The sequence below is a fragment of the Xiphias gladius genome, chromosome 9 (genome assembly GCF_016859285.1).
Source record: "Xiphias gladius isolate SHS-SW01 ecotype Sanya breed wild chromosome 9, ASM1685928v1, whole genome shotgun sequence".
Classification (NCBI taxonomy): Eukaryota; Metazoa; Chordata; class Actinopteri; order Istiophoriformes; family Xiphiidae; genus Xiphias; species Xiphias gladius.
Window position 1 is genome coordinate 12740497 of NC_053408.1, and position 121896 is coordinate 12862392.

At 40.3% G+C, this 121896-nt stretch overlaps 14 protein-coding genes and 1 long non-coding RNA gene across 28 annotated transcripts; 7 read left to right on the forward strand and 8 right to left on the reverse strand.

Annotated features, from left to right (window-relative positions):
* Window positions 1–2293: 2293 nt before the first annotated feature.
* cabp5a (calcium binding protein 5a) lies at window positions 2294–4890 on the forward strand. The gene is made up of 7 exons (XM_040134721.1): window positions 2294–2365; window positions 2871–2920; window positions 3421–3451; window positions 3661–3804; window positions 4032–4141; window positions 4312–4459; window positions 4639–4890. The coding sequence occupies exons 1-7, from the start codon at window positions 2326–2328 to the stop codon at window positions 4665–4667; spliced, it is 552 nt and encodes a 183-aa protein (XP_039990655.1). The 5' UTR covers window positions 2294–2325; the 3' UTR covers window positions 4668–4890.
* A 3844-nt stretch (window positions 4891–8734) lies between these two features.
* Window positions 8735–13755, forward strand: nif3l1 (NIF3 NGG1 interacting factor 3-like 1 (S. cerevisiae)). Of its 5 annotated transcripts, none has more exons than XM_040135878.1 (7): window positions 8735–8819; window positions 10284–10906; window positions 11097–11253; window positions 11913–12036; window positions 12344–12482; window positions 13118–13201; window positions 13313–13755. In XM_040135878.1, the coding sequence occupies exons 2-7, from the start codon at window positions 10294–10296 to the stop codon at window positions 13495–13497; spliced, it is 1302 nt and encodes a 433-aa protein (XP_039991812.1). In that variant the 5' UTR covers window positions 8735–8819; window positions 10284–10293; the 3' UTR covers window positions 13498–13755. The 5 variants fall into 5 exon arrangements, with proteins under 5 accessions (XP_039991812.1, XP_039991813.1, XP_039991811.1 ...); XM_040135879.1 differs by having other exon boundaries at window positions 8769–8823; XM_040135877.1 differs by lacking the exon at window positions 8735–8819 and adding an exon at window positions 8821–8893.
* A 1576-nt stretch (window positions 13756–15331) lies between these two features.
* LOC120794644 lies at window positions 15332–17741 on the reverse strand. The gene is made up of 3 exons (XR_005708147.1): window positions 17195–17741; window positions 16954–17059; window positions 15332–15792 (listed from the first exon to the last, which is right to left on the reverse strand). It is a non-coding gene; the product is annotated as an uncharacterized LOC120794644 (long non-coding RNA).
* Window positions 17004–20993, forward strand: tbx6 (T-box transcription factor 6). The gene is made up of 8 exons (XM_040135873.1): window positions 17004–17073; window positions 17831–18044; window positions 18217–18484; window positions 18593–18736; window positions 19001–19071; window positions 19171–19229; window positions 19347–19638; window positions 19736–20993. Exons 1-8 carry the CDS (start codon window positions 17004–17006, stop codon window positions 20991–20993), a joined length of 2376 nt encoding a protein of 791 aa, XP_039991807.1.
* Window positions 20994–24134: 3141 nt separating this feature from the next.
* On the forward strand, window positions 24135–31406 carry prodh2 (proline dehydrogenase 2). 3 transcript variants are annotated; one of them, XM_040135875.1, is made up of 12 exons: window positions 24135–24227; window positions 24601–24984; window positions 25325–25515; window positions 26410–26536; window positions 27047–27118; window positions 27265–27345; window positions 27502–27645; window positions 27786–27952; window positions 28254–28364; window positions 29472–29560; window positions 30173–30353; window positions 31016–31406. In XM_040135875.1, exons 2-12 carry the CDS (start codon window positions 24754–24756, stop codon window positions 31029–31031), a joined length of 1410 nt encoding a protein of 469 aa, XP_039991809.1. In that variant the 5' UTR covers window positions 24135–24227; window positions 24601–24753; the 3' UTR covers window positions 31032–31406. The 3 variants fall into 3 exon arrangements, with proteins under 3 accessions (XP_039991809.1, XP_039991810.1, XP_039991808.1); XM_040135876.1 differs by having other exon boundaries at window positions 24141–24227; window positions 24752–24984; XM_040135874.1 differs by having other exon boundaries at window positions 24147–24227; window positions 24518–24984.
* A 78-nt stretch (window positions 31407–31484) lies between these two features.
* Window positions 31485–40761, reverse strand: eif3c (eukaryotic translation initiation factor 3, subunit C). 2 transcript variants are annotated; one of them, XM_040135872.1, is made up of 23 exons: window positions 40561–40761; window positions 39505–39622; window positions 39353–39418; window positions 39071–39260; window positions 38752–38877; window positions 38496–38547; window positions 37783–37907; window positions 37519–37649; window positions 37122–37275; window positions 36649–36752; window positions 36231–36372; window positions 35818–35943; window positions 35537–35630; window positions 35157–35344; window positions 34703–34927; window positions 34410–34601; window positions 33848–34019; window positions 33603–33762; window positions 33314–33379; window positions 32990–33077; window positions 32666–32831; window positions 32458–32499; window positions 31485–31909 (listed from the first exon to the last, which is right to left on the reverse strand). In XM_040135872.1, exons 2-23 carry the CDS (start codon window positions 39600–39602, stop codon window positions 31830–31832), a joined length of 2787 nt encoding a protein of 928 aa, XP_039991806.1. In that variant the 5' UTR covers window positions 39603–39622; window positions 40561–40761; the 3' UTR covers window positions 31485–31829. The 2 variants fall into 2 exon arrangements, with proteins under 2 accessions (XP_039991806.1, XP_039991804.1); XM_040135870.1 differs by having other exon boundaries at window positions 40557–40760.
* Window positions 40762–40901: 140 nt separating this feature from the next.
* LOC120794638 lies at window positions 40902–47780 on the reverse strand. Of its 2 annotated transcripts, XM_040135869.1 has the most exons (10): window positions 47593–47780; window positions 44049–47033; window positions 43978–44012; window positions 43710–43755; window positions 43286–43432; window positions 42982–43071; window positions 42660–42785; window positions 42399–42521; window positions 41843–41914; window positions 40902–41630 (listed from the first exon to the last, which is right to left on the reverse strand). In XM_040135869.1, the coding sequence occupies exons 2-10, from the start codon at window positions 46909–46911 to the stop codon at window positions 41593–41595; spliced, it is 3540 nt and encodes a 1179-aa protein (XP_039991803.1). In that variant the 5' UTR covers window positions 46912–47033; window positions 47593–47780; the 3' UTR covers window positions 40902–41592. The 2 variants fall into 2 exon arrangements, with proteins under 2 accessions (XP_039991803.1, XP_039991802.1); XM_040135868.1 differs by having other exon boundaries at window positions 43978–47033; window positions 47593–47779.
* A 5725-nt stretch (window positions 47781–53505) lies between these two features.
* Window positions 53506–64530, reverse strand: si:ch211-180a12.2. The gene is made up of 13 exons (XM_040135941.1): window positions 64293–64530; window positions 63868–64161; window positions 63353–63658; window positions 62988–63098; window positions 62224–62385; window positions 60421–60651; window positions 60276–60326; window positions 59928–60182; window positions 59493–59840; window positions 59051–59323; window positions 57991–58269; window positions 55502–55604; window positions 53506–53613 (listed from the first exon to the last, which is right to left on the reverse strand). The coding sequence occupies exons 1-12, from the start codon at window positions 64528–64530 to the stop codon at window positions 55558–55560; spliced, it is 2595 nt and encodes an 864-aa protein (XP_039991875.1). The 3' UTR covers window positions 53506–53613; window positions 55502–55557.
* Window positions 64531–68809: 4279 nt separating this feature from the next.
* zgc:123217 (uncharacterized protein LOC641414 homolog) lies at window positions 68810–74580 on the forward strand. Its single transcript, XM_040135674.1, has 6 exons — window positions 68810–68864; window positions 70180–70194; window positions 70416–70581; window positions 71153–71421; window positions 71835–71983; window positions 74108–74580. Exons 1-6 carry the CDS (start codon window positions 68810–68812, stop codon window positions 74453–74455), a joined length of 1002 nt encoding a protein of 333 aa, XP_039991608.1. The 3' UTR covers window positions 74456–74580.
* A 1091-nt stretch (window positions 74581–75671) lies between these two features.
* On the reverse strand, window positions 75672–80091 carry aldoab (aldolase a, fructose-bisphosphate, b). The gene is made up of 7 exons (XM_040136299.1): window positions 79986–80091; window positions 78553–78671; window positions 77934–78200; window positions 77675–77835; window positions 76648–76906; window positions 76298–76497; window positions 75672–76108 (listed from the first exon to the last, which is right to left on the reverse strand). The coding sequence occupies exons 2-7, from the start codon at window positions 78662–78664 to the stop codon at window positions 76016–76018; spliced, it is 1092 nt and encodes a 363-aa protein (XP_039992233.1). The 5' UTR covers window positions 78665–78671; window positions 79986–80091; the 3' UTR covers window positions 75672–76015.
* A 2141-nt stretch (window positions 80092–82232) lies between these two features.
* On the forward strand, window positions 82233–94955 carry LOC120794869 (integrin alpha-D-like). The gene is made up of 30 exons (XM_040136264.1): window positions 82233–82400; window positions 83276–83378; window positions 83515–83612; window positions 83753–83823; window positions 84012–84126; window positions 85516–85643; window positions 85786–85931; window positions 86311–86461; window positions 86914–87064; window positions 87456–87529; window positions 87769–87889; window positions 88503–88642; window positions 88753–88899; window positions 88996–89208; window positions 89324–89457; window positions 89770–89912; window positions 90023–90177; window positions 90343–90468; window positions 90811–90884; window positions 91787–91928; window positions 92038–92136; window positions 92236–92315; window positions 92421–92507; window positions 92628–92697; window positions 92819–92917; window positions 93056–93136; window positions 93248–93358; window positions 93573–93686; window positions 93766–93876; window positions 94131–94955. Exons 1-30 carry the CDS (start codon window positions 82364–82366, stop codon window positions 94236–94238), a joined length of 3429 nt encoding a protein of 1142 aa, XP_039992198.1. The 5' UTR covers window positions 82233–82363; the 3' UTR covers window positions 94239–94955.
* A 7-nt stretch (window positions 94956–94962) lies between these two features.
* Window positions 94963–99750, reverse strand: LOC120794871 (transmembrane protease serine 9-like). Its single transcript, XM_040136266.1, has 12 exons — window positions 99617–99750; window positions 99241–99509; window positions 98940–99085; window positions 98506–98851; window positions 97640–97802; window positions 97264–97532; window positions 96963–97108; window positions 96577–96874; window positions 96289–96460; window positions 95932–96197; window positions 95691–95800; window positions 94963–95587 (listed from the first exon to the last, which is right to left on the reverse strand). Exons 1-12 carry the CDS (start codon window positions 99640–99642, stop codon window positions 95321–95323), a joined length of 2478 nt encoding a protein of 825 aa, XP_039992200.1. The 5' UTR covers window positions 99643–99750; the 3' UTR covers window positions 94963–95320.
* Window positions 99751–105340: 5590 nt separating this feature from the next.
* Window positions 105341–109770, reverse strand: vkorc1 (vitamin K epoxide reductase complex, subunit 1). 3 transcript variants are annotated; one of them, XM_040136272.1, is made up of 5 exons: window positions 109609–109770; window positions 109377–109520; window positions 107736–108159; window positions 107259–107368; window positions 105341–106981 (listed from the first exon to the last, which is right to left on the reverse strand). In XM_040136272.1, the coding sequence occupies exons 3-5, from the start codon at window positions 108077–108079 to the stop codon at window positions 106770–106772; spliced, it is 666 nt and encodes a 221-aa protein (XP_039992206.1). In that variant the 5' UTR covers window positions 108080–108159; window positions 109377–109520; window positions 109609–109770; the 3' UTR covers window positions 105341–106769. The 3 variants fall into 3 exon arrangements, with proteins under 3 accessions (XP_039992206.1, XP_039992205.1, XP_039992207.1); XM_040136271.1 differs by lacking the exon at window positions 109377–109520; XM_040136273.1 differs by lacking the exons at window positions 109377–109520; window positions 109609–109770 and adding an exon at window positions 108278–108322.
* mapk7 (mitogen-activated protein kinase 7) lies at window positions 109040–116656 on the forward strand. 4 transcript variants are annotated; one of them, XM_040136260.1, is made up of 7 exons: window positions 109040–109310; window positions 110508–110788; window positions 110953–111118; window positions 112167–113719; window positions 113804–114915; window positions 115169–115299; window positions 116313–116656. In XM_040136260.1, exons 1-7 carry the CDS (start codon window positions 109216–109218, stop codon window positions 116458–116460), a joined length of 3486 nt encoding a protein of 1161 aa, XP_039992194.1. In that variant the 5' UTR covers window positions 109040–109215; the 3' UTR covers window positions 116461–116656. The 4 variants fall into 4 exon arrangements, with proteins under 4 accessions (XP_039992194.1, XP_039992195.1, XP_039992196.1 ...); XM_040136261.1 differs by having other exon boundaries at window positions 109040–109281; XM_040136262.1 differs by having other exon boundaries at window positions 109218–109314.
* A 69-nt stretch (window positions 116657–116725) lies between these two features.
* Window positions 116726–121162, reverse strand: zgc:92313 (uncharacterized protein LOC436869 homolog). The gene is made up of 7 exons (XM_040136270.1): window positions 121021–121162; window positions 120751–120920; window positions 120447–120559; window positions 120182–120261; window positions 119259–119530; window positions 117575–117735; window positions 116726–117373 (listed from the first exon to the last, which is right to left on the reverse strand). Exons 2-7 carry the CDS (start codon window positions 120794–120796, stop codon window positions 117119–117121), a joined length of 927 nt encoding a protein of 308 aa, XP_039992204.1. The 5' UTR covers window positions 120797–120920; window positions 121021–121162; the 3' UTR covers window positions 116726–117118.
* Window positions 121163–121896: the final 734 nt, after the last annotated feature.

The window sequence follows — 121896 nt, forward strand, 5'->3', positions numbered from 1 at the left end:
CACACAATAAAACCAAACATTTTTCCTCTGTACCTTTTCCTGGAGCCTGTTAAAGCCAAAGTGTCATCAGTTATCAGGCTGAAATAACAGCAAATTTTCTTAACCCCAGGGATTTACAGTGATTTATTTAACAAGGCTGACTGTTGAAGTCTCCACAGTAAAGGTCTTCTGACTACTTCTACGCTTCCATGTGTTGTAATGACATCTTAACTTTTTAGTAATCCAAAGGTGTAACATCATTTTCATTCATCTTTTAACTCCTAACCCTTTTTAATTTCTCTCATTCCCGAAGAGAAAACCTATACATCCCTTAACCTTTTACCACCCACTCTACCTTCCTCCTCTTCTCAGTTTTCATTTATACTCTCCTCATATTCCTCATGCCCTCTAGTCCACAGGCATCTTTTCAAAGCAGTGGTCGTGGCCTTGCACAACCTCTCAGCTGGCCCACTGAAATGAGGGAGGAAAAAAGATAATAAAACTTACTAGTTCCCATTGCATAGCCCATCGGATTATGTTTCTTATGCAAACAGATTTTTGATGAAGTTACATAACAGGGAGGCAGGCAGAGGGGAAGAGGTCAGAGCAGAGGACGCGCACACTATCAAGACCCGGTGCTGAGCCAGTTAATTCAGACTCGACATTTACATCCTGAAGATTGACCTTGAGGCATTAATCCCAAACATTGTCATCAGAGTGTTTCATGGACGAAATAATCTTTTTTGTCACGCAAATGTAACCAATACTAATACAGATTATCACACTGGGGGACATTAGCTGTAATCGGCCGGTGGCTCCTACATCATACATCCAACATCTATTTTACGCTCTTTGAAAACAATGGGTAGAGGATCCAGATGAGTCTGTTTTCTTTTATAGTGTCACTGTCATCTGTTTATTAACAGAAAAAAATAAAGCCTGTGATTTGGAGTGTTCAGTTTTATATGTCAGTATTAATTGAACTCAACAGTGTAAGATCTACAATTACTCCAGATTTAACATATTGTCATAATGTATTAAAAATTTTACTTTGTTTAAATACACTCTTAGAGTATATATAAATACACTCTTTCCCAGTAGAGACAATTCAGTTGACCCAAAAAGAATTGCAATGAGTGTCCTGATCCGGAAAAATTTGAGGCTGCATAAAACACACCTCTAATATTCGGCGTTTGACAGGCTATTTGCCCAAAAACATTGTTTGCGTTTCTGTCACATATGCACCTCTACAAAAAAAGTACATTAATCAAAAATTTTTTCATCAAAATGAACACTCTGGGAACTTTAATCATCATTAGAAAATGTTATTTGTGAAGTGGAAATAAAAGCGATACATATTACAAGATTATGGTCAGTAATTTTATTACATAAATTCAGATTCTGTAGGTGAGCAATGAAAAATATATCAAAATGTACATGACAACATATCTATTCAGTAAAATCAAACAAATAATAACCAGACAACGAGACAAATGCAAATGAGAAACTGACCTCTTCCATGGAACAAAAACCTGGACAACATTTGGATTTTTTCGAATTATTATTTATATTTTAGTCACTACATGTAATTAATAATTACATGTAGTGAGTAAAATGTTTTGCTTGTTAGTGCTGTGCTAAATAATCAGCAACAACAATTATTGAGTTTTGGGTTGTCATTCGAGTTAAACAAGCAATTTAAAGATGTCACCTTGGGCTCTAAGACCCTGTGATGGGCAGTTTTCATTGCTTTCTGACACGTTAAAACACTAAGTGATTAATTGCAAAAATAACCGACAGATTAATCAATAATGAAAACAAGATACTAGAAGCCATGTTGTTTTTATACTGTACTTAAACAGTGTTGAATCTGCTGTATAAAACTCAGTGAATAGACGTATGCTGTAATTAATTCACAGTAAAAAGAAAGGACGCAAGCTGTAAACAAGCAACTCTAGACCCTAACCTGTAAACTGATAGTGTCCTGTTTCTTCTGTCAGCCGTGGTTTCAGGTGTTAGTATTATATACACTATGATGTCAGCACTCAGCTGGAAACCAGGGCTGCATCTCCTGAGCTCACACATGAAGCTGTGGTCCTCCCGTCACACCGCTGACTCCTCCCCGCGAGCGTACATCCCTGGATGCAGCCACACCTCCCCTCGTACAACCTCCCCGCATCCCGGCAGGCTGGGCAGACGCAGCCGCCACACACTGAGAGGCAGGGCTGTCCTGGCTGAAGAGGGACCGAACTGATACTGGAGAAGAAGATTAAGAAACAGGCAGAAGACAGAGGGCGTTCTGCACTGCACAGGTCAGCTGCTGAGTCTCGGCTTCAGAGCTCGTGTATGATGCGTTTGGCTGATGAACAGAAATCACCAGAGGAAGGTGAGTGCAAATTACCACACGCTGACACTTAATTCTAATTATATTATTCAACTCAGACAAAATGGTCTATAACCTTCAAAGAAAATGATGTAAATAATGATCACTATTTGGCACATAACTGATCACTTTAATTATTGTAGCAAAGAGTATCATTTTACCTAATTGGTCTAGGTAGTATTTTTAACACTGTTCTTGTAGTATTAGCAGTGGTGTCAAAATGTAAATTCTCTCCTGTTGTAAATCGATCAGAATACCTTTGAGAAATTTTTTTGAAAAATTTCAGAAAAAGAAAATAAACACACACACACACACACACACACACACAGTTCAGACATAGGACATAGTGTTCAGTCCCTCCGAGGGAACCCAGACTACTCAGTCTGTCTTAATCCTGACTCTCTGGCTCTGACAAACACCACCCAGCACTGTATTGTGTCAGAAAGAGTTATATGAGTTCATAAATTGTCATAATTACAGGTCACTCTCTTGTCTTTCCTGCTTGCAGAAATGAGTTTTGGGGCAGCGTGCATTTTCTTGCGGGGAGGGAAAAACATTGTAAGTACAGCAGTAATAGCCTTTTCACATTCTTGATTTTTTTTTCACATTTTTGGTTTATGCTGATGTTTGCAAACTGCTATGAAAGGTTGACAGGATTATAACCCAAAAGGTAAAAGGATAAAATGACAAGAGATTTAGACTCACAGAGCCTGCTCTTTCCTATTGCTTACCAATAATGGTACTGGCCCATACGAAGCCCACCTGCCAGTATGGGCATAATCTACTCCTAAATCCATGCCATCAGAAAATTCCGCAGTTTAATCTCTTTGTTACTGTGCCATTTAATTCATTTTGGAATATCTTTAAAAATAAATAAAACATTCATTTTGTTAATTGTGTGGTAGATGGGCTGGTAGCTAATTTTCCTTCTGGGTTTTTTCGTGTTTTTAACAGCTGCTATATTTTATGGTCGTATCGTACAGTATTACAGGGAACAGTGTTTGTTATAAATGTCCATACAGCACTGGACTTAACCAACTGTTTTTCTCTTTGTGCAGTCAAGAGAACTAGCTGATGATGAGATTGATGGTAAGTGAAATTCTTATCACTGGAATTGTTGAACTCTAATGTTTTCATCATAAAATGCAGATTAAACTCATTACTTGACCTACTCAATCCTCTGAGAGGTCTTTTTTTCCCCATCTTACACCTTGTACATTTCATACATTCACCTGTCCGTTGAGCCCAAATGTTTAATTTTGCCATTTACCTGACTCTGTGAATTCCGTATTTTGCAGAGCTGCGTGATGCATTCAACGAGTTTGATAAAGACAAGGACGGGCTGATCAGCTGCAAGGACCTAGGGAACCTGATGAGGACAATGGGTTACATGCCCACTGAGATGGAGCTGATTGAGCTGAGCCAAAACATCAACATGAACCGTAAGTCCTTACTGAACATAATTTATTAAAATGGGTTCAAAACTCTACAGGTAGTGGCTGATTTGTTGCAAAGGTGATACAGCCCCAAAGACATGCCATGTGACATAGGACTTGGTCAAAACTATTAAGATGGACAGCTGCCGTACTGCAAATTATGCAATTTCAGCACTAACAAAAAATGACAGATGTTTTTTCAATTCCTGCAATTTTTTTATTTTTCCCGCTAGTTGGTGGCAGAGTTGACTTTGAGGACTTTGTAGAACTGATGACCCCGAAGCTTCTGGCAGAAACGGCTGGGATGATTGGCATGAAGGAGCTCAAAGATGCCTTTAAAGAGGTGAGAGTGGACGCCTTCGATAAACTTTCCTTGAACTCCGATTTTGTTTTTAAAGAAAATGAGCCGCTTCAATGGGCAGATTTTGCCTAGTAACCACTCACTCACCCACCACTCAAGAAAAACTATGTACTGACTGACTGCTTTTTAAATTTTCTTTTGTCTGTGGTTAGTTCGACATGGACGGAGATGGAGAGATAACAACAGAGGAGCTGCGGTCAGCCATGACAAAGCTGATGGGAGAGCACATGAGTCGAAGAGAGATAGATGCCATAGTGAAAGAAGCAGATGACAACGGAGATGGCACAGTAGACTTTGAAGGTACAAACTGGCTTTTAGATACAGTGACATAACATCAATAATAAGCTTCACAGCACTAAAACACATATATTATCAACATAAAGGCGTTATGACATTCGTCAGGTTTAGAATAAATGTGACTTTGTTCATGCATTTCTTGTTACACAGTAAACTGACTTACGCTCTCGTCATCCCCGCAGAGTTCGTCAGAATGATGTCCCATCAATGACAGTCGAGGAGAATGACAATCAAGAAAGTACCTTTGCACATCTGCGGACATGCATAAATAATAATGCTGCTGTTCTCTAAAGCTCTTTGACAGATTAACTTGCACAAATTCAGACCAAACCTAATAATGTTAAAACTCAAATTTAGTGCTGCAAAGAAAAGTCAAGCAATATCAAGTCATTCTCAGAGAGAATATAGAGCTATGCAAAGATTGACAATCATGTACTGAGACTTTTTTTTAGATTTAATTGTATTGAAAATATTGTGATATACAAATAGAGTTATATTCTTTTGTTTGATGATAAATATTGTATATACACAAAGTCATTTGGATTGTTTTGTTGAACTGAAATGTATGTATTGGTAATGGAATAAGTTTATCCTTACTGAATTATTCAGACACTACTGTCTCAAATGAAGTCATGTTATAATGCAAAGTTAGATATAAAGTTATCAAGTATTAACAGTTACGCAACTACTGTGTATATGTACATATGCGGTAGCCTGGACTTGTTGTAACATGTAACTCCTTGGATTACATCATTCATTCATTTATGGATGGAATCCAACAAGTTAAATCCTGGTAATGGATTATTGCCAGAAATCTGCCTCTGTTTGGCAAAGAACAGAATAAAACATCTAAATATACGTAAAACTTTGCACATGAGTTTCCTGTGCCACCTGACGGGATGCCAGGGACAACAATTTCCAGCAGTTGGTCTGCAGGAATTTGACTTCTGACTCTGTCACATACAGCGGGGTCAAAAAGTCTGAGACCACTTTCCCATAAGTGGTCTTAGACGAAAGACTAAAGGGCCACCTAATAATTCGGCAAAGTAATCAGAAAATAAAGAGGCTTAACACCTTGTAATTTAATCCAAAGGTTTGTCTGACTCAAGAGGTAAATTCATCAGTCGAGCTAATTGGCCTTTTTCAAAGAAAAACTTTTTGACATGTTGCAGTAGGTAAAGCATAAGTATGAATAATAAAATTAATGATGGCTGAATTCCATTGAGCTTCTTCAGTTTTTGGGTCCTGGTATCGTGCATGCTGGCTCACTGTCACACTTGAATAGAAACGGAGCCACTGTTAATGTTATTAGTAACACCTGCTTGAGTACTAACAAGCAAAGCATGACTTCCGTAATAAATCACGTTGCATGATAATACACAACTCGCTGGTTTCTATAATGAATTGGCGAATCTACGGGTTTCATGTGGCAAAGAGGGGATTTGGAAACCAAAAGCATCAGTGATGCTGCTGTGCTGTGGGCAGAGATGTTGAGGATTGGGTAACTTCTCTGCCCTGGTTTTGGAAGGACATGAGGATAAAGAGATTGTGTGACCAAAAATGGATAGGCCACTGATTTAAGAGTGCCGCTCTTAAAACATCATCTAAAAATTATAACTTAATGACTCGCGTATAACATGTTTCTAGGTTTTAGGTGCAAAAAAAGGACAAAAAAATGTGTTTGTCCCAGAATTAAGTCTTTTAAAGAGCACAGACAGAGCAATTCTTTGAATTTGGCAATTCACAGTACAAGTTGTTTTTGTCTTTGAAAATTTGCGGGTAAAATGTGGGAAAGATTTTAGGAGTATTAGCTGTTTACTAAAAGTCTGTGTGAAAAAAACATTGTCCTTACCCAGAAAAAAATCATAGCAAATCACTGCTCATTAGCATTGATAGTTTATTTCCACTGGTACACAGTTATGATCAGATCTGGAATAGCAGCTTGTGCATATTTTACCAGTCAACACGTCAATAAAAATATCAAAGTTGTCTCGAATTTGCACCAGAATTTCCACAGATTTCACTTCCCACCCTGATACAAAGACCTGTGGACAGAGGCTCTCTTCTGGCTTATCTCCAAGACTGTGTCAAATTGATCCAAAGCCAGCACAGCTGAGATTAAATACCTGGATTGAGGGAATTTAGGGATGCGGATGGGGACACACTGCACTCTCACAAACAGATGTTATTGAATGACAAACTGGACAGAACTTCAAATGGACGGACAGATGGGGCATGAGAGCTTATAGTACCAATTAACAAAAGTGAAGCTGTTCTCTCTCTGAGCACACAGACCTTAAAACTAAACGCACATCTGTCAATGGCACTCCACAGATTGGATACAAGGGGGGATAGCTGTGCCAATATGCTTAAAGGATAAGTAACATTTTTTTCGTTATTCGTGGTGAAAATAATTACTCTTTAGTGTGGGGAGGCAGTCCACGTGAAAATGAGAGAGAAACATTAATTTAGGAAGGATTTACAATGTTTAATTGCTTTTATTTGTGTACTAATGTACATGTAATGTACGTGGGGGTGTTTGAAGAGGGGTCCCATTTAAAATGGGGGGTTTAAAAATCAGATGCTGTAATGCGTGCTGCCCAGCCTTAGGCCTGATCCTTCCCTGATCCCTCCAACATCCCAACATCCAGCATTGACCTTTACTGCATTAATCCACAATAATCTCTCTCTCGGTCGCTCCCGGACTCAATTCAGAGTTAGCCACTCGACCCAGCAGCTTCTTGTCGTGCCCATGATGAGAACTGCCATTTTAATAATCTCCCAACATTGATAACCCTCCTCTCTGTCTTTGTATTTGTGTCAGGATTTTTATTTGTTTATTCCAAACGTCTCGGTAATCCTTCTGAGAAGTGGCAGGCGCACCCTGGGTATCCTCTGCTGGACCAACTGCCCTGTGAGAGTTAATGCAGCTTATCAAAGTCATCTAGTCTTTTCCTGTTCTGTGAATCTGTTTTATAACATTACGTTTGAACAGTATTACGTAATACCAAGACCTATATAGTGTTTGCTTCTGGTTTAACGTGTTTTTCACTAATTGAGCTAAATCCGAATTTACCAACTTCTGTAACTTGTGCAATGTGATTTTTAACTGGATCTCTGGCTCTGTGCTGAAGTTTTTTTTTTTTAAAAACTATGATACTATCATCAAGATGTTTATCGGTACTACCTTATTAGAAGTGTCATAGAAAGAACTGACTGTGAGGACACATCTGTTGTGGGGATAAGGACATTTTGTGTGTGTATGTGTTGCTGACAGCCAGATTACAATAAAATGATCAGTAAATCCACTCAGCTTCAACTGATTAAATTCACCCATGTTCTTTTTTCAAAAAAAGATCATTTTTCAGTAATAACCACTTTTCAGCAATCACTACAAGTTGTAGTAATGAACACTCAGGCTGTTTTGTTCCAATCATTTTTAATGTAATCATTTTTACAGCTTTCTCAAGTCTGAGAACTGACATATATTGGGAATTAAAATATTAATCTGTTCCTGCAAAGTACCAGTAGACATAACTGAAACTGTTTTAAGAAACTTTTCCAAATTCACTTACACTTCCCTCACTTATATGTCATTTTTGTAAAATAAATTTTAGTTGCTTTTGTTGTTGTCTCCATTTCTGTTTTGTATACTCTATCATGCTTTTTTTCATGCTTTTAATGTGAACCACTTTGTAATTTTCGTTTTGGAAAGGGCTACACAAATAAAGTTTTACTTTACTTACTCAATGCACTTTCTGCAGTTGTGGCCTACTGACCAGAATTTAAATTCAGTATCATAACAGATCACAAAAAAGCGTATCCTTCAGAGTCCAGGGTCTAAGGCTAATATCTTACTTCTATGTTCTTTAAACCATAAGTTCAAGCCTGATTTCTGTTTCATCTAAACAACGCCCATTTCACACCACTTTTATTTATTTGTGAAATTGTGCAGTATTGGTTTGGCAGATGAAGGAGTATTGCATCTCAGTAGGTGTGATGACTCAATCTGTCTTAAAGAGCTGTCTGTAGTTATTATTTCACTAGTGTGTAATTTTTCATTTTAGACTTTCAATGTCTCCTAAATGATGTTTAGATGGATTTTTACTGAATATTTGTGTTGAAGTGAATTGTTAAGTGGATTTTTTAATTTATGTACTTTATCCACCATAAGGTGAAATACTGCTTATATTTGACTATGACAGAGGCGTTTCCGTGGTCTCTCCGCTAGCAGTAATGCAATAAAACCACAGACTTTGCAGACTTTGCACAGAGTATTTATAATAACGGTGGCTGACATTTCAGCTGTCCAATCAAAACGTCGCATTAAGGAACGGAAGCCGGATGGGGACATTGCACTTTAGTAAGTGAGTTGCTCCTTCTCTGTTACTCCGGGAGAAAGGTGTTCAGCAGCGTGTCTGTCTTCTGAGGTGTAAGGCGAGCGAAATGATGATTGGCTCACTCGTGCCCGTATTGATACGTTGATACTGTGTCTTTTAAATATAGCGGTGTCGAGTTGTTGTGTGTTAGTAGCTAATGTTGGCTAACAGGCTAGCTGTGTTGTTAGCTGCATGCTCTGCAGCACTCACCTCTCTAGTTGTAGCTCATGTTGGAGGGTTTGAAATGACATTTATTCAATACAAGGGTGGGCTGAACATTAGACTGGAGGCTGTGAAATCTTCACTGTCTCTCTCATTAGATAAGGTACTGGAAAAAAACATCCAGTCCACTATTCATTCAGAGATCATCCAGTACGCACCTGCCGCTGACTGCGGAGACCGGTGATTCAGTTTGGATGAAGTCTTGGAGGTTTTCCTGACCAGATTTAATAATAAGTGGGATGGCTGAAAGGGTTTCGGGGTGTTTTCAGTTTGGAAGGTGGAACAAAATTGAACCAGTTAGGAGGAACCAGTCCGTTTATCACCAGTTGATTTTAATGTACTACTTGTCTGGACAGTAATGAAACGCTTTTTTGGACTTGTTGATAAATTGCCTTGCATCAGTTAAGCCATCCTCTCAGGCTGCACCCTGCAGCTCTACTCTACTTTAATTATAGAATAAGCTTTCACCGATAATAATAATAATAATAATAATAATATATTATTATCGTTTTATTATGTATTAAATGTTCTATATCTATAAAATGTCAGAAAACAGTGAATAAATAAATGTGACACTTTCAGCTAGCTTGTCTTGTTTGACCCAAAACAGAAAGTGTTCAATTAATAATGAAATAAAAAAGAAAAAAATTGAAAGATTTGAGATGAAGCAATTGATTAGTCCACCAACAACTAATTTAATCTGTAACGATTTTGATCATCAGTCGTAATGCTTTCTAACAAAAATGCCAAATGTTCAACATTCAGCTTCTCAATTTTGAGGATTTGCTGCTTTTTGTTGTCTTATGTGAAGGTAAACTGAACATATCTGGAATTTACACTGTTAGTCAGATAAAACAAGCAATCTGAAAACACTATATACACTATAAACTGTATAGACCAGACAATTAATCAGTTAATTTAGAAAATAATCAACAGGTTTATAGATAATAGAAGTAATTGTTAGATGCAGCCCTACGGCAAATCATCATATTTTAGAAACTGGAATCAGTGAATGTTTGGCATTTTTGATTGATGAATGATTTAACCAATTCAATTATTTTCAGCGATAATTTTTCTGACTAGTTGATTAATCAACATATCCGCTCAATAATCGTTGTGCCTCTGTGGGACAATGAATCCCAGGTTCATGTTTGTTCATTAGAATGATGTCCTCTTGATGGTGTATTGAACATTATTTTGTATTTCTTTTTCTTTTATCCACACAGGTCTTAACTGATGTTGACTGCATGTAGAAATCTCTCTTGGACATTTTTATCGCCCACCTACAGAAGACTTTGTACCAGGAGGAGCTCGCTCTCACCCTCTGCACTCTGCTCTTCTGCCTCAACGGTTTCCTCCATCCCTCCATCTCTCTCTTCACCTACTCACAGTCACAGCTTCTTGACAAGCCGACAAACCTCAGTTCCCCTGCACCCATCTGTTCATTTCTCCCCCACCCGCTCCTTCTCTCATTCTTCTCACTGCTCAGGCCCGATGGAGCTTAAAGAAGTTCTGAAGGTGTTGGAGAAGCTTGCTCCTCTGTCACTTGCTGAGTCGTGGGACAACGTTGGCCTGTTGGTCGAGCCAAGCAAAGCTCGACCTGTTAAAACCATCCTGCTAACCAACGACCTTACAGATGCTGTCATGGAGGAAGCAGAGAACATGAGCTGTGACCTCATTATCTCGTATCACCCTCCATTGTTTCGGCCAATCAAACGTCTAGTTCAGAAAGATTGGAAGCAACGTTTGGCCATGCGGGCAGTGGAGGCCGGGATAGTGATCTTCTCCCCTCACACTTCATGGGATAGTGTTAGGGGAGGGGTAAACGACTGGCTGGTTGGGGGACTTGGTAAGAGGTCATTCCGAATGGAAAAAGTGTCACACATGCTGTACTCATGGTACTTGCATATTTGATGGTACAAGCTAAAATGTTGGGACACATGATGCTGACCCACTGGTCTCCTATTCTGACCAAGTTTCAGTGTCTCATCCCCTGAGTGTTTTTCTTTCCATCTTCGGTGTCTGTCTTTGATTTACAGGTAGCGGCCAGGTGTCTGTGGTGAGTCAGGCCCTCAGTGGCGCCTCCCACAGTCACAAACTGGAATTCATGGTCAGGAGCACAGAGGAACTGAACACTGTCATGGAGGAACTGAAGGCTTGTGATGGTGGAACAACACTACAGCATTCAATTAGCAGGTCGTTTATAGGTTTATATAGAGCAATATTTGTATTCATTGGGATCATATTGGTGGCCTTTTATCTAAAAGTTTAATATATGTGACATTACTGCAGACAATTTCCAAAATATGCAGTTAGTTTCCTCTCATTCAAGCAACCTATACTGTAATTTCCTTCCGTTCCATACAGCGTGAAATCATCTTGCAGAAACTTCCCGTTAATCAAACACAGTTCGCTTTTAATCTGCTTTTTTTTTTTTTTTTTAAGGTTGTGATAACTGTTTTGAAAACTGTGTTTGTGCAAGACTGGACTGTCAGTTTTAATGAAGAAATAGCCAGTGCTACTGTATTCACAACCGCCAGTATTGGTTTATTGCTCTGGGTTTAAATTTTCAAGCCACTGAGCATTTCGAGAGTCGATTTTCACACCTTGAATAACAAAGATTCCAGCACCTTCATTACCACAAGCAGGTAGCATGACTTTAACAACAAAGTAATGCATTACCTATTTTCAGCAAGTCTGGATGATGACAGCATACTGAAAAGAACAGAAACTAACCATTTTTGTCAATTGGAACATGGTCAGTAGTAATGTAAGGTATACAGAATTTGTAGGTTATAAACTACTACTAAGGTACTTTGCACTGGGGAATGATAGTTTATGTGCCCTCATGACAGACCAGACATCAGTGGGATCCATGTCAGTATAACCTGCAGTGACTCAGCGCTGACCCCCATTGTCCAAACTCTGTTACAACACACCACTCCCAGCCAGTCCCTCTGCATCCTAAAGTTAGAGAAGGTAAAGCATGAACACGTCACTGCTATCACAAGATGAACTAAAGAACAAGGAAAACCTCAGCAGACAGCATTTTATCTAGATTGAAATCCATATTTCTTATAGAAATAAAGCAGGAGACCAATTATCTTAGAAACACAAGAAGGGTAAAAGAATGGATTTTGAAGATGGAAAGATATTGATTTCTTTTAAAAACTGCCCTCTACATATAACAAAGCAGTTATGGATTGTTATAATATGATTTACTGATGATGTTACATGCATAGTAGTTACTTTTATAACTAAGCCTTCCACGTGTCACTCCCCACAGCCCCCTCTCCTGGGCCACGGCCAAGGGCGACTGAGTGTTTTGAACCAGCCAGTAACCGTGGCAACAGCCATCCAAAAAATGAAGTCTCACCTGGGTTTGAATCATCTCCGTTTGGCTCTAGGATTAGGGCAGACGCTAGGTAATGACCTCGTATACACACAGCAGGCTGTTATCCTGGTATATGAGGTAAAAAAAAAACACAGTGTGAAGAAACACTTAGCAGTTAGTCAGGTGCTGGGCCCCGTAGATGTCTTGAAGAGTCTGTGATTTTTATAGCTAGAATACACCAAATCAGCTGGTTTCACAAATTAGTACAAATTTAATCAAAGAGGAGTAAGATCATTGGTATATTCAACCATTGTAGAGTTGGGTTGACATGAAAACCTGCAGGGTCAAAATGTAACATAGTTTAGATGAAGAGATGAACAAACCAAACCACTATATTAAGAAACACATACTGTGACAAATGTTGTTCACCAAAAGGGCAAACACACAGCTTTATTATAACAAATTACACAAATATAGACCATATTTCAAGCAAACGTAACTCAAAGAAACACCTTTTTAAAAAATGTGGTCAAGCACGTGATAAAGGCCGTGTCCAGAAACCTGAGACCTCAGAGTCTTCACTCGGAATGTTGAAATAAATAGCAAGCACTGCCACAGATGTCAGGCTGGACTTGGATTCTCTGTGAATTAACAGTTCACATTTAGAGCAAGCCCTAAAAGTGCGGTAAGAGTGATGAATAAACTCGTTATTCTAATATTTTCTAGAGTCCTCTGTGTGTACTGTGGCTGTGTGTGCTGGATCGGGGGCCTCAGTACTGAATGGGGTCAAAGCAGACCTCTACATCACAGGTAGAGGTTTTAACTAAAAATTACATTTAGTTTTCATACAGAACGATTGTGTATGACTAATGTCATGCCTGCAGGTGTAATTACAGATGTTAAAGTATATCCATTTTTCAGGTGAGATGTCCCACCATGAAGTGCTGGACGCTGTGGCGAAGGGAACCAGCGTCCTCCTCAGTGATCACAGCAACAGTGAGCGGGGTTTTCTGGCTGTGTTCAGGGAGAGGCTGGCTGTGCGTCTTCCTGAAAGTTTCACTGTGGTGGTGTCGAAGGCTGACAGAGACCCTCTGGAAGTGGTCTGAACAGTCTGAGCTGTAGTTGCACTAGACCTGAATCATCATCCTTTTTTGGGCAAATTGCAGATGTTTTGATCGGAGTATTTGTTTTCTTATAGAAGTAATGTCTACTTTTTGCAATTACACAGTATATGTGTGACAATATGTGTGTAGCGATTGCATAAAAAACCCTATTTTCCATTCACGCTCTTTATGTAAAGCTGTCTAGTGGCTGTAAAACAGTAGAACAGTATTTCTGAAAACATAAAACTGTGCCTCATTTAATGATGAAAAGTGCTTCCTTGGTACATGTTGTACTATTTATCGTTTATTTTTGGTTGGGTCTTAATAAAAATGGGACCCAGTTGATCAAAAAAATGGACTGAAGCATGTAATCTGTAATCTGAATGCATGTGGTTTGTGCATGCAGTGGATTTATTTAGGGGCAGCACTTGATGTGTTTTAATCCCGATAATCAGTGACATCAAGTGTGCCCTTCGTCGGAGTGGAGAGAGAATTTCAGCATCCACACATTTTCCTTTAAAGGAAGAGTGTTTGCAGCGTGCACACGGGAAAAAAAAAGTAATCATCAGATTGACAGGCTTGTTGTTTCAGCATAAACATGATCGAGGAAATCTGACCGGCTCCCATTGTGTGCTTCTTCAAACAGGAGGAACATCTGCGCCAATCTGAGCAAACAATGAGAATTTAAAGACACATCCTATAAATTCTTAGTGATAAATTTACTCATCAAAGTATAAATCAAGTGTTTGCTGCAAGCTGACCTTTAGACCTCGGTAACCAAATAAAGGTGGACATCAAACCACTTAGCACATGCATGTCAAAGAGCGGGCCTGTGGTAATTCTTAATGCACTGTAAACAGCACACACTACCTGTCCCCCAGCCCGGTAATGGTAAAAACCACAAAACAAGTAACAGCCCTCATTATCGGCTGTTACAGAGTCTGGTGGCTGCAGCGCCTTCGAACACACCTGTCATTTCGTAAAAACATTGAGATGTCTCACACACACCTCGCTGCCCCCATCAAGGTAATGACCTTTGTCTCAGTGTGGTGTTCACACCTCCACTTCCCCTCAGTCCCCACTAGCTTTTATCTCTCCCCAGCACACACACGCACACAAATGGAGAAGGAAAACAACAACTAGAACAACATTTATACTTAACTCCCGTAAAGTGACGCCAGCTGTCACTTTTATATCGGCAGGAATGTCTATGAGCAGGTAGATTTGGGGTGTGTTTGTCAGTTGCTTTTTTTTTTTTTTTTTTGTAAGTTTGAGAGTTTTCTTTTTCCTGTTGGTACATGTGGAGACACTGTTCACAGGAAATCATCCACACAGAGATAACGCCACACAGTTTGTCCTGTCGATCACCGAAGTTGCTCGTGATGTCAGGGTAATCCTCTGCTAAAGAGCCTTTATGGTCTGTTGACAAGTCCTCCTAAAAGCGTCAGATTACCGCTTCCATATTAAAGCATCGTCGCTTCAAGAAAGTCAAGTTTCAGCATCAAAAGGAGAATGGGGAACTTGCTGAAAACAGCCAGAAAATTACCGGCCAAAAAAATATAAAACAAGGAAGATCAGTACTTTTCTTCTGCTCGTTAGCTGTTGAATTTTTTTGAGTTGAAGACATCTCAAACCATATTTATATTCAGTGCTACTTTATACTTCACTACATTTCAGAGGGAAAATATCGATATTTTCCTATAAATGTTAATGCATCAGTAATATTAATCCACTAACATAATAAATAATAATACAACACCAACAGGAGCAATACTGCTTCATAAAGGGACCTGTTCCTTTAAGTATCTTTATCTAATAACACTTCTGTCATTTTGCTTGAGTAATTTTGTGAATGCAGGACTTCTGCTTGTTGGGAAGTATTCTCACATTGTGCTATTGCTACTTTCACTTAAGCAAAGGCTCTGAATACCCACTGCTGCTCATACTAACCAGTTAACTGTCTGGTACTATCAACAGAGGTTCGTCTGTGTGGTCTACGTTGCTGTGTCTTAATGTGTTTTAACTAGAGAATCCTGTCTGCTCACCAAACGTCCCACCCAGGAACAGCAGAATTTGTGTTGAATCGATTCATTTAGCAGTTCCGGTGTTAAATGATTTGGGAAACGGTTGGCCAGCTTCAGCTGTAACACTGAGCTCATGCCTTAATCCAAACCTACATATAAACTTTTACACACTCGTGTTTGTGGAGTGGCCAAAATGCAGCCATCGGCCAAAGTGTCCTCCTCTTCCAGCTTCATTCAAGGCCCGACTCCCTGCAGAGAGGGACTAACAGGCAGACTGCTGAGAGGAAGAAACATGTCATCAGGTCATCAAACAGCCGCAGGGGGCCTTCCAGTAAACTACTACATTTATGTGGATGCCATTTGAAACTTGAGGAACATTTACAATAGTTATTACATTCTTAGTAAAGTATCAGCACAATGTAAAAGTACTCAACTTAAAGTCAGTCCTTTAAAAGTACAGAAGTATTAGCAACAACATCAACAAAAAACTGTATATAGTATATCATATAATTGTTGATGTGTAAGCAACATTAAAATGTTGCTGGTTGAGGTGGAGCAAATTTTACCTACTTTATATAGTTAGGGTAGTTTAACATATGGCAATACATCATACTTTATTAGCTGATTCTATGTTTTGCTTGTAAAATGGTAATCTAAAGAGTATGTAGTATTTATATATATAACACTATATTCAATTGGTTAAATTTGTCTGCATGAGTGTTGGTTTATATGTAAAATTAATAAGTAAGGTGGATGTTTTTTTTTCTTTTTTTCTGGTTCTTTTTATTTTGTCCTTGTAAAGCACTGTTACCTCTGGTTTTGATAAGTCCTATATAAATAACCTTTATTTATCATTATTATTATCAGTTTTGCAGCTGTAAAATAATTGCAGTGAAGTAAAATGTTGCCCCGAAATGTAGTGAAAAAGAATTATAAAACACCATAAAGTTAAAATATCCAAGTAAAGTCCAAAAAACTCAAAACAGCAGTTGAGTAAAGGCCCTTGTTCTACTTCTACTGACATGAAATAACACAGATTACATTAATTCCTTCTATAAACTAAAGTATAACCTAGATTTTTCTAATCACCTCTCGATATAACCAGTGTTGTTTGTGTTTGTTGAATAGGGACATAAGGGAAGATGAGGGGACAGGGTGGAGAGACAGGGAGGCAAATGAAGAGCTATGTGAAAATGGGGCCATTTGGCCCTAATGTGTGAAGCCCCACACACCTATTTAACAGAGCAAGTCACTGTGGGCATTTGTAGCAAAGGCTGGCAGAGGGACAGGAACAGAAATAAGGCCAAGGACTGAAAATTTTAAGAAGAGGTCTCGAGTACAGCAAGACTGATAATACTTTGTTAGCTTCAGTCAGCTAAAGTAAATCTGCACAAGAAACAGAGGCGACAAAAAGAGCTGAAGAGTGAAATGTTACTTTGGAGCAGGTGAAGAGGACGTGTGAAGGGACAAACACCGACAAAGAGAATGCTGAGCGTGGAGATGTACCCAAGTTTGACTCTGGGACCACAACGGATCGGAGACTGCTTTTACAGAGGTGAGAGGGAGAGTGTGTGCATGAAAAAAAAAAAAAAGTGTTTCAATGCTTTTAAACAGTTTGCTTCAACAATTTTGAATGTTTATCCAAGATTTTACTGGTGTACCTAAAAGATTCTTACCCACCAACCTCTCTTTAAAGGAACAACCACTGCATCCGTAATTGAAGCTAGTAAGTGTCATTTAGCAAAGGCAGGGGTGGGGTGACGGGGAAGTTATGTGCAGATCCCGGATAGAATATCTAGCTTTCATGATAAATTAATTACATTAAAGGCACTCAAATCGGGTTGTTATCAGATAGGCACAAAGGAAAGTGGATTGAGATGCAAACTAATTTATTTCCGTGGCGGCCAAATAATTGTTTTTTCTTAGCTCTTTAGACATTGATTGTATTCCTTAAGATTTGATCTGGCAACACCCGTGGTTACCGTGGTGATAGCAAGTGTGGTTTGATATGACGTCAAATACTCAAAGAAACGCAACAGAAGAGCCACTGGGGTATCTGTTTACGGTGCAACAGCACAAACTCACGTAGTAGGTATGCGTAGGTAGGCTAATTGAATGGTGGACTCCGCCATTAATGATGAAAACTACTATAGAAAGGGAGAATGAAAAAAAAATGCTCACCATGACATCAAAATGGGTTTTGATTCCATCAAAATCTTAAGGATTATAACTTTATATTCGGTAAATATGTGCACTTACTTGATGGGATCTTCTGTTCTTGTTAAGTTTTTACTATTTCAATATTTTCTCAGACCGGGAGGCTCCTGCCCACATGCCGCTGTTCCCTCCCGCCTGTGACGTTGCAGCCAAAGCCCTGCCCCCGAGGCTGCTGGCCCCTCCCCCTGCCCCCAACGAGCCTGCGACCAAAACCCAAAAAGATGAGGTGAAGGTGGAGCTGGAGAACGCGTCCTTATGGAAACAGTTCAGCTCGGTGGGCACAGAAATGATCATCACAAAGAAGGGCAGGTGAGAGGATACTGTAGAGTGCATGTGTGTGGCCACCGACCCTTGACCTCTGACTTCACACTCTGCTCCTGCATCCTTGTTCTTATCCTTATTTTTCAATTCTCCCACACTAACTAGACAATACACAAACAGGTGACATTTGTAACTTTCTCCACTGTCCTTACTCCCCTAGACGGATGTTTCCCGGGTTGAGGTTGAAGCTGTCGGGCCTGAATCCATCTCTACGTTACATCCTCCTCCTGGACATCATCCCAGGCGACAACTCCCGCTATCGTTTCCAAGGTGGCGGCTGGCAGGCTGTTGGTGGGGCTGAGGCAAGGCTACCGGACCGGGTGTTCATCCACCCTGAATCCCCCGCCACGGGTGCTCACTGGCAGAGCCGCACCATCTCGTTTCACTATGCCAAGCTCACCAACAACACACTGGACTCACACGGACATGTGAGTACTGCAGACTGGGTGACACAACACAAGTAGAGTACAAAACCTTCACTGTAGATTTTGTCTTTATGGTGCATTTTGAGACGATCTCTTTTGCTTTATTTCCAGATCATCCTACACTCGCTGCATCGCTATCAGCCCAGAGTTCACGTAATTGAAGCCAGAGACGTGCTGAGGTGGGGCGGAGGACAGCACTCGTTTGTTTTCCCTGAGACCCAGTTTATCACAGTAACCGCCTACCAGAACAACAAGGTACAGTAACACTACATTTATATTTCTATATTAAAGATTAGGCTAGGGTTCCTTTACAAAATGAATTGGAACGAGTGCAGTTCATGACTTCAATGCACCAGTATCTCAAGCAGCAGTCTGAAATATGGTCAGTGCCCTGACCATATTTCTCCGAGCAATAACAGACTCTGTAAAATGCAAAATGAAGAGAAAAAAGAGCCAAGGCCAGAAGGAAGGAGAACATAAACCCAGCGAAAAATGCATTTTTTTGGTTGTTGTTGTCAGATCACGGAGCTGAAGATCAACTCCAACCCATTCGCTAAAGGCTTCCGAGAGGATGGCATGAACAGCAAAAAGTAATGGCCACACAGAGACACACACATACAGATGCATACACTTTATATTGTTGCATACATATATTAAGGAGAATCTAAACTCCTTCTTTTTCTCTGCAGACAAAGAGATGCAAGACAGAAGCGCAAAATGTCTGTCTTGACAGAAACCTTGGATATTGGTAAATGGGATTACCAGACTTACACCATTTTAAATTAATAACTTGAATAGTATTATTAGTGTTACAGTTAATGGCTGCTCGTGAAAGATCTCCACCTCTCCATCTTGTCTCTCTCAGTGAACTGTGACCCATGCGACTCTACTGAGCTTTTGCCGCAGCCCACCACCACCACCACCAGCACCGGCACAGACCTGCAGGCCCTCGCTCTGGCCTCTCTGCCACCTCTGGCTGATCCCTCCTGTGGGTTCAGACCAGAAGAGCCCTCCTATCAGGACACGCTGGTCCCAGAGCAGCCTCTAGACCTCGGTCAGGCATTCATGGCATCCCAGATGTCTGACATCAGCATCTCCATGGCCAGTGGGATGCAGGACACACCGGGAAGTGAGGTGGCAAATAGTATAATTGAAAGGTGGGTGTGCGTGATATATATATATGAAGATAATAAATGCTCTATCTAATTCTATGCTGAATCTAATTAAATTCTTATTTCCTTTTCTCCTGCACAGATCAGACACTATGGGTGATCCAGCTTATACCTCCAGCTTCCCTGCTGCTCAGGCCAGTTCCTCCTCTTTCCCCTCAGCTCCTCTTCCTCAGTCATCCTCCTCCTTCTCCTCCCTCCCTGTCCCTGACCCCTCAGATACATCTGATCCGCAGCCCTCCATCCCTCCTATTGACTATCCCTCCATTCTCTCCTCTTCACCCACACTCTCTTCCTCCACCTCCACTACTCCCTCTCTGCAGCAGACCTCCTTCACCTTCCCCACTCCACCTCCTTCCAACTCCTCCTCACCACAGCCACTCCTTTCCTCCTCCTCCCCCTCCGCCAACGCCTATAACACCATCCCAGAGACGATCGGCCCCCACACGCCTACAGTCGCCTCCTTTCCTGCCCCATCTTCCACATGTCAGTCAGGTCTGCAGGACCAAATATCCGCTCATTCTCTGGTCACCCAGCCCAGTCAGGCGTTGCAGGGTGAACCTATTACCAGCGGAAATAATTCACCCAGCGATCAAAGCTCAGCAGGATTTATCTATCCGAATATCCTGCCTACAAATCCTGATCCTGCTCCAGTTTCTGCTCAGCCACTCTTCATCCAAAACCAACCACCAGCTCCCACACTGCCATGCTCCCTACCCACTCATGGGGCCCCCCCATCTTTTGCCTTCCCCTCTGTCCCTCCACACATGCAAAATCTCTCGTTTCCGAATGTGTCTCCAGGCCCTGCCCACCCTGCCTTGCACCACCCAAATCTGAGCCACCAAGCCCCAGCTCCCTCCCTCGCTGCTGCCTTCCCTCCCTCCTCCTTCACTCATACATCAACCTCCCTTCCTCACCCTCCTTTCCAACCCTCCTCTGGCTTGGCTGTCTCGTCTTCTTTCCAGCAGTCCGTCTCCTCTGCCCCACCGCTCCCGCCAACAGCCCATCCTCAAAACTTGCCGAATCCTTCTGCGTCCTCCTCCACCTCCTCATACCCTGTAGTTGAAATAGGTGGCATCCCTCAGTTCAACCCCCCTGCCCCCTATCGCCCAGAGATGGTATTGCACCACCCATCTCTTCTCCCTCAGCTGGATCCATCTCTTCCCTCCTCCACCCCTCCCCCAGCCCTCTACCCAGCCTTTCCCTCCTACCCTCTCCGGCTGTGTCAGGACCCTCATTCATCCCTCTCAATCCCTTTCATGCATCTGTACAGACAACACCAGCATGGCCAAGCCCACGCCCAGGGGTCGTACCTGGATATGAGCACAAGACCTGTGTTTTAAAACAGCAGTGTTAATGTTGACAAAATGTTTTCGCCTTATAGCGCTTTTAGGGGTTTTAGCAATGTGTAGCATTAGTTCAAGTAGCCTAATGTAATGTGAGTGTGTGTGTGTGTGTGTGTGTGTGTGTCTTCCTAAGAATTGAGCTGATAAACAGATTAATGAAATTGATCCAAATTTGTAAATAGCTGTTGAAGATTTTCATTTCAAATATCATTCCAGTGTGGAAAATAAAAATGTATCTTTTACAGGCTTTTGTTCAATTCTTTTAAGCTGAAACCTGACTGTATAGACTAAAAATTGAGTTCTCTGTTTTTACTAAAACTCTAGATCTTTGGATAACCTGTTGAACAAATCACTACAAAAGTCCTCTGTTAAAGGAATAGTTTGACATTTTGTGAAATACACTTACTTGCTTTTCTTGCTAAAAGTTCAATGAGAAGATCGATACCACTCCTATTTGTCCTTTAAATATCAAGCTACTGCCAGTGACTAGAAAGGAAGTTACCACCAGGGGATGGTTATGTTAGCTTAGCTTAGCATAAAGACTGGAAACAGTTGGAAACAGCTAGCCTGACTCTATCTAATGTTTACAAAAATCCACCTACCAGCACTTCTACAGTTCAGACAGAAACTGGATCTTTTTTTTTTGCTTTGAATTGTGGTGGAAATTCTGTAAACATTCTGGACACAGACACAACTAAAGCACAAACACTGATGGATTTGAATATTAATGTCATTATTATTGATCAATAATAATAGGAGACAGCAACTTACACAAGTCGGCAAAACACCCCTGTCCCTCCGAACAGAGAGCAAACTTAATCAGTTGTAGTTTTCTAGAGCACAAAGAAAGTCATTCTGGTTGGTCAGTACATATCAACATATATGTTCCATCCAATGATCAATCTGCCAAACATACATTCACATGCATATGTATAGGAAGGAGGAAACCAAGAGCCCAACAACTTAACTTCATTAATCAACACTAGTCCATTACATTCCTACCATCTTTGGTCATGAAGAGACTGAAGCCTTGTTTTCTGTTTACATTGCAGGTTACATAAGACACAGACAACCTGTTTGAGCTGAATCTGGGTTTCAGTTGAATTCTTCTGTAAAAATGATATTTAAATGATAAACCCACGTACTTTTCTCATTTTCTATCAAAGAATCAATTGTGCAAATTTGACTACTGGATTATTTACGTAGTTCGGGTTCATTTGTCGCCAACAGCCACTTTGCATTCATTCACATTAAGCTAGCTAGCAATGCACGCGCTGACCCTGTGTGTGAGATTTTGCCTGCGTGTTTGTGTTTCTCTCCTTTTTCTAATCGCATTTTTTGGTTGACTTTGTATGCAATTGTCCCTGTGTCTGTACACCCAGTAAAGCTCACTAATTAACACGTTAAATCTATCATTAGCTGTAGCTTTATAGCTATCAGTGTCGCACTACTATTTCTTGGCCAGTGTTTCGCCAGATTCTGTGGCCTGATTAGGAAAATTAGCTAAAATGCCACTGCAACATTTTTATTATTTATTTTATTTTATTATTTATTATATACTTAATTTACTCAACTATAACATTTACAGTTTAACATTTAAGTACATACTTTAACAGCTACCAAACATGGTGCCGCCATTGTATTCAGATGGGGTCAGAAATTTGCGGGGATTTCATTGTACTGAAATCTCTGTCAGATTCTGTGATGCAGCTTCCTCAATAGAGGAATAACTAAATGAAAAAGACCAATGGGTAGACCAGATATTTACAAGGGAGGTGCTTGTGCTCTACAGAGAGAGCTTTGCATTACAATTTCTGCTAACTAGTAAAATTTGTGACCCTCTCTGTATCTGTGGGATGAAATTTTTTCATTACAAATTTGCGCGTCTTTCTAAATACCATCGAGGCACAATTTCCGGTAACAGCTGCTATTAAAATAAAGTAAGGTTGCATCTGCCACATGAAAACTGGACAGAGCCAGGCTAGCTGCTTCCAACTTCTTCCAGTCTTTGTGCTAAGTTAAACTAGGTGTTCCTTATCCCTGGCTTCATACTGAATGTACAGACATGAAAGGAAAGGTGGTATCGATTTTCTCGGCCCTGTCCCAAAATGTCAAGCAATTCCTTGCAGGATAACTGCGTTAGAGTAACATAAAGACAAAAACATTGTGAAAATATGTCAGATACACATATTTTTGTGTTTTATCTTTTTAGCCAACTCCCTGCTCAAACCCATCCTCTGACCTCCCTCCTTCCAGCACCCAATCACTTCTGCTTGATGAAATAAAAATATTTGGGTATATATTTGGGAAATAATCTCCATTTCTATACCAAACTGCATTGGATGGACATTAGTTTTAAACTCAGAATTACTACAGGTCTGATGAAATAAAGGTTTTTAACAGATTGTTTTGACTGAATTAGACCATCTTAATTACTGCATGATTACTTGAGGACCTCAGAGCCCACAACCCTTTAGTTATGAAGCTGAGAAACAGGTAAACCTCTATCAGCCCCATTCATTTTGTGATTAGTATTTTCATGCCTGGTTCGTCAGCAGGGTCAGCATAGCAAACATTTGAGTGATGTTAGAGGACTTTCAGTCTGTCCGGTCAGAGATACATGTGAAGGATGGCAGCAGGCAGCAGTTAATCATTTCCTTTCTTGGCTGTTTTGCTTGGTCTTAACCAACCTCTTGTTCTCATTAAATAGTCCCTAACTTAATGGTAACGGGTTTTTATATGAGCATTCACAAAAGCTTGTACAAAAATTGTAATATTCCTGATTGCAATATCCCTAATGGAGCATAACTCTGTTTCTAATTTATAAAACATAATCATAACAATAGATGCAGTGAGCTGAAGGCTGATAATCGTATTTGACCCATTTTTGAAGGGTCTACCATCTTAATCTCTGCTTAGAATTGCCATTTACTGCCAAATTTATATATTCGATGGGGAAAAAAAAGGGGGAGGCATCCAACATTGATCCAACATGAACTTTTAATGTTGATGCCCATGTGGTTGATGTCAATCCGAGGGTTTTCATCCCACCCTTGTAGGTTGATGCTAAGGGTCAACTTAATGTTTACTCAATTCTTCAAGTAGTCACTCATTAACCAGAAAGTAAGGCAAAAGATAATGAATTCTACTGATTCATCTGCAAACCCTCAAATTCCACCTGCTTAGCTTTTCATCATTTAGGTCTTTTGAGTGCCACGCTTAGGAAGAAGGGTAAGGTGCTTCTACTGAATTATTTCTTTTGCAATTTTATTGTCAATTTCATACATCTTTGTTGTTTTAGGAGTATCCTAACAGACACTTAATTTAAATTGTCCCATCTAACTTTTACTCACTGATCTCTTTGAAGCTGTTTTGATTTTGCCCTGTTTTTCTACAATTGATACTATTATTGTCACTGTTGTCAGATTCAGTGACAGCACCATGCAGTGTTTATGCAGGCTGGTGACTGCATACCCACTGCTATCCTTTCCTTCTCCTCTCCCAACTGGTTCTGACATTAGGGGATCATCACTTCTGCTTGAGCTGACCACTCAGATTCTGATAATGCTTCTCTGACACTCTGGATTACTGTATTTCCATTTAGCTCAGGTCAGATAGAGCCACTTCTGAGTGGACGGGACACGCTTCAAAATTACAAGAAAGGAAGATTTATACAAACAATTCAAATCATCCAGACTCCACCTGCAAGCTGAGTTAGTAACATAAACCAAACACTCACATACACACTTCTCCAGGGATGATGATGTACTCTCGTTTGCGCTCCTCACTCCCTCGCCTCTTGTCGCCGAGGCTGCTGGGTACTGACGCCTCCAGGACAGCGGCTGCCAGGAAACCCGACCTTCTCTCAGTGACTCTGGCCTTTGAGGATCCCAGTGCCTTCAGGGTGAAGAGTTGGGGAGAGCTGCTCCGGGGTCTGGGCATCTTCCGCCTCTGCTCCTTCCCTGTGCTGGTTAACAACTGTGGGAAGGTGAGACATAATATGTCCCTCATGGTCATTATACGGAGGAAAATAAGGTGATTGAGACTGAAGAGCAACTGGAAAAAAGACTCACTGAGGCATGAACTGAGAGATCTTGTTCTTTTCTTGGTTTATCTTTAATGGAAATCTTGTCAAGCCTCTGACTGTGATGTTCTTTACAGCTGATCCCTTATTTTGATAGTCGATACTTTGGTGTAATGTTGCACACTTTGGACATCTGTCTGAATTCAGTAATGCACAAAATAAAGCAGTTTGTATGTGAGAAAACCATGTGGCAAAGCTTCTGTGTCTGTATCTTATTCTTCATTTTAATCTGTTCTTCTTTCAGCTAATGTCCATAACACGCACCCTCCTGGGGAGGAGGGGGTTTTCCTTGCTATTGCGGCCCACTGTGTATGCTCAGTTTGTGGCTGGAGAGAATGAGAGAGAGATCTCTCAGTCCATGGAGAAGATGAGCTTGCTGGGGCTGAGGCCCATGCTGGCAGTACCTATTGAGGAGGATCTTGGAGAAAGCACCGGGTACGGCTCTTTTTCATAACTCACAAACACTTTGCGCAAACTCAGACTCTTTTTCATCAGGTGGATCAGTTTTAAATGAAGGGGAGCGATGAATTAAATATTTGTTTAATTTGTCGCTAATCTTGATTTTTGCTTGTGACTTATGCTGCTGCTGAACAGATTTTCTCTGTACTGTGATGTTACAGTGGCTATGAGCTGCAAAACAAAAACAAAAACATTGCTGCAAAACAAAAACATTAAAATATTCCAGGACACAAAATAACAAGCAAATGCACAGTGACATCTCTCAAAACAAACGAACATTTCAGAAAACTTGGCAAAACTGAAAACACAACGACATCCCACCATATAAAAACAGGAAGAAAATTATTTTGATTTTGCTAAAAGAGAACTAGAGGATGTAGAAAATGGTGGTCCCTCTTGGGATTTATCTGCATGTACCATGAAGCTTTGTTTGTATCAGGATGAGACATGTGCTTGTCTGTGCTACTCTGACAGTTCTGCCAGTAGTCCTGTTAGAGACTCTGTCAGTCTACGGTGCCACTCAACATTAGCATTAAGAAATTCTGCATTCTGTCTCAACAATAGTCTAGCTGATTCTATGTGCAGCCAGGATTTTCTATATAATACAATAAGAATTAGATTTTACGCCAGATGTTTTTAATGTGTGTGCCTAGACCAGCTTGGTGGAGAGGAATCAAACATGTGTTAAAACCTGCTGATAACCTGTTACTCTGTGAATGTGATTATTTTCCCATGGTGTTGTCTTCCCAGTGAGGTAACAGTCTGATTTGTTCAAACTCCACACGTCTCTCTAGACTGCTGTTGGTGATGCTCTTGCACGTTGATGTGTGAGGTCCATCACAGCCTCATGTTACCGTTTATCACCTCCAGAGAGAAGAGATATGACGACAACATGTCGGCCATGCTGGAATGTGTGCAAATGTCCCACAGCAACGCCTGGAGCAAAGACCCAATGATGCAGCTGAAGATCACAGCCCTGCTCAGCCCGGAGCTGTGTGTAAGGCAGCTTTTTGCAGCTCAGATTCACCATTCAAAAATGTTTTTAGGGAAATTATTTTCCTGTACGTTTTCAATTGAACTCCCACATAACATATTTACTGTAAATAAGATGACATTATGCAAGAGAAGTGAAGAAAGACATTTTAATCACCTTTCAAATGCTATTTCTTTCTGTTTTTCAGTAGAGGGGGGCTTTTAGAAGATACCAATGACATCTATTATAATTATTATAATTCATATTTTGATTATAAGGAAAACTAGTTGTGGAATTTCCAGTTTTCTGAGGCCATATGAGAACCCTTGACACTGTATGGTGGTCCTGAGCCAAACATTAGCTTATAGCATTTAAAATATGTGGGGAAAAAGATAAGAATGCACAGTGTTCACAGCTGTTGCAGGTTGTTCTTCTATGCCCCCCACCCCAGTAATTCCCAGCGTCTACTCTCTTTTTACAGTGTAGACATTGTGTATTTCCTTTCACTGATGAGTCTGTACTGCTTGTATCAAGGTGAAACTCACAACCCTCATTGCACAACAACCATATGACCTGAGTCTCCTTGTGAGAGCCATGGATGGAGAGGTGTGTTCACATTCCACCATAATAACCCAGTTTGTGAGATGTCTTCCTTCTACCCAATATATACATGTATAATATGTTAACAACATTGATGGGGGTGATTCTGATGTTAAATGACCTTTGGACTTTCCTTAAACCGCCTCTTTCAGCCAATCAACTTCCCTGGTTTAGATGAAAGTGAGGCCGCCCACTTTCTCTGTGGTCTGCAGAGGCTCAACAAAATAGCAGAGGTACAGTTTTGATGGCTCATCGGAAATTTTCAGGACATGGGAGCGCATCATCAAAATTATATTATTTTTGAATGATGAATTATTATTTTGCATTATCACTCTTTCACATTTACTCCTGGACTGCACTGCATTGTATCTGCTACTCATCTTTCCCAGGCTAGTGTAAACAAAGTCAGAGTCCTGGTTGATGCAGAGTACACCTACATGAACCCCGCCCTCTCTCTTGTCACCATGGCAATGATGAAGAAGTTTAACAAAGATGGTGCCTGGATTTGGAACACATATCAGTGCTACCTGAAGGCAAATAGCTTAATTTCTCATCAATATCATTTTTACAAATATCAAAACATTCCTTTTAATTGCACTGAATACCGAAAGACTAGTATTTTCTTAAAAGGAGGCTTTATCAAATACTCCCCTCGCCATCTGTGTCGTTTCAGGAATCTAGGTCCCTCCTGTTAGAAGCTCTGCATCTGTCCAAGAATGAAGGTTTCTGTCTGGGAGTCAAGCTGGTACGAGGAGCCTACATGGACAAAGAGAGGAAGCTGGCAGAGAAAGAGGGTCGTCTGGACCCCATCCACCAGTGTTGGGAGGACACCAATGACAGGTAGATGGGAGGCAGCGACCATTAGTTACAACCAGGCACATGCATCCCAGACATAGACAAAACATAAACTACATAAAGTGAATTTAGCAATGTCTGCCTTCAGTCAATTGTACCTATAAATATACGTGGATTTGTGCAAAAAAAAACATTTATCTGGATTAAACTCAATTAAAATGCATTACTTTTGTGATGGGATGAAGGCCTGTTGCACATAGTAGATTTGACCTTGACAACACACATATCTTCTCTGACAGTGAACTTGACTCCAGCACATTTTATCTCTTTATTTGTGTTTGTGCAGTTATAATGGCTCGCTGGATGTGATGCTGGAAGACATATCCCAGAAACCTGAGAGCTACAGGATCATAGTTGCCACTCACAACGAGCAGTCAGTGAGACATGCTGCCAAACGGTGAGACCACGTGGAGTGAAAATCACATGGTGTCAACTTGGTGTGATTTACATTAGATAACTATTATATTTGAGAGTGTACATACAACTCCAAGCAGCTTAATATGGCCACAGATATTAAGTCTCCAGTAATTCACAGGTTTTGTTTGGTTGTAAAATGAAATATTTGCCTCCCTTTTCTGATCTTACCTTCACTTGAATGCTGTGTATCAGTGGTTCCCAACCGCTATGACCTGTCACCACCTAAAACAAAACAATGTCTACTAGTGACCCTCGTCAGTGGGGTCAGACTGATTTTTGTCCCTGAAAAGTGAAATTATTCAGTAATTCACAGAAAAACAAGGAAAAGATTAGAGAGAAGTGTAAAAAAAATTAGCATAACTTTTTGTAGCATAAATTAGTTTTCCGCTTTGTTTTGTTTTTTTTAGTCATCCGATTTTACACATTAAAGTTGGTTTACAGGTGTTGGGGAGCAATACTACATGTGTGAACAAAAGTCGTGTAAGACCTTTAGTCTCTCCAGAGGGAGCTGTGTGAAGACTAATAAATTGTCTCAAGTGATGTCACCTGAGTCAGTGTTTGAAAATCAAAAAAAAATCTGGGGGCGTAGAGTTAGAAAGAAGTGAGCTTAATAGACCTTTTGCAGCCCGCTTTTCATCTCTGGCTAGCGACGTGAGGCTGCATTAGCTGCTAATAGCGTAAAGGTTTCTTTTCCGTGTAGAGTTCAGCTTGTGTGAACTCTGACACGCGATTTCACTTGACTGTCCAAATAGCAAGCTGTTTTGACAGCGCTGACCTCTAAGCCTGTTCAGCTGAACTGTCAGCAGTAGAGTTGCATTGTGGGTAATTTAGGCTTCATGCTTTGACGAGGAAAAAGAAGAGTGGAATGGAAAACGAACTCTGATTCTGCTGCCTCAATTTAAACTTTTTTTTTTTTTTTTAACTGTCCATTATGAGTCCAACAATGTTATTACCGACTGCAATGCTAATGTGGTTGTTTACTGATCAAGGATCCTCAAAATTATCTTTTGACCCCCAGCGGGGTCTTGAGCCCCAAGTTGGGTACCACTGTCATATGTGATGTAGCTATTGTGCATATCATCTCCAGGATGGAAGAGTTGGGGATAGACAAAGATGGAGGTTCAGTGTGTTTCGGCCAGCTGCTGGGAATGTGTGATCACGTCTCCCTCACGCTTGGTGAGCTGTGCCTCAGTTGGCATACTTCAGATTTTCCGTATAAGGTCTTGTGTCTTATTCAGCGACAGGTTGACATGACACACGGCTGTTGTAGGGACTGAACCTGCAAACATTGTTGTAGGAGCTCTGATCACCCAGCCTCTCTTTGTTTTAATTGCTATGGACACGATTCAATTACTCAGATACACCCAATTTCTCAACTAAAATCATAAAGTGGAACTGCAATGCAGGTAAGCACTGCATTTCCATTCACTACCTTAATTTCCCCAAAATTTGTTCTTATGTTTGGGGTGTATTTGGGAGGGAAATATTCTCCACCCATGGGCTGTGACAAAAGACACTGTAGGCACTAAATCACATGCTGTCTCTTATTTAACAGTAGTGAGCACATAGGTGGGATGATCTTTGGCATCATTTGGCTTAAATCACACATGGACATTTAGTTTGTTTACTGATGGAATCTTGAATTAAATTCAACATTTTTCATTACCAATCTTTGCCTGTGGAATGATTTACTGTATATGCAGCCGTAATAGTCAATTTGTTCACATCATATCTTTTGACTTTTTATTTTCATATGCCCTCACCATGTCTTTCTCCTCTTCCCTCCAGCTAAGGAGGGTTATGCCGTATACAAGTCAGTGCCGTACGGCTCAGTGGATGACACGCTCCCCTACCTGGTGCGTCGGGCTCAGGAGAATCGCACCGTGTTGCAGGGAATCCGCAAAGAGAGGGACCTACTGAAGAAAGAGCTCAGGCGGAGACTCGGCCTGAGTCCAAGGGGAGGAAGCAAGTAGGCCACTGGCACAGGGGGAAAACAGAGACGGGGCACTTGTGTGAGAGTTAGTGAAAACGCTGCTGCTGAACACACTCATACTAATGTTCCCAGTTAAGAGATGTGTAGAATAAGGAACCCAAATGGGAACACTTGATGCAAAAAAAAAGTTCAGACCCATCTACATACAGTATCTCTGGAGCTGTTATAATTGTAATTCCCAAAGAGCATATATGAATGAGCATATACTACGAGTTGAAGTAAATGTAAATTAAGCACAAAACTTGCAAGAGGTAATGTAGTGTTGATCTAAATCACAATGTGGGTTTTGATAAGTTTGGCAAAAAAGGTTGAAAAAAAAAAAAATATTGCTGGTGGACATTAAAAAGTGTCAATGTTTTACAGTAATAAACTACTTAGATACATAATTTCATTTTTTTCTGCCCAGCAGTACATTTGAGTAGTTATCAATCTGATAAGAAAGACATCAACCCACATCAAGTTTTTTCTGACAGTGTTGGAAAGGTTCAGTGGAGATTTTTATTTTAATGTGCAATTTTAATAAACAATTTCAATTTGTTGTCAGCAGAGCAGAGTAAACTTACTAATGCGCTAATTAGTGAAAAGAGAATATGACGGTGATGTTGACTGATGACAGTGACTGTGTCTGATGTTTGCAGGTTAGTCTTTGCCTGAGTCTCACTGATGTTTGGCTGATCTCACCGATTTACCTTTCACCTTGTGGAGGTTTGCTGAATATCACTAAATACATCACCATAAAAGTAAAAAAACTGTTCCTTTAGTTTGTATCTTCATTAAAATACTGAGAATCGTTATCCTGAATGGATTATGTACTGTCCCCTACATTGAGGATCAGGATTTGATGCCCTGGAGAACATCCACCAGATGATCCAAGTTTCTAATGCAAGGAAAACTGAAGGTATTATAGTTATGGAAAATCTAGTTCAGAATGATACCCTTCTGTGTTTTTTGTATCTTCAATATTGGGATTCATCAAAAGGAGCCTGTCTTTTGATACTTAGAAATTCATTAATTAATAAATGCACAGACTCTGCTTGTCAGCCTTCAATAATCATATTTTTGTTCTCTGGACTCCTGCTCTCATGGCCAAAAAGAAAACTCAAAACATGCTGTATTATTGTTTATTTGATAAGTATAAGTCAACAATATTTGACATTTCTGTCAACCCCACTGCAATGCCTTTATCGTACAATTTTCCATTAGCAGTAATAACCTTAAAAGTTTTAACCTTTATCCACAGAAGTTGGCAGTACTGGAAAATCACGCTATGCAGTTGCAGCGAGAAGGACTTTTACTGCAATGACTTTCAGCTGTTTTAGGATCAGTTTTGAGTCATATGTGGGAGAACAGCACAAGGCTAAGTGCCAAGAACAGAAACCCAGGTGGTGGTTGTTGTTGTTATGGAATGAAGACTAATTCAGGTGGCAAGACTGAAATCCACACGCTCCAAGCTCAGTAGTTGCCTTGGTTTTGATTTCTGTAACCTCCTCGCTGGTAGCCCCCCTGTTTCTGCTGGTAAGAACCTTTCTGATCTGTGAACATGCAAAGGGTAAAAACATGATTATCAATGAATAAACACACTGGAGCATTTAATCAGACGACAAAAAGCTAATACTTTTGCCTGATATTCTTTTAAAAAGGTCTACACAGTTTCAAATGGAAAATTTAATTTAATTTAAAATTAGAAGAAGCTGCCTTATTCTTAACCTGAAATTGTAATCCATGATAAGTGAGTTACTGATTAAATGCAAACTAGAATTACCGCCTTGCAGTTACATGCTTCCGCCAACTAGTCAAGCTTAAGTTTACATCCACGTTTGTCCAGACTCATAATATATGTAGTGAAGAATTTGAAGGAATTTATTAATAAAAGATATTAAGTGTATTTTATCATAATGAGTGTATTCATTCTTGAGTTATGGCCAAAAACATGTTTTCTGAGGTCACAGTGACCTTGATCTTCGCCAAATTCTAAATCAGTGCATCCTTGATTTCAAGTCAACGTTTGTGCCAAATTTGAAGAAATTCCCGTGCTGAAAATCAGAGGCCTGTTCTACAACATCAGTGTGGCTAAACGTACCTCTCTGGTAGGACTGTTTCTGTTGGTAGCCACCTTTCTGATCTGTAATGCAAAGAGATGTACCAGGAATTTTAAAGATGTAGCATTCATAGCCTAGGAGAAGTACTTCAATGTGACTTATGGTTATTGACACACAGATTGCATGTAAACAACATAGAAACATATTTGTTATATATGGCCTACAGTGAAGTATGTGGTCTAAACTCACCTCTGTTAAAGTAGCCGCCATAGACACCTTGTTTGAGGTCAAAGACGCGCTCGTTGTTCTCCACCAAGCTGCCCAGTTTCTCAGCCAGCTGCAGAGCCATGTTCTGCAGGGAGGTGGGCTCTGTGCGGTGCATCACAACAGTCTGTGTGGGCTGGTCAAGGGATGCCTGTTGGAAGAAGACAAAAAACCTGAATGAAAGAATAATTACATATATGGAAACAAACTTTGTACATGTAAAGATGCTGTGGAAATGTCATTAAAGATAGTCTCTTGCATCTATTCTGATTAAAATTCGGAACAGAACAGAGAAGCCGTGACACTTACCATCAGCTCCTCGTTGATGATCATCTTGCTGATGATGCTGTGAACTGTGGGTATCTCCAACTCAAACATCTCAGATAGTGTCTCCATGCTGGAGGACAGACACAAAAATTCTATTGACACCCAAGTAAAAAAATCTCACATTGAGATAAAATAGAGGTTAAGCTTTGTTAATTTATTGCCTCAACACTAGTAGGCAGAGCAACACCGGAGATTAGAGCCGTTTTTGGTCGAAGTCAATACAAACTGAAGCTCCAGCTGAAAGCTCAAAGTGCTTTAGTAGTAACTGACAGTAGCACTTTTAAAGATGCTGTATCTTGCGCTTACCTGATGGAGTCGTACACACTGCTGTATGTGAACAGATAAGTCCTCAGTGACTCCTCTTGGATCTTCCTGTAAAATTGATTAAAAAGTTATATAGAACACTGAATTTCTATTTGTAAGTAGTAAGTTACTAAATTTTGAATGCTCAGAACACAATCTAAATTACAACAGCTACCAGAAGTAACTGGGGTTAACATATAGGACAAAACCATGCTACTTGATACGATCGAATGATGGAGTATACATTTGAAAACAAATATAGTGATGGATGATAATAATGGTCTTTGCTAACCTGACAAGCATCTCGCGTACTCGCTGAGTCTCGGGAAACAGGTCCCAGACCTTACTGTTCATCTTCTCATTGATGATGAATGAGTGGCAGGTACGCCAGTCACCCATTTTCATGGCTTTGCTGGCGGCCACCACGTGCTCCCTCATGCTCTCTGGGGGTCCTGGGGGACAAAGAGAGCTAATGTTATCCTCTCTGGTTTTTCTATGGTTTACATGTAAAGAGGGGTTAGATGACATGTTGCTTACCCAGCAGCGGCTGTCTCTCTCCCACCCTGAGCTGGTGATGGAACTGCTTGCTGATCATCCTGCGGCGGGCATCAAACTCGTGTGCAGCCATGTAGGGAATTTCCAGCAGCATGGCTGATACCAGGTACACACACTCCAGCAGCTCCAGGTTGATGTGCATGTGGAATGGCACCTGGGGGGGAGGTCAAGTATTTCCAATGTCAGGAAGACACTACTTAAGCACACATTAGATCACTGCATTTGGTAGCTCCATGGAGACACAGGAGTTCATATCAAGCTTGTCTGGTCCACAGGTTTGGCCAAATAACAATTCATCTTAGCAATTTTGTACCTGTACCAAAAGTGTTATAGCTGCACCACATATAATACTGAAAAACTCAGTGAATCTACCTAAAACAGCTCAAACACCAAAAAATTGGTTCTTTGTTAGGTTCAATGTCAGAACTTAAACTGCCAAATTATTTGACAAGATTAGATAAAATAAAGCTAGTTATGAATACGAACAAGGTACTGTACAAAACCATGATCTAAGAAAAGATTTTACTGCTTCTGGAGGACTTACTTGTCTTCTCTTTTCAATTTTCTCCTGCTCGGCGTTCCTCTCCTGCATGTTCCTCATGAGCAAACCCTGACCCAGGAGCTCCTTGGCGCGGCCAGAGGACTGGATATCCAGCAGGGCATTGTGGGCGTCTTTAATCATGCCCTGCCTAAAAGCGCAGATGCCCAGTTGGACCATGGTTCTGTTGTACAGGATCTAGGAGAAAAGAAAACAAAAAGGTGGTTAGTGTTCTCATTCAGGGTTTGTTGTTGCAACTAAATATCTTCTGTTGTGTTGCTTTGTGTCTGTCTGCCTACCTGTACGGGTGGGTCAGCGTGCTGGATGTTGTCCTGCAGGTGGCTCATCAGCATCAGGTCACGGGCCTGGTACCAGCGTGAATGCAAAGCGTGGTGGTAAATGTGGCAGAGGATAGCGCAGGTACGGATACGGTCAGTGCGATCCTTGGCGTAGATGAACTTGCAGAGACGGTCCATGATCACAGCGCTGTCCTCCCCCTCGCTCTCCTCCTGGTCCTGCTCGGACTACGCAGCAGACAGCGAGGCACAACTCAGCACATTACACGCATTAATACACTTACAGACAAGATCATGACAAGACACTGTATACACATAAGAACAAATTCACATACAGACACATTTCCACTTTATGTCCTAAAATTTTTTACTGTGCCATACTGAAGATGTTTTGATGTCTGTCAAGAACAGAAACTAAGTTCTCTTTCCTGCTGTCTCTCTCCTTTGCTTTTCTCACCTTGGACTCTCCCTGGAGACCCAGGCTGCGCCGGTGGGCCTTGTAGTCGAACTTGTAGTAGGTGTGCATGATCCTGCGTAGGTAGATGCGGCAAATCTCCTCTGTGCTGCCCTTGTTCTCCAAGTAGGTGAGCAACCGGTCAATGATGCCACAAACTCGTCCCTCATCTTTCAGATTGTCAACATATTCTAGACAAAGAGTGGAGAACAAAACAATGAGCTACACGGAAGAGCCGTTTGAAAATCTCAAATAATGCAGCGACACATTTAGGAATTCTTGCGATAACATCATTTTCTAATATTCTATGATTTACTTTCATATCTAAAATCATAATATTCACAATTAAAAATAATTCTTGAGTGTCTTCTGGTATAGCTCACCTTGTGAGTGGGGATCAGTGTTCTGCATGATCTTAGTGAACTCTTCATCCATCCTCTCCACCAGTGTTAAGACACATCCACGCACCCTGAATGGCTGACAAACACACAAGAAATAAAGAAATAATTGTATGTATTTTATGTAATGCCATCCTCTATTCGGGCTTACAAGACACAGCCAAGCAAAGACGTGGTTCCAGGGATTCAGTTTTGGAATGGTATTCCCACATACCAGAACAAGCTGCCACCCAAAATACCAGAAATGAAAAGAAAAGATGAGATACCTGTTCAGAGATGCCCAGATTCTCACTGTCTTCTGCAATGTTTTCCCCGATGAAGATGTTGTTGTTGTCAAAGAGGATGTCCAGCAGTTCGTCTATACAATCGAGGCACTTTTTCCACATATCGGCCTAGAGGTAACAAAGTCGGAATGATTCAATTTGAAACACCGGGATTGGAGTCCTGGTATTTCCCTCCAAAACATTTAAATAGACAGTTAAACATATGTTGCTGCATTTAAGCATGCATTTGCTGATTCAGAATTTGATCATTTATGACATAAAATATTATTCTGAATTTCAGTGGGTCAAAATATGAATATGCATATTGGGTCTTTATTTTGTTTTGTGCAAATCCTTTAGATTAATTTTTCTAACTTTTCCAGGTTGTAACATTTAGAAAAAACAGAAGCTCCTACCTTCATGAAGGCTGCCAAGTTGGGGTTGTAATCATACAGGGAGGCAATGATGTTGAACTTAATCTTGACCAGGATACCTTGGCCCAAGTTATTCTCTGCTGCAATGTTTGCCAGAGCATGGAGCAGTTCAATCTGGGCAGCCCTGTTACAGGGAGAACACACTTACATCATTTCTTGCAATTTACAACACTTAGATAATAAGCTAAAGATTTGTGAGGGTAAAAAAAGAGGTTCCTACTTTACAGTTGCTTTGCCATAATACATTTCTCCATGCAAATTATTAATATTACAGAATTATTTATGGTACATGTCTTACTGATTTGAAGTAGCTTATCCATACCAGTTTCTTTTTCATTATGAATGAAATGTGCTTCGTATTTTCTGTGGAGTGGAATTTTAGTGAATGATGCAGTGTTACCTGTCGGTGCCCTTTTTGCCTCTTGCTTGCAGGATCTCATTCAGCTTCTTCAACACCACAGCTGTGTTGATCTCTGTGCCCTTGGCAAACATCTTAGGCTTTTCCTGATAGATTGAATACACCACATAACGTAAATAATGACACTATTTGTTGACCCATGTTATGTGGTTGTTTCTTTTGAGGCCAGCTGTTCTTTCCAGTCTCCTTGACATTTTTTTTTTTTTTTTTAAAATCACCTTAAATTTTCTTTGTTGGTTTATCATGAAGTGCTTTACCTTAATTGAATATTTCTGCTCTGAGAGGGAAAAAAAAAAAGATTTTCTGGCCTTGAAACTATACCATGCTAAAAATGTATTATATGACATTGCTGCAAAGAAAAGTATGGATGTTGGCACCATCCATTGTTCCATTTTGTTTCAGCAGCAGTGATCATAATAGCAGTAAATCTAAAAAGGTTTTCACAATCTCTTTACCTTGACCAGAGGGACGCCTCCCTTCACCTTCTCCCAGCCTCCCTCAACCTCTTCTCCTCCCTCCTCCTCAGCCTCCTCCTCCAGCCGTTCTTTCTTCTTCAGCTTCTTCTTCTTCCCGATCTTCTTTTCGCTAGACTTCTCACTCTCCTGGGTCCTGAAGACAGCCAAGGAGGGTGCAGGGTTTAGGTATTGAAAGTTTAAATGACACTGTAGGAGAGGAAGTAATTACTTGACATTCTCTGACTTGAGTATTTTATTTAATTTCTATTATACCAAACTTTTTAATCTTCAAAATGTCAAAGAAATTCTGAAAAAGAAGTAACTGAAAGATTCAGCACTGCATACTTGATCCATGTTTTTCTGTTGTAAAACTAAAGATGCGCAGAGGGAGACTCACTTCTTGAGGAAGACCACAGCCAGAGAGGCACTCTTTCCCTCCCCTTCGTCTGAGCTCTCGCTGCCACTGTCTATAATGTCTGAACCCCAGTCTTCATCATCCTCATCCTCATCACTCGAAGAGGACTCATCCTGTCAGAGAAAACTCATTAGCTCAGGTATCCCCTCACAAAGGAGTTCATGAGCACAAGAATTAGGTCTCTTGCACCAGGTTTCTCATCATTCTCTCTGTAGTACATTCTTATATGGCATGACGGCCTCTTACCCCGGATCCCTTGGCAGACTTGAGGAACTTGCTGGCCTCTGGGGCAGCCTCAGGCTTTTTCTTCAAGAAGGCCTTGGCTGATACGCCTTCATCGTCTCCCTCTGTCTCACTCTCAGAAGAGGAGCCTTGTGGAACAAAAATTAGGATGAATTTTAGAGATGATAATTAGACTATTTAGTATAACCATTATTATTAATTAACGTTCACCTGTAAATCTTGATAGCAAACATTAAAAATTTTAATATTTTGCAGCAGAGTTTAGTACAGAATGAAAACTGCTACATGGAAAATACCAAAATAAAAAGTTTTTTCTTTGATAGTAAATAAAGACCTATCAGTGACTTTTTGAGGTGATAAAACTAAATGCTGTTACTGTCTTTGTAAATGTAAGGGTTTTCAGAATTTGTAGATTTAATTCAACTCCCGTTTGCGATCAAATATGAACTCCATCCACAAAACTGTACCAATCTTTAGATAAATAGCCCTGAAAGCAGATAGGGTAATATCCTTGAATGATCAGTGTTTGTAGTTTATCCAGTGATCTAGGTGTCCTACATGACTCTGAGAGGCTTCAAACCTACTCTATATGTAAACATATTTCACCCATCCACTCTCTTATTAGGATAAACACTTTGCAGTTTGTTCAATTTCTAGTATGCTTTTATAGAGTTATTGTGATTTAACAGAAAAACATACATAAACAGCAAGCTTACCAGAATCCTCTGGCTCCTTCTCCTCCTCTTCATCTGCAGACTCCTGTGGGTTCTAATAGACACAGAGAAAACTTTGAGAATTGAGACACTGAGAAACACCTGGACGCTGCCCAGTACAACCATTGTCTGATCTGTTGACCAAGGCACGTGCCTTGTTCAAAGGCAACTCACAAGCCTGCCACCACTGTCTTTAATCCTGAAAATTTTCTCTATGATTTGAAGCACAGAACCACTGGGGAAAAGTTTCCTAACTTACCTCCTTGTATGAAGCTATTTCTGCTTCATAATCTCTGTTGTACTTGCGGATCTTCTGACGCAGTGTACTGAGGGCTTTTGCATTGTTTTTGTTCATCTTCTTCTTGCCCTCTTTGTCCTCCCAAAGCTGGAAAAAATAATGTTAATTATTTCTATGTACTGCAAAGGTTAGGATTGGGACATTAAACACGTCAGACTGCAGTAACCAAAGTTAAAATTATTATCATTATTATTATTATTTTACTGCAAGCAAAGTAAAACACGTGTTAAATTACAAATTTGCTATTTATAGAGTTGTGGTTTAACTTTGGGGTACTGACTTGGTTCAGATAGTCTTCCAGGTCGGCCAGAAGACGGATATAGAAAGCTGGAACACCCTCTTTGTCCACTATATTCTTGCTTTTGAGGAAGGCCCGACATAACTGCTCAAACTCCTCCAGACATTTGGCCATGTCACGAATCTTCATAGCATTGCGGATAGTCTTGATGAGGTTGGTCAACTCCTCAAATCTGAAATTTAAGAGTGAATGCATTCAAAACAAAAATTGATAGGACCACCTGTACAGTTTTAGGGTATGCTGCTTAAATGATACCACACTGACCTTTTGTCTTTGGCACTGCGCACCACTCTCTTAGTGTCCTCCTCGTCATCACTAAGAAGTAATGACCTGTGAAATACATATGGATGTGTGAGATCACTATAAAAAGTACAATTTGGGTCCTGATGATGGGATTTGTGCTAAGTGTCACTGACTGCTTAAAAGTTGTCCCGGGTGCTTTTGGGGTGATCTCATCTGCAGATGAAGACTCCTCCGACTCACTGTCAGACCCGGTGGCAAAGAAACGAGACATTGCTGAAGGAAGCTGTCAATCTGTAAAGAAAAAATTACATGTGTGAGAAATGGCATTAAAGAAATATCAGAGTTGTCTACATGGGTGCTATATGAAACGTGAACATTTGATGTTGTAGAAACTATTTTGCTTCCTATTATTAATCAAATGTAAACGTAAACTCATTTTGTTATTGAATAAACTCGTTATGCTCATGAAGGCAAGACTAAAATGTTATTCATAAATTAAAAAGGAACTTCCAGTTAAACAGGTGGATTTCGCCTTCCCATTTAAATTATTATTGCTGGGTAGAGTTGTTAAAGACTATTGCTAACAAACACCGACTGCAAAAAAAAAAGTGAGGTAAGACTGTATGCAAGACATCACAATACAGTCTGTTGCTGTTTCGACACGTAAAACGGGGCAGAAATAGCATTTACGGTGAATTGTCAAGCTCAACATTATTTGGCTGACCATTCAGAAACCGTGCTTATTTAAACATTATTTAAAAGGTTTACTTCCTTTCGGTGAAAGGCGTAGCTTTCCAGAAAAAACTAAACGGCGCTGCTGGTAAAGTTAGCATCCTGCGTCTGTACGTGCTATCCAACGACAAACCTACACTTAGCTAACGTTATCTATCGTTGACAGATGGATCATCTACAAGGAGACAATATAACTCAACACCCGGCTGCAGTTGCGATTACAGGTTTTCCACAGTACGTATTTACATAATCTACATAATGTAAAAACATACCATAGCCAATTAGTTAACAAGCCATCGCTGATTTTTATCTATTAAAACAGCGCAAAAACTGACCCCCTAACGTGGCGCGGGGTTGTTGCTAAGCTAACACTAGCACCACCGGAGAGAGAGAGCGAGCACTGGGCCTCCTCCCCGCATTTGCAGCCGGCAAATACACTTCTCTACAGCGAATAATTATCACACAGTTAAATCAGATATTGAGACAGACTCACCTACGTCCTTGTGAAAGTTATCCCGTCGTGTGTCTGTCCACTTCGAATCGTTGTAAAATCCAGTTTTGCTGTGCAACGGCCACAATTAAAGGCGTGCGACAGCCTCGCCGTGACTTGAGTCGGGAAAGGGAAGTGAGCTGTAGCTCAACAAAGCATAGGGACGGTCCACAGCAGAGCTAAACACACTCACGATGGAGACCGGCTCCTCGGTTATGTTGCCACCCAGCGGCTCCCCGGATGTAAAACCATTCATCTGTTATGGAGGTGCGTCAAACACACACACACACACTTGTAATTTAGTGGATAATAATAAAATGCAAAGCACAATTAGCGCTTTAGATGTTTCACAGCACATTTATTTCAAACATCTCACATACATACATACATAAATACTCTAAATACTGCACCAAGCATGTCAGAGTAAGAAGTTGGCCCACATGTCTCAAGGATTTGTTTTTTCAAAATGTGAAACTCCATAATCAGAGGGTACAAACATGAAGGGTGCAGCGTTCTACACCCATATACAGTATCTTAATTTCAGCATCGGCCATCAGTATAATTTAATATTTACTCTGGCATTGGAAAAAGTACTGCTTCAGCATCTTTACAAACATAGCTTTGCCATATCTTCTTAATATTCTTTTAGGTTAGATGAAAACTGATTCAGAGCATTTAAAAAAAAGGTACGTATGGTTCAGGTTATAATTGGTATCCCTTTCAGGGGGCTGAAGAACCTGTGATGTTATATTACGCTGTCTTGTGGAGTTTTCCTGTGAGCAGGTTATATCAGACCAAATTTCAGTAATGTAATGACTGGTCATCCAAAGCCACTATTATACCCCGAAGAGCTTCATAATATTGATTAAAGTTAACAAATTGACCTCAGTGGGTAAAAGCAGTGTAACATGTTATCATTTTTAATATAATTAAAATCCCTTTATTGAATATAAAATATTTACAGTGAAACTGTAACTCAACATTTTTATTAACAATAGATATGCTATTAAACATTCATATTGGGATTTTATTGGACCATTCAGCACTCTTCTCCTTGTTTACTGTACTTTAGCAGCTCTGGAAAAGACAAAAGACGGCACAAAATAAATTCACATTTCTGTAACGAGATTATGAGACTTGACAAAAGAGACAGTTAGACTTAACTAGAGACCATCTTGCAATGAGATCACACCATGTTGACAGATATTGTGGCTGGTGTGATCCAATCGCACGACGGTCTCTAGTTTTTTATAAATTAATTGGGATGAAAACATAGTAAGAAGTCATACCTTCCTTCAGTCTCTTTATTTCTTCTGATTTTATTTTGAGTTGCTCTTCAAGCGCGACACATTTGGCACACCCTGTAATACAATTTGAATCATTACATTACTGTGGAGAAGGTCTGTCAAATAATCATTTATCTTCCACTTTTTGTTTACTTATATACGTTTTCAGTCAATAAAATCTATTTTGGTTACTTTCCACAGACATCTTCATCAATTCAAGACCTCTTTGTTCTGTCCTAGTGTAGCAATGTATACACTGACACAGAGTTTGACTTGATAGAATTGTGCATCTTATTGCTGAACATTGTTTTGCCTGTGTCACTTCTTTACAGACGTAACCAAAACTTTTGCAGCATAAGAAAACATTAAACATAATTTAATCGTCGTCTAGTGTTAGCAGTTGTATTAAAATAACTTGAAATCAATTTAAGAAGTGATAATGGAGCACTCTTTTGTTTATAGCTAGATCAAAGATTGGACATCATGACAATGAAGACTGCTAGTAAAACTACACAGAACATGTTTAGCCCTTTTTGGAATCTCAGCTCTCCCAATTTACCATGGCCTTGGGGTTTAGCTAGCAGAGCTCTATGGCTGCTTGCAGGCTGTTTCAGTGCTCTGGCTCTGCTGGAAGCATTGCAAGATGTTGAGGGTTCAGCAGTACTGGCTGGCACTGCAGCATCTGAAAGCAGGTACGGGTACAAAAAGTCAAAAAGTCCAGGTTGCCGAACTCACTAGATCATAAAACACCCCCGGGAACACAAATTATACCACAGTCTGGCTTAACATAACAGAACAGTATGACACAATCCCAACCTACCATCTTTTTGGGTTTTAGCCGGCAAAGCTCTCTGACTGTTTGTGGGCTGTTTCAGGTTTTTGGCTCCGTTTACAGCTTCACAGGAAGATGCTGAGGCTTCAGCACTACCGGATGGTAAGGGAGCGTCTGAAAGGAGGAGAAAGAAAATGAGGCTGCAAGCTCAGAAAAGTCAATTTTTTGAACACCAACACAATAACTGTTGTACAGTTTTAGTCTTCGCTGTTGTTAGTTAGCTTTAGTGCAAATACTAACAATGTAAATCTTAAAAAATAAAGAACAGCTGAATAAGTGCAAGTTTCCTTTGCAGCAGGTCAGTATTTACCCATTTTCTTCCTCTTTGCTATTGGCAACGCTTCCCCTCTGGTTAAGATGTGCTTCTTTGCTTGTGAAGTCTTTGTCACTGGGTTAGTAGCTGATTGTGCACGAACAGGGAAGAAAAAAAACAACAACAAAAAAACAATCACATTTCAAATTAATGATCATACATGTAACGCAAGACAGCTAAACTGTTTCCCACTGCTGACAATACTTCACACAGGCATTCAGTCCTCTTTAATTGTAATATTAAACAAACTTTTTTACAGATGTGATTCAAGGTAAGTGAAGTCTGACCAATGTATGAGTACCTGAAGGCCCACGGAGTTTGTCAGTACTTGAAGCTAGTGCATTGCTTCTTGCTGATGGTGGCCTGAGACCTGGTGCAGTTCTCTGGATGCCTGATGGTATCCCACTCAACTGTGGTCTCGGTAAGCCAGAGTTGGGCTGCTTGGATCCTAACGTCAGCAGAGGGAAGATATTGTCAATCTTGGATATTGTGGACACAAGCGTCTCCCATTCAGAGGGCATTATACCTTTCGTAGCTAAAAGTAAGAAACAAAACTAAAAACTTTTGTCTAAAAATATTACATGAAACAAATTTTAACTTTAGTTCATAAAGTGCACTGACACAATTCTCATCCCATATTTTTAATAATTTACCACCAACAATTATGAAGAAAAAAACTGCAATCTACCAAGCTCACTCTAAAATCAAGAATACATGCTGCGTACCTGTTGTTGTAGCACGCAAGTTGTAGGAGCTTGATATTCCTGTGGTCTTGAGCACATAGGAACAGAGAATGTCATCAACAGACTGTCATCAATACATGCAGGCAATTCTTGTTTTCAGTTGTCTGGTCTCGAACATTAAAAATTCGATTTAACAGATTAAATTTACAAGGGCAACAGAGTTAATTTGATCTATTTCTTTAAAACAAATGCTGTCAAGATTTCGTACACTTAGACGATTACAAAAAGACATTCAACATTCAAATCCTACCCCCTGGGCTGCATCAGAAGCTGCATTATTTTTCAAAGCTTCAGCTTGGGTTCTCTGTCTTGTCGTTGGCAGGCCTGATGTCGATGGCTCACACCTTCCTGGGAGCGTTGAAGCTGGCTTGTATTTCAACAGCTGGGATGCTACTTTCGAAGGAGGCAAATGGGATTTAGCAGCGGGTTGCGTCAGGAATGTTTTTCGGTCAGAGATGATGTTTGATGGAACGTTTGATGGCACCTGACCAACTGGCTCACTGGTCCTATCCCCGTACAGTTTTTTCTGTGCCCCTATGTTTTTGCTCTCCTCACGTTCAGTGCTGAAGTGGAACACTTTACAGTTAGTCATCGGCGTTGAAGTAACCAAAGAGTCTACTCTTAGATCTAGGGTGTCATCCAAATTGAGTGTCTTTGCTTTGTTGTTCTCCATGTCCATGCCTTGATGGCCCCAAGTGTCAGAAAGACCATCTGTCACAGACAGACCTGATTGTGAATGATCTTTAGTCTTACGTCTACCAGCTCCAGAAGCCACCTCTACAGCTGGATTAGCTTCAAGCGTGCTCTCAGTGGTGTCAAACATCTTGGCATTTGGTTCTGTACTTGTTGTTGTCCCATTTTGTTTTGACAGTTCCGGAGGGTGGACTTCAGAATTGTTGTCTTTAGGGGTAGTGGTTGGATTGCAGACTTTAGAAAGAGAGGGCTTGTCCATACTATTCTGTTGACTGACACTTGAGCTGGTTTCTGACAAAGTTATTGTACTGTTCTGTTTAGAAGGAGGTTTACTATCAAAAGTGTTATTCTGGAGGCAAAATGTAGCACCAGCATCCCCTAAATTATTATTTCCACTGGATTCTTGAGGAGAATGCCTATCAAAAGTGGCATTCTGCACATCACATGAACCATTTGCCTTTACAGACGAGCAATTTTGATTAATACCAAGGGAAGTTTCAGTAGATTTCTTAAGGATTGCACTAACCTGATCCGTGGCCTCTCTCTCGGTTTTGGGACTGTTTACACTAGATGGGGGAAGATCGAGTGTCCTATTCAGAGGGCTGGCTATTTGAGCAGTAGTATTTAAATCGGTGGAGGCACTCTGATTGGGGGGTTGGACAATGGTAAATGTGCTGTCTACAGACCCAGCTGTTTTTGGGCTTGGTTGTGGCACTTTGCCTGTCAACTCAGCCTCATGGCTAGTAAGCAGCTCTTCATTGTTAGTTTCCACAGTATAAGAGGTATCCACAGGTTCAACATTAAGGTCAGAAGTGACATTTTTCAAACTGGTGTTACAGTGCATATCAGAGGTAGAGAACTGTGACGCAGCACACTGAACAGACATGTCACTAGAGGAGCACATGTCGCGAGTGACATTAGCAGGATCGGTATCAAGTGTGTTCTCAGCCGAAGTTTGACTCTTCACCATATTTTGTCCACTGGGCTCCTGTGAAGACCTACTGTTTTCCAAAACACTACCCATAGAAATATCCCGAGTTACTTCCAAGGAAGCTTTCATGTTGTTCTCCCCCACAAACCTATCAGATTGTTCACTAAAGGAGCTTATGGTGTGGGTGACATTGCCAGTGAGAGTACTTGACAGTTCTTCACTTTGAATCATGTCCGGTCTGCCAGGGTCTGCCTCAATTTGTCCACTGAGCTCTGATGAAGGCCTACTGTTTTTCACATTATCCACTGGTGGAAGATCCTGTGTGACGTCCAAAGAGGATATCTCTGCTCCTGGTGATAGCTCTGACTCACGTGTAACATCAAGGAGAGTAATTTCTGGGAAATACCTGTCATCCAGCCAGCGCACAGGAGCGCCCTTGCTCTCAAGGGTGTCAACCATCTTGGCATTAGGGTCTGTACCAGCTGTTGTCCCATTATGTTTTGACAGTTTAGGAGGATGGACTTCAGAATTGTTTTCATTAGTGCTAGTAAATACATTACAGACCTTAGGAGGAGAGGACTTGTCCATAGTATTCTGGTGACTGTCTCTTGAGCTAGTGAAAGTGTTGTTTTTGAGACAAAAAGCTGTATCACAGCGTTCCCCTAAAATCGTATTGACATTGGATTTTTGAACAGAATAGCTATCAAAAGTTGTGTCCTGCAAATCACATGATCCACCTGCCCCACCAGCTGAACAATTCTGATTCATAACAAGGGAAGTTTCAATAGTGTTCTTAGAGACTGAGCTAGCCTGATCTGTAGCGTCTCTCTCTGCTTTAGGACTGCTAACATTCGATTGGAGAGGATCCACTGTCTTATTCTGAGTGCAGGATTTGTGCGCAGTAATGTTTATGTCAGAGGAGGGAGTCAACTGGGAGGGCTGGAGAGTGGAAAATGTGCTGTTCGCAGACCTAGCTGTTACTGGTGTTGCAGGCACGCTGTCAGGAAGAGCTGAATCATTTCTAGTCATCTGCATAGTGGAATCACGCGTAACATCAAGGAGAGTAATTTCTGGAAAGTATTCGTCATCTAGCCAGTACACAGCAGCATCCTTATCACCTAATGATTGCCCAGAAGGGCTAATGGAGAAATCTAGATTGGGAGGTTGGCTAGAACTTCCAGTTGATTTTTGACAATTTGCTTTGGTAACACCAAAGGAAAAAATGGGAACATTGATATGAGGATTGCTTCCATTTTTTAAAGGCTCTGGAGTTGGACATTTATTGCCAATGTTTAAGTATTTTAAAATTGGTGTTAGAGCAGACTGAAGACCAGAGATCCGTGACTTTGCCTTGACTCCTCCATTGCTGCTTTCTGGAGCTGGGGTGGAAAAGGTGCAGGTGTCAGAGAGAGGCTTGTTTTCTCCACTTGGCTGTGCAGAGGAATATCCAACCACATCTCCTATGTGGACCTTGAGCTTTGAAGTCTCAGCTGCAGCGTTGACTCCGGGTGGAATATTTTCACGACATTCATCAATTTCTGGATCTTCCATGCTAGTCATTTTCTCTTTTGCTTTCACACATGGAAAACAAGGAGTTTTCTTTTTTTTGAGACAGGGCACAATGCTCAGACTTCTTGACAAATATTTTTCAGGTGTCTTTTCAGACTATCCGTACCTGCAGCCTGTGGAGTAAAAGATTTAATGAATGGAAACATCATTCCTTTTACATTACTAGATCATGTAAACTTTCTGTACACTGGGCTAATATGCCATAATTATTGCCATCTCCGAGAACGAAATGGTTTTTAACCACTGGATTATGTTAGTGGCATTTGAAGCACAAACATAACTTTGTAGACATTTTATAGACAGACTTGCGTCATCCACTTCTATCAACTTATTTAGCGATAACAATACATGATGATCAAAGAACCATTAGTAGGAAGTAGCGTACCAGTAGAGCCGTTGGTCTGATGTTTATTATGAACATCCATTTACTGTCAGTTAAGTTCCCTCGAAAACATAAAGTTAGCTAGATACAATAACATCTGCCAGCATAGAGTGGTCACAGACCATGCAGGTGACATACACACCATAGAAGTTTCAGAAAAAAACACTATGACAGATGTTGTTTTGTCAAGTTTTGTGTGTAGAGGTTACAGTAGTGACAGTTCCGAACGAAACTAAGCTAATGTTTGCTTGGTAACGGCAGTTGGTGGACTAGAAATAACTTTGACTTACCGATCTCAATAGGCACTTCTTGGTGGGTGTTTATGTCTGTGTAAATATTTAAAATAGTCCACACGGTCGAGACCGGAGTGTGTTGAATGAAACACTTATCTACTGACGTCAAGCGAAAAACTGCAGCGAATAGTTCAAAAATCACAACGACCTACATCCCCGCTCTGGTTCAAATAGCAGCTTTTCTCCACGCTCATTGGATAATTCCAACCAATGACAGCTGAAGCTTTCTTCTTCATGTATTTAAGAGCGAGTTGTTTTCATACGATGGGACAACACTGCCATCTGCTGTCTCGATAAAACTAGATTTAAAAATTAAATACAATCCTTTAATTCAAGTCAAACTTTATTTATGTTGCCCAAAATCACAAATTTGCATCAAGGGTCTTAGCAATCTATACAGCATTAGAACACTCTCTGTCCTTAAACCTTTGATTCAGACAAGGGAAAAACTCACCCCAAAATAACTTTTAACAGGAGAAAATGGAAGAAACATCAGGAAGGGTAACAGAGGAGGGATGAGTCTTCTAGTACAGAGAGACAAGCAATAGATCTCATGTGCACAGAATAGAGGAACAAAGTAGATTTACCGTTGAAACCTCCGCAAGATGTCTTTATCATAATGAGCCGCTCTCTAATTACACTGTCTATTTCCTTCCTCAATTTCCCAAATCAATTTATAAATTTTGGCTTCACATTTTGTTCTACTTCCTTTTTTTCAGGTTTTCTCATCTGCCACACGTCAATAGCTTTGAAGGACACGTGTCCAGGAGGAGATGGTTTAAGACTCTGAGCAGATCCAAAATCTATATGGTTTCAGGTCTTCATCATGAACACAGCCAGTGTCTCCACTGTGCCACTTCAATTGTTTATTATATCCCTTTTGCACCATATAGGCCTAATTTGGGAAATGAAGGATGAAAACAGAACAATGAAATACTCACTGATACGTCTCTGCGTGATAATACTACTATCAACACTAATACCACCTTAAAAATCTCAGATCTCAACCTGACACCTATGAGAGATTTTGGATTAACATGTTAGAAAATGCTCTCCACCACCACCATCAAAACACAAAATAGGGTTGAAGAATGGTGTTAATCACGCTGGTTCCACTCATTGAACTGATAAAGATTTGAGGCAATAATTTGTTGTGTAACTGTTGTAATTGTGTGTGCCAACAACCCAGCAAGGCCAAGTATTACCACTTTCTGCACAAAAAAACCCATCTCTTTTTCAGTTAAGCTTTATTACAAAACTTAAACATAGGAAAAGTAATTGACACGATGAAAATCTCATTACTGTACTGAGTTTCATAAATACACCAAAAAAATAAAGCCATTTGTATATAATATTCCAATATTCACATAATGCATTACAATTCATCTTTATCACTCTTTTGTGGTTTTCTGCAGTTTGGTCTTCAGCTCCGACATAAGTGGATTTCCAAACCTGGGGAGACATTTGAAAAATAAAATCTGAACAGGTCTGAACACAATATGCCTCTTTTGTGCTGAATATACAACAATATCAGTACTCTGACTTTTTAAAAATGTTTTTATTTTTTTACCCTGGATGTCTTGGTGGCGTCCACTTAGGTCTGGGTTGTATCTCATCTTGTTTGAGAGTGTCACTCTTCTCCTCTGGCTTTGTCTTCGGTTCCTGTTGGTATAGTGGAATTTTAATAATGTGTACACCTCAACATGAGAGGAAACTGGTTTCCAAAGACTGTTAGTAGTACCTGTGAGAGTGTTTCTGGCTTTTTTTCTTCTCTCACCACAAGTTGTGTCTTTTTTAAAACAGGAAAACCTGCACCAAGCCCTAAAAAACAAAAATGTGTGACATTATTTACAGATTGTGAAAACTGCAGAACTAATAAACTCAGGGTAGTGGCTTTTAATGTATTGTACAGTAAGTGACCTACCAGGCAGTTTTATTCCGATGCCCATGCCTCCCAAAGGCACACCTGTAAGGACTTTGACTGGCAGATGTGAGGAGGGTGTGGGATCCAATGAGGGCATATTTAGCAGGGAGCGGGGATCTTTGGGTGGCCTTACACGAGGGTTTTTAACAGCAATTCTTGACCTTTGCGCAGTGAAGTCCAGTGCAGACCCGTCCACCTGCCATGACAAAAACAGCTGAATTCACACCATCTATGTAGGTGATGAATACTGATATAATAAAGATATTTCAGGGTTAAATGTGTTATTTTGGAAACATTACCTCAGTCTGATCTTCAGACTTTGTCGCCGGCTGTTCTGCCACCTCAACCCTGTTTAGCTCAGGTAATGATTCAGCAAAATCTTCTGACCGTCCGGGCTGTGGTTGGTTCAGTGAGGGCAACTTCAATAAATTCTCAAGTTGATCACAGGTGTCGTCTTGTGATTCTGTCAACATTATTTCCTCTTGTGACAAAGCCTCTGAGCCACTTCTAAATTGTCCTGTTTGAGCGTGTTTGATTTCATCTGGAGAGTCAGACACAGTTACCTCAAGAGGCGCATCTTCAACTTCAGTTTTCTCGTCATTGAAAAGGGTGCTCATTTTTTCCAGAGTCTCAACATCTGCTTCTTCAGTGTCTTTATAGTCAGCTCTCCTTGCTAGGTCCGTTACGTCGGCATCAATCTCTTTCTGTGATCCAGTTTCAGTCTCCGCTGGTTCAACTCCTTCTTCATCAGCCTCTGATGACAGAACTCCTGAATCAGGGTGAAATCCTGTCTCAGCAATCGATTCCTCCTTGTTCAAATCTGATTGCCCTGTCTCCGCTTCTTCCTCCATCAGTCTATCCTGAGACTCAGCGTTAGGTTGTTGTGTAGACAATTCAGAGATGTCTGCTGATTCTGACACACTGGCCAACATGTCAGAGACGCCTTGAAATGACCCAGTGCTAGTTGATTTGAGTAGCTGGGTTTCACTTTGGTCTGTGCCCCACTCATTGACCGATTGATCCGAAAATCCAGACTCTGCTTTTGATGAAGACGTTTCTGTGTCACTCATTAATCCAGACTCTCCTGAATTGGACTCCACAAGCTTCTCTTTCTCCTTCTCTGCCTGCACTGATGGGATTTCATCTTGTTCCTCATTTGATGGCTCTATTTTGGTGTCCATCTGTTGTCCAGGCTCAGGCCCTTCTTCTTGTTCCATGCCATTCGTGTCCTTTAACACTGCTCTCTGTATCCACAAGTCAAGGATTTCTTCATCAATCACATCTTGACATCCACTGACTGAGCTACTTGTTTCTTCAGCATAACTCCCCTCTGATTCTGTCACATGTTTTGTCATTTCGTCTGTTGGTATCAAAGCCAAATCTTTTGGTATGGACTCGGTTGTCATTAATTCATCTGCTGCTTCAGTGTCTATTAACATCTCCTCATTGCTTATCTCAAATGCTTCGGCTGATAATTCATTTTTTGTCTCCAGTGACTCATATGGTCTAGATAATTCCGATTCTTCAAGTAAAATATTTTTGTTGTTTTCTGTGTTTAGCGGAGCTGCCATTCCTGCTTCCTCCAGATTTAAAATTTCCATCTCATTTTTGCTCTGCATTTCGTCTTCTACTGCTTCCTCCTCAACTCCAGTACCTGTTTCCTCCACATCTATCCCTGCATCTTGCATTTCTACAGTACTGTCTTCAAGTAATTTAGGCTCTGTCTCATCATGTTTGATGAATCCAGATTGGGTAATGTCTTCTAGTAACCTAGGAGTCTTGTTGCGGTTTTGCTCAGAGCTTATGGCATCTACCGAGTCTTGAGAGAAGCTCCTCTCTGTCTTCTTCTGTACTTCAGCCTCAAGGATTTTGAAATTTTCCTCAGCAAATCCGAACAGCGAATCCTCTCCTGCTTTGCCTCCCATTGTCTCACGACCATCTCCCGCAGCATCTCTGGAGTCACATAACCCCTCATCTATTTCAAAGTCAACCTCTTCAGGCTCTTCAGTCCAATCTTGCAGCTCTTTTGCTGTCTTATCAGTCTCATCTGTTACACCACCGTGTGTCTCAAATTTTTTTTCTGAGTGTTCGATCCCTGTCTTCATTGAGCTGACCAATAATTTTCCTTCCTCTTCCTCAAATAAGTGTCCTGATCCTTTAATTACTGGTTCAACAAGCAGCTTCTCTGTTGCTTGTGGCAATCCAGTATCTGTAAATTGCAGTATTCCAGTATGCTCCTCTTTAATATCTTCTGTGCTTTCTCGTTCCTCTTTCATATACTGCCTCACCGCTAAAAAGTCGCCTCCAACGCCACTGTTTTGAAGGCTCTCCGGCTTTTTCCTCTCCACCTCTTCTGGTAATTGGTAGGCCTGAATTTCCTTGCAATCTCCTACTTCCAGGAACCTTTGTGTCGTATTTTCATCCGGCCCAGGCTCATTGTTGTATTCAGGAACTCCCTCTTGTGTTTCCTCGCATGTTGGAGAATTTAGCTCCTGTGACACAACAACCCGTCCTTCACACATCCCCGGAGGACACTTTCCACTTATTTCCTGTCCAGTTTCGCCTTCAGGGTTTCCTGTAACTGAGGTGGTTGTACATGCTATTTCTATGTAACCTTCTTTGTTGTCTTCCTCTTCACTGGAGAGCCTCTCCTCTTCTACTTGATTTTTATCAAAAAATCTCTCATCTAATGAAATCTCTGTTGTTGTCACGTGAGATTTTTCATCGATCACCGTGCCATCAACATCATCTGTCTCTCCTGTTTTGGTTTGCACTCCGGTGTCCTTAGCCATATCCTCTTTTTCTTCATCTGTAAATTCGGCTGTGTGCAGCTCTGCTTCAGCATTCAGCTGGAGTTCTTCATTGCATGTAACATGTTCTGTAAAAATTCCTTGACTGTCTTGTGTAACTCTTTTGATTTCTTCTTCCTGCTCAGGCTCTTCATCTTTTGCCTGGTTGTCTGCAGCCTCAGTGACATTCTCTTCACCACCTTGCTCCCTCTCCTCCAGTGTGCTGTCATCTTCCTCCTCTCTTTCATCCACAACTTTATCACGTTCACTTTTGTGACCCATCACATGCTCTTGTCCAACATCCTCTGACACGTCGACACTTATTTCAAATGTCATTTGTAATTCATCATTCAGCGAAGTAAGGCCTGGGTCTCCCTTGACATCTCTGTCATTTTCTGATAGCTCTTCACAGACTGAGAACAGATTTTCAACTTGTTTTGCCCCCTCGTCATACTCGTTTTCATTTTCAAAGGCCAGTTCTAACACATTACTGTTTTCTACTTCTTCATGCATCACCGCTGTATCTGCCTCGTCCCTCTGCACCCTTGACTCTTCCATGTGCACATTATGCTTCTCTTCTAAACTAAAATAAGTCATCGGGCACATTGTTATCTCAGTGTCTTCTGCCACCAGATCCTGCTCATCTTCATTGTACATTTTATCGTCTTCTTCCTTTACTTGGATCTTTCTAATGGTTTCATCCATTTTTTGATGATCATCCGGTATCATAGCCCCCTGAGTCTCCTCCTCAGCCCCAGCCTTTCTTCCGTATCCATCCATGTCTTCCCTCACCACATCATCTGTAAGATTTAGTGACCCCATCTTTGCATGTTCTTCATACACATCATTATCTGATGTCTCATCTAGTCCATGAGTGTGCAATTTGTGATCTCCTCCTTCTTTTTCTTTGTCTTCTTTTGCTCTTGCATCTTTAGTGACAAGCAGCCTTGTATCATCATTTCCTGTTTGGCCAATCTGTTCCTCTCTCATGCCCTCACCTTCCTCAAATGCTTTGCTCTCATTGCCTCCACTCAGCTGGCTTTTGTACTGCATGCTTTTTTCCAAAGGCCCCAAGTTGATGTCTGTGGTGCAAAGTTCCCAAGCAACAGATGATGAACTAAGCAGAGAGGATGTTGCAAGAGGCTGTTCCTCACCGACACTCCCCCCACTAGTGTCATGCTCCGGGTGACCACTGTCAGCAGGGTCACTGTCAACTCCAGATTGCTGGAAGGGGTTTGGGTCATTGCTGACAGTGTTGGTGGGCTCTGGCCTGATTAATCTGTTCACAGCTCCGGTTATATAGTACTGAGAAAGATATGGAGAGAGAGTTGACTCATTTTTTGTTATTTAATGAATCAACATTTGTTCTAGGTATGTTCTCATTTCTCATTTTTTATATAACTTGTCTTGTGCAACTGGTACAACTGATTCGAATAATACAATGTTTCGGTCTTTTTCCTTATAATGCATACCATGGGACAGGCCCCATGGTTCCAGTTAAGGAAAATTTAATTATACAGGAATACTGTAAAAGGATATTCATACAATAGCATCTTTCCAGCTTTGCAGCAACATTTTGGGGATGGCCCTTTTCTGTTTCAGCATGAAAATTCTCCCATACATGACTCGAGGTCCATAAATGGTTTTCTGACCTTGGTTTGGTGTGGTCTTGCCCTCCAAGACTGAGGGCTGACCTCAACCCCATCCAACACCTCTTTGATGAACAGTCCTCTTTCAAAGCAGACACAACTAATACCATTAACTATGGTTCAATTTAAACTTATTTACTGCCTATTTACATGTTTACTATTTACACATTCAGTAGACATGGATCAACATTAGCATTTATTTGGAGTCATATTTCAGGTGAGCTGATGAATGCGAGTTCATTAATTACTTTCCTCTCAGCTCTGTTTTGCGCTCCTACAGCTCCTCTACACCTGACTTTTATCTGCTGAATGTCAGCTAGTCACTACCTTCGTCTACTGTTTGGTGCTGGGCAAGTAGTGTACAGTTGGTGTCAAACCTCTGAATCTGCTACGTGTTTCATATCAATGAACAAAATGAAAAAAAAAAATGGCACTTTGGTCTAACTATCAGACCAGTGAAAAATGCTGTGGCTGGAAACTATGTTGATGAGAGCAATGAAAGTTGCATCCGTAAAACCAAAACAACGACCTGAAAATGCTAAAACGCCCTATAAACGCTCATATCTGTGGGTTCATCACTACAAGCAACACCTCTCAGATTAAACAGAAATGCTCTTATCAATTTGCGGGACGCAAAAAAAAAAGAAAAAGAAATCTGGCATTAATTCTTGGCAAAATACAGACATGTTCAATTCGTCAACCACCAAATAATTCACTCCAATTATTATTGTTAAAATTATTTACAGGCAAGTTTGCAATTCAACATACTGCATATGAAAAATTAAAATTCCTATAATAAGTAAACAATAAACAATGTTTTCGTGGATTAAATGGAAATTCCTTTGGATATCAACAGCTACTCTTAAACTCAAAATAAATAATTAAATTAAACTAGTGTCTGAACATTGTCTCAATTAACAGAGTTGTTTCCAGGACAGTTTTGAGACATTATTGGAAAATGATGGACCTGTAAAATAAAGCAAAAGCAACAAAATCCTTGCAGCCACATTCAAAAACCCCTGTGGAAAACTAGTTACATATGAGTTTAATGTTTGGGTGTCCACATACTTCTGGCCCAATAATGTACATTGTAAACTTGTACAAGCCTATATGTTGATACTGTGCTTCGTTACTGTGGTGCCAATACAGCAAATATGAATACGAATTTGAGAGAGAGAGAAACATTGCGTGTGTGTGTGTGTGTGTGTGTGTGTGTGTGTGTGTGTGTGTGTGTGTGTGTGTGTGTGTGTGTGTGTGTGTGTGTGCGTGCGTGTGCAAAGGAGGCAAACACACACATAAACGGTTGAGGGGAGGGAGAGAGGTGTTAGTGTGTGTGTGTGTGTGTGTGTGTGTGTGTGTGTGTGTGTGTGTGTGTGTGTGAGTGTGAGTGTGAGTGAGAGAGCGAGAGAGAGAGAGAGAGAGAGAGAGAGAGAGAGAGAGAGAGAGAGAGAGAGGCGACTTTGCATCCACATCTCGATGCTTTCAAGTATTAAAATAACCGCAGTTGTCCCATTAGATATTTGGTTTCAAATGCAGAAGCTCACCCAAACTGTCCAGAAAGTCCTCTCCACCCTGGAAAAGGGGCTGTCGGGGTCCATCTTCAAACTTCCTCCTCGTTGACTCCGGTCATCCGATTGAATTTTTCCTCTGGGTGTGACCGTACAGGGAAAAAACAAAAACAAAGAATCAAACCCGCCCGTCAGTTCACCTTAAACTGCATCCACACGCGACCGGGTTTGACGGTTTGACGGTTCAGTTCCTCTTACGGACATTAGTGTTTGTCCGGTGTATCACTATGAGGAAGAGGGTGATTAACAACCCAGCTGAGTCGCCGGTGCATCGAGCCTACGTGTTGCACAGTTTGCGGATGTGAGCAGACACACTGAGAAGTCAGGCCACAGAATACGGTGGTTTCCGAGTTATGCGGTGGCAAGCTGTTATAAACAGGTCCGCTTAGCAGCAGCAGGGGGTAAATGCCGATCCCTCACATTAGTAACAACCGTGGTGGAAAAACGCAGGAGCTCCTGTCTGAGAACGTTTTCTTCTTGACTGATTTTGCAATGTGGTTTGACTAGCACCGACTTCCCTAAAAAGACAAAAAAAAGATCTTAACCCTTGTCGATATCCCTTTAACCTAAACTGGCGAGTTTAAGAGTATAACAGTAAGCGTTTAGTCAGGGCTCGCATTTGGTTAACTGAAAATCAAATTAAGAGATAGTCCACCCAGACAGGACTTAAGGATGTGCTTAAAGCCAGATTTTGTCATTTTTGAAACTAAATATAACATATTCTTCCTCTCACAAATGAAGCGTTAAATGCATAAGCAATGAAATGTACCCCTTTTCAGTTCAATTCACTCAGGGGGTTTTGCTGCCACAACCTTACTTGGTCTGGTATGACCAGTAGGTAATGCGAGCATGTGGCTAATGTTAGCATATGTTTGCAAACTTAAGGTAGATGGTGCTGTGTATCTGACTCTACTGAGTGATGTCACTTGAGTCAGCTTCTGTTGGTGCTGAGGACATTTGAAAATGTAATAAGTGAGGTTACCAGACCAGAGATGAGCCCACTCCTCATCTCTCTGCGTGAGGCCTAACACACCTGAAGCCGTACAGTCAAGTGAATTGGGTTGAGTTGCGTTGTGGGTAATGTAGGCACCAGCTTTTGACATGGAAGAAGGACGTATGGAATAAAAAAAAAAGGCGATATCTCTGGTTCGGCTGCATTGAATTTGATACTTAAAATGTCAAAAAAAATGATGAGTCTGTGAGTCTGACGTTGTGGGAGTGCAATACTGAATCAGTGGGTTACTTCTACCAATTACCATTATTACATACCACAACTGCACTTATTGCCATTATTCAGCAAAACTGTTTCTAATAAACTACAGAGTCATAATTTTTATTTAGCTGGCAATTTTTAAAAAAATGTTATAAGTCACTTATCTTGTACAATATTATTTATTACATGTTGAGTAGTTGTATAAGGTTTTTATTGGTCATGTAGCCTACAATATGAAATTTGTAAAACGTAGCGTGCATGTGATAATAAGGTTGAAAGTATAATGTATGCAATATGTATGAAAGTTGTTAGAATTTTATGGAGCACAAAAAACACATACCTAATTTCAAATACAAGGAATAAAAACTGTGTATTACAAAATCTATGTTTCAAGTACTCAACGTTTTACAGCCGTGGTAGATTTATTATCTGTATAAGCTGAGAGGAGGAAGTTCCAGACTAAACCTCTTAGTTACTTAGTTCAACCACGCAGCCCCTCCTCTGCTCAGCACAGTGAAATGACATTCCTGTGGTCAGAGTGTAGGGAAAAGAAAGCAGAAATATATATTGCAATGAGAACTTATTTCAGAAGCAGTAGTTGACCAACAACAGATATCTGTTTTGAGCAGAACACTAACAGAAGGGTACCAAGTTGCTTGTGGACTCAAAGAAACATCTCTCCAAAAGGTTTAGATTTTATTTTCCAGTGGAGATTTAGGGGAAAAAAAATCCACAGAGTTCGATTATTATTGTAAAATTCTTTTTACAAAAATATGGACATTTGTAAAAATCATGGAGTTGGAAGAAAAAAGTAATGGATGACAGATCATAATAAATAAAGACCAAAAATGAAGCACATGCTGATCACATCAAAGACAGTTGGATATTCTAAAAACATGTGTACTATTTTATATTTACAGAGATAGACAGAGAGATATACAGTCTATTAGATATATTATATGAGATATATGAAACGGGCACTCTTCAGACATCAAGGGTTTCATGCAGATGATGAAATTCCCACATTGGACTCTGAAAGAGGGGACACAAGATGAAATTGAAGAACTAAACATGAACAAATTTCCTGTTGAGAGGGAGATTTACTTTTTTCTTTTTTTTCTTTTTCTTGCAACAAAATAACAGTTGCCCCATTGCTTATCTCGCACTAACTCTCATTCTCTTACTTTATCTATTTACCACTTCCATGCTTAATCTCGGTAGCTACATGAGTAAATTGTTTGCAGTGTTTTACCTGTCCAGGTTCGATAGACAGGAAGCTTGAGTGCAGGGTGTGTGATCTCCACGCAGACTCTCAAACGTTCTCTCTCGTTTTCTCTGGGACCCTTCCTCAAGTTTACTCTGTTGATGTGCAGTGCGCCTGGGTCTTCCTCTCTTTCTTTGTCATTGTCCTCACTGTCCACCTCTGACTTTGTTTCTTCGTCCTTGTCAATGCTGCTATTCTCTCCATCCGCTTTTTCATCGATGTATTCTATTCCTTCAGTGTCAGGGTCTGTAACAGCAGCTTTTGTCTCTGTAAAGTAACACCAGCAAAACATTAAGACAGCACATTTCTGTATACTGTGTGGCTTTTCTGCACAGCACACTTCCCTTTCAAGATGCATCAGAATGGCCACAGTGTGGGGTGTGCACGAGTGCGACACCAAGCACATTTGCAAAAACGTATTTCAGAAGTAAGAGAAAACACTGTGGAAGGTGTTATTTGAAAGGATATCTGAGATCTCACACAATTGTAAGTCAAGTTTACAGACATTTCAAGGAGACTTCTAGAAAATCTACTAACGAAAGAAGTAGTGAAAGTAATTAAATGAATTCTCCTTTAAATTTTATAGGAGTACTCCAGCAGTCTAGTATTGCACTTCAATAAAATGGGGAGTCTTGCAAGAGATAGAACAATAAAATATGGTAAAAATACATAAAGCAGATGTGAGGATATCGTGACTTTCAGTCCCTAATATTAGTTAAGCTCCAATATAGTGTATATGCTGGCTCCTACACTTCCTATAAAGCAATGGGAGCAGCATGTTTCATTTGATGCTCCCTACTGAGTAAATACCCGAGTTTTTTATACCCCTCGCTCCGAGTTCGTAGCACAGGATTCCCATTACAAACTTGTAGACTTCGAACCCAAACCAAAATAACCACATCACCATTTTATAAACTTTTGGCAAAGTTGCAGGAAATATTTCCTTACATTTTAACAGCAATTCTCCATCATCTGCAAATTATTGTTTTTGTTTAAAAAAAAACATGTACCGTATGTTCAAAATAATACGTATGTATATATATCTTACCTAGTGCATGTCCATTCTTCTGTCTGTCCAGCTGTTTGTTCATCTGACTTGGCAGGCCTGCAGACTTCTCCAGGGCGCACACACTTTTCAACTCCCTCTGACCGTCATCTCCTATCTCCTCTGTTTCGTTGGACACCAAAGGTGAGAGAGTGAGTCCTCCCGCTGCCCAAAGCAATTTGACCTTAGGGTGACCTCCCTTCAAGAGGAGAGCAAACACACCAACCCCTTCACTGCTCCAACAGACCGAGATCGATGGAGGAATGGAGGGAGCAACTAAGGGAATACAAACAGAAGGTGTAAGTTTTTGAAAAGGTGTAATGGCGGGTGAATCTGTAGATTTTTTTCTATAGGTTCAGATATTGTGGGAATATCCTCAACATTATAAGGATAACAGCCAAAAGACTAAGTTGTGGACAGTAAAAATACCTATAATGATTCATACCAATGTCAGCATTTCTCCAGTGTCTCTCAATAGGCTCCTGTAGGGAACAGTGCTCCACTCTACAAATAATCCCTCCTCTTCTCTCCTTCCTCTCCTCATTCATTACACTTCTCTTCAGAGTGGCTGTGGCCCTGTAGATTCTGGGATGCATCTGTACGGGGCCCCACATCTCTCCTCCTTTGATCACCTCCTCCTCTCTGTCATCTTGCTCTCCCTCTCTGAGCTTAAGCCAAGTGACTGATACGTTCGGAGGGTAGAAATTTGTGATTTCACATCCCAAGGTCAAAGTGTGATCTGGGGAAGAAGTGGAGCTGACGATTTCGGACACACATGGCCTCTTGATGAAGCCTATTTGGGATCAAGTGAAAAATTAGTCTTTAATTTTTTAAGCTGTAACATTAAATTTCATATCTTTTCCTTCCCCCTCTTTCTTACCTCTGGTTTCACGGGTGACTGGCTGCTTCAGGGCGACGTGGTGGACACTGACCCACACTTTAGTGCCTCCCTTTTCCAGTTCACTCCGTGGCAACTTACACTGGCTGTAGGCTGAAAAGAAGCCCTCAGAATTGGGTCGAGGGGAGGACGAGGCCTGGGAAGCCACAGGGCTCAGCTCACCCCCCTGACAGAACCAGCGGAAGGTAATGATGTCCGGATGGAAATGTGATGCCCGTACTGTCAGGCTGATGACATCTGGAAATATGAAATTTCAGGGATGTGGTCTCTTAAAACCAGGAATGTTTTAGATCTATTAAACTTGAACAAGGGGATAAACTATTACCTTACCCGAGTCATTTGGTGTCTCTGCCAGCTGGATTTCTGATACTTCCGGAGCAGCTGAGAGAGAAAATATAAAAACATATCTATTGCAGAAATTGTGAAAAACATAGAAAAGTAGTGGGAAAATGAATGAGAGAAAAACCTTTCTTACACAGAATAGTAAACTTCTCTGACACCCTCTCCACCACGATTTTGTCCTTGCCTATGTAGGAAACCTGACACTTAAATACTGCCGCCTTGTGGATTGAAATCTGGGGAATGAAGGTGAGCGCAGAGATCAGCTGCTGGGTTCCCCTTCCAGATGAGTGCAGCGGCCCCTGAGTGTGCAGCTTGTAGTAACCCATCTCGCCTTTGGAGGACAGCAGAGGACCTTTCTCTGATGCTGGGGAGGTGAGAGTTAGACCGTAGGGCAAATGGATGGGGGTTAGGGGGTTATAGAGGCAGTTAAATTTAGCTTTGGAGGTCCCTTTGTGTGTAAGGTTGTAAATTGTTAGCAGAATTAAAGTGTAAAAGAGAAAACATGGTATGTGTTAGGAGTAGTATAAAAGATATTTCATGTGCCCTCATGCACTTTAATGTATCCTTTTTGTGACATCAGTCCAAACACATTTTATTTCCTATTTCTTCTATATATATATTAACCCTTTAACATCCACTTCCCCCCTTTTATTTTTTCCCCGAAGTAGCTTCAAAGGAATAGTTTGACATTTTGGGAAATATGCTCATTTGCATTCTTGCTGAGGACTATATGAGACGATCGATACCGCTCTCATAGCTGCACGGTAGACGATGAAGCTACAGCCAGCAGCCAGTTGGTTATATAGGGGGAAACAGCTGGCTAGGCTCTGTCCAAAGGTAACAAACTGTGCCTACGAGCACCTCTAAAGCTCATTAATTAAAACATTATATCTGTTTTGTTTACCTAACAGTGACTTGTCGTCACTGTGGCACATAACTCCGCAAGCTGTTGTTTTCATGCTTTGGTTTTTGTTAAAAAGAGATATAACATGTTAACAATGAACTTTCGATTTAACTGCTGGATGTAGGTTCATGTTTGCGTTACAGGCATGAGTGATAAGGGCATTTCCATGTTAAACTATTAACTATTTCTTTAAGGTTGGAAAAAATCCAATCTCTTTTTCCAAACTGCCTTACAGTAATCCTATACTCTGTATCAGCCTATTTCAACTTTTCATTTCAGTAGTAATTACAGTGTTTACTCTGAGTGAAATATTCAAAACCAAGAGATGTTTTTTTAAAGGTGCTATAGGTAAGTTTTCTCTGCCACTGAACGTGGTTTCTTGCCGGAAGCGGGTGTTGGTGATAACGGTCGCTTTCCAAGAGCTTCAACCGTTGCTGCGTTTACCAGACAAGAAGTTAGAATACGTCCTCTGAACAGCGCCTTTGCTTCATCCTATCATGCTGAACTGAGAGCACACTGGACGCTACAGTGACTCGCTATTGCAAAGTGGTATTACGAGATGGGATGGACTGCTGCTCGTTGGTTAGCACGCTAACTTCAGTAGAAGAAAGGAAGTGATAGAAATAGCAGTGAAACAAGAATAAACATTGGCGTCACTTTCCACCGCTAAAGACAGTTCTTGGCAAGTAAAGGAATGAGTTTTGATGCTGAACTCAAAACGTTTCTTCTAAACAGCTGTTAATGCTAATGTTGGCTATATAGCGATAGCAGCAATTTACATATAACACCTTTAAGAGGATGCCACTCCATCCGATGAAAATATTCTACATGTCTTGTGCATAGGTTTCCTCCCAGACTCTTGTAAACTTTGTGGTCTCCACTAGAATTTAAAATTAATTTCTGTGAGTCTGAACAGGTTGTGTGTGCACATCATGAGTTTGTGATTACTGATCCAGGTCAGTGGGGTTTATGAGGTAGGAGAAGTATTAATCAGTAACCGCTGGTTATCTGGATGTGTATAAGCTCTCCTACCTGTCAATGAGGTGTCAGAGATAGGGGTGTCATTGAGGAACCATACAGTCTGGACTCGGTCCACCCTCCTGCCTTCAATGCTCACTGTCACCCTGCCCTTTTGACCTACAGTCACGCGTGGAGGGAGGATGATTCCTGACACACTGAGAGACTTCTGTTTCTCTGAGGGAGGGGAGATGAAGCGAATAAAAGAGTCAGCGAGAGAAAAGCTAGGCTTAGGTGGCAGCTATTGTGCAATAATTCCTGATTAAGTCTTCCTGAATCCCATTGTCTAAAACTCTGTGTGTGCTTACAGTTTAGTGAGTTCAACATGGTAGTTTGGGGAAATATGAAAACCAAATGCCAATCAAGGGTGGATAATAAAGGAGGGAGGCATTGTTTGGGTTTCACGCTTTTGATTTTACTTTGATGATGACAGACTCAGGTAAAACCAGAAGCTTGAAAATGGCAATAATGCATTCTTATTTGTATGTTTCTAAAATACCTGTAGCTTTGCTGTTATATTCCTAACATGGGGTCCAATGATAAATATGAGAGATCACAGGATGATTCTGTTTCACAAAATTATGTCTTTTTTTGTGAAAAAAAGTTTGCCTTTTTCTCTCTAGGCGTCCAAAAACATTTCAATTAAAGCAATCTGAGAAGGACAAAAATTTCTAAGATACACTTAAGCCTATAACCTGTGATAAGGTAACAAATAGACTTAAGGGGCCGCAAGCCAAGCACATACCAAGTCCTTGACAGCATGACAGGTTCTGACTCACCATCCCTTCTCCTCCAAGAAAAGCCGAAGCAGAGCAGGAAGACCAGCACAATAGAAATACACATCATAGCCACAGATGCTTTGGCTGATTTATTCAACACTGGAGCCTCATCTGACAGGGAACAGCATAAGAAAGGATGTGAGTAGGAATCATAGAATTGTATTCCGTAATTACTATACAACACAATGCATTTACTCTTAAAGGTAGCAGTTACAAAACATCAAGAACAAGACAGTTGCAAGCAGCATAGCAATTTATGGTTATGACACAGCCAGATTTAGATTTTTGGTTTGTTGTTCTCATACATCAAACCATCATCCAGAATGAAACATGGATGATGTCAAATAATCTAAATATAATCTTACTTTGGGGATCCAGTTTCTCCAGGTATGCTGAGCCGCTGACTGGGTGCACTACCCCAGGTTGGCTTACTGCACACTCCACCTTCCCACCTTGCCCCCTCTGCTCGGGGCTCAAAGTATAATAGCGTCGCGTTCTGTAGGTCCCATCTGGATTTTGCTCAGTGGCGGGGGGCTCATGTAGGGTTGTCCCATTTTGAATCCAGGAAACAGACACTTCCTCTGGGTAGAAACTCTCCAGGTCACAGTAAATAGTAAGAGGAATGTTGTTGGAATGTGACGGCAGGGCAGAAAGTCTAACAGAAGGGAGATCTGATAAAGAAAGTATTAAAAACTTTTGGCTTCATCCTGGGCCTAATCGTATTAAAAAGATAAACAGTTGGTCTCATAGTGTGTTCTATAATGACGGACAAATTAGCTATTATGGTTCTCTATGAAAGACAAATGTGATAAATCATCTGGGTCACTCATTATTTCGCACAAGACATGATGAAAATAACGTAATGTGTCATGTCACTCACAGGTGATGTTGAGTTGGAAATCCAGCTCTTGATAGCTGCCATTGTGTGACACTTTGCAGCCAAAGGTCACATTCTGGTCCTCACGGGAAGGGTAGAAAGTCAGGTTGCCCACAGCTACGTAGTAACCATCTGGAGTCTTTTCACCTTCAACCTGGTAGGGAGGTTGAATCACTTGCCCATCTCTGGTCCAGGAGAAAGAGACAGGAGGAGGGTAGAAACCATCTGCATGGCATGTAAGATGGCTCTCTGTCTCTAACACCACCCACTGCTGAGGGATTATGAGAGTGGGGGGAGCTAAAAACAGGAGAAGTAGAAGAAACTGATTGCAAAATACAAGATAAAGATGAGTTCAGCTTTGTACCTTATTTTTTAAGGTTCAAATTCGCAGTTAAAGCCCAAATCTCAACAACTGAACAAAGACATACCAAGGATACCAAATGTAACGTTACTGGAGTGCAGCATTGTGGAGTTGTAGCTGACCGTGCATTCATACAACCCCTGCAGGTCGAGACTAGCTCTGAGGATGGTCAGGGAAAAGTCCCCACTGACGAAATCACTGGTGTCCCAGCTGAAGCTTTCCTTTATTTGTGTTACTGCTTTTCCTAATGAGGCGATTTCAGAGCCGTTACTTATCCAGCTGACGTTGATGAGAGACTGGTCCATTTTGTCCCCTTTTACAGAGACAGGGAACGTCACATTGCATGGCAGGGTTGCATTTGTATTTGGGCTGGCCTGAATTTCACTTGGAGACACTGTAAGCAGAGAATGAAAGTTTAGATGAAGAGATATTAAAGAGCCTTTATTGAATAGCCCTCATGGATGCGCCTTAGTGCAGCACAGGATGGGAAAGATTAATATGAGTGTGTGAACTTTTCGTGAAACGTGGCTTTAAGTTCAATAAATGTTTGAAATAAACTGTTTTTTAAAACGTTTCATAACCTGTGTCAAGCTCACATTAATCTATAGCTGTGTCTTCTTTTGAAAGAAGAAATAACACAGTCTTTCTCTTACAAATGAAAAATGTTATCCATAAGCAATAAAACCCAAATTTGATCAGTTGTAATTAAGCCAAGACACATGGTGCCACTTTGTAATGTAACTGCCGATTGTAGCCAAAGGGGTCACTGTTCAGCAAAAGTTACAAAATCTCCCTTTTATGTCATCTTCTTCAGTTCTTGATTAAATTATTCTTATAATAACTGCCATGAGAATACTGCACAAACAAAGTACAAAAAGCATTTGTCCAGTTTGTTTATTTACATTGACACATTGATGTCATAACAGGCATTTTGAGTCAAGGGTTTGAGTTTCATGGAATTTTCCATTTCACATTCTTTCTTTTCATCCCTAATCATAAATAACTAATCTCAGTATACCTCATTGAATCAGAGTAAATAAAAAGCCTGTCAGTCAGGTCTGGCCAACCAACCAGCTTAATTAGTAACCAGTACAATAAATATTTGTTGGCAGGTACAGAGCCAAGCAATGGAAACTTCTCTTTAGTGTGAAGTGCTGCATGTCTTATTAAGTGTGACAGATGGGCTAATCATAGCAGGGTGACAACAAAGACTTGACTAATGCTATACTTTGGAAGTTCAGTCTATTTTTTATCTACGAAAACACACCGATCCAACCACGAGGCAACACTAATTCATATGTGGTCCAAATAGATTTAGATTCATTCAAGTTGTTTAAAACATTCAGGCCAGATCAGAGCATTTGAGTGTAAATTATTTCAGTTTGGAAGAAAATATGATTGTCTTCTTATTAGAAAATACTTTTCACTGCCTGCCACCATGGTAATTATCATCATCTAATCACTTAGACATAGTACTATACGACAGGTAAAGTATACAGAGAAGAATGCCACCTCCTTTATATATATCTATTTTATGTTATTAGACTGTAGGGGTGTACGACGTGGATAAAATCTTCTATCACTGTATATGAAGTTTTACATTGCAATATCATGTGTCATGTGTCATCGTCTCTATTGTAATAGAGTACATTTTCTAGAAATTCCATTGAGAGACATTTTGTATAATAGCCAGATTGCAATGTAAAGTTTTGGCTAATTTGGCTGGATCAAATTCCTGACAAATCACGGCATTTCATTACACTGACGCAAATTCCTATAAATCCAGCAGTGCCATAAAGCAGTCCTACTCATTGTTTTGCAAGATCACTCACATTGGCCTAATACAACAGCAAAATATATAGCAAAATAGTAAATGTCTCACCTTATGTATAGACATATTGTCAAAACCTGCTACAGTTTATACATAATGCTCCAATACATTTAGTGGTCCTGGCATAAACTCTTGACAGGTTTACCATGAATCAACACAAGATAAAGGTCATGTGCATGTTGACACTGACATGTCTTTATATGATCAACATGCATCATCTGTACTTTTACACTTATTCTAACTCCCAGCTTGTAAACCACCATAAGAGCTGAACAAACTAATGATTTGCATTTGGACTATATACACAGTAAAATGTGCCTGTTCAAAGCCTTCAATTTCAGAGTCCTTCTGAGATAGCTCAGCATCAATATTTCCAATTTCACCTGGTCGGCCCAAACTTGTGCAAACCTGGTCGTTAGTAGAAGAAATAGCAACGTAGCTTTCGTAACCGGCCTGTGAATATATTGACTCAATACTCACCATGCTTTATGAGAGTAAGGAGGACGACAGAGACGAGGACTTTACACCACATGGCAGGGCTTGTCTTGAGAGCAACGTCTTATCATCAGGCCCTTTTGCTGTCTTATATAGTGCTATGAGATGACAGTGGGTGGGATTGTCCTGCCAGATGGAAAACAAGAAATATTGTCCCTGGGCCTCACAGGAGTGAAAGGAAGCCCTTGATATGTGTATGTCCTCCTAAGTAAGCGAGCCCTAGAGGACTGACAGAGCGGGAAGGAAAGGGAGAAAAGGAGTTAGATGTTTAGGGACACACAACTGGGGAAACTGGTTACTTAAAATTCAAAAGGGCCTCTAGCCAAGGTTTTGGGGGCTACTTTACATTGGTGCAGTGTTGCCATGAACAAACAGAGAGGGTAATCCCACTGAGCTTATGTGGGCAAACACTGAGGCGAGACTACAACTCTTCTCTATCTGGGGAAAAGTTAGTGTGGTGTTGCATTTAGGAGAAAAAAAAGGTTATGGAGAATGGTTCTTTTTTTTCTCTCTGTACAGGCCCTCTGTCTTTTTAGTCCGCTCCTGCTATGATCCATCCCTCCGTTAGTTAATTGTTAGCCAGATCCAGAGCTTGACATTTGAAGGAAAAGGTGTTGTCTGTTTCACCCCCCTCTGAATATTCATTAACTTGATTAGCTGTTTAAATTGTTTGACTTTGCACTAATTGATCTTAACACACATCAGTCATTGAACATGGGTTAATTTCTTATGTGGAAGTCACAAAGGGTCTCTGTGTCACTGGGCTGAATTGTTATCTCTGACAGTTTTCCTTTCTCATGTTCCTTCTTGGTTTTACTTTGCTTTAGGTGGTTACGGAAGTGAGACTGGAGAGTGATTAAAAGAGTTGATTAATGTGTTCCACTTCCTTGTTTGTGTTTGGTACGCTGTGTTCAGACACGTCACTTTGTGATTGAATAATTGGTTTCTCAACTATCCATTTCCGACACCCTTCTTCCTTTCATCAGCGCCATTTCAGGAGGGTGTGAGAGGAGGAGGGACATGAGAGTTCTATGGAAGGGCAAAGCAGGTGATCCAAGGATTGAAATACCTCAGTAATTGTGCTGATTTTTTCATATTGTTGATGCTGACATCACAAGTATGAAAGTAACCCGTATCCGTCTCTCAGAAAACAAGAAGTATCAGAATACTAGGGTGGGACAGCAATAAGAGTACATCACTCATCTTGGTTTGAATGGACCTACAACAACTTATAATCACCTGATTTATTCCTGTTAGCTCAGCTAACCCAGTGGCACAACATTTTAACCAAGCATCTGTTAAACTTTGTTTCAAAACAGACAGAATAGAATGATCACTCTAAAAGGTCACGTTTATTAGTCTCTCAAAAAGCAATTTCAGAAACATTCGATTTTAGGCTTGCAGTGGTGAATTTATTATTATTATTATGATTCATGAGCTTTCACTTTAGATATGGATGAACTCCTGAAAGAATGCGAAACGTTTGAGGACACCTACTAAAAATGGCTGATATATTTTACGCATTACAATTAAATCTTAACGAAATTGTTTGATCTATTAGGAACTACTCTTATTTGCTGCTGCCAAGAGATTAGATGAGAGGATTTGTACCACTCTCATATCTGTCCACTAAATATGATGCTGATGCCTGCAACTGGTTAGCTCAGTTTAGCACAAAGACTGGAAACGGTGGGAAACAGTTAGCCTGACTCTGGCCAAATTAAACCCCGCCTAAAATACAAAAAGTACAGTACGAGAGACAATCTATAAAAGAGGGGATACCAAACCAGCTGTGCATCGTCTCAATGAGGTCAAAATAAATTTACACTTGTCACTATAATTCTGTAGATCAAATACCACCCTTACACACATTCTGGACTCGTAAGACTGTATACCAAGGAATGTAAAGGCTGGCTACTCTAACTATTGGCTGGTTAATAGTTATGTAGGACTGAAAAGGAAACCATTGATTCCACTTTTTTATAAAGTCAAACAAAGTATTTTGTGGAGTCAACGAAAGGCATGCTGTACACTACTATTGGGAAAGATTTTATCATGTAGTGGTAAAAAATTAGGTAGGCTACCACTGGACAGACATGCGGAACATACAGTTGAATCTCTGAGAAAAAACAGGTTTAGTAGGGAGTGGTTTCTGTGCTTATGACATAAAAGTCTGTGAAGTGATGAGGAGTTTGGTCATTGTCAGAAAGAATCTAAGATTGTGTTTACTGGATACCAGAAGATAGTGACAGTACAGAATGGCAGCTGGGACTCTACTGATACTTCTGATGTGTTCAGTTCTCACTGGGCAAGGTGAGCTTTTGGTCACCTATGGTCATTTTTTAAAATGTAGTTAATGGTGGTGTTGTACTGAATTGTATTATGTTGAAATGTCTGTCTAATGTTTTTTGTGTTGTACAGAGCTATAAAATAATAATTTTACAATTGTGGTAATTATGTTAATTCTTGTAAACCACTGAGAGGGTTGTTGTCAAGTGGTTATCTAGAACCTGTTTCATGGGCTTCAGCTGTCATAAAGAGGTTTGGGATGCCTGTTTGGTATGATGACCTGCGTCTTTCATGATTCAAAACACATTAGATAAGATTGATTTTATTGATGATTTCCATAAATGTTTTGTAATAGTAGTACTGTAGGAGTAGTTAATAGTTTGAGGTTACACTATTAAAAAAATAAATAGCAACATATATCCATCATTATCACAATTACTGTATAAAGTAATGGTGCTTTTAAAATGCTTTAACGTGTTTTTGGTTTTACCCTATTTAATTCACATCTTCCATCATTCATTTGCAAGATTTTTTACATAAAAAAAATGGGGACAACCCACATTTGCCACCCTTTTCTTACTTTTAGAAATTAATACATTGTTTTCTCTGATTTATTAAATTTGAAAACACGTTCCACTAGTAACTTTGAGATAGCATTTAGCTCCAGTCTTCAACAATTAAGACAAATCAATTTTGTCTAATCTTGTCCGGCAGTATGAGAAAGAGGAAGGAAAAACAAGCAGTCATTTAACAAAGGGAACCTCCCTGGGCAATAAGATTATAATCTTTGGATTTATTATAAGGACCTGTTTCCTCATCACCGAAAGTCCTATTGAGGGTCACCATCTGTGTTCACCAACTTTATATGGTAAACTTGGAATATTAGGAAGACGTAGGGACGACTGAAAATGAAAAAAAGCTTAAATTAGGCACTCAACACATCTAAATGTCAGAAAAATATGACTGAAATGAATCTTGCAATATAAAACTTTACTGTGACAATTAAAACACTCAGTTAACATTTGCAGGTAACTGCTGTATCCATTTCCTTCAAGGGGGATATAGCTCTATCTTTCATCTTCAATTTCTAAAATTCAGGAAATTTGTATTATTTCAACAAAATACTCACAATACTGTATGTACACCTCATCCCACAATCCAAAAAGAGTTAGAGGAAGCAGCTGTAACTCTAGTGCCACACTAGTGCCTATAGTTACACATATCTACTACATTATTAGTACTCTTATCTATGGCAAGATTTTCCTGATCTAACAATTACACACACACACATACATTGAGGAATATAGATTTAAGTCACTTTTTCATCTCTCTCCTACAGGGTCAAAGGCTCAGGGTAAGTGCAGTCATACTTCATATGTTCCATACAGCCATGTAAATGCCCTTGATGATGTACATACTAAGGTGATGATATGTAACTACTGTATGAATGCAATAATGAACTTGAACAACTATGAACCAACACAGATACAAAGAAGAAACATATTCCGCTCCATGCATGACTCAGCCTAACTTTACTGCATATGCGCTGACATGGAGTTCTCTAATCTCTGTCAGACTGTGGAGTGGCACCCCTGAACACAAGGATAGTGGGTGGTGAGAGTGCCAAAGCTGGGTTATGGCCCTGGCAGGTCAGCTTGAACTTCAGTTTTTATGGTCACATCTGTGGAGGGACCCTCATCAGCGATCAGTGGGTACTCACAGCAGCCCACTGCATCATAACGTAAGACAAACTCATACTCATTCACCACAAATCACAAAACCCTAAAAATCCCTCATTCTTGTTTCATTTCTTGGGCTTACATTTCTCTCTTGCAAACATCAGAGCCTTCACAGTTTCAAAACATTTTTACTCAAAAAGACACCATACAGAAACTATACTTTCTGAACCAAAATCGGATCTCTCTTTAAAAAAAAAAAAAAAAAAAAAACCCACATAGATGTAAACCTGCATGTACCAGACAGTAAATGGACCAGAGCCTAGAAAAAGTGTACAACAGAGCACCTATATCTGATGAGCGTAGAATGTCAAACAGCATACAGTTTAAATTGGCTAAGTAGTTTTTGCATAATTTTGCAGTCAAATAATCAACGCAAGAGACATGAAAAAAAAAAAAAACCTCCCTAGGGGAGGTAATAAATGAACTATTGGATAAATTCAGATCTTCTTTAAATGATTTAATAGACAAAAGATGGGCGCAGGGTGGGTTATCCTGCAAGCTAACCCACCCTGCAATAGACTGTATTCTGCCTACACTGACCAATTTAATGATCCTTTTTTTTTTTAAATCCAGGCAATCAGTTAGTCCATGGACTCTGCACTTTGGAAGAGAAACTCAAAGTGGCCCTAATGTTCATGAGGTGAACCGCACTGTGTCCCAAATCATCGTCCATCCTGACTACAACAACACTTATTTGAACAATGACATTGCCCTAATGAAGCTCAGAAGCCCTGTTGCGTTTACTGACTACATCAGACCTGTGTGCCTAGCAAGTAGCGCCAGCCAGTTTTACAACTCCACCCCCTGCTGGGCCACTGGCTGGGGCAGACTTGGAAAGGATGGTGAGTATCCTTTAAGGTTGTACAATTGGATGCAGAGTAAGCATTCAGACTACATTTTTGTCAGGCAGTTTTTCTTCACAGTTAATTCTCCATCCAGACCTGTTCTTCTCCATCAAATTTTTCGGCATGTCAAGTATATGGTGCACAGTCACATTAGCACATTAATATTCACTGATGGTGCAGGAGCTCCTGGATAGATAAGAAAACAAGGCTAAGAGTCTGGACTGACCAACCATCAGACAGACTGACCATGACATCCATAGAGCTATACCATAAGGGTGGCTAAAAATCCTCAACCAGCAAAAGATACTTGTCATCATGTGTTTATAAGACATAAATCTATTGATAAATAATACTTTGGGATTACTGAAACTGGAAGATGATGGACTGATTTCATACTCTCTCTCCTACAGAACCCATGGAGGCTTTTGAGACACTTCAGGAGGTTCAGATTCCTGTTATTGGACACAAGCAGTGCAGCTGCAGTTACAACACACAAACAATTGCGAACATATCGGACAACATGATTTGTGCTGGGCAAGAGAACAAAGGAGCATGTCAGGTTAAAATAATGACCCATTGTTGCAATATATGAAGTAGCAGGACTGACTAATTCTGTTGTTTACTTTTATCACTTGACACTTCACACAAACATTAGAAAACATTAGAAAACACTCCTATCAACCAGGAGATCCACTAAAATAGTGACAAGGAAACAACGGTCGATAAATACCAGATGGGAAAGCAGTCAGATAACATACCTGGTATTAATGTACTATCATTTATCTACTGCTCAGGTATGTCAGCTAGGCTGATGATTATTGAAAAATAATTATTCAGTAACAGTAATAATAGATGATGATTTTGAACTCATAAGACTTGTTGTAACTATCCCTTACATATCCAGCACTACCTTGATATCTTTAGAGGCGGTAGGGGTAATCACTGCATTGGGGTCATCAGGTGGGCACCCCCCTTTACTGGTGTTTCACTGATGAGCCCATGACACTTAAAGGTTGATGGTCACCTTACAGCCTGGATCGGGTCCTTTCTCTTCAGCCAGAGCCAGTTGCTACTACACTCAGCAGCCTCTGCAGAGCCCACCCTTCAACTCCCATCTCTTTCAGGATCCCGATGGGGGATTTGGCCACAAAATCTCTGCATCTACTAAATCTCACCTCTACTGGTAGCAGTCATGCTCTCCAGTCCCATTGCCCTGCTTCAGTTGCTATGTTTGCATATTTCAACATTCTCCCAAGGTACAATTAGCTCCACAATGCATGGGGACCTCTGTGAGGTAGACAACAAAACCAGGTCTGGTCTGTGATTTTTTGTCATGATCTCTGGCTGAAAGATGAGCTTCTGGTCTAGATCCGCCTGCATCTTCCAGTCACAGGCTGTGTCCAGCAGGCTTGATTCCCTCCTTGTAGTTGGAAGCTTTAGAGGTTTTCCAGCTGGTACGAAGGCAATGGCGTTAGAGAAGCCAGTTGTTTGGGGAGATAGGGTTTTGGCAAAAGTTCTCCTTTGCTCCAGGATACCTGCCAGTTGCCGGAGAACCTGATTGTGTCTCCAGGTATAGCGGCCTTGGGAAAGCCTTGTATTGCAGCCGGTAAGGATGTGCATTAGAGGTGCCAGCTCTTTGCAGAGCAGATATGACTGATCTACTCCAATCCAATGGTTCAAGTTGGGAAGCACATTATAGGTGGCTCAGATGATGAAGCTAATTCTGCCTCTTTCCATCTCCCATAGATCCTTCCAGCTTAGTTTGTGGTGCTCCAGGTTTTCCATGTCGTCCATTGGCCCTGTTTGGCCTTTGAGACTGCCCTTGCACTTTGACTCCTCTTGCTGGCAGACCTCTGCAACTACTAGCTTTTGCCGCTGGGCTAATGTTGCTTTGTGCCAAGTCGGACGACATGTCACGAGACCAAAACCACCTTTACTATGCTGCACCTAACCTACAATGTCTCCGTGCCTGAGAGCAGATTTTGCTTGCTCGCTCGCTCTGCAGCCTCAGACTGGGTCCACTTTCTCCCAGGTGTTTTTTTCTTCCCTGCTTTTTTTATACCAAACCTTTCTACTGTAGATCAGATCACTCATTCTCTCGAACTTCTTTTCTTCTTCTGATCCATCCAGAACTTTTCTCAGGTCTGTATCAACTGTTTTCCACTAATGTTTTTCGCTGGACTTTCACTTTTGGTTCGTTGCCATGCATTTTCTTTTTCTCCGTGGCAGTCTGTGCCTGGATGAGTTCCAGATCAGATGTTGTGCTTGAATGGAATTGGAATTTATGCTCAGCAGACTCTCGGTTGTGTCCTGCCTTTGTGTTTGATTTCACTGACTCAACCTTTCTCTCAAGAGATACTGCTACATATTCGGAGCAGGTGGTTTTGAAGTAAAACCAAAAGCTTGAGAAAAATGCCACCAGGCCTCTGTTCTTCTTTGGAGTATCTTTACCCTTAAACTCCTCTATACTCATGCACAAAGTTAAAGTACTTAAATACTTAATACTTAAAATACCAATTTCAGCACCATGATGTAACAATAGAGCATCACGAGACTAAAATTTATATATTTTTACTATTGAAATGTTATTGTCATTGACAATGTGCTAGGCTAGGCTACTCCAGTCTTATTCTGTTCAAGTTAACAGGAGTGTCAATTAACTGTTGTGTTTCACCTTTTTAAGGGGGACTCCGGTGGACCTTTACAATGTAAACAAGGCTCAGTGTGGATTCTGGCCGGCGTTACCAGTTTTGGAGTACCTTGTGCCCTGGCTGGTTACCCTGAGGTCTACGCCCGAGTTTCTCAGTTCCAGACTTGGATCAAAGATCAAGTGGCAGGGGATAATGTTAGCTTTGTGACATTCACCCCCAGTGGCAACGACCAAGACAACAGCTTTGTGTGTCGCACAGAATCTGGAAATACAACCACAGCAGCTCCACCTCCAAACTCCACAGCATCAACTTTTGCAGCTGAGCTTGCATTTGTTGTCATCTTAGTAACATTGTTCCTGCAGCACATTTTAGCTCAATAGTTTTGCAAAACAACTTCTGAAATTCCACTTCTTATTGTGTTTGTCTTTTAAATCATTTTACAAAGTTTCAGATTCTACTTGCATATATGTTCAAACTGGATGTTTTTTGCACTCAATTCTTTCCTATTGGCCTATTTTGATGTAACACAAACTTCGTTTAACACATATACTCATATTCAGATCTGCCTTTCATGTTATTGCATTTATCTCTTAGTTGCACCACAATTCACTTAATGTTAAAACTAATATTAAAAGAAGATGTGTTTTGCTCTATCGGTCACAGTGGGTTGAAATAAAACACTTTTGAATCAGATTGAAACAAAAGAAAAGTAGGATTGAGCATACCTGCGCCAAAGCCAAAATGTTGAAAAATGCCATATTTTGCAAGGAAAGTAATAAAAAATTCCTGGATCCGCCCCTCTAACCAGATCCACACTTTCCCTCCACCAAGTTTGGTAAAAAATAGTTCACTACTTTTTGCATAATACTGCTGACAAATAAACAAACAAACCAACAAGCAGACATGGGTGAAAACATAACCTCCTTGGCGGAGGTAATAAGTGGATTTAGTCGGAATTGGTACTGCTATTAGTATTACTGATAAGTAACAATGACTGAAATATTCAATGAAATAATCAGATCCTTGATATAAAAATTCTCAATTACAGCAAAAAGTCCTGTGTTCTAAATTTTACTTATTTAGAGAGCATTTAAACAGCAGCACAACATGCTTACGCGCTTACTGTGGAGCTTGGTCCAATTCTTAGTGTGAAATTGTTGATAAGTCAACAAGTAATCAGCTTTTTAATGTTGAAGTCAGTCCATACGGAGCTAAGTCTGGCTATTTGAAGGTGTTGCATAGTTCAATCTGCAATAATACACTATAATGGGGAGGGGCTTGGTCTGCTTCTAGCAGCGGTATGGCTTTAGTTCTAGTTCTCTCACTCATGTTCCGAGGTAGGCTTGTGTAGCCTTAGAGGACTAAGCCTGGCGACCTTTGTAACATACAGGGGATAATGTATGTTATAATTTGTGCCTATATAAATACAATTGAATATATATACTGTCTGTGTATATATATCATATTGTTTGTCGTTATATTTTAGGCTACATTGTTTCCAGCTTCTCGGTAATAATCTTGTGCAGTTACTCAAAAAGGAACTAATGCAAAGCTCAAAAAATAAGTAAGTTAAAAATAAAGAAGTAAAGCAACATATTAGGGTAAATGCTTTATTCCATGGTAACAGTATAAATTGTTGATGTAATCAGACCAAGGAAAGATTAGTACAAGTTGTGTAAAAACAGTGTGATAATCTTCACCTGAAAAAAGGTGTTTAAAAATAAAAGGTAAGGGAATGGAAGCAGAACATTTCTTTCAGAATCTCCTAGCTACAGCAACAACCCCAAAGAAAAGTTTTTTTTCCATCTTATGCAGTAAAAGTGTTATTCTTCAGTAGTAGAGACAGTTTAAGAGGCAGTGACTAAGAAGACGTGGCCTTTTCTGTGGTAACATAATAATGGTGGGAAGAAGGTTGAACGGGAAACGTTGAGTGTCCATGCTTAATAAGCGTGGTCAGCCACAAACAGTGACTGTCCACCGGCAGCGCTGGATCCCGAGGAAACATATTTACCCACGCAGGCCTTGCTATTAGCCTGTAAAAGGAAAAAAAGGACAGTATTATTGAATGCACAATACATCACTGATGTTTGATGCTGAAAATCCACACAGTTCTCTAAACAAAAAAGTCTACTGCAGCATTTCTGTAACACATTCCTATATAATGACATGACACATATAATGATACATTTTTATATTAACATTTTTATTTATATCACACGTACCAGAGCTCTCTTAATGAACTCCTCCTGGCATGCCTTTCCATGCTCCTTCTTGCCAGCCCAGGCCTTGAGGGCAGAGGCCTGCAGGGCACGGCCGTATGAGAAGGTTAGGGCCCATGGCCTGTGCAGGGGGCACTGGTTCATGGCGTTCAGGTTGATAGAGGCTTCCTCCTCACTCTGGCCACCAGACAGGAAGGTAATGCCTGTACAGGAAGATGATGAGTTAAGCAACACACTTCTCTAGACATTTCAGTGAATGTCATGAAGACTAATCAATGAAGACTTCAATGTTTTAGGAAAAGTTTGCAGATGTAAGCATGTCAACAGGAGAATATTTTGCGCATCCAGATCACCAGGGACTGCAGGGGGCACAGTGCGGCGCAGGGCGGTAACAGTTGCCATGGCAATCTCCTGGTTGCTGTACTTGTGTGAGCAGGAGTGTCCGGCGGTAACCATGTTGGGTTTGAGCAGGGTGCCCTCCAGGTAGACATGGTGGTCGGACAAGGCCTTGTAGACAGCAGCAAGGACCTTCTCAGTAATGTACTGGCAGCGCTTCAGGTCATGGTCACCATCGGGGAGAATCTCGGGCTCAACGATGGGGACAATGCCGTGCTGGGGAAGGCAGGGACGACAGTCAAAACGACCATGTTAACAAATACAGAAAGCTGTGAAAAGCTGGGTCCAGATTTTAGGGGGTTTTATTAAATTAGGTGGTCATTTTTAAAAGCTACAACAGAGACTTTATAAATGTAAATGTTATTATCCTCTCCAGTCTCTTCTACTCCAGAAAATTTTGATCAGAGTTTGAAAGAGCTACTTTCATCCCTCAACTTAAGTAGAAATGGGTAACGCTGATGATTTCTTTATTGATAAAAAGAGGCCTAATGGAATTCCATAGTGAATTGCCATTTATTATCTAGAATATAGCAGTTGCAGTATATTGCAGATTATAAGCATCACAGAGAGAGAGAGATTAATTCTTTCAACAGTGCAGAACATTTATAATATTTGGTCCACCCAAAATCCCATGTAGGAAGTAAGTGACCTAGTAACATTAAATGCATCTCCTGCTGAGCAAAATCTGGCACTGATGCTGCTTTTATCACGATACAGTAAGCACATGTAATTGAAGCTGACATAGCTTCTGGGACCACCTACAAATCCTTTGATGTGATTTAGTAGGTATTTGAATGGACATTTCTGTGTTGTAAATATAAGCTGAAGCAAACATAATTGCAAAACACAGACTGTTGAAAGGGCATCTTTTTCTATCGATAACTTACAGACATAGATCCCGTCCTTGCTATGAAGCCTGTAAAATTATGAGGAAAATTGGTGAAGAACCCACACTGATTTCTGCATCTATCAGTTGGGTCTTACCATCTGGCAGATGCTGGCATAGCGAGCCAGGACATTGGCATTCTCCATGATGGCCAGTTTTGAGGGAGTGGTTGGGGTGATCTTCAGCACAGAGCGCCACTTGGCAAAATCAGCACCATCCTTCTTGTACTGGGCACAGCGCTCATACAGTCCATCAAGACCTGTGGAAGAGGGAGACGACACACTGGATGAGTTACACAGAGATACTACAAGATATTGATGCATTTTTCATCTTAGTCTAAGTCTGTTCTTTGCTCACCCTGGGTGGTTGTCTCGCCATTGGTTCCGGCCAGGGGGACAACACCTTTGTCGACCTTGATGCCCACCACTATGCCTCTTTCTTTGAGGTACTGCGGGAAGACCTTGCCACTATCAGTCTTCTGGTACATGGTCTCATGGAAGAGGATAACGCCTCCAATGCAAGGGTTGATGCGGTCATCAGCGGTGAAGAGGAGCTGGCGGTACAGCCTCCTGTTCTCCTCAGTGTTCTCAGCATTGATGCTCTGGAATCGCTTAGCCACACTGCCTGGAGGTTGTGGTGACAGATGAAAACTTGGTCTAGTTGTGAATTGCACTGGCGTGTTTGGGTGTGCATTTGCAGATGTTTGCAGACAATTTCCAGTTTAGTTCTTAGAAATTTATATTTAAGCCAACCAGTGACGACCTAGCCTTAACTCTGATTATTATTTATTTATTATATCAGTTATTGTTTTCACAGTTTTGGAATAACTTCATCATCACGTATGTCCATGCCAACTCTGTTATTTCCGTAATAGCGGAATAGAGCCTCCTTTTCAGATAAAGGTTGGCTACCCTAAATTACTTATTGGTGCTTTTTAAACTGTAAATAGTAAATTAATTTTCCTGAATTTCGTTACCAGTGGACTCGTCTGCAGCGAGGATTCCCTTGCCGGGAGCGACAATCCTATGAGCAATATCACTGAGCTCCTTCTTCTGCTCCGGAGTGAGGAAGGGGTATGCGTGAGGCATCCTGACTCTGAAGAGGGGCAGAAGACAGACCAAGGATGAGATAATAAGAAAACATTTGGTAGAGCTAAATGGAAGACACGGGGTTAAAATTACATAGAGATTGAAAGTTCAACAAATTTCAAGCTGCATAGATGTTGGTTCCACTTTAGAATGCGTGAGAAACTGCTTGATGAAAGAAAGACAGAACACCTCTATAGGATGACTGTGAAGGAAGAGGTGTAACAAACCATGACTATATGGCTTGACATTTTCCTGTCCATCTGTCTCCTCTTGTTTAACAAATCAAATCAGCTGGTGCCACGACCATGTGGCTGCAGCTGTTGCAGCTATAATGGCTGTAGTAACATGAGGCACTTTATATGCTGGGGTTACACACTATTCTCCAGGCACAATATGCAACAGCACAAGGGATCCAGTGTCAGAGAGCCCTCCACCCTCCTCTGCCCCACCCTTGGCGTATCTTACCACCCTTGAAAAATCATGACTAGCATGTGAATGACCTATTCCATTTTCTTGCCTCTTATCCCTGACCTTTCTCTTCCCCTTCACTGCCCCTTCCCTCCTCATTCCTCTTCCCTGCTCTTCTGTCACACACCTCCTCTACAAACCCCCACCCTCTTTCCCCTTTCTGTGCCTGCACTATCAATAGGCCGGACTAAATATACACAGTGTGCTTCTGCAAAGCAATGAAAGCACTATGGCTCAGCAACAAGGCCTTATGTAAAAGAGATTTGTGAGATTTGTGATTTGTGATTTGAGTACTTGACTTCACTGTTCAGAAGTCAAGTACTCTACAGGAAGATTAGTAACTAGACAACATGGACAAATTTGACAAATTTTCAAATAAAAACACAGTCAAACAAGTCACTACTGACCACAATGCAGTGGAAACTTTGCATCGCATAGAGGAAGGCATAGTATTACAGTCATGTCAATGAGAGTGTTATATAACAATACTATTTGTGAAAATATTAAATACTGTCAGAGAATTGTCAGTGTGTGGACTACCATTCAAGTGAAGCAAATCATCAGTGAATAGCGAGTGTATTACTGAAAATTTGAGATGTTTCAGTCTGTTTTAGTGTATCAGAGATAAGTAAGAGGACATGAGTCTGTAGAGTAAATCTGGCATTCACATACCCTAGCTGTCACAGTAACCACAAACTTGTTTGAGCAAAGGAATAGGTGAAACATCACATCTCTGGCATGTGTGAAGTGTTAAGGACCTAATGCCTTATAACAACTAAATATTCAACAGGTAGCACAAAAAGCAGATTAAAGCAATGCATTTATCTCTTAGTTGTTATTTCTGTTCTTTTACCTTTGAGTTTAGGAGGAGAGCTGAGAGAAGAGAGAGGGAGGGAGAAGATCCGGCCTTCGTCTGCGACACCCCCCAGCCCGCTGGCCCTTGTATTTATCCTCCCATTGTGACCCCTCACATTTCAGTTGCCCAGCTATAAAAAGAACAGGACGCAACCAGAGATGGCTCGTGACATTCAGAGAGACTGGGGCTGGAGTAACATGGTGGTTATCAGCCACTGAAAGGGCAAAGAGTGTCTCAGTGAATGGCAGAGAAAGCAACAGAGTGAAGGACTGTTACTGTAGGGTGGGAGTTATGGGGGAAAGACAATTAGAAATGTTGTATGAAGGTATAGAATGAATAGGTAGGTAGTTGGGTAGAAGATATTACCTAGAAATATTTGATGAAGAAAGATGTTTCCTTCATCCTCCTTAACCAAAATTATACATCATCCAAGCACATTGCTACACCCTGTACATCCTAGATTAAGGCCTTTTTATAACTGTACATTGTAAGGAATAAATACAGGTTTCATGCATTAATCAAATACAATTAGTTTAAAATTTTCTGTCTCATCTGAGAAGAGCATCTTAGCACCCAGGTCACTTGAAAGGGTATGTGGCGGAAGATAACAACTTTTGGGTATATGCAGTATGTACTAAAACACATTCACACACACGCACATTCACAAACACACACACACACACACACACACACACACACACACACACACACACACACACACACACAGAGGCTTGGAGAGCATGTGACGACATTGCTAACCTGCCCTTAGAAATCCAATCCAGACACAGCAGTGTGCTGATCTTTGACCTTTTCTTGACCTTTTTCGATCGTCTTTGCTTGGCAGGGAAGGGTCAAGCAGTGAGCTTGGCAAAACTTGCACACGCACACGGTGAAGTTGTACAACACTTTATATCTGCCTCATTTTCTCACCCACATAGGTTATGTGAAAACACAAGTCACACATATTGAAAAGATGTAAAGTTTTGCGCCTAGGCATGGAGGTGGCCAGAGCTCTGGGTTGTGCTGACAGTGGCACACTCCGCAGAAAGCAGTGGCAGGAAGGAGATTCACTTCCTGAACAGAGTTTGTGAGCAGAATCAGTCAACATGCAGAGTTGTGATAAAGAGACAAAAGGCATGACCACTTGCTTTATGATGTATTCAGCAGGCAGGGTTCAGAAATTGTTTCCTTTTTTAAAAAAAAGGAAGTCATGATCAAATTACTCCCTAAATTTTTTCCTCTATTTGTTTACTCTGAAATACCCATTACACCATAATATAATTCATAGTACATAAACTCAATGGGTTCACACTCACAGCAGGTATGTCCACAGAACATCTACAATGATTTCTCTATTTTAAAATCACACATAAATGGCCAACGATAGACATAAAGTCATTAAATATTGAATCCACTGCTATTCTACCATCTCATAGAGCTAACTTCTTATAAAAACTAACAAATATACTCACAGTGGCGTGAGATCGCAGAGGAAGTCAAGCAAAAAGGAGAAATGGACCTTTTTTATTTTTGTCTTCACAGTGAAATAGAGGACACAGATCTTGAAGGGGTAAAGCTTAACGAGATAATTAATTCAACTGTATTCATGACATAGAATTGAACTTGGTCGCAGGACGAACAAACAGCACTGTAAGGAAAAGAGAACCACCAAAATATCTCAAGAAAAGTATGCAATTTGTAATGCCATGTCCCTTAATATAGCCTACAACTAAATTCCCAACAAATCTTCTCCTTCTTGTGGATACTATCTTTAATTTTAAAGTGATTTTTAAAAAACACCTCACATCAACATTTAACATCTATATTTTTTTTTTAAAAAAGATTTGAGTGCCACAGCAGCCAGCAAGAGCTGTAGTTAGGGACAAGGTTTTATTTAGTCATTTATTATTTTAATCATTAGTTATCAGCCCAACATCTAATTGAGTATCAGTATCCACTGCATCATGGGTAGTATTATCTGGTTGCTTGGAAACAGCCTTTTAAATGAATTCCCTCTACTTAATAGAAGTCTTTGACATATCGGTCTTTGAAAAAAAATTTCTTGAAAGATTGAATCAGAATTAACAATGCACATGGTTCAGTTGAAAATTTGACTATATGCTGACAATTGATGTAATCAAGTGACAGCATATATTGTTGCTATACGAGAGTCATCAATTTAACCCCTCCTACATACGAGTTCCTCTAACTACCTACCTTGTGTTTGAGCAGTCTATGTATGATTTCGGCAGTTTACTTTCGAAATATCCCTCTTTGACAGTGGTAGAAATAGTAACCTCTCACAGTTTCCAAACACATTTATGTGAGCTCGGAGGATACATCATACTTTGAGCATTTTCCATGGGACTAACACAATGGACTGGATAATCACTACTACAGTATTCTTGTCAGGTAAGACAACCTCAAACTTCCCGACTTTTTTTTCTTACATTGTCTCTTTATAAGTATTCGTACCAGCTGTGATGACATATTATTGTGTCATTTCATTAAATGATATTTTATAACATTTATAATACCATTCAGCTGTAAATCATGTAGCATAGTAACTAATTATCATAAATTATTATTATTTTATTATGTTGAATAAAATTCAATTGCAAGTATTGCACTAAAAAAAAACAGTTTTCCCACAATCTCTTGCAAAGTTGTTGACCATGACGAAAATATGTTGTCATGTGGTTTGTCAACAGTTTTTATTGTTCTGACATTTTTAGAGAACCCAGTGTTTTGGCCAAAAAAGGAAAAAAAGGAAGGATTTGATAGCGCAACAAAAATCAGTCATTGTCAGAAAACCATGTATAGAAGGAAGTCCTACATGGTTCCATATAAAGTAGTATACCGTATCTTTACATTCAAGTTGGTCTCATTATTTTTATGTAAAAACAGTCTCTTCTGCTTTTAAAGATTAGAAGAAATTATCCATAGAATAGGAATCAAAAGTTATCAGAACAGCCAATAACTGGCTCACGAATGTAATTTTGAAAATGTGTTAAATGAACAATTGCTTAGAGACACTATGTTTAGGATTTGAAATGTTCTGACTTTGGTGCTCCCTAGTGGTATTATCAAAAAATACTGTGTGGTAGACATCAATTCACACCACTATACCCTATAAACAGAATGAAAGCAACACTAAGAGTGTATAGATTTTCCTACAGACAAAAACATATGCAATGAGAATAATTTTTAGGTTGCTATCATCACAATAACATTCTACACACAGTGGCTTTAAATCAGATTCAGGTCTCTTCTTCTTCATTTCTTAGTGTTAAAAACTGGCCTTTTTTTCAATATCGATCTTGTGGCTTGGAAGTTATGGACTGACAGTGCTGCCGGTTTTGGCTACCAGGTGGTGCAAAGACAATCAGAGTAAGTGCAGATGCGTGTCTCACAGCGGTGAGGACATAAACAAATTTCTTACTATAAAAAATATAGGTTTTATTTAGCTACACTATGCTTATCGGACTGGCTCTCTTAAATGTTTGTCTGTTTTTTATTTCTTCAGCGTGCTTACCAGTGCTCCCCTTGAACAGTATTCACAAAATGGAAGGGGGCAAATATATAAATGCTTTGGTGATTCCTGCCAAAATTTGAAAATTCAAGGTAGGCAACTATTCATTTCTAAATGTCTTGACAGAAAGTCCAGAAACTTACGCAGTAAAAGGTATTTTGCCACCAGGGATTGTCATTACTTGAGTATAATATGAGTGTTTTTACGTAACTGTTAAATGTTTTCAATTCAGTGCCAGATTTTGCAGTCAACATGTCCCTTGGTTTGACAATGACAAGTGACCCCGCCACACAAAACACCCTGGTGAGTTGTTAAACTAGAGATTTCCTGTACATTGTAAATATCAGTGCAGAGATCAGTCAAAATTCCTCTTGAATTTTTTTAACTTTGTATTTCTTGCCTTCTTGCAGCTTGAAAATGTATGTTTAAGGGACAGGAAAACAGATCAATGTATTGTCTGTTAATAAGGATTTGAACTTGTCTCTTTCCAGGCATGTGGCCCAACCATCCCAAAGGATTGCAAAAGTATCACCATGTACAGAGGTGTATGCTTTCAGATAGACCGTTCTGATATTGTTCAAAGCCCTGTGCCTTCGTCTCTTGAAGGTAAATACAGTATGTTGAGTTGCTGAAAAAGGTAAAGTAACATGCACATCATTAGCATTAGCATTGGATTAGGTGCATTGTAGCACCTTGGCAAGGGGCTTTTCTGGAGTGATTTGCCCTAAATTCCTCCCTATTCCTGTCTGAACACTGAAACAAACAGCTAGCCATACAGTATGCAGCAAGCGAGAGGAAATTAACAATAGAAATGTTAATTGTACGTGTTGACAATAACTTACAATTACATTTTCTGAATCAAACAGTCTGGTGAGTAGGTTCTTACATATACAGTATGCGAGAAAGAAATACCAATAACAACAAGCGCGTGTATTGGAATGAGATTTATTATCTATAAACTAAAACTACAGTGAATAAAATAAATGGAATTGAATAAATTTGAACAAATAAATAATAAAAATAATAAAATAACTCTGTCATCAAACTCCTTGCAGAAATAAAGGTAAAGGTTGTTTTTTGTTAATCTAACCCTGGACTGAAGTGTCCAAGTGTACAATGCTGAAGGACAACTGAGGTCAGGACTCAGTTTGGAAAAACCAAGTTTAGCTTACCTGCAGTTGTAAAGCAGGTCTCCATTGGATGATGACGTCTTTCCCAAAGGTAGCAAACATCCCCTTTGTTGTCATCTGCAAAGGCAGCAGGTATGTACGTGATACTGTACATGCACAGCAAGGAAGACCTCTTTGCCTGCAGATATCAAAGAAAAATATTTACTTAATATCTACAGTGGTCACAGCTTTGCAGGATGCTGAGAAACACTGGCTTCCACCCAATGCAAGGAAAGAAGAACAGAAGGGCATTCCTAAAGTAAATAGAAGTAGATACAAATGCAAATATTGAGACAAACAATACATTTATTTTAAGCTAGAACTTTGACGTGAATTTAAACAACACCTCTAGAAGCATGTCTAGATTATAAGGAAAATAAATTATGGCAAAATATTGTCCTCCTTTTAATTCCTTCCTATTCACTGTGAAACCCAAACCACACACCTCTTGTGCTCTTGCGTTATCAAATATGTGAATTTAACCAAAAAAGATTACACCATGTCCAACAATATAAAACAAAATTCAGCATCAAAAGTGATCACATTTACAGTAATTAAAACACACATGAAAGTAATGATTTGTGTGAACCCAAACTAAATGAAAAGGTATTACTGAGGTAGACACCTAGGTAATGCAGGTACAATGAAAGGACATTAAAAGGGAAGTTTTTGTACTGTAGGTATAAAGTATTCATAGTTCATTTACTTTAGCCCAGAATCTTTCTGCTGCATATATAATGTATACATGATATAATATAGTCTGTGGAAAAATGTTCAAATGAATGTTTAATGGATAATCCTATTTCCTGACCCATGTCTCTGACAGAGTGCCAAGCCTTAGCAGATATTGTATTTCTGCTGGACGGTTCAGGCAGCGTATCAACTGTTGAATTTCAAAAAATGAAGAATTTCGTGAAAAATCTGGTCGGCTCATTCAAGGGAACTAGCACACAGGTAAAGGACTGTGTTCCCACTGTCACTTAAACTATTGTGCAGACCCAGAGAATTTATTTTCGGTGCAGTCCTGAAAAAAAGACAATTGTTTCCATAAATGTTAAATATTTATGTCACTACAATTTTTCTTCTCTTTTTGCAGTTTGCTGTTGCCCAGTTCTCTACGCAAACCAAAATCCACTATTACTTTGATAACTTTTTAACATCTGGATCATGGGAGACTAAAATTGATCAAATAAAGAAAATGGGAGGATCTACTTATACAGCAGCTGCCATTACAACTATGGTGTAAGTGCTGACGTGATGCTAAAGTATGATATAATCATCATGTTGATTTCCTGTCTGGACAGGAAGAGACCCAAACAGGGCTAGACATTTATTATTTTTATTTACATTCCTGGACAACCGGCAGAGCTAACTGTGGAAAATTCAGCCGATATACTTGCACTATCGAGATAATGCACGTTTTTTGAAACACAAACCGCAGCTGTTCAGCAAAGTGACAAAACTGTTGACAAATTGTCAATAGAAAAACTCCTGAAATATTATTAATACATTTTTTTTGACCTACACAGCCAGGTCAGTAAACCCTATAACACTACAAAAGTCACGGTAAAAAAAAGTGAAAAAAAAACAAAAACCAATTATATCTTTCTTGTTTTGACAGCAACAATGTTTTCAATCCAGCAAGAGGTTCCAGATCAAATGTGAAGAAGATCTTGATAGTCATTACCGATGGAGCGTCTAATGACAAACATCAGTTGAACAGGGCAGCACGCTTGGCTAATGATTTCAATATTGTTCGATTCGCTATTGGGGTAAGTTGTTCAGTTAATTCAAACGTGCAGAATGTATTTTCAAAAATAGGCCTTGTTTTTGTTTCATGCATTTAAGCAAGACATACAGCTCAAGTTGCAGTGACTAGCAGTACTATATTTCTGTGAGTTTTGAGTCTGCAGTGTCACATGATGCTATTTGACTACCTCAGAGGCCCGTCCCTGATTTGTCTAAACGTGTGAATTTGAAACATACTTTCATATATAATTGAAAAAAGCATCAGAGAAGCGTCATCTTGGATTTAGTTTCTGTCTAGAGTTAGCTTGTCTATTAAAGATCTGTCAGTCAGCTCGAGAGTAATTAATATAAATGGGCTTTGTCGTCTAGTACACGTGGCTAAAACGTTTATCTTATAAAACGTCTATTAAAAAGTCAACAAATCAAGTCTGCTGCACAGTTTATCAACTCAAATATGTTTTCTCAACATCCCTAGGTGGGGAGGGCATTTATTGATGACAGTGCAAAAGCGGAACTGATTACCATTGCCTCTTCTCCCTCGACAAACCATATGTTTCAAGTGGAGAACTTTGACGCACTTGAAATAATAGGGCAGAGTTTGCGGGACAAAATCTTCTCTATTGAAGGTACAGATGTAGACTTACCATAACAGCTTAAAAGCATATTTACATTTTCCATTGAAAATACTGTAAATGCTCTAGTTCCAAAAAGTCAGCAATGAATACTTTTATGTTGTTTATTAGAGAGTCTCATTTGAAGCTGAACATCCACCTCTTATATATTAGTGAAATGAACAATATAAGAAAATACTCAGACACTGCTTTAACAAACAATAAGCTGTAATAAAATTTTAAATCTACATAATTTTTTCAGTTTAAGCATGGACTTGTTGTTTTATTGAGACTGCCACTGTAAACCAACTCAGTAACAGACTTTATATAACTGTGGAATCCATCAATGTAGCTTGATACAAGCTGCATAGAGAAAGTTAAGTGCTCATTTCTTTTGCTGTTACAGGATCTCAGTCCAGTGGAGAGTCACTGAAAATGGAAATGGCTCAAGAGGGATTCAGTGCTGCTTATGCTCCTGGGGTAATAATAATAATAATAATAACAAAAACACCAGAAATTCACTATATTCACTATATAGCCTGAGACATACAGACACCCACTCACACATGTCTCTATGTCAGCCTAATTGGCTGAAAAGCACACAGACAACTACACTATTGAACAGAATTCATGCTCTGAATCTATAATGCATTTAGCCTTTTCTTTGGGTGAGGTTTTATAGGAAACACGTTTTCTCTAAATGTCTGTCTAAATTGCAGGGAATCAGGCTGGCTATTGTTGGTGCCAACACGTGGAAAGGAGGCTACCGGCAATACACAATCAGAGGCGAGAGGGCGTACTTATTTGAGCCTCTGAATGTGAACAATGACAGTTATCTGGGTAAGAATATTACAGAGATAAACTAATGCATACACATGTGAGTTGTATATGCACTGTTCTACTGTAATCCCTCCTCTCATCTTTTGGACACATACTTCTCACATATATTTTTCTGTTAAAATGTATTTTACGTCACACGTATTTTTGAAAAAATCAACTAAATATAAACAAAAAAAACATCGACCACCAAAGTTACATTTAAAGGTAAATTAAGAACCCTTTAAAGAAACAAATTCTACACCTGCCACTGAGCATGCTAGTTATGATTAAGAGTTGCGCAAAAGCCAGTAAGATATCAGCAAATTGTGGAAGTACAGCTAGTGTAGAAATTTGGATGGTTTTACAAATGTCATCAGGGAAGACCAATGTGAAGAAGGAAGGAATACTGGATAGGGCGTGACCCAAAGCATTTATTTGAAATCTGTATAATTAAACAAAACATTATTTTCAATATTTGTTGAAATATGTAATTTTCAACTTTGTTCCCTGCAGAGCTAATGATAAAATTTTGCTGAGTAACACTTACAAAAATCGGAAAAATATATATACAACTTGTCTACATTGGCTAAACCTTTGGATACTTGAACTGACGGCTTTGACTTTCAAATTCTAGGTTACTCCATGGCAATTGCTAAAACACCACAAGGCACATTGACAATTGTTGGCGCTCCAAGATATGAACACAGAGGAGCTGTGATGGTGGTTGACACAAAGCACATCTTGAAACAAAAGATCGATCCCTTTCCATGGCAGGTGCGTGCTTGCTGTTAAGACGGTCCGTGGGTAGAATACTGAAAAAATATTTTTTCTGTAATAAAAAGTGTTGTTTTCTTCCTTTACGTGATGATTTGTTTCTTACACAGTTTCAGACTGGTGAATATTTTGGGGCAACGGTTTGTGCCATGGATGTGAATGATGACAGCTTCACTGACCTAATCCTTATATCTGCCCCTATGTACAAGGAAAATGATAGAGAGGGAAGAGTTTACGTTTGCAGATTAACTGGTTTGGTAAAGGACAGTTTTATCTAGTGCCGGCCAATTCATCTATTTTTATCTTTTTAAAGCCCATGAAAACATTGACTCTCATTTGTATATTTTCACCAGCTTGTCGAGTGTCAGTTAGATTCTCCACTCGTACTGAGAGGGGAAGTGTCTGACAAAGGAAGGTTTGGCTCTTGTCTTGCTGTGCTGCCGGATCTTAACACAGATGCTCTCAGTGATTTGGCAGTTGGAGCACCTTTGGAGAATGACGGTCATGGCAGCATCTACATATTCCATGGCGAAAGACAGGGGAAAATCAGTCCTACTTACTCACAGGTGAGCCAGCAAAGAAGATTAAACAGATACAATATTCAAGGCCTTATGTTTTCCACTGTATTTAAAATCTATACAAATTTCAATTTGAGGAACTAAAATACTTTAATTTACATAGAGAATTGCTGGCTCTGAAGTCCATTCAGGACTTAAGTTCTTCGGTATATCGATCAGCCAGTTGTCTTTTGACCGGAATCGGGACAATCTGCCTGACATAGCGGTGGGTTCAAAGGGCGCAGTTGTCATTCTCAGGTTAGTACAAGATACTCCTGTCATTCGTTATTACTGTCTTTTGTCACTGTAATGTTTTTGTTCATTTGTAACCTGAAGTTTATACCTCCAGGCGTAACTAAACTTCAGCTTTGCAATGTGTGCAGAGCAAAGAAATGTTAAGTCATTCAGTTTCTTTGTATTAATTAAGGCAAATACAGTTCAAGAATAATGGATTGGATTTGATCAGGCAGTTAAAATAAGATACAACTGTTGTCAGTTTGGTATCCTACGGGATTATTCATCACAAAGCCAAAGGTTGAGCTAATATATTTTCCTGCTGTCACTTTACAGATCAAGACCTATAGTAATGGTAGGAGCTACGGTGTCATTCAACCCAAACCAAATCCATACTCAAAACTCAAACTGCTTAACACCACTGAAGAACACAGCGGAAATCTGCTTTACCATGACCAGACAATCTACACTAGACACAGGTTCCTCATTCGCCTCACTTTTTCTGAACCACAGAGCCACTGTCCATCCTTTTAAATACTTGCATGTGTGTACACGAGTAACATGTAGATCAAACTCTAATTTATTCCAGCTCGAGCAAGGATTAATTATACTTTAACACTGGATGCCAATCGCAAAGCCCCAAACAACAGAGCTTACATCAGTGATACACAACGTGAGAAGAACGGATCAATTACTATTACCTTAGGACAGCGACAATGCGTCAAAGTGAGGTTCTTTATTGAGGTGAGTTGCTGAAAACCTAATAACATGAGGAAAATTTACTACAACCAGTCCCGGAAAACAAAAAAATCCCACTTTTGATGCCCATGCTGTTTTAAATAGTCCTTTTCAAACCAACTCTCACAGCATTGACAAATAGTATTTCATAATTGCACCTTTTTCTTGCAGGCTTGTCCAGAAGATGCTCTCAATGCACTTCTCAATGAGCTCAGATTCACCTTTGACGGTCTGCCCTCTAATACAAATCTCAAACCAAGTCTCGCCCAGCAGGCTCTAACAACAACCTTTCATCGTGTAAGTAACCTTTAAAGACAGCCTCGTTTCATTGGTCAGTTTTAACTTGCTTATACTTCCTACGTGTGGTCTTTAGAATATTAACTGAACAAGAAAAACTAGTTTTTATAGAGTTAAGAAAACAGCTTCACTTTGGCCACTGCTTTTTGTGAATTACTTTCATAGTTGCCTCATAAATTATCACTGCACATTAGCTACAATGGAGACTTCTGCAGTGCTATGAAATGAAAAACAATTTTATTTGTAAGAGTCAGCAAACAGAGTCAAACGCTCATGTCTTTTTTGGCTGTTTGCTGTTACTCTCCTGAACAAATATGTTTTACTTTGTATTCTGATCCACAGTTAGGGTTTGAGATCAACTGCGGCACTGACGAGAAATGTGTAGATAACCTGAAAGTGGATTTCAACTTCAACAGGTGAGATACAGAAGTGAACCCTAACCTGAGTGCGTGGGCACATTTACTTTTCTCTTCTCTGAAAGTACAAAGAGTTTACACATTCAAATGGATCAGCATGCTGTTTTATTTCTATTCTTGAATTTTTGGTGTTCAGAACAGGGCAGTAAAAGAAAAAAACAGATATTCTGGCTATGCCTTTTTCAGTGAGCAATATTGTACACTGGAAAAGGCACAGTATTTGGTGGATGAACTCTTTTTGTACTCGGTGGACTATTAGTTACAAGCAACCCCAACTCTCTTTGTATAATGTTTTAGCCAGTTGCATGGCTCCAAAGAAGACGATGTCAGTCTGTCTATCAGCCGGTCGGTCGGTTCACCACTTGGTTTAGGCTTAAATATCTAGTACTACTACTGCCAACCTCTTGATGGATAACCATGAAACTTGGTATCTAGGATGAATCCTAGACTTTACAGATCCCCTGACTTTCCCTTTAGCACTGCTTGGATGTTCTAATTTGTGTTTTTATGTAAAAAAGCTGCAACAACTATTGGATGGACTGCCATGATATTTGGTACACACATTCATGCCCCTCTCAGGATGAATTCTGTGTGACTTCGGTGATCCCTTAAGTTTTCATGTGGCGCCATCATCAGGTCTTAATTTTTAATTTGTCTAGTACTTTGGTTTATGACCAAATACCTGCAAAACTCACATCAGCCTCAGCCGTACATTGTTTTTTTTGATAATTATCAAATGTTAGCATGCTAACACTCTAGACTAAGATGGCAGACATGGTAAATATCATACCTACTTAGTATCTGTATGTTAGCATTGTCATTATGGGCATGTTAGCATGGGGATGTAAGCATTTAGCTGAAGGTATCGCTGTGCATTTTTCTCTTTTTTCATAATCTGTCAGATCCTCAGAGATTAGAGTGGGCATTGATGAACTGTTGGATGTAATAGTATCAGCCGAGAACAGCGAGGAAAACGCCTACAACAGCCACGTTATTCTCACGTACCCAGTCGGGCTCTCCTACAGGAAGTTAACAAGTCTGCAGGTAAGGTGTCAGGATCTGTTTCAATTCATCCATGGTCAGCTCCTCTTTCGGTTCATACAGGAATTCTGTTGGATGTGTGCTTTGTTTTATGTATTTGTTTTTAATAAAGGGAAGAATTGAGTGCAACTCCTTGGACAGTGAAGATGGCTTATCAAGAGGAAAGACAGACTGCACTATTGACAAGCCTATTTTCAAGAGCATGTCTAAGGTTTGTGTTTTTTGTACAGCAGCATCTCCTCTTGCTGCTGCAGAGACAGTCGGGCAAAACGTGGAGGGAATCTGATCTCTCTCAATCAATTCATTTTAGGCTTTATTCATCGTCTCCTATGGGATCGAAACCAACAGTCAACTTGAGGGCAGGATTTTTGTCACTGCAAATGCTACCAGGTACTGTTCGGCTGCCTGCCTATTAGCACAGAACTATGCAAGTGTGTATGTGTTCAACAGTCATATCGTGATTTGCACAGTTAATTTCACTCTTCTCTCTTTTAGTGGGAATCAGGAGCACTCCAATTCAAGTGAACTTTACAAAATGAAAGGACTTAATGTGAAGTACAGCATTTTTATTACAATTGAAAGGTTGGTGTTTGTCTGTGTGAGACTAAAGAAATTAATTAAAAAGTAATAATAACTTTAAGTTGACACTGTATTACCTAATATTGAAAAAACGTTTCATATGTCTGTGTTTAATATGATTAGTTCCCTCAGCTACAACAATTTCACCTTTGGAAAGAATAATTTGCAGAAACCAGTCCAACAATCAATCACGGTAAAATATCATAAGATAATATCAATGATCATTTGAATGGTCATTACTTTGATTCAGACTTGACTTTAATGCTTGCTTAGCCTTATACATATCATCCTTTTCTCTTCTCCTCTTCTGTTAGGTTACAAATGACATCAGAGCGCTGAATTTCACTGTGGTGATCAGGATGCCGGTAAAGCTCGGTGATGAAGACATCTGGGTGGATTTGAGCAGTTTGCAGGTAACTGAACCCAAAAGTGTCTCAAATGTTTTTATGCAACTACAACTTCAAGGATGGGTGGATAGATGGATGGGATGTGGTTATATGTGGACCACATCTGGTTCTGTGTTAAACTGACATGAACCGGCTCTATTTCAGATTCCAGACTGCCAAAGAGACAAAGATGAAAAGCCTAATTTCACAGATTTTGCTGCTCGGATACAGAAAAATAAAGTAGTGGTAAGTATGACTCCACTATCTACAATTTGGGATTTAACCTAATTACAGTATATATTTATAAATGTGAATTACAGTTGTCTCTGCTCTCTGCCTTCTTTTAATCACCGACAGGACTGCTCTGTAGCCAAGTGCCGAGTGTTCAAGTGCAACAGGTTCATGGGAAGACTGGAGAATAAAATTTACAAAATCTCTGCCAACCTTAGTTCAAGATGGATAAAGCAGGTAATTGATGTGCATGTATAATATTTAACAAACTGAGTTATGAGTTTACATTTTATCCACATTTGGAAGTAGTTGATTACAACTGGTCCTGACTATGAAGTGGTAAAATATGTTTTAGTTAAATGTTCAGAAATAATCAATTTTGTAATAAAATTGAACATCAATAAAGATCATGTCAAAAGGCTCATCCTATACCCCTTTAATTCTCAAACAGATTGGACTTCAATCTGCCAAATTCCTCTTGACCAGTACGGCCAGTCTGGAATACGACAGAAACCAGTACATCTTCTTTTCAACAGGATTTAATAACAAACCTCCTATTCGCAAGGTGATTACACATTAAATTCTCTTATTTCTATTTTAAATGATCTTGAATTTGATCCACATTCTGTCATTTCACCTCTCAGATTGTGGCAGAGGTAGAAGTGTATCCAGAACCAGACTTCACCAAAGAGATCGTTGGAGGATCGCTAGGAGGGTTGGCTCTACTGGCTTTACTCACCGCTGGCCTGTATAAGGTGAGACACTGTATATACATTGTTTCAGTTTATAATACAGCTTCAGGGAGACAATTAAACCACTATAAGGTGTGGTATTGAAAAGCCATTATTGCAAACTGCACCCAGTCAAAATAAATAAATGCAATATCTTTTCATTTTCAAATATTCAAGTTATTCTCGTGTCTGGTTTGGTTCTTTTCATGTATTTATAATGCAGCTCTAATGTAGGATTTCAATGTTTTTATATGCCTTTCTTTGTTTTGTTCTCTCAGGCTGGATTTTTCAAGAGTAAATACAACGAGATGATTAATGATGGTGCAGGAGAAGGAGCAGGTCCAGGGGATGATGGAGGTGCAACCACACAAGAAAATCAAACATAAAATCAGTTCATATCTAACTGACACCGGCTGTGCTGATTGTAAAAAAGAGCTTGGCTGTGTCTGAAATCACTCCCTCACTCCCTCATTCACTCATTCACCATTTTCTTTAGAACACAAGCACCCAGTGACGAGGGATCAAAGGTAGACAAAACGTTTGGGAACCGAGTTCAAACAAAATGGTGGAGGGTAAATGTAGTGCACTATATGGGGAATGATTTCGAACTCAGCCCAAGTGATCCAGCATTTGCTGTAATGTGACAGGGGCTTTAGAAAGGCTTTACAAATTGACATTTTGAACTAAACAGCGTATTGTTCTTCTACTATGAAACATTTCTGCATTCAAATTTCAGCAAACTATTTGTGTTTGCACATTTTGTTTTAGTCAAGTGAAAAAAAATCAGCTGAATTCCGATTTTCATTACATAATTCTCTGCTAAAATATATTGTGTATATATATATATATATATATATATATATACACACACACACACACATACACACACACACACACACACACACACATATATATACACGGTATGCTTAGGAGTTGCTTACTTGCTAAAAATGATTGTATTTGATGGAACTATTGTTGACAGTCTGAATTGCTTTGTTTAGGAATAAATAATAAAATATTCAATATTGATCTAAGAATGCCCAATTTATGTAAAAAGACATAAATTGTTGCTTCATCAATATTTATTATATATGTGATTGATATTACATTTCATTTTTCTTCATACATGACTGAAAGAAAACAGGTACAGTATGATGTATTAAAGAATACATAAAATAAAAACTTTTCTTTATTTAACTGGATTAACTGAAACACATTTTGAAAAAGACATTTCCCTGTACACCTTTGAGAAATGTTCCACATATTACAGTAAAATACATTCTGTTATAAAAATATAGACTTCTTTGGAAGTGTCTCATGATGCATTCTTTTTAGTTTAACCTGAGTATCGTAAGTGTATTCACAGTACAGAATATAAATGAAGACTGAAGCAGATTGGTCAAAGCTATCAGTCAGCTTGACTATTAAGTGCAATAATGAACTACTTCAGTCATCCCCAACAACAGACCTAACAGCATGAAAACAGGAACACAGACGTAGTGGAGACAACGAAAGTCAAGAATAAGGAAGTTGTGAAACCTGGAGCACTACTTGTTGCAGCTGCTGCAGAAGACGGCATGTCACCAACTGTCTCCTTTAAGAATGACCCGAATCTTGAAGTTTTGGTAAAGAGCTGAACATCTGCACGGCCAGATTTACTTCCACTCATTGTTACGATGGCCACCTGGAACCAAGATGAGTCTGACTTGCACAGAAGAGGGCTGCCCTGATCTCCCTGTGAATATCATAAGAGGATTTACCCAATCTGAAAACGTCTGCCCTGATGAAAATGTAAAGAGATTTGAGAAACACCGGTTGATGGGAAAACATTTTTTTACCTGTTGAAGGTCCATGGTATAAGTGCAAATGTTCTCTGATTCAGAAACATTCCCACAACTTGCCACCTGAGTTTCAAGGTCTCGAAGACCTGAGCCAGCTTTAACAGCACCTAGAAAAATCCCATTTACTCACATGAATACAGTTTTTGTGAATCATCAATCTAAGCCTTGTACATGATAAAGCAACTATCAAAGATCCACTGAAAGCAAAAGTTAAGACACAAACTTGATAAAACCTTACCTCTGTTCTTACTCCCCTTCCCCCAGCCTGCCAGCCAGCATGGGCTACCAATGAGAAAGGATCTGTCACTGCTAATGTCCACACACACAGGCTGGATATAATCTCCATAGCTGGCTGGTTTAGCCAGCTGCAGCAGAGCAATGTTGGAGCCTGTCATTTTGCTCAATGTAATGTTCACAACACCCAGAGACATCTCAAACTCCTCATGACCATTCACGTGTTTCTGGCCCAGAAACACACTCCACTCACGAACATTTGGATTGGGGCTGTGAGGAGGAAAAATGGCATCCTTAGAAATACATCTCCCCTTGTTAACATTTTCAATGAGTAATTAATACAAATTACTTTTATTCTTACGTAGAGAAGCATTGGCCTGCAGTGAGGACAAAGTTATCAGCGATGAGGGTTCCTCCACAAGTATAGACCCCATTTTTGTGGAGACTCACCATCCAGGGCCACATTCCTCCTCGCACAACACCACTATCACCTACAGCACGATTGTTCATAGGAGCTTTGCCACACACTGCCCCTTAAAGAGACAATTTGATAGAGAAGCCAAAATAAATTGCAGATAGAGGAAACAAAATAATCCAAATTTTAAAAGTGTAAAACTTTGACTTCAAAGATTCTTTGTAGGACACTCACGTGAAGGACTGGTTACAGTTTTGGTAGTAGTTCTTGGCCTGGTCGGTGGTGAAGTTGTTTGGGGAGGTGGGAGACCAGGACAGGTGTAGCTGCTGTCAGCATCCAGCCCACTGGAGGTGAACTTGACAAATCCTGGCTTGTCAGAGCTGATGTGGGAGTTGATCCAGGACTGGTAACTGGAAACTCTGGAGTAGACTCCTGGCAGATTGGGCCGAGCACAGCCAAAACCAAAACTAACTATTCCAGACTGGACCCAGACGGAGCCCTGTTTGCTCACCATTGGACCTCCCGAGTCACCCTGAGGAGATGGAGAGGACAGGTCTGAGGATTTCCGAAAATCCTAAACACATCTGCCAATCAGTGACAAATGAAAAGAAGAAGCTTACCTGACATGAGTCTTTGCCTCCTGCCAGAACACCAGCACAGATCATGTTGTCTGTGACTGTACCGACTCCATTGAGACAGTTACACTGTCGGTTTCCCAGAACTGGAACCTCCACTTCTTGTAGAGTTTTAGGGAACGGGAGAGCCACTGAAACAAAAGATCATTACAGGACGTTACGCACATGCAACATATAGTATGTTCTTTTGAGTAGCAAGAAAACTCAGTAAGATTCAGGAAAAAAATCTTCAGTATGTACAGGTATGTTATTTTAAAAGACCCTTTGTAAATGTTCAAATTCTCACCTCCCTCCTCGACTGTGCCCCAGCCAGTGACCCAGCTATCAGTGCCGTTGTTGAACGCACTGCCACTGGCTGCCAGGCACACAGGTCTGATGTAGTCTGTGAACTTGACTGGAGAGGAGAGTCTGAGCAGAGCAACGTCGTTGTTCAAGGTGTCACTGTCATAGTTTGGATGTAAAATGATTCTGGCAACAGATCTGGACACTTCGTTTGGGTTGTTGCCCTGCAGGTTCTGACGGCCAAGAGAAACCTGCCATCCAGATGTACTCGTACTAAAGTAGTAATGACAAATATGCATTAGTTAGGACAAGAAAAGCACTGCTAGACCATAGACTGAAAGACATCGAAATGCAATCTCTGTTATACAGTAGTCACCCACCTGGAGAAGCAGTGAGCAGCAGACATCACCCACTCGCTGTTGATGAGGGAACCACCGCAGAAATGGCCACCAAACCTCTGCAGACTAACCTGCCAGGGCCAACTTCCAGGTGGAGCATCTTCACCTCCAACTATCCTGGTGTTCAGGGGAGTGATGCCACACACTGGAAAAAACAGGGCATAGAAAGAGGATCTCTGATTAACCATGCTGTCCCATACAAGAAATTTGCAGAATTTAATCAAACTACATGGAGGGAGAAGACGCACCATGAACACAGATATATATTTAGGTAATCAAAAAACCTAACATGTAAAGTAACTGTCTTGCTGATTAGCTAAAACCCATATGTGTAAGATTTGACCTTTTCTGACCTTTGTATCTCCTAGTGGCAGTATGACAAAAGACAGGGAGGCAGACATCAGCGCATGAAGCTACCTCATCCCCACATAAAGACTGCACCTATTTTCACTGAGATTGTCAAATTGTTTTATAAACACTTACCTCAACAGATTCATTAGAAAAATGCTGAAATTTAGAAAAATCAGAGACTTGTCTAACTATTCCTTTAAGTCACTTCGCGTCACTGCGGTCTGTCACTGTGTCATTTTTCATTCTACCACTGGGGGGCAAAAAAGGTGTCAGTTTTCAAATTACAGAAGCAGTGGCCTTAATGAGATGCGCAACTGAATAATCAACGTATGATGGGAAAATAACACCTGCACACGTGAGGATCAAACAGCTGAAGGAATAAGAAAGTTTTGAAATTTATATTTTTTTTGAAAATTGGGTTAATTGTTCATTAATTGTGTGAATGATCTATAGATTGACACACATATTCAAAACATTGTTGTAAGCAGGGTACTTACATTCAGCACTTGACATGGTAGATGGTGGAGCTGTGGTTACAGATACTGGATCTTTGGTTGTAACTGGTCTTGCAGTACTAGTACCAGGACCAGCAGTAATAGTAATTAGAGGAGCTGGGAGACCAGGACAGGTGTAGCTGCTGTCAGCATCCAGCCCACTGGAGGTGAACTTGACAAATCCTGGCTTGTCAGAGCTGATGTGGGAGTTGATCCAGGACTGGTAACTGGAAACTCTGGAGTAGACTCCTGGCAGATTGGGCCGAGCACAGCCAAAACCAAAACTAACTATTCCAGACTGGACCCAGACGGAGCCCTGTTTGCTCACCATTGGACCTCCCGAGTCACCCTGAGGAGATGGAGAGGACAGGTCTGAGGATTTCCGAAAATCCTAAACACATCTGCCAATCAGTGACAAATGAAAAGAAGAAGCTTACCTGACATGAGTCTTTGCCTCCTGCCAGAACACCAGCACAGATCATGTTGTCTGTGACTGTACCGACTCCATTGAGACAGTTACACTGTCGGTTTCCCAGAACTGGAACCTCCACTTCTTGTAGAGTTTTAGGGAACGGGAGAGCCACTGAAACAAAAGATCATTACATGTCGTTACGCACATGCAACATACAGTATGTTCTTTTGAGTAGCAAGAAAACTCAGTAAGATTCAGGAAAAAAATCTTCAGTATGTACAGGTATGTTATTTTAAAAGACCCTTTGTAAATGTTCAAATTCTCACCTCCCTCCTCGACTGTGCCCCAGCCAGTGACCCAGCTATCAGTACCCTTGTTGAACACACTGCCACTGGCTGCCAGGCACACAGGTCTGATGTAGTCTGTGAACTTGACTGGAGAGGAGAGTCTGAGCAGAGCAACGTCGTTGTTCAAGGTGTCACTGTCATAGTTTGGATGTAAAATGATTCTGGCAACAGATCTGGACACTTCGTTTGGGTTGTTGCCCTGCAGGTTCTGACGGCCAAGAGAAACCTGCCATCCAAATGTACTCGTACTAAAGTAGTAATGACAAATAGGCATCAGTTCAGACAAGAAAAGCACTGCTAGACCATAGACTGAAAGACATCGAAATGCAATCTCTGTTATACAGTAGTCACCCACCTGGAGAAGCAGTGAGCAGCAGACATCACCCACTCGCTGTTGATGAGGGAACCACCGCAGAAATGGCCACCAAACCTCTGCAGACTAACCTGCCAGGGCCAACTTCCAGGTGGAGCATCTTCACCTCCAACTATCCTGGTGTTCAGGGGAGTGATGCCACACACTGGAAGAGATCATTTGGGCCAAATTTGAGAGGGTCAGTCAAAATCCTAAATTAATAAGTGAAAAATTTTCCCAGGTTGTCACTGGGAAAGCAGATGAAATGTTTATTGTTAGGGAATGGAAATAGAATAGAAATGTGGACCTTTACGTATAAAAAAAGATCTTACCGTCAAGTTGAGCATGCGATTCTGGGACAGAGACAACACAAATGGGTTAGTCATAGTTATCTGAGTAGTGTGGGCTATTTCCAGGCAAACACCCCAGAAGAGTTTCCATTAAAAGTGACAACTTCTGTTCATGATCCCTGTCCCATCGTAATCACTACACACTTTTTTACACACTTACACACATTTCTAAAGTCACCTTTTTAAGACTTTATAAGTATTAAATAATAGCTTTATTAAGTAATAAAATAATAAATCACATACAAATGCTTTACAGATCAGTTAGAACTCTTCAATAAGAAGGAATTTTGAAATAAGAAAAAATCCCTCTGACTGTTTGTTTTTTTTAAAGCTGGTAAACCGATAAAAAATACTAATAGGTGTCTCATGTTTTAATAGGCCAACAGTAAAAGTTATAAAGTTATAAAGATAGTCAATAAAGAGTTCTTGTAACAGTCAAAACTGTAAATTCTAATAAGTTGTTATAAATGCACTTTGGTCCTAATGTGTTGTCTCTCCCACAAAGCAAAAAAACGAAGGGGGCTCCTGCCACAACCTGGCAACCCAAAAATTGTTCTCATTGGCTTTTAATGGATCTTTACAGCATTAGTATAAAAATTGCTAATAATTGATAAAGCAATCAATTACACCTTATAAACCCTTTATAAATAGTGCCTTTCTAGAAAGTGGTACCCTTCGTAATTACATTGATTGACTCATTAAAAAAAATTATATATTATATATTTAAATAATAATTTATTATATTTGCACTTAACTAATGGTACTTGTAAAAACTAACATTTTAAAAGCTATAAAATTATAATTAACTCTGCTAATAAATTACTTTACAGTATGTCAAAAGTTCCTTAAATTTCCTGCAGACAGTGTGCAAAACGAGACTCAACCCTAGAACCTTACATACAGTACCCCCTCACCCTCAGTTTCCACGTTAACACGGCAGGATCGCTATATTATAAAAGATACATTAGACTACAACAGGCTAAATGTAAGAGCCTTCTAAAAAATAAAATCTATTTTCATTATTAGAAATTAATGCATCAATTCAGCATTAAAAGATAAATTGGCAAAAGATAATAATTGCTATATAAGCAATAGTTGTTTTTTTTTTTTTAATCATGTTGAAGTGTGAAGGTTAGCTTTTGAATGGTGACAAGTTAATCTATGAAAGGAAAACTGAAAATAATTATATAGTTGGTAAAATTTCTATTTTGCACCAGTTAACCAGCACCTTACCTTTTAATTTAAGCATACTGTACACTACACTGTAAATCATTTCAGGCTGCTTCAACTTAAAAACATAAGTTCTTCTGCTGCGTTAAAAATGTGAGTTAACTGAGCGTAAGTTTAACATTCAAAGTCATATCATGAGTTTTGAAAATGTAAAACCAGCTGAGTTAATTGGACCTGAGAAAATGAGTCTAATAAATTCAAGATAAAAAGTTGAATCAGCAACTGTTCGGTCAAGCTATCAAACGTTACAGACAGATTTTCTTTCCATTTACATTTCCTCAGTTTGAAGAATCTGTTCTTCATTTCAGATAAATAACTTAGATAATGTGACTGCTTCTGCTGGAGGCACGTTTCGCCAGAGACAACATTTGTTATAACAGCCTGATCCAAATTACTGCACCAACTGCTTGGATAATCATAATCGAGCCACACTGTGCCAAAAATACACAAACTCAGTCAAAACAAAATCATAGCAGCTTCAAAAGACACATTAGGTCACACGAGGTAGATAAAACTTGAGATGATGGTAGTATTTGAGTAGGCCTACTCGACTTTATTAAACCATCTTTCCAGCACCTACAGATCAACAAAGGATGTTGGTCCAGTCGTAAGTTTGACTTACCTGCTGTTAAAAGGCTTGTCAGAGTCAATATACGGATCCATTTACTCAAAGCCATTGTGTCACTGGATGGCTCTTCTTTGTCCCTCTTTATATGCTTGGTTTGACATGTCACCTGGCATGGGGTGTGCCCCTCCCACTAGGCACCCTACCTAATATCCAAGAAGACAAACAGTTTCCTTGTTCCATCTGCTTAATTTTTGTGGAGGACTAAAGAGTACAGACTAAAGCAATCCAGTATTGTCAGGCCCCTGCCCTAACTGTAAGTCCTTTAACTGTGAGAATTAAAGGTGATGTGAGGTTTGCAACACAGAGACACAACCGGATAAAATTAAGTGTCGAAGAAATATTGGAATTTTAAATTTCCCCTTATTTTTAATGTTTTATCTGGAATAAAGCTTGGTCATGAGCAGTGGTTTTAATGACAGAGTTTTCCCCCTTTCACAGTCTAACTACAGCTCAGTTGTGCTCTAGTGTTGCATAAATATCGAGGCTGGCCTTCACTTCTTCTGCGTCCCCATCAAAGGGGTAGACACACCAGTCATATATGAGACTTATGCAATCCCATTGAGAGAGAGAACAAATAATTAACATGTACTACTCTTGGGAAACAGACTGCAGTGGAACATTTAAACAACATGTGACAAAAGTGACTGCTTTCATTGTTTGTTGGACAATGGTGTATTTCAACACCTTGGCTTGGTATGTAGACATGAAATGGTATTTTAGAGACAAAACACATCCTAGTTATGTCACTGGTATCATGGACATTACCTGTTGTAATTATGATGTAACAGGATGTAACATTCAAGCTACTCATGACAAATATGGCTCATTATTTAAAAATGCATATATTTCCAATATTTCTAACCAGATTAAAAGGAATATATCTGCAGTATGATGTCAGTTGATTGTAATAATTAGTAATGCATTAATTTTATCTTGTGTAATCCAAAATAGTCAATTCTAACTCATAACCCAAACCACTGGCATCATGCATCATAATTAAAAATAACAATTATCAGACAGGGGTTTGTTCGGCAGGAAAGGGTTAATCAGCTGCAGTGTTGTCATCTCAGCACACAAACAAGTCTGTCATTCACAGAAACTTTTCCACCAGCACCTTTACACAACAACTCATCCCTGATGACAATAAGTACTTGTCTTTCAGTGCAGTTAACATTAAAAAAAACAAAAAAAAAAAAACACTCCACAAAGGTTAGGAATTCAACACGAGTGATGACCAGCTCATGCTGACTCCTTGATGGCGTCGCTCACGTAACTAAAAACAACAATATACAGCTTGCTGTGGGTTCCTGTTCCGCCGTGACTTTTACAAGTCATCCATCATTTTTCTTTGAATGCAAATATGCATTGTGACAGTAAGGAGAAAGACCTTTTCAAATGCAGTTATATAACTTTTAAAAACAACACAGAATCTTGTTTGCTTAGTTAATAACTTTCTTCCTTTGTTCTCAGTGAGACTAGTTAACTTTATGCACACTGAACCGTCATGTTCTGACATAAAAAATCATTTAGGACCGAAAAGTGTTTAAAACTCTGCTAGTTGAGCCTCTGGTAAACAGAAAAAAGTGCACAACCCACTTTATTATAATACAATTCATATGTAACTACTTCTGCTGTCCTGAGAAGTAGTAGAAGAAGACGGATATATGCTTTAGCTGAAGCAGCACTATATGTTCATTTACTGGTTGTAGCTTTAGAGAGAAAGACACATAAACAAAGGATTGGAAGGTATCAAAAGCCCTTAAATACTGGCACAAGATGAGTTGTACCTTTCATCATAAATAAATAATGAAGAACTAAGTTTTTGTCGTCACAAATGCTCTCCAGTACATAACACTGGCAGCAGCTCAGTGTTTTGACAATGAGTTAAAAAGCCTCCCACGCGAATTTGAATGCTTTCCTACATGCTGGAATGTTTGTATGGTCAAACGTACCAGAGAAATGTGTTTAATTATTTTCATTATAGTCAGTCAGTGTTTTACTTTATCCAGTGAGATTCACTTATTCTTTCAGTATCATTTGGACACTAGCAACACTCAAGGCATGGTGTTATCGCAAAATTTTTCCTGTCCAAAATAGAGAATTGAAACACTGATCTCAAAACCAAATTTGGGTGCTGGTGTGGTGATTAGTGTCCACATTGCAGCGTTGATCTCGCCTCACTTTAGGAACTGATCATTCAGACCATGGGAACAAAAAAAGTAATGGACGATTGTGATTTTAGAATTAACTTTGTGAGGGCCAGCCAACAAAAAAAAATTCAACATTTTGCTAAACGTGACATTTAATGTGTGTAACTCTCTTGATCTCACAAATACTAATGTTGTTACAAAAAATCTGGAACTTCCAGAGATCTGTGCATACACACCACATGAAGGAAGTTCAGTCTCACCATTTTATTACAGTGGCCGGGAAATGCAAACTTCACGGTCACAATTTTAGACCAGACAATTGTCTACGGTAAAAGCAAAGCAGGTTTATCTATAGTCTCTGATCATCATTTAAAAAGGGGAGAAGTAGTCTTGACATGATTACGTGAGGATTTAAACATGACAGCTGAGTGAGTCACCTGTTACAAAGAATCCACTTAGATTATGTGGGAAACTACTCTGTGAGGAAGGATATTGTATGAAGTCGAAAAGTGAAAAAGTAAGTAATAGTTTGGGTTTGAGATCAGGAGTTACAATCAGAAAACAAGCTAAAATTGGACATCATTTTTTTTACCATAAGGAGTTTGTTGATTTTCTGCCGAAGTGACATCTGTCAACACTGCAATCAATGTGGCATGTGGAACACAGACAAAAGCTGCTGAAGCACTTCTTTTCATGTTGTAAGTCAGCTCGGCTTAGGTGGCCTAACAGGACATTTTTGTACACACCCTCTGGGAGTATGCACAGCCATCCATTCACTTCAAATAGAGGGGAGCTAATGATTATTGTCATCATTAATTCCTTAATTAATCAACTAATTGTTCAATCATTATAACTTCAGATAATATTGAGAAATCCATCCCAGTTCCCCAGGGTCCAAGATGACATTGCAAATGTCTTTATCGTTCAATCGATGATTCACTTTACAATGACAGACAACAGAGAAAAGCAGCATGTTTTCACATTGCAGGAGCTGGAACCAGCAATTTTTTTCTCTTAGAAAAGGACTCAAAATGATGAATTGATTACCAGGAGCATTTCCAAATGATTTTCTCTTGATCAACTACTCAACTAATCATTGCAGCTCTAATTTCCAGTATCAAATAATGTTTTTCATGTCAGTTTGCCAACAAAAGATATAACCACTTCATTTACACTTTCATAAGAGCTAGGCCATCTACTTTCTTTTTTTGAAATATTGTTACTCTGTACTCAGTACTAAGTAAATTAAAATAAAATAGTATGTGAACGATGAATAATGGACAAAATGATTACTTATCAGATGCTTTCATGACAGTCACAGTGGACTGTGGTAGCACGGGTGGAGTCATACATTTTGGCTGACATTTGAAACTTCTGATGTGTTTACTGGGATCACATGGCAACATGATTCGAACAAGTGCAAATGATTCACATTTCACAAGATTTAACCAACTGAAAAGTTGTAGATGTATAGATAGTAGAAACTGAACAAAATAAAGCCAGAATTAATAAATAAACTGACTGTACTGTGTCATGGGATTGTTTAATAAAGCAATTCCATTAATGCATATCTAATTGGACAATAAAACGATTTTACAAATTAATGAATTTATCTAGAAATAAAAACGCTAAATTAATATTTAATTGAACCATAAAAAGAAAAATCATTGAAAGAATTTACAAATGAATATACAAATCCATAACTCTCAGTTAGATATAGATTACTGGGATGCTTTATAACCATTTTTATGACACCTGTGGTCTACTATATAATGCACCCTTTCATTTTGACTTGATTAGGCCTGATCAGCACCTCACTTTAGTCGAATAATGTTGTTCAAAACCATAAAATGCAAGCAAACATTTCTGCCTTTAAGTTTCCTTTTAGATATTTTTTACACTTACTTCTCAGGGAGTCAGCCAACTACAGGGATTTTTCCTTCTCATCCTTTATCCTTCACGTCATATTCGCCACGTAGCCTCAGCTTTCCATCTAGTATTCAGTGTTCATTAACCTCATCCTTGTGGAGAGTCTGCAAATTGCTAAATGTGAAGGAGTGAGCTTGTGAATTTCTAACTGCAGTTAAAAACTAGTTCCGTGAGGCGCCTTTCATTTTAAAGTAGGGTTTTATAAAAGGGTTAACTATTGCTTTAGGAGTTTGACAATACTTGTTATGTTATCCTTGTTATTTTCAGCCGTGCATGTAACACAAATACTGTAGTTTTTTTTTTTCTTGAAATAGAGAGGTGCCCCCTTCGCCACACATTACAAGGTAAGGATTTACTTCATGACTGAGTCCACCAAGTATTTGGAAATAATAGAAGATTTCCTTCACAAAGGGTAAACTTCCCTTCATCTTGAGACAAAGCAGCCAAATAGCTCTGTTGTTATTTGATTGAATTGAATTTGATTCATATTTGATATTTAGTTCCATCTACTGGTAGGGCTGAGTAATTGCAGGCCACTGGATCGCTTACCACCTAGTAATTTACTGTATTCTAGTGTATATCCACTTTTAGGATTTCTATGGACTTCACCAGGCTTTAATCACATGAGACAAGAGGTAGTCTTCAAAAATGTGTAATTAGAATCACAAATGTACACTGATATACAAAAATGGCTGACAATGTTCTGAAAAGTATCTTATAAATCTCCTGAGACGCACATCCAGTCCCGTTTCTCTGAAAAAATAAAATAAAATACTGTGGGAGAGAATTTGCGCTTCAGATCCAGTGTGGCTTCAGCTCAGCAGAGAAAAAAAAAAAGAGAAGGTGTTGAATATCACAAGTAGCACCATCTATCCAGCCTTTTCCTTCATCCCTCCGATTGCTCTCCTCCGTTTGAGGTTGGTGAAGAGCAGTGCAAAGTTGATAATATATGTTGACACGCAGACCATGCAGAAATCCCCCAGAACAAAGGCGAGAATAGATGCAAGATAGAGCGAGCCGGCCACTGACACCCAGGAGGAGAGGACCAAAAACACTGCTGCTTTCTTGGACAATAACAGTCCTATGATAAAGACAGAAACAAAGATTTTAGACCATTGATAAAAGACACCACATAAGCAATATAAATCGTGCATAAACTATGACTGATAAACTTTGTGTAAGAATCAAATATAATGATATAATTTCACCAACAAAATATGCAATGCGAAAATACCTGAAGTGCAGGGCTGGTCATGGTTCACAAAAATGCTGGAATGCAAACAATATTTTGCCTAGAAGATACTCTGGACTATAAATAGCCCAGAACTATAATTTGCATAAGACAATGACAGACTAACCAAGGCCCATCTGGAGAGTGTAAAATATGATGCCAAGGAGGCTGTTGGGCTGGTTCAGAGGGCTATCTTGGGCCACAAAGAACTGGACCAAACCAAACCCACGTCCCCATCTGCCAAAGAAAAGAAAGGGAAACGGTCAGAACAACATATCATTGAAGATTAAGAGATAGCAATTTGACGGGGGAAGTCAAGGGATATCTGCTTGGTATTCCAACGATGTAAAATAGTAGCTGATGTGAAGCACTTCCAGAGGAATGTTACACGTGGCAATGAAAGGGGGTCGGAACTGCCATGAAAAATGCAGATGTCAGAGTTTACGAGTAAAAGTTAGGAGACCGAAATGAACCGGATCTCGCTACAGAACAAGGCGAGATCTGCTGGTTCTGCACAACGGCGCGGGCACGGAGCACTAAAGCAAAAACAGGAATTTAAAAAGGTATATAAATAAATGAAGAAATAATGGAATAACCAACCTACCTGGAGGTGAAAACTTTGGAGCAGCTCACGGACTCCCCCAGGTCGCACATCGCCCTGTAATCTGGGTTTCTCTCCCGGGACAGCTCGACGTGAAGCGCATAAACCGAGAGAGCCAGGCCAAAAACGCACAAGAGGACGCGCGCTTTTCTCTCCCATGTCGGCATCCCCTGGGTACCAGCCGCCGCCGCCGCCATGTTATTGCGAGACAATGTTGGTGTAGGACACGACAACAGGACGCTACGGGATTCAAACTTCACTGAACCGGCCTCCTGGCGAGGGCGACGTGTTAAAAGCCAGATTCTCTCTTTCGATTGGTCTGATCGACTTCTGCCGCTGCCTCTCATTGGGCGGTCGGGTACAGATGTTGGACCAGCCAGAGGGGTGTTTACTGTGTATTTACTGTGGACTTCAGTCCTTCTGGCCTCTAGGGAAAATGTAAAAAATTCCCTCGTTATACACTGCGTTAGTGGATTTCAGCACAATTTTAATGTTGTATTTGATTGAGATAGTGCTAATTTTTCACTACTTTGTACCTTACTCACCAGTTTTGGCCGAGGCCCAGAACCAGGCCCCTCAAACTCAAGGATCACTTGCTTCTTTAGTATTGCATTATATGACAGATACGATAACCACGTGTTTTCGACTTAAAATCTTGAGCTTCAAAGTAAACACTGACTAAGGCTGTCAAATAAATCTAGTAGAGTACAAAGGACAACATTTCCTTCTGAAATGTTGTGGAGCCGAAATAAAAAGTAGCATCAAGTGTACTCGAGTAAAAATACTCAAGTGTCTAACAATAGTACTTAAGTACATTATTTGAGTATTACTTTTGGCCACTGTGCATAATTTGCACTTCCAAACAGTTTCCTTTGTATTTTTCTATTTTTTTCCTTCTAATTATTTCCTTCTATCTTCCTTTCAACCACACTATCTATATTCTTTCTTTCTTTCTACCTACCTATCATTTGTACTATCTCTCTCTCTTTTCTACTATCAGTCTCTCTGTCTATGTGCCTGTGTTGTTGTCATAGCAATTATGGCAGTTACTGCTCTTTTCTCAGTCTTATTCTTATTTGTAGTAGTGGTGGTGTGGTAGTCGTTTTTTTCTACACAGTTATGATTCTAGGTCCATGAGACATAGGAACAGCTTTCAGTGCTTCAACTAATTCTTCTCCAAATGTGGCCCCCTCCTAAACTAATGAACTTCTGGAAAACCGCGTCACCACCACCCAAAAAAACAGAGACCCTACTATCTGCAACAGTGTCCCGCCTCCCACCACGTCCTGTGCTCCAATTGGACAGTCTCTCGGACGTCGCCTCCCCTCGTTGGTCCGCCCCACGTCGCTCAAACGCAACACGGAACTGTTACGAGGAGGCGGCAGACAAAAACAAGAGATAGCCGTGTTACTACGGGATTTAAAACATAATTACGAATGTCGTGGTTAGTGAACATGGCGAAAATCTCTTCCGTTACTTTGTGATGTCGCCTTGGGTTATATTACCTAGAAAGACATGGTTCAACGTTCCTGGAAAGCCTGAGTTTCAGGTAACTAGCCTACGCCCCTGCGTCAAAAAGTAGGTACGGTCTTTATCATGGAGTTAGTTTATTTAATCCCTCTGTTGTACGGAGAGTAGCGATACCTTAAAGACAGCTCCTCACGGGTTCGTCCTCTGCCCGTTTGTAAGCTGAATCCAGCTCTAACGTAGACTCGTCTCTGGACCGAGAGCTACAGGTTTTGGCCACTTGACTGCCAGGCCTTACGGGTGTGAAGTCACGCCTCGTTTCTGTGTCGTATCAGCTCATTTTAATGCCCACGGGCAAGTTATCAGCACTTAAAAGTGCAATACCTGTCTATTCAACAGTGCGACTTACCAGCGGCGAAGTTTTATCATCGGGCTAAGTTGCACCTTAGTAACCACTGATCCAGACTGAGTCCTGAAGTGGCTCCTGAGGGCTCCGGAAGAAGAGAGTTTTTTTTTCTGTGGAGTTCAACTCGTGCATCAGTAGCTTGGCTCCTAAAGGAACAGAACTGATGCCTGTTTAATCCACAGCAGGTTCAGTGGTTTGTTTCATTGTAGCTGTCAAAGCAAAGACTGAATATTGCCTTTCATTTCCTTGTTTTGTCCGACCCACAGTCCGAAACCTGAAGATAGTCAGTTTAATATCATATAGGGCAAAAAAAAAAAAAAAAAAGCAAATATTCACATTTTGAGAAGATGGAGATGTTTGGCATTTTGGACTGAAAGTGACTCAAACGATTAATGGATTATCAAATTAGTTGCCAGTTAATTTTCTGTTCATTGCCCAATTATTTCGCCTATAATCTGGTCACTGCAGTTTTCCCCTCATTTTTAATGCGACACAGTGCAAGCGTTGTCAGGCTGCATGGGCATTGTGAGTGAGCCCCCTTTTTCAAGTCAAGAGACAAGTTTCATTAAATCCTCTTTGATTCAGTGTTGTATAATAATAAAACACAAAAACGAAGGGCGAATACTTTTCATAGGCACTTTAATTTACCAGAATTGCCCAGCCCCAGTTGTATTAAAACACAAAAGGATTACAAAAATGCCAACTCACACATATGAACAGTAAAAATAACACTGGACAAATAGAGTAGCTTTTATAAGGTATCGATGAATATTGACAGTGTGCTGATATACTGTACACACTGATGTAAATAAGCAGTACTTTACCCCGAATGTTGCAGTTAAGATCCTTAAAGATGATACCAACGAATACCTCTCACTTTGTTATTTTTGATTTATTGACAGAAAAATGTCGACTAAGGAGGGTAGAGAAGGTAAAAACGGTCAGCCTGTGGCCATGTCACCTGAAAGAATGGCCACCGACAAAAGCAGAGAGAACCAGAACCAACGTGGAGTCGAGGCGACGGGAGGCACCACAGACACCAGCACAACAGCAAAAAACTTGGCTTTGCTTAAAGCACACTCTCTGGATGTGAAATTCGACGTCGGAGAGGAGTATGATGTTATAGAAACCATCGGTACAGGGGCCTATGGAGTTGTTTCATCTGCCAGGAGACGGGACAGTGGTAGGGCAGATTTTTTTTTTTTTTTTTGAAGAAAACACATAACTCATTCTGTATGTACTAGAATGAACAGTGATAAATGTGAAAATAACAAATCTGTGACAGTCAAACTCAGTTGTACACCCTGTCCTTCTGTTTTGTCACTGAATAGTATTTGCATTTCACAGGCCAGCAGGTGGCGATAAAGAAGATCTCCAATGCATTTGAAGTGGTGACAAATGCCAAACGCACCTTGCGAGAACTCAAGATTCTCAAGCACTTCAAGCATGACAATATTATCGCCATCAAAGACATCCTGCAGCCGAATCTTCCTCACTCCGCCTTCAAGTCTGTGTATGTACCTTTTTATTTTTTTGGGTTTTATGGCTGATGGCAAATGACACGTGCAAAGAGTTCCTCCGCGGGCCAGACAAGTCAGTAGAACTCTAGAAGTTTATTAATAAAGTACATATCTGGAAACATTTCAAAATAAATTGGATGTATCATTTTGGTTAAGTCAGTGGCAAACAACCAAGCTTTCCATCAAGATATAAACCCAGAGGCCTTTCACATGGCGTCAATGGATAACAATTTTCCCCTCTATCTGACTATTTAAATAGTTAAGTTTTTCACCCATGGTGAGGATTCAGTGATACTGATCCATAACCAAAATCCTCAATCTGACAAATCCATGAATGTGGGAAATTGAAAACATGTCCAAATCCAGCAGAGATTAAAACTCATCCCATAAATATAGGTTATATTTAACACCATTATATATACGTGGCAAATGTACTAAGCACGTTAGTAATTGAGACATTATATTTCACGTGTAGACTGATATAATTACCAAAACATTTATGGCTCAATATACAGTATGTCTCATTTAAATCTGACTGGACATAGTTTACTGATGCTGGTGATAGAACATGTAGCTATCAAACAAATCCGTTCTCTTACAAATGCTTACTGTTTGATCAGCTTTTTTTTTCTGTGGTTTTTTTTTAGTACAAATACTGTAAAATTTTAAGATATTGGTATGCTTAGGAGTCTTTTTATGGTGCACAAGCAAGTTAATTTGATCACATATCAACCTGACAAAGGAATCGAGTTTGTTCAGAGGATTCGTGTTCAGATGTGAGACTGGCTTCAGTAAACTTATCTGGGGACAGTTTGTATGGTTAGAGGGAATTTTGGAACTCATACAGTGTAATTTTCTGCTGCAGATGTGCTTCAAATGACATTATACCACTACATATTACAATTAGAGTATTTTTTCACATCACCAAAGTTCACCTCAGTTAGTCACTACATCAAAATGACCTCAGTTCTGAACGTCAAGTGAGCAGATTGTGCACCTGTCTAAACGCTCATCTCACTCTCCCATTTCCCATGTTTGCAGGTACGTGGTGCTGGACCTCATGGAGAGTGACTTGCACCAGATCATACACTCTGCCCAGACACTCACCCCAGAGCACACGCGCTACTTTCTATACCAGCTACTCCGCGGCCTTAAGTACGTGCACTCTGCCAACGTCATCCACCGTGACCTTAAGCCCTCCAACCTGTTGGTGAACGAGAACTGTGAGCTAAAAATCGGTGACTTCGGCATGGCAAGGGGTCTCAGTTCACACCCTGAGGAGTCCCATTCCTTCATGACTGAGTATGTGGCAACTCGATGGTACCGTGCTCCTGAACTCCTGCTGTCTCTGAATCACTATAGTTTGGCCATTGACTTGTGGTCTGTGGGCTGCATCTTTGCTGAAATGTTGGGACGTAAGCAGCTTTTTCCTGGGAAGCACTACGTCCACCAGCTCCAGCTCATTTTGTCTGTGTTGGGCACTCCTCCTGAGGGTTTAATTGGTGCTATTAGAGCCGACAGAGTACGCTCCTATGTTCAGAGCCTTCCGTCACGGTCGGCTGTGCCTTTGGCCAAACTCTACCCACAAGCTGAACCAGAGGCTTTGGACCTGCTGGCAGCCATGTTGCGCTTTGACCCTCGTGAACGAATCAGCGTCACACAAGCGCTGGAGCATCCTTACCTGGCGAAGTACCACGACCCAGACGATGAGCCAATTTGTGTGCCAGCTTTTGACTTTGAATTTGACAAACTTCCAATGAATAAGGAACAAATCAAAGAGGCAATTCTTATGGAGATCCAGGACTTTCATAGAAACAAACAGAGCTGTCGTCAGAGACTGCAATTCAGGCCTTTGGCGACGTTGAATGGTGGAGCTGCAGCACAAAGCAGTAACCTGTGTAATGCTCAGGCCTCAACTGTCAACCTGACCAAATCGAGATTGGTTCCCATGGCACAACACTCACAAGCAGCACAGATACAGCGACAGCAAATGAGAGAAGTTAAATCTCTACAGCAACATGACCACACACAAGCAAAAGGGAACTGTTCATTTACAAATCAGATGCAAACCTTTCATAAGCCCTCATCCCTTTTAGAAGTCGGCCCCCCTCATGTGACCCATAATTTGCCTCTCCTCTCTAAAAATGAAAGTGGCCCAGTTGATGTGGACATGCCCAGTGCCAGCTCAGACAGTGGTCAGCCAGAGACTATTGATTTAACAACACCGGTGTCTAGTCAGGATGCTCCCTCAGAAACAATGAGAGATAGTGAGGCACAGGAGCAGCTAACGAGCAGTCAAGCTCCTCTGACTCAGGCCACTCAGAGCCAGTCCATGACCCAGGCTCCCACAGGTATTCCTGCAACACCAGCACAGACCATGATGCCCCTACCCACCACTGTGCCTTCCCTCTCTCTCTCTGTGGCACAAGCCCAGTCGCTGTCTCAGTCCCTTTCACAGTCACTATCCAAGAATGCCAGGCCTCCTCCAGGTGCAGGAGAGGGAACCAGAAAAGAGGGAGCAATTTCAGAGGATACTAAAGCTGCACTTAAAGCAGCTTTATTGAAATCAGCTCTCAGAAATAAATCCAGGGGTGGTAAGTTTACTGTCTTCCATATCTATTTTTTTGAAATATTGCACAACATTGACACATCAGCTTAATTTGATGTCTTCATTCCAGATGGTGGTACATCTGCACTGGGGATGGATGCTGGTGGAGGAGGGGGTATATTGTCCTCCCTGTCGTCTGTTCCAGAGTCACGTCGGCCTGTCACAGCCCAGGAGCGTCAACGTGAAAGAGAGGAGAAGAGAAGGAAGAGGCAGGAACGAGCAAGAGAGAGGGAGAGGAAAATGAAGGAAAAGGAGAGAAGAGAGGGAAAGCAGGGGGACTCGCTGGGCGGGGTTCTGCTGAGTGACAACGACAAAAGCCTTTTGCAGCGTTGGACAAAGATGATGGACAGTCGCAATGAGAAATCTCAGATTTCTAGTAACGATGGAGCAAAGAATAAAGACTGTAATGTGTCCTCGCACCAGGGTGTTGCTATTGGTGATAACACTCAAGGAGCTCTGAACAATAAAAACGACAAGGAGGTAAGGAAGATTCAGTCTCACGAACAGTTAATCTCTCAAGTTAAACCTAACCAACCCAGCATGTTTCAGGCTCCCAGCACCCAGCAGCCATCATTACTTTTCTCCATGAGCCAGAGGAAACCTCCGCCGGATATAGTTGTTGCTGTAAGTGGAGGGATAGATATAATGACTGTCACTAGTGGCTTTGTTAAAAACAACACACTCAAACCTCAGAATGAGAGCAACGGACAAAGTGGTTTCAACTGTTTGGGGAATTGGAGCGGGCAGCAATTAGAGACAAGAACACTCCAACAACCACAACAAAACAGGAAACCGCAACCTCTTCCGTCGAGCTTTCTACAGCCGCAGCTCCAACCTCAAAGTCAGACTCAGCCTGACCCTCAACCTCAGTCGCAGCTGCTTCCACTGGAGAGTTTTTTGACTAAAGCTCCAACACTAACCACCAGAGACACAAACGGGACTGTGGATATCAGAGGCCAAAATAACCTCAATTCCCACTCGACTGCAAGCACTGGGCCGATGGAGAAGCTGTGTCCCACTGCAGGAGAGAAATCAGGGCCACAGACCATAAACCCTCTCTGTGGGGCTTTAGGGGTCCCCTCACAGCCTCATCCCAGCTTAGGATTCACAGATACAGGACAGCAAGGGCCCTCCATCGCCCCTGACATCCATACAGTAACACTGCAGCTGTCAAAGTCCCAGGTTTGTCTCCAGTTTCCTCTGCTACGTTATGATATATTCTAGTGTTTTTCTAAGCTAGCATTTTGCCTAAGAAAAGCTACAGTATATGTATAAACTGCACTGAAGTTGCTTTCATTGCATTGCTGATGCTGTACAAAAACATTTTCTTCTACATATATACAAGCCTTAAATGTCACAATCTTCTGCTTCCCTTGTACTGATCTGAAGGATACAAAGTTCAGTTGACCTAATGTTTCCCCCTTTCTCCTGTCAGGTGGAGGACATTTTACCCCCGGTGTTCTCAGTCACCCCTAAAGGCAGTGGCGCTGGGTACGGCGTGGGCTTTGACCTGGATGACCTTTTCAACCAGTCTCTCACAGACCTGCAACACTGTGACCGGGACAGGTGAGGTCTAATACAGCATGAGCTCTTTTTTTCTAATACTCCTCTTATGAAAAAAGAACCAGCGTCCTGAGTTTTACCCACATCAGACTATTACCTGCAGCTATGTATCTGGTAGTTGTAGCTGAGGCAAATTTGGCTGTGCAGTTGTTCTGTAGTTCCAATTCAGCCACAGCTTTTAGAAGTGTTTAATCAACTTTATGGTCTTTTTGGTATCTACAAATGTAGAGCTGTTGAATTGCACCATCTATAGTGAGGGGTGTTTCTGATGTTTTGCCCCCCCCATTATATCAACCTGAGTGGACGAAATAATAGAAACACCTTCCAGTATAACACAATAATTGTGAACAGAACCAAACTGCAGCTTCCAAAACGATCACACGGTTGAATCAATGTCTCTTTAAAATAATTCTCAACAAAAACTGAACATTAGAACCTTCGTGAAAAGGAGGGTTTATTGCAGGACTGAGTGTATGTTTCAAGTTTGATATGTCCAAATCAGAAACTAATATTGAGTGGCTATGGTATGTTAGGGTTACAATCGTTCATTCATTCAATGATTAAGTCATTCAGTCATAACAGAAAATCTTAGCAAATGATAAGGCCCAAATTAATATCAGTGGTTTAGTCATTACTATTTTCTTAAGTATTCCTAAAGTTATAATACAAAATGTGGTCAAGCTTTTATTTGGAAGGTAGTGTCAGAGGTGTATTCAACTCAGGTCAGGAGCAGGGTTTCAAGTTTCCCTTTTGATAGTTTACTTTTCGTAAATGATTGTCAACAATTGCTTAATAAGCTACACTGTATTCTGACTTCTAAACGTGTCGAAGTAGCAAGGTGTATTTTATGACCTTTGACCAAGCACTGACAAATACCCGGATGAAGTGCTGCAGACAGACAGTACATGACTTGACTTTTTAGTTTTGGCGTGCGGTTCGATTCTAGATAAATTCATTTTTTGTAAAACCAAAGAGGGGCCACTCATAATGCTTTCTCTATTTTTCTCCTCCATCAGTTACGACTCGACCCCCCTCTCGGCTTCTCTCCTATCTGATTGGAGCGAGGTTCACCGCATGACTCCAGCTGATCTGGAATCATTGCAGCAGGAGTTGCAGCTCGGCTCTCCCATGATCCTCTCTGATACCATTCCCCCTGACTCCTGACTTTATTTTTCCTGGAATTTGAAAAGACAATACTTGGATTTGTGTAAAAGTTAAAATTTTTTAGCATGAAAATCTTGAGGACTTGTCAAAATAATTTAAATGCTAGCTTTTTTTTAATAATAGGCACTACCAAGCAGTCTTTTTTACCATTATGACAAGCTGTGCTTTCTTTATAATAAAGAAAACCATGTCATCACCCATCTCTGCTTCTGGATATTTAAATGTGGGTTGTGCACTGAAAATGAATTATAAAACAGGTTTATAATACTTTGAAGGGAACCTCATGTATTTACAGTTGAGGTCCATAAGGGGTATAACATGGTACAAAATCAGTTAGCAGAGGTTGAACAGAGCACTGAGATAATTTTAAAAATCAAATTAACTATTTATTTCAATCGTAGAAGACAATTTATTTAGCTCATAATTCTGATTTATAATACAAACCTATCAAAGCCACTCTGACTCAAAGATCATAATGCAGAGTATAAGATCTAAAAGTTAAGATTATAGTAGATATGGCTTCATGTGCACGTCAAATACAGGTTTCTAGTTTGACTATTCAGGATCACTTTGGACTTAAGTCAGACATTTACAATTAATTTCCTTCATTTGGCTTGGTTTACATTCTACCTCCCGGAAACCCAGTTTTCGAAGTGGTTTATCTCTGAAGCAGCATCAGCAGAGTGGACAAACAGCTGCCCAACACAGCAGCCCTCCCACACCAGTTCTGATCAGCTCGGCCATACAGCCTGATCTCTTGTATCGTGTCGCTGATGAAGCTTGAGTAGCTGGTCAGTCTGGTGTACACACCTGGCTGGTTTGGGTGAGCACAGCCCAGTCCAAAACTCACGACCCCAGCCTGCACCCAGGTCCCATTTACCATTTGGCAGACAAGAGGCCCTCCTGAATCACCCTGGAAAAACAACACAAACACACACACAAACTCATTCAGGTGTGTGTGTGTGTGTGTGTGGGGGGTTTCACAGACAATGGATGGAGGCAGAAAAGTAGCAATCCAAGTTACTTTCAATGGAGGTTATTGCTTTTTCTCATCTATACAAGTATGTATTTGTGAATGTACACACAGCAGCACAAACAGCTGATCCAACAGTACCTGGCAGGAGTCCTTGCCACCCTCCTGGTAGCCAGCGCAGATCATGTCATACAGGATGTCCACCTGCTCCGTCGGGTTCATCTGGTACATCTCCTGACATGAACTCTTGGAGATGATTGGCACCTGCACTTCCTGCAGAGTTCCGACTCCTGGCAGAGGGACTGAGGGGGACAAAGACAGACAGACAGATGGAAGATGAAGAACAAAAGGAGTGTAAGACTCTTGAATTTCTTCAACTGAACAGGTGGCCAGTAAGCTTTCTGCTACTATCTAATATAGTTTAAAAGGACAGTACTTCTTTCCAGTATGAATTTTCAATTACAAAACACTGATTTTGGCATCTGGATTGTGTTTCATACTATTTATTGTCCTTTCTATTGTTTTAACGCTTTTTGTATTTTGTCTTTGTGTAGACATAACCAGTTGTCTGCTGAATCTGTTCTTTACATTGTGTATTTTGTATAGTGTATGTGAATATTGATTAGTATGACATAAGTCAGAACCTATCCAGGGATACCATTACTACCAATACTAATGGATACTATATGAGAGTGCCAAGTTTCAGCTTTCATTTTAGTTTACGTCAATATAGAAGTAACTGTGTCTGAGATATAGGCCTTTTAACACGTAGAGCCCAAATTGCATGGGTTCAAAAGTAACTGGAAACCTGACTATTTAAAGGTTTCTTGGGCAGCTGTGGGTTGTGTGAATGTTAGTCAAAGAACTATTAAAAGGTAGTTGGGTTTGTCAAAAACCAACAGTTGGGTACAGTCTAAAAAAGCTGGTGTGGCCTGGTAGACCGATTAGCACAGGTCTGTTTGGAGTCAAATTTGTGTGATGAAGATAAACCTCTTTATGACTGAAAAAAAAAAAAAAAGGAAACTGTTAGTCCTGGAACGATGAAACATAAAAAAATCTCTGTTCAAAGAAAGAGTTCATGACCCAAAGCCACCACCTCATCTGTCAAACATGCTGGTGGTTCTGTCATGGCTCTGGCATGTATGGCTGCCAGTGGAGCTGGCACACTGGCATTTATCGATCATTTCACTGTTGATAGAAAGAACAGGATGAATGCAGAGGTATACACGAGCATTCTGTGAGCTCAGATTCAGTCAGACGCATCAAAACTCATTGGCCAACATTTCATCACTCGGCAGGACAATGACTCTAAACATACGGGCTTTTCAGGGTGAAGAGGTGGAATATCCTCGGCTGGCCAAGTCAATCACCTGATCTCAGTCCGACTGAGTAGCAGTCCACTTGGTGAAGACCAAAGGCAGAGAGACCCCACAACAAGCAAGAGCTGACGGAGGCTGCAGTGAAGCTCTGGGAGAGCTGTCCCATTACTTTTGAACCCCTAGGCTTTCAGCACTATGTGTTAAAAGGGCTATACCTCCCACACAGTTCTCTCTCTCTTGATGTAAACCTCAAATTAAAGCTGAGACGTGACACTTTAATGTAGAAGCCATTATTTTTATTTCAAACTGAATGTGCTGAAGCACACAGCCTGAAGAACAATAAATATGTGTAACTGTCTAAATAATCGTGGTCTGGACTGTATTTGCATGCCGGAGTTCTAGAAAAAAATAAAACAGCCATTTGGTGACTGCTGAAACATTAAACTGCTGAATAAAAGTGGTCTGCACAAATGCTAAAACGAGGTGAAGAATTCAACAAGCCCTACCATCATCCCGTATGTTCCCCCAGCCAGTGACAGAGCACAACATGCCACTTGGGAACAGAGTGCTAGACGTGGGCAAGCAGACGGGACGGACGTGATCTGACCAGGTTACTGGGCTGGACAGCTGCACCAGCGCTAAATCCTTCCCACTGTGAGGCTCGCTGTAGCCGGATGGGATCACCACCTGGCTCACGCGATGCGATGACTGGTGCTGGTTAATGCCATTCAGCTGGTACCGGCCAGCGTAGATGATGTAAGAGCTCACATCCGACGGACTGAAAGAAGAAGGGGAAGACTGAATGGAACCCGCTAGACTGGAAAGCAAGGGGAACCTGAAATGTGAAACCTCTAAATTTTACACTGTCAAAAGGTTAAAATGGCTTCATGGCAACCAGGTGTTCCTTAAAATGGGCTTATTGTTGGTCATATTTTAAAGGAACAACTGTTTCAGGAGGAGAAAAAAACAAACAAACAAAAAAAAAAACTGTACACACCTGTACTCGCTTTATTAACAAAGTTTTTTGTCCTCAGGCTTTCATCAGGTAAAATCCAGTGACTTAAATGATAAACTGAAAGATTTTTTTGGATTTCTCACAGTCAGTTTTTTGATCTGACGCAACAATGTATTAGACTTTCTGTGAGCAGGAACTTCGTGGTCATTATTATGTGTAGCGAAAATAATTGGGAAAACTTGATCATTTTACAACTTGAATATGATGTAGTAAGTTTCCTGGTTATCCAAAGAAGAATATTTAAAAAAACACTGTCTTTGAATAAATAGATTTTGCTGAAGGGCTTTAACAAAATTGCAGTGGCAATTGCCTAGATTCAAATTCAGACGGCCCACTGAGGAAGCGGAGACCCTGTGGACTGGTGCTCAGCCGTGAGTTTACCTGCTGATTTTTGTCTGGGCTGAGTTTTCTTACTTGGGGAAACAATGAGCAGCCGATAGCACCCAGCTCTCCGTGATGATGGAGCCTCCGCAGATATGACCGTCGCTGACTGTCTGGAAGCCGAGGGGAGAAAAAGAGTGAGTCACCTCTGCATCACAGGCAAACCCCTCTCTCAGCAGGTCAGTTTGATAAACAAACCCCAGACTAAAACACACACAGAGCTGCCCACCGGCAGGACTGATACTAAAGAAGAGCACATGCTGTGGCTGACAGATGTACCTGTTTCAGGGGGACCCACCTGTACGTCCACCTGCCAGGGCCAAGCCCCATCTTCGGCATCCATCCCTCCCACAATCCTGTTCTCCATTAATGGTGGTCGGCCACATTCTTGTGCGTAAGAAGCCAAAATACCTAACATATATATATATAGAACATAAATTACGTTTCTGAATCACTCACACGGAGGCAGCTGAACATTTTACAGTACTACACTAAAATCTGGCTTTACTGGATTGGCTAAAAGAACGAAGATCATGTTTTACAGGTTGACAAAGAAGCGACAGACAAAGGAGGAGATGGTGGGGGGTAAGGCTGATACTCACCTGTTACGCACCAAAAGATGGCTGGAAACTGTAATTTCGGGGACATTTTGGGAGGTTTCGCGGCACAAAATACGTCTCAGCTCTTACTGATGTAGGAACCAACGACTATGTCTGAGCTGCTGTCGAGTTTTATTTCTTTTGCGTTACTTCTACTTTCTGGTACCTTGTGACTGAAACTCAAACAACAATTAAAGGAATTTTGTTATGTTGAAAAAAAAAAAGTTTTATCATAGAGCTCGTTTGTTAAAATCACAAGTCAATGCGTTTTACCGTCGACAAAATCCCTTGATGGATCCAGGTTTCAACATATAAGGTTTAAAATAAATTCCAAGTGAAGGCGTCGATCGCTATCAGCTGGGTACCTGTGGCCTCACCTACACCCAATCAAAATTCTTGTCCCGCCCCCAATCCACTTGTGCCAATGATATTAGGGGAATTTAACCGCAGACAAATCAGATTCTCTTCCTGGTTTGTTACAGGTAGACAAAGTTTTCTTCTCTTTTGCTGAATATAATGGTCCTTTTCAAAGTTCCAGAGAGGCATGATTGTGGAAAAAGGGGTTGCCTTTGCAAAACGCCATTTCGGCATTTCCCTGTTTCCCTGTTTCCCTGTTATCCTATCATTCAATCCTAGACATTGGTAAGTGATAACACAGTTAGTCCATGTGTTTTTGATATTATACTTGTGTTTTTTTTTTTTACATTTGACACCTTTGTCACATTAGCGACTCGAGCATATTGATATATCAATATAATAATGTGTAGGTGAGCCCAATATGATTTATCTTATCTGCCTCCATGTGGAATTGCTGGATGCAACGTTTTTATAATAGCATATCCTTATTTTTTCTACAAATTCGCAGATACATGTGGACATGTCAAAGCTTCATGAAGAAAAAAAAATTAAAGATCAGCTTATGTTTTAGGTCTTTAAATTGGGATCAAAGAAAATTAGCCTCTTCAAATGTGAACATTAATTTTAATCTAATAATGTCATTTGTCTGGTTCCTGTTTTTTGTGTTGAAAAAAAAAAAAGAAACTGACACACTTGACTGCCAGTTGCACTCAAAATTTAGATGCCATTTATGGCTAAAACAGGACCACAAGTGTGAACTGAGTTAAATCATAAAAAATGCTGTTAGGTCAT

Coding starts and splice junctions, on each gene's coding strand:
- aldoab (XM_040136299.1), bottom strand. CDS start 78,664: ATGCCTCACGCATACCCCTTCCTCACTCCGGAGCAGAAGAAGGAGCTC. Junction 76,498..76,647: donor TGTGCCCCCTGCAGTCCCTG/GTGATCTGGATG, acceptor CTTCCTGTACAG/GCATTACCTTCCTGTCTGGT. Junction 76,109..76,297: donor AGTTCATTAAGAGAGCTCTG/GTACGTGTGATA, acceptor TTCCTTTTACAG/GCTAATAGCAAGGCCTGCGT.
- zgc:92313 (XM_040136270.1), bottom strand. CDS start 120,796: ATGTCCCCGAAATTACAGTTTCCAGCCATCTTTTGGTGCGTAACAG. Junction 119,531..120,181: donor GCTGCTCATTGTTTCCCCAA/GTAAGAAAACTC, acceptor TTCTTCTTTCAG/TCCGTCGGATGTGAGCTCTT. Junction 117,736..119,258: donor GGGGAACATACGGGATGATG/GTAGGGCTTGTT, acceptor TGTCCCCCTCAG/TCCCTCTGCCAGGAGTCGGA.
- nif3l1 (XM_040135878.1), top strand. CDS start 10,294: ATGTTGACTGCATGTAGAAATCTCTCTTGGACATTTTTATCGCCCACC. Junction 12,037..12,343: donor GCATCCTAAAGTTAGAGAAG/GTAAAGCATGAA, acceptor CACTCCCCACAG/CCCCCTCTCCTGGGCCACGG. Junction 12,483..13,117: donor AGGATTAGGGCAGACGCTAG/GTAATGACCTCG, acceptor AATATTTTCTAG/AGTCCTCTGTGTGTACTGTG.
- LOC120794869 (XM_040136264.1), top strand. CDS start 82,364: ATGGACTGGATAATCACTACTACAGTATTCTTGTCAG. Junction 86,462..86,913: donor TTGTTCGATTCGCTATTGGG/GTAAGTTGTTCA, acceptor CAACATCCCTAG/GTGGGGAGGGCATTTATTGA. Junction 92,918..93,055: donor TGGATTTGAGCAGTTTGCAG/GTAACTGAACCC, acceptor GCTCTATTTCAG/ATTCCAGACTGCCAAAGAGA.
- prodh2 (XM_040135875.1), top strand. CDS start 24,754: ATGATGATGTACTCTCGTTTGCGCTCCTCACTCCCTCGCCTCTTGTCG. Junction 25,516..26,409: donor GATCTTGGAGAAAGCACCGG/GTACGGCTCTTT, acceptor TATCACCTCCAG/AGAGAAGAGATATGACGACA. Junction 26,537..27,046: donor TGCTCAGCCCGGAGCTGTGT/GTAAGGCAGCTT, acceptor GCTTGTATCAAG/GTGAAACTCACAACCCTCAT.
- tbx6 (XM_040135873.1), top strand. CDS start 17,004: ATGCTGAGCGTGGAGATGTACCCAAGTTTGACTCTGGGACCACAACGG. Junction 18,045..18,216: donor ATCATCACAAAGAAGGGCAG/GTGAGAGGATAC, acceptor TTACTCCCCTAG/ACGGATGTTTCCCGGGTTGA. Junction 19,072..19,170: donor GATGGCATGAACAGCAAAAA/GTAATGGCCACA, acceptor TTTTCTCTGCAG/ACAAAGAGATGCAAGACAGA.
- si:ch211-180a12.2 (XM_040135941.1), bottom strand. CDS start 64,530: ATGGACCAGTCTCTCATCAACGTCAGCTGGATAAGTAACGGCTCTGAA. Junction 63,659..63,867: donor TTTCCAACTCAACATCACCT/GTGAGTGACATG, acceptor TTTCTTTATCAG/ATCTCCCTTCTGTTAGACTT. Junction 60,652..62,223: donor CTCTGACACCTCATTGACAG/GTAGGAGAGCTT, acceptor TCACCTCCCCAG/CATCAGAGAAAGGTCCTCTG.
- eif3c (XM_040135872.1), bottom strand. CDS start 39,602: ATGTCTCGTTTCTTTGCCACCGGGTCTGACAGTGAGTCGGAGGAGTCT. Junction 34,928..35,156: donor GTCTCCAGGGAGAGTCCAAG/GTGAGAAAAGCA, acceptor TCTGCTGCGTAG/TCCGAGCAGGACCAGGAGGA. Junction 33,763..33,847: donor AGAGAGACAGCCGCTGCTGG/GTAAGCAACATG, acceptor TTTGTCCCCCAG/GACCCCCAGAGAGCATGAGG.
- LOC120794871 (XM_040136266.1), bottom strand. CDS start 99,642: ATGTCTGCTGCTCACTGCTTCTCCAG. Junction 99,086..99,240: donor GGGCACAGTCGAGGAGGGAG/GTGAGAATTTGA, acceptor CTTTTGTTTCAG/TGGCTCTCCCGTTCCCTAAA. Junction 96,198..96,288: donor GCAGGCCAATGCTTCTCTAC/GTAAGAATAAAA, acceptor TCCTCCTCACAG/CCCCAATCCAAATGTTCGTG.
- vkorc1 (XM_040136271.1), bottom strand. CDS start 108,079: ATGAGAGGCAGCGGCAGAAGTCGATCAGACCAATCGAAAGAGAGAATC. Junction 107,369..107,735: donor TCCAAAGTTTTCACCTCCAG/GTAGGTTGGTTA, acceptor TTTCTTTGGCAG/ATGGGGACGTGGGTTTGGTT. Junction 106,982..107,258: donor CACTCTCCAGATGGGCCTTG/GTTAGTCTGTCA, acceptor TCTTTATCATAG/GACTGTTATTGTCCAAGAAA.
- zgc:123217 (XM_040135674.1), top strand. CDS start 68,810: ATGGCAGCTGGGACTCTACTGATACTTCTGATGTGTTCAGTTCTCACT. Junction 71,422..71,834: donor GGGCAGACTTGGAAAGGATG/GTGAGTATCCTT, acceptor TCTCTCCTACAG/AACCCATGGAGGCTTTTGAG. Junction 71,984..74,107: donor AGAACAAAGGAGCATGTCAG/GTTAAAATAATG, acceptor CACCTTTTTAAG/GGGGACTCCGGTGGACCTTT.
- LOC120794638 (XM_040135868.1), bottom strand. CDS start 46,911: ATGACTAGCATGGAAGATCCAGAAATTGATGAATGTCGTGAAAATATT. Junction 43,433..43,709: donor CTTGCGTGCTACAACAACAG/GTACGCAGCATG, acceptor TGCTGACGTTAG/GATCCAAGCAGCCCAACTCT. Junction 41,915..42,398: donor AGCTAAACCCCAAGGCCATG/GTAAATTGGGAG, acceptor ATTGTATTACAG/GGTGTGCCAAATGTGTCGCG.
- mapk7 (XM_040136260.1), top strand. CDS start 109,216: ATGTCGCCTTGGGTTATATTACCTAGAAAGACATGGTTCAACGTTCCT. Junction 109,311..110,507: donor CTACGCCCCTGCGTCAAAAA/GTAGGTACGGTC, acceptor ATTTATTGACAG/AAAAATGTCGACTAAGGAGG. Junction 115,300..116,312: donor CAACACTGTGACCGGGACAG/GTGAGGTCTAAT, acceptor CTCCTCCATCAG/TTACGACTCGACCCCCCTCT.
- cabp5a (XM_040134721.1), top strand. CDS start 2,326: ATGATGCGTTTGGCTGATGAACAGAAATCACCAGAGGAAG. Junction 2,366..2,870: donor ACAGAAATCACCAGAGGAAG/GTGAGTGCAAAT, acceptor TCCTGCTTGCAG/AAATGAGTTTTGGGGCAGCG. Junction 3,452..3,660: donor AGCTGATGATGAGATTGATG/GTAAGTGAAATT, acceptor CGTATTTTGCAG/AGCTGCGTGATGCATTCAAC.